This window comes from Tamandua tetradactyla, chromosome 5 (assembly GCF_023851605.1).
Source record: "Tamandua tetradactyla isolate mTamTet1 chromosome 5, mTamTet1.pri, whole genome shotgun sequence".
NCBI lineage: Eukaryota > Metazoa > Chordata > Mammalia > Pilosa > Myrmecophagidae > Tamandua > Tamandua tetradactyla.
In genome coordinates, this window is record NC_135331.1 from 45,217,547 (window position 1) to 45,361,725 (window position 144,179).

At 37.7% G+C, this 144,179-nt stretch overlaps 2 long non-coding RNA genes across 4 annotated transcripts; one reads left to right on the forward strand and one right to left on the reverse strand.

The window, feature by feature from the left end:
- Positions 1–11,718: 11,718 nt before the first annotated feature.
- LOC143682395 (uncharacterized) lies at positions 11,719–75,423 on the reverse strand. 2 transcript variants are annotated; one of them, XR_013175111.1, is made up of 5 exons: positions 75,326–75,423; positions 73,456–73,562; positions 15,294–15,365; positions 12,451–12,503; positions 11,719–11,908 (listed from the first exon to the last, which is right to left on the reverse strand). It is a non-coding gene; the product is annotated as an uncharacterized LOC143682395 (long non-coding RNA). The 2 variants fall into 2 exon arrangements; XR_013175112.1 differs by lacking the exons at positions 11,719–11,908; positions 12,451–12,503; positions 15,294–15,365 and adding an exon at positions 69,615–69,911.
- On the forward strand, positions 75,413–83,059 carry LOC143682396 (uncharacterized). Of its 2 annotated transcripts, XR_013175113.1 has the most exons (4): positions 75,413–75,514; positions 79,858–80,037; positions 81,882–82,124; positions 82,953–83,059. It is a non-coding gene; the product is annotated as an uncharacterized LOC143682396 (long non-coding RNA). The 2 variants fall into 2 exon arrangements; XR_013175114.1 differs by lacking the exon at positions 79,858–80,037 and having other exon boundaries at positions 75,466–75,514.
- Positions 83,060–144,179: the final 61,120 nt, after the last annotated feature.

The window sequence follows — 144,179 nt, forward strand, 5'->3', positions numbered from 1 at the left end:
GCAGTGGTATTGCTGGGTCATAATCCATTCTGCCATTCTATGTCTTTTGATTGGGAAATTCAGTCCATTAACTTTTAGTATTATTACTGTTTGGATAATATTTTCCTCTACCATTTTGGCTTTTGTATTATATATATCATATCTGATTTTCCTTCTTTCTACACTTTACTCCATACCTCTCTCTTCTGTCTTTTCATATCTGACTCTAGTGCTCCCTTTAGTATTTCTTGCAGAGCTGGTCTCTTGGTCACAAATTCTCTCAGTGACTTTTTGTCTGAGAATGTTTTAATTTCTCCTTCATTTTTGAAGGACAATTTTGCTGGATATAGGAGTCTTGGTTGGCAGTTTTTCTCTTTTAGTAATTTAAATATATCATCCCACTGTCTTCTAGCTTCCATGGTTTCTGCTGAGAAATCTACACATAGTCTTATTGGGTTTCCCTTGTATGTGACAGATTGTTTTTCTCTTGCTGCTTTCAAAATCCTCTCTTTCTCTTTGACCTCTGACATTCTAACTAGTAAGTGTCTTGGAGAACGCCTATTTGGGTCTATTCTCTTTGGGGTGCGCTGCACTTCTTGGATCTGCAAATTTAGGTCTTTCATAAGAGTTGGGAAATTTTCAGTGATAATTTCTTCCATTAGTTTTTCTCCTCCTTTTCCCTTCTCTTCTCCTTCTGGGACACCCACAACACATATATTTGTGCGCTTCATATTGTCATTCAGTTCCCTGATCCCCTGCTCAAGTTTTTCCATTCTTTTCCCTATAGTTTCTGTTTCTTTTTGGAATTCAGATGTTCCATCCTCCAGTTCACTAATTGTAGCTTCTGTCTCTTTAGATCTACCATTGTAGGTATCCATTGTTTTTTCCATTTTTTCTTCTTTGTCCTTCACTCCCATAAGTTCTGTGATTTGTTTTTTCAGATTTTCTATTTCTTCTTTTTGTTCAGCCCATGTCTTCTTCATGTCCTCCCTCAATTTATTGATTTGGTTTTTGAAGAGTTTTTCCATTTCTGTTCGTATATTCAGCATTAGTTGTCTCAGCTCCTGTATCTCATTTGAACTATTGGTTTGTTCCTTTGACTGGGCCATATCTACAATTTTCCGAGTGTGATCCGTTATTTTCTGCTGGTGTCTGGGCATTTGATCAGATTTCCCTGGGTGTGGGACCCAGCTGGTTGAAAGCTTTTTCTGTGAAATCTCTGGGCTCTGTTTTTCTTTTCCTGCGCAGTAGGTGGCGCTCGTGGCGCTCGTCTGTCTGCACGGCAGTTGGCCCGGGAAACCGCGCGTGGAGGCGGGGGTCGCTGGCCGCCGCGGCTTGGGAGAGTGCCGGTCCTAATTGCCCAGCTGGCCCGAAACGCCAAGCGTGACGGGAGGGCCCCACTATCCAACGTTCCCAGTCAGACCGGGGAGCCACGTGCGTGGAGGGGACCCCAGTCGCCAGCCGCCCTGGCTGGGAAAACACGCGCCCCTCGGGTATCTCACCGCAGCAGATTCTCCCTGCCTGTTCAGCTGTTCCAGAATGGGGTACGCTGTCTTTTTGGTCTCTGTCGTGACTCCGGGAGCTGTTTCGTATTGTTTCTGTTTCTTTAGTTGCTTTTCTGGAGGAGGAACTAAGACCCGCGCGTCTTACTAAGCTGCCATCTTCTCCGGAAGTCTCCATTTATTCTTGGTAGCTATGGTAAGCACAATACCAGAGACCTGATCATGTAAACCAAACTTTATCTTATGTCCTTCAATCAGTGGGTTTCACTCAGTGCTTATATGTTCAGCCCTGTTTCTCTTTGGTACAATTCTGTTTTAGTTAGCCAAGTGGTAAGTGACAATTGTTTGCCACTGTCAATTTTAAAAACAGTAAACTTACTCAATAGGCAAAACAATATTCTTATGAGAGTGTCCATGTCATCAAATACCCATATGCAGGGTCTCTAGGAGCCTAAGTCCTTCTTATGAAGGTTGTTATTTATTATTGGATGCTGTAGATTGGGTATGTGATTAAAATATATAAATTTGCATTCTTGACCAACTAAAGTATAAACAAAACAGAAGGCAATGGAAATGTTTCCTGTATAATGAGGCTCAGACTAAATGAAATCCGAACAAAAAACTTATGGCATCTGGTGTGCACAATTGCCTGTGCATTTTCCACATAACTATACTCTCTCCCACGCAGGCATCTTAGAAGTTCTTTCTCTCTACAACCCTCAAGGTACCTCGTGATGCATTCCTCCTTCAGGCCAGAGCTGTTTGGACGGTATTGGACAACTGACACATTTTATAGCAATCCTAATTTGTCTCCTTTTTGAGAATTGGAATTGGGTCACTGAGAAACAGACAGTGAGATGACATGATGGTGGGCAAGTACGTGAAATGGACACTTTAGAGTCAGGACTGGAATTAATGTCCTTAATAGTCATCACCAGAAAACATACTCACTTAGAAACTTTTTTTTTTGTATGCTGTATGGTGGGGGTCACATTCCATTCTTTTTCCATGTGAGTGTCCCACTGCAGCACCATTTGTGGATTTTTTTTTTTTTTTTTGAAATGCATGGGCCGGGAATTGTGCCCAGGTCTCCCACATGGCAGGTGAGAATGCTACCACTGAACTCCCCTTGCACTCCCCTGTAAACTTTTATGGTGTGCTATTTTATTGTGAACTGGTGCACAGAAACCCATGCAGGGAAGTACGCTGGCATGTTGCAGTACTAAGAGTTATATATGATATAGACTGTATCAACACAGAGGCAAAACTAGGATATTTTGGTGAAAATTTCTACCTGGAACCCATGAAGAGAGCAATAGCAATAGCAGAAATGTTTCAAATAAATAATTTTGTGTCTGTGTGTGCATGTGGATGAATTCTTTAGCACTTTTTAAAGATTTATTCTTGACCTCTTCTCCCTAACCAACCCCCCAGCCCTGCCCTGGGTTTGGAATAAATTGTACAGCAGTGCTGTGCCCCTCAAGCTTAAACTCTTTCTGCAAATATGGTACATACGCGTGAACAAATCCTTATCGTGGTGAGCTGGCCTTTGGGGCTATGTTTGGGAATAATTGTTAGCCTTTAGCTCTAATTGTGTTTGCAAAAGTCTAGGCATGTCAGTCAAATGGGAGGACTCCTGATTGTTTAAACACAACTAAGAGATGTTACTGAAGGTTTGCCCGTTTGACCCCAAAATAAAACTTGAAACATGTTTAGCACCATAAATGCCAAGAAGTGGATGGTGGGCTCTTTTGTGTTTACCATCAAAATTGCTATTAAAAGGATAAAAATTTCATTTAAGTTTAACAAAAATTATTGAGTATCTACTATGTTCTCAGCATATTCTAAGGACTAGAGATAGATGAATTAGGCATAGGAAAGGCAACAGACATCTAATACTAAAAAATATAGTAAAGTGTATTCATTCAAGAATGGAAATACAAGCAAACTACAGAAGTGGTGAAATGATTAATTTCCGTGGGATGGGGTTGGAGTAGATGAAGGGGACCCAGCCTCCCAGAATGGAGCTGTGCTGAGCAGAGTTGACAGACTGGGGACTCTTCTGACAGAAAAGGAAGGGAAGTGTCCCAGTCAGAGGAAGGGGCAGATTTCAGATATTCAAGCAGTAAAACAACACGTGTTGTCTCAAGAAGTCACTCAGAATTGTTAGAGCAAAACTTGGCTGCCTACCTGGTATGGAAGAGGAGTTGAGGGTTGGAAAGGGAGGAATGAGGCTGAGGAACATTCCAGGAGGACCTGGTATGCAGGATTAGGGAGCATGTGCTTTATTCTTTAGTTTTAGTGATGGGAAATTGTTGCAAGATTTAAGCAGAGGAGATCAGAGTCCAGAATAGTGTTTAGCAATATCTCTGAGGTGAAAGGACTTGACTGTAAGAAATTAGACACAAGAAGGAAAGGTGGAGGCGAGGGTAATTTGTCTTGAATTGCCAAATCTTGACCGATTCTCACTTGTTTTCGTTTGACCTACAAGGTGAAAAAGTTTTTACCAATGAACATGGTCAACTGATTTGATGATAGGGCATCCTAACTTTGAACCCCAGTTAAGCAAAATGTTATCTTCCTCCAAAAGAATTCTGTTTTTCTTATTAGTAGACTTGTAGTAGACTTGTATTACAATTGTTTTTTTCTGTAGTTGTATTTGAATTTTGTCAACAAATAATTTGTGGAAATTTGTTTTCTCTTGTTATATAAGTACATATATATTCTCAATTTTGCCTTTTGGCCCAAAAGCCTAAGGCTTTTATTATCAAGCTCTTTACAGAATAAGTTGGCCCAACCACTGGTCTAAATGAGAGACAATGAGAGGAGCATGCAAGGAGGAAATGAAATGGGTCAGAAAGTTAGGACCATCGAACTGTAAGCAGCTGTAAGCAGATGTTCATTATCAGGATATGAGAATGCATTATCAGGCTATGTATTGATTGATTTGGAAAACATGGGACTGTAGTAAATGTTTTGTTGCCATGCAGACAAAACAATGTTTTCTAAATTAATCACTTTCAATCAATTATAGTATCATGAAGCTGTGGCAAGAAAAATTATACGTTTTAGGGAAGGCATCTTTGTGCTATTTTCATCATCAAATTTAAATCAGGGGAATGAACTTCATCTACACTGACCTTTTTATTTCCAGGAAAGAGCTATGTCCCTTAGCTCTCAAGAATCTATGGACAAATTTATCTTTATTTTTTTTTTTGGTTTTTAAATGTTATTTCAAAACAAAACCCAAAAATAAGTAATAGTGCAAATGATTAAAAAAATACGCTCCCCCAATAATCCAAAAATGTAGAGTGAAAGCGACTACCAATTCAAGTGGGTCTCTTAAGCATCTCCAGACCGTCTCAGAGGCTACTGATTTTGCTAGTTTCTTATACTTCATATCTGTGTACATACTTAAATAGCTTCATTTTCTTTTACACACAGTAATGAATTCTGCATGCCTTTCTGTACCTTGTTTTTGTCAGTTAGTATAACTTGCAGATGGTTTCATGTCACTTCCGATAGCTCTGCCTTAATCTCATTAATAGCTGTATGGCCAGTGAATGGATGCTGCAATAAATAAATGTGTACACGCATAGGTGTGCGTATGATAGGATTTCTATAAGACACATTTCTAGATGTGAAATTTCCGTACAGGAGATAAACATATATTTTTTAACTTTGACAAATATTGTCAAATTGACTTCCCAAAATCAAATTAATCTGTATTGTCACTAACAATATATGATAGCATGTGTTTTCTTAACTTCTTTGCCAAAATAGTATAGTAGCCAGGTTTTAAATCTTTGCCAGATTGATAGCTGATAAAACAAGGCTTTTCCTTGTAGTCTTAATAGTACATTTATCTTTTATTACCAAGTTAAACATCTCTTATGTCTGAAGAAATTTTCCTTTTCTCTCAATTGTTCATGTTCTTGGCCCATTCTATTGGGTTTATGTTCTGTTTTAAAATCTTTAAAAATTGTTGAAAGTACTATGTCAGGGAAAGAACTTTTATTTAATCCAAGCTTAGTAGGTGGAAAAAAACTCTTACTATTCCAAGAGTTCAAAGATTTCAATTACTTTACCAGAAAATAAAAATTTCCCCACTTAACTTCCTTTGACATCGCATACTGTGAGAGGTCCATGCCAGTCTATGTGATTTATGATCAACATTATTTTGTGAGCTGTCCTCCCAATTCAGTAATCAGTTATTGGCCCAAATTTTAAATTAATAAATTCAGGGGTTCCAATCTAGAGTAAAAGAAAATAGTCAAGTAAAATCCTTTTTATGTAACAGAGCTAGACCCAAGAAGGTTGGACTAGCAATGAAAAGAGAAGACCAATACAACCAATTTTAATTCACCTAGAACAGCTGACAACTGCAAAATTATATGCTCAAAGGAAGAATGAATTCTGAATTCAAATACAGGTGTGTGTGTATATATATATATATATATATATATATGGATACATGTGCATATATGTATATACACACACACAGTTTTATTTGAACAAATTTCAAAGTCAAGTCTCATACTGCCTTGGAAAAACATTGTCACCAAATGAGAAACTGTTACTTTGGCTTAAACAACATGTTTGAAATCAGACAGAGCCTTGAGAACCGAACTTCTTTTCTTGGGACCTTTGTTCTTTGTCTATGGACAAATTGTCATGAGGTTTAAACATAGGCTGAGAGCCAAGGTAAAGTTCCTCAGAAGTGTGAGTCTTAGCTAAACATCTTCATGCTTCTTTCTATCAGTGATTTGTAGAAGAATTACAGAAATCCACACATGCACATCGGTAGACTCAGAACCTAGGAACAATCACCCCAGGAACACACAGGCTTTGAACTAAAGGAGCTCTAAAGTTCCACGCTTCTGTGAGCAGGAGCCTTAGGAGGCGCTGGCTCTGACATACATCCATTTGTGGCAGGGAGCCACAGTCTTCAGAAACTTTCTTCCTCCAGGGAAAGGCAACCAAATGTTCTTCCCAGGTATCCTTCTTGTGGGATCTGGGATGTCGAACACATGTCATCACTTAAGAAGCACTGCTATAAATCAAGTTAAAGCCTTGGCAAGAATTGCTTACTTTGGTCAAGGGTATTTAACTAGCAACGATTAAAACAAAAACAAAACTGGAAGTACCCTGGAGACATCCTTAATGTGAATTTCTCCTCTAAGAAAAGGCTTTATTGTGGATTCCCTTTGCTGTTTTCAGTTAAGAACAGGACTGATTATTCTGATGTTTTTCCAATAATAGAAAATTTGATTCATTAACTACATATGGGGAACGTATTGACTTGATAATCCCCTTATGTATTTTAAAAGAAAAAATGTTTATCTTTTCAGACTTTTCTAATAGTCTATACTTTCACCCTTATGTAAAATTTGGCTGCAGCCCACTATTTGATTTCCTATGCTCCGTCATTGTGTGCTGCATCTAGGAAGCTGGAGTTTCCCTTGGCAAATTGCCATTCCAAATGGTCCAGTGCTGCTTGTGTGGTCTTCAGTGTACTTTCTGCATCGGTGAAGTGCTAATTTTTAATTTTGAATAAGAGATTGATTTGAGTTGTTGGCTTATCACATTCATACTATTAGCCTGTCATATTTATACAACAGTTTCATTTTATGGTTTCCTTTCTTCCCTCTACCATTTCTCATTGTCTACTTTGTCCCATTATCATCTTCTGCGCAGCTTCCCTGGCCTCTGAAACTCTTAACTCAAGGCAGTTGCTTGTCATTTTCATTCATGCCTCTTGTCCTCATGACACACCTGAGGGTCCATTCTCCCATCATTGCCCTTTTCTAAGTGGCCAGGAACCTTTCTGTCCATTCTTGGTGCAGCATCCTGAGATTGCTGAAGGGAGTGGCATTATGATTATCCTATTAGGAAGAGATTACATTTAAGTTTTTGCTCTTTGAAGTTCTTGCTTTCGATATTTTTCTGGAGTGACTTAAACTGTTCTTAGATGATCAAGTAAAGTAGTCAAAAGAGAAATCTGTAATCAAGACAAAAATCACTTGTCTTTCTTCCCTCTGTTCCATCTTCTCCATGAAATATATAATACATATTTTTAAAAACAAAAATCTAATCTTGTCACTCCTCTGCTTAAAACCTTTCTTTGTTTTCTATGGCTCTTTGGAGAAAGTTTTAATCCCTTTCAAGGTTACCTGTGACCTGGCATTTTTCTTTACCACTCCCTTACTCTTCTTGCCAGCCATGTAGAGTAGTGAAGGGGTCTTAGTTAACAGCGTGGATTCTGGTGACAGAAGCTTTGCCTGTGATACTTGCTCTTCCACATACCATCTGTATGACTTTGGGCAAGTTACTTAACCCGTCTGTGTCTCAGTTTCCTCATCTATATTCTGGGATTAAAAATAGAACCTACCTCATGGGTTGTGGTGAGGATTAAATGAGATAAGATATAAAGGGAATTTAGAAGTAGGTCTGACATACAGTAACTGCTAAGTAAGCATTTGCTGTAGTGATTTTCACTCCAATTCTTTTAAGATGCCATGTCTTCTACCTCTAGGTCTTTATACCTGCTTCTTCTTTTTGTTCCAGGATTTTCTCTCCTTCAGTCTTAGCATTATTTGAATGATTTTTAATCCTCGTTCAAGTATCAGGTTTAAGTTGCACCTTTGGGGAAACATGCCATGCTCCTGAGACTTTCTGTCGTTCTAACCTGTGAGCTCTTTGATCACAGGGATACAACCCTCTGGTTTATTTGCCACTCTATCTCGAGTTCTTCGGTACCAGGAATATGATAGACTTCCAATAAACGCTTGTTATATGAACAGTCAATTAATAATTGTAAGGCTTCCCTATTTCTAAAAATATAAATATTAAAAAACTCCCAAAGTACTAGGCAAGTATTCTGATGTATAGTAAGAAAATGACCTAAAAGCTAAGCTCATCTTGAGATAATTTTGTTTTGGTATGAGAACTGTTTATTCATGGTCACAGATTTTTGTGTCTGTTCCCTAAACTGCTTTGGTGGCAAGCAGCTAGGAGAATGCGCTGTTCTTTACAAGTAGAAAGCATTGGGCATTTAAACTTAGTCTAGTATTTATATCCTTTGAAAAAATGGATATAAACAAAACTGTTTTTTAGTTTGCCTTGACAAATATTCTCCTTGGTTCATTTGAAATATTTATACATAGATTGCTGTGTTTCTGATTCAATAGGCTTGGACTGGAGCCTCAGAATTTGTTTCTACAAATTCCCAGGTGATGCTAATGTTTCTGGTCCAAGGCCCATTTCTGAGAACCACTCTTCTATTTGAATCACTTTCACTGGGCCGTGTTTTCCGGTGAGGCTGATGAAAGAAGACAGGTTGGGCTTGCTATTCTGCTGTGTGGTTACAGGTTTAAGCGTGCAAGTGGTAATGTTTTCCCTGATCCATTCAGCTTTGAGCTAATTGTTTAAACCTCCTGAAAGCAATTTAAAAAAAAAAAATCAATGTTTCTAGACTAGAGCTTTCAATATGGGACTGGCCAGGAATTCCAATGATGAAGACTATTAACCTTATGTTGTTATTTGGGGCAAAGAGAAAATAACCATGAAGCTTTCTTGTTATACAAATTTTGGAAGTTTAATTGTCCTAACAAGTGTGGTTAGGATTATTTAGATTGTGAGAGTGGACACCACATACCCCATCTCTGAGAATTGCTTTCAGAACTTTTACCAAGTATAATTTGACCCTTTACCCATATTTCTATAACCTGACACTGCTTCTTCCTCATTACTGGAAAGAGAATGAGTGGACACCCGAGCAAAAGGACTGATCAGATTCCTGCCCCTGGGACCTTGAAATGGAGAAGAGGTGTTGGTTAGGTTCAGTTAGTGCTGGAAACGGAAGGATATTTCTATGCAGGAGCAGGGGACAGAGCAGGGGGCAGCCACCTATTCATGACCCAGGTGAAGCAGAGAAAGTAGTCTGCAGACAGACAGACAGACGTGCTGTCTGCACACACAGGGGGGAGGAGACATGGAGGACGAATAACCGTCTGAGTTTCTAATGCTTTCCCACTGGCTGACTACAGTTCCTAATGAGTCCTGACTAGATATCCATAAGACACTCGTGATTCCTTCTAATCTCCTGTTTCTTTTTAGTCACATTGAGTGGATTTCCTTCTTCCTTTCTTTTCTTTTTTTGGGTGCATGGCCCGGGAATCGAACCCAGGTCTCCCGCATGGAAGGCGAGCATTCTACCACGGAACCCCCGTGCACTCTGCATTTTTCTTTTTCTGCACTCTAACAGAGCTTTGACCAAGAGCCCGTGTTAAAGGCATCCTCTCAGTGTCACTCCATCACCACCTTTCCTCAGGGACAGTTTTGTAATTGATAAACGAATGGAAAATCAGCAGTTCCAACTGTGGCAGGAATTAGCCTCATGGACCTCAGGCTGCTTCCTTCATTGCCTCAAACTTCTCATTTAAAAAGACACAGGGTTGGATTACATAATTTTTAAAAAATCACTTTCAACTCTAATAAATTTTCTCATAAAGAAAATAGAGCTTGCTTTCTCATCAGCTAGAATTTTAAATGGGAGTGTCAGATCCCAGCTCAAGGAGCCGTCACTCTGGTCTGGTAGTGCATTGAAAGAAGGCGTGAGGAGCTGCTGGTAGAGTGGTCATCATTTATTGGTTCCCTCCGCTCTGATGCTCATAGAGCAGTAGTCCCTTATATACTAAAGTAGACAAAAGTGGTATTTTGCCATTGGATACATGGGTGTTACATCATTGGTTACATAACAGGCCCTGAGTCATGGCTATATCAGCTCTGCTGTATCATGCTCCTCCCAGACCTTCAGACCTGGAAGCACTCATGGTGGCTGTCTTAGCAGGCTGTTCATAATGAGCGATTTTTCGGGCCCCACAGGGAGCCATATAACTTCGGCGACTGAGTGTTGGGGAAAGCAGTACTTGAGTGAAGCACACTAAGGGGTTGGCAAAACTAAGGGAAAAGGTCAAGGCTGCTTCAACCATTTACTTATATAAATAGGGAGAAAGTCCTGGTCATTCCAGATTTCTTCTTTATTAAACCTTTGTGCGGCGATTTTCAACTTGAGCTGCGTGTTAGAATCCCCTGGGAACCAAAATAAAATAAAATTATAAAAACAAAAAGACGCCTAATGTCCTGGTCACATCCATGGCCAATTAAACCATAACCTCTAGGGAGAAGAAGGAGGTAGGCATTAATTAATTTTGAAATTCTCCAGTTGGTTACAATCACAGTCAAGTTTGGGAGCTACTGTAGGTTGGTATTTACCTCTTCCACTTGAAAAAGGAAGCCATTCACCTTAAAAGCTCACAGCTAGATATAAACTATAAACAAAATAAGAAGCTGGGGGGTGTGCTGGTAAAGGCAGAGACAATAATATTAGGGAAAGTGGAATCGAGTTAAATGTAAAAAGGAATTTAAAAAGTCAGAGGACTTTTATAACAGTGGTCTATATGTTTAAAGATTTTCTAAGAATATCAAGATAATATATGGAAAAATATACTACTTTGAAAATACTGGAATTAGAAAGGTAATTGTGAATTTACTTCAGCATATTTTTTTTAAAAAAGTAAGGAAATGTGTTTTAGAAAGGCTTCCATGAAATGATTTGAATGAAGAGAAAATTGTGTTGAGATGTTTTTCTGTTAAAATTCAATAACAGGACTGTCTTAATCTCAGTGTGCCAACAAAGTAGCCATTGTTTTTGCGAAGAACTGAGTGCATGGAATTAAATTTAAGATATCTCAGGAATTTTTTGTTAATTCCCATATGAAGCACCCAAAAAAGACTCAACCTTAGTTTTTAAATCCTCACATTTCACTGGAAGAGACTAACAGCCCAAGAGCAAATTTTGGGGTTCATAGTTAGTACTCATTTTTCATTTTCAAGATTCGGCTTCTCTTTGGTTTCTTCCGCTATTTCCATCACATACTCTCTCTCCCTTTCTATATTTGCTCTATACTTGAGGGACTCTGCTTCTTCTCTTTCAGATGTTCAAAACTCTGCTTGTCTGCTGAGTCTATCTTTCATTATTTCATTGACCCAAATATCGGGCACTGGGGATACAGCAAGGAACAAGATAGAACATTTCTCTGCCCTCATGGAATTAACATTTGGTAGAAGACAAATATATTTAGCATGAAAATAAGTAAACGAAATTACACAGTATGTTATACACTAAGAGGTATCAAAGAAAAAAACTGCGCCAGACAATGTTAACCAGGCAAGGATGATTTATTCGGAAGCTGTTGTATCAGGGGAGAGAGAGAGGAGAACTCAACTCCATGGAAACAAAGGACAGCCAGCTTTCCAAGGTTAGTCGCTGGGGTGGGTGAAGGATTTACTGAGGTTGCAAGTAGAACCACCTCCTTTGGAATGTTTTCCTTTGCCGTAATCAGGCCACCTGGAATCTATAAGTTCTGGGAGAGAGGAGGAGGGAGAGAAAGAACTGTTCAGTTAGGAGTCTCTCTGGCAAGGGTAAGAAGGAGAGGGGAGCAGGAGGAGGTTCAGGGGTCCATGGAGAGTGATATTAAGAATAGTTAGGGACTGAATTGTCTTTTGTTTCATTTTTCTCCCTATGGTCTGAGTTGTTTTTCACAGCAGTCCCACGACTGCTACATTAGTTTTCAAGTAGTGAGGATGGGGGAGGAAAGAGGTAAGGGTGCAGGAGGGCTAAGTCCTATAGCTTGGTTAAAGGATGTGTTTCCCTCTTCAGTGTTTATCTAGGAGGGAAACTAATAAAATGAGTGCGACACAAAGTGGGGAGGCAGATTCTTTAGCTCACCGATTCACAGCAACTTTAGCTGCAATCAGAATCACCTGTAGCAGGTTTTCTTGGTTTTATTTTGTTGCTTTTTTTTTTTTAAATTCTGGTGCCAGAGTTTTACTCCAGATTCTTTTCAGAGATGAGGCCTGGTCAGCTGAACGTTTTATAAACTTCTTAAGTGATTCTGATACTTACCGAGGATGGAGAAATACAGTTTTGGAGGTAGAAGATGATATTTGAACTGAGACCTGAAAAAAAGGAGGAAGCCAGTCGTATAATGGATGCTGGGGAGGGAGGGACAGCGGAGGCAGGGAAGAGTGTTCCAGAGAGAGGGAACAGCAGTTGCAGAGGCCTTGAGGCAGGAGAGAACTTGGTGTGTCCAAGGAGCAGAGTGGAGGGCAGCACTGATGGAGTACCGTAGATGAGAGGGAGAGTGCAGATGTGGTCAAGAGGCAGTCATAGAGCAGGTCATGCCAGAGTTTAATTTTTAACTTATTTGGGATGAGAAGTCATTGGAGGATATTAATCAGGTGAGTGACATGATCTTATTTATTCCTTACAAGCTCACGCTGGCTGCTGTTCAGAAATAGATTTTAAGAGGGCAACAGTGGTAGTGGAAAGATCATGTAAGGTGGCTATGGCCTCAGCCCGAGAGAAAGATGATGGGGATTCCTATAGAGTTGTGGTGTTCTAGTTTGCTAGCTGCTGGAATGCAATATACCAGCAACAGAATAGCTTTTAAGAAGGGGAACTTACCAAGTTGCAAATGTACAGTTCTAAGGCCAAGAAAATGACCCAGTTAAAGCAAGTCTATAAAAATGTCCAAATTAAGGCACCAACAAGAGGTTACCTTCACTGAAGAAAGGCCAGTGAAGTTTAGGGTTTCTCTCTCAACTGGAAAGGCACATGGCAAGCATGGTGGTGGCTGCTAGCTTTCTCTCTAGGTTTCTTCTTTCATGAAACTTCCCATGGGATGTGTTCCTTCCTCGTCTCCAAAGGTCTCTGGCAGTGTGAGCTCGCCGCGTCTCATGGCTCTTTCCAAACTGTTTCCTCTTTTCAAGGATTCCAGAAAACTAATTAAGACCCACCTGGAATGGGTAGAGTCGCAACCCCAAGGAAGCCATCTAATCAAAAGTTACCATCTCCATGGGAACAATCAAAAAGCTCCCAGCCAGCAATATTGAATGAGGATTAAAGGACATGGATTTTCTGGGGTCCACCATAGATTCAAACCGTCACAGGTGGTAATGGGTTGAAGAAGTAGGAGTACATGGGTGTGAGAAATATTTTGACATAGGAACTGATAGGACTTGCCATGAATCTCATATCCAGTTTCCTAAGAAGAAGAATCTGAGTAGTGAGTTGGTCACTCATACATTGGCAGCAGCCCTTCCTTGTGCTCAATGTTGAGCAGTATGGTAACTTATAGGTCTCTGGTTTTCCCTTTGTCCAGTCAACAGATGGGTGTCTTAAGGTCTGCAGGGCAAGGCAAGTTCACTCATGCAGGCAGCAGGAAACTCTTTACTTGGAGGGAGGTTATAATTATGACACACAGATTTTCATAGATTCCCCTTTAATTGCAACTTTTACGATAAGAATTGTCTTTTGTGCATGGCATAATTGCCAAATGTATAAATGATAGAAACCTTGAACTCCTCACCCAAAGGTGAATATAATAATTTTTAAATTAAGCTCAGATAAAACATGCATAATTTCAGGGAGGTCAAAGATTTCTTTTTACAGGGTTTCCATGCTGCTAGCCTCAGGCAGCCTGACTAATCTGTGACTTTGTTAAAAAAAAACAGAAACAAAAAACCACATTAGGTTGGTCTTAATGAAAAAAAAATTCAGTGATTATTGTGGAGTTGTTTAAATCAGGTTAGGGGAAAATAAACTGAGGATACGTTTTCTAATGGTGTAAGTTGTCATATGAAAAAATTCACATGTTCAAAGAAAACCTTGTAAATGTGAAAACCTCCATAAATATTTCCCATAAACAGTCTTCAAATTTCATGTGGAAAAAGTAGCACCTTGAAAAAATATTTTAATGTTTTCAGTGAAAACTCACCAAATGTTTACCTTAAGTTTCCAAAATTTTAGTAACAAGTCTCTGATCATTTATTATTCATACATTTTGAATGTGAGCTCTGGTTACTTTTGCCTGAGACCACATGGGCAAAGCATAATATTGTGAGCCTCCACAGACCCAGTATTTTGATTCATTGACCTGTACAGGAAGAAATCCTTGGCTTTTCTTTCTGTACCAAGAGGAAAAAGAGAGAAGGAGAAAACATGAGAGCCAGAACAAAAATAGTATCTTTTAATATTTTTTTCCTCATGAATTTCTTTTTCTCTGCCATGGATCCCTTCCATGAGTCTTTAAAAAAGATTGCTGTTAGCTAGAGAAACTTTCCATCAGCCTCCTTGCTTGCCAAAGTTATTAGGACCTCCTGACATGATGTGTGCTCACCCAGCAATAGCAAACTCTACCTCTAAAACATTAGCTGCATGTAGAAAAGCAGTTTAAATCATGTGTCATTCTGCCACTTGCAGTTTAACCTGACTTCTGCTTTGCCTCCTTTTTCAGGAATTAAGGATTTATTAGTTGGATAACTATATTAAGTACCAGACTGGCAAAGAAATAATTAGTTGATGAAACACTAAACAGAAGTAACAAGACAGAAATTTCCTTCTACATTGAGCCTCTAAACTTATTTCCCTCTTCCCAATGTATGTTTCTGTAGTCCTTTACTCCAGACTCCATCTTCTAATTTCTCATCTTTTGTTTCTGCTTCTTACTACGTTCTCATCAAGTTCACGTTTCACCTGAGCACCTACTTTTCATCCTCCCCAAACTTGAAATATCAGCACAAGGAAATGACATCCCTCCGATGCCTAAAAAGCAAATTGATAACAGTTCTTTTCTCATTCAGGTACCTTGGATGTGGCCCTCACATTGTGCATGTGATGATTTCACAGCACAAACTGATCATAAGGCTGTTAAAATAACAGAGGATAACTGATTATGTGATACTTACCGCTGAACTAATGACTTCAGCATTACGGGAAATGCTTTTTCAAGGCAGGGATCAACCTTCAAGAATTTCCTCCTAGCAAAAGACCAAAATGGATTATATAATCCTTTCTTTAGATAGACCAATGGAGGGAGCAATGAAAGAGTATAAGAGAAAGAAGAGAGGGGTCTCCCCATGCCCTGCAAAAATAAGCCTTTCCCAGGTAATAGGTATCTCTGAAGCCAGCACTTTGCTGAGAATTCCATTGAAGAAGAATATTCTGGTTTGCCAGGGGTTGGAATGCAAAATATCAGAAATGGAATGGCTTTTTAAAAAGGGGAATTTAATAAGTTGCTAGTTTACAATTCTAAGGCCATGCAAGTCTATCAAAATGTCCAAATTAAGGTACCAACAAGAGGTTACCTCCACTCAAGAAAGGCAGATGAAGTTCGGGGTTTCACTCTCAACTGGAAAGCATGTGGCAAACATGGCAATGTCTGCTACCTTTCTCTCCGGGCTTCTTTCATGAGGATCCTCTGGGGACATTTTCCTTCTTCTTCTCCAAAGGTCTCTGGCTGTGTGGGCACTCGTGGTTCTAAAAGGGGACTCGCTCCAAAATATTTCTTATTTAAAGGATTCCAGTAAACTAATCAAGATCCACCTGGAATGGCTCCCATCTCTGTGTGGAATAGCTGAGCAAGTTTCCAATGTACAGTACTGAATAGGGATTAAAAGTTTCACAAGGTGGATTAGGATTAAAACATGGCTTTTCCCGGGTACATAATCCTTGCAAACCATCACAGAGAGTAACTTCATTATACGGATATAAACAAAAGAAAAATAATCAGATATGGGCATGTCAATGTAAATGAGAAGTTAGGAATTAATAAATTATTATGATTATTGAATCATTGTATAGATTTTTTTGTACTAAGTATATTAGAATAGCCAGAAAGAAATACCTGAAATTGTCAAAGTATAAGCTAGTTGCCTTGTTCATTGATGATAGTATAATCTTTATCTTGTGCATTTGTGGCTGTAAAAATCTTGTGACTGATCCTCATTTGTATCCATTTTATCCAGTTTTGCTTCTTTGGAGTCCTGTGATCACCAAATACAGCCCCTAATGTGTATTAATGAGGGGTCTTTGGTCAGCCCAGGACTACCCACCCCAAGTCCAAACTTATCTTGATGACTAGAACTGGATCTAAACAAAATGGGCCCATCTGACATGAACAGTAGCTTAGACTTTAATCTACAAGTCACTCATGCCTCATTAAAATACTAAAAATCATGCCCATCATATACTAAGTCCATGATTTTCTTACATACATTTTGTGACTAAGCATGTAATCTATCTGTGCACTCTCATTAATTAGATCACCTCTAATTACATCATCTGGGGCTATTGTGCTTATTATCCTAAAACCTGCCCATCTTTTAATGCTATAAAACTATCAGAATTACTGCAGTTCAGGGAGACATATTTTTGAGCCAATAGGCCATCTGATCTCCTGCTTTGTGCCTAGCAATAAACTATTTCTCTCTTTGAAACCATGTATCTCAGGAATTGGTCACTCAGTGCATCAGGCAAAGAACACACTGCCTTTGTCTGTTAACACAGACTATGATAATTCTGTATTTAAATTATGAACTTTGAAATGTCAGAGAGAAAGAGAAAATTCCATCAGAGAATCCTCTGCAATTGGTATCAAAGAACTGATATGGGGGGGATGAGACAAGATGGTGGCTTAGTGAGGTGTGGGATTTAGTTCATCCTCCACAGCAGCTAGTAAATAGCCAGAACAACTGCTGGCTATATAAGAACAACTGCTGGGGCTACATCTGTGACCATGCACACAGCGTACACTGGTCTGGATAAGCTGGACCGGCTGCAATCCCACCCAGAACCATGAGTTCCCCAAGCCACGGTAGCTGGTGCCCCTCCCCGACAGTCTGGTTCCCAGAGGAGAAAGGAAAGAGACTTTACTAATAGCAAGGGGAAGAATCCAACCAAGCTCCAGTTTGTGAAATTAATTAACAAATTCTGACTACTAAAAATAGGCCCCCAGCTCAGCAGAACTTCAAATAAAAGCTGAGGTTGCTGGTTTTTGCACTGGTGCACAGGGGGCAATGCTGATGGAAAAAGAAACAAAACAAAATAGAACAAAAACAGAGGTTCTTTTTGATCAGACAGCACAAAATACTTGAAAGGATCTGAAGTCCTGAAGGAAAGGAGGGGACACATAGGACCTGGAGATACACAGAGCAACGTACCAACTTAAGCTCTTGATTGGCAAACCCAAGGAATGGAGGTCCTGCTCTGAAAAGGATTTTTTTCTTTTCATTTTTGTGGCTGTGTTTCTATATACTGTTTGTTACAAGTCTTTGGATACAACTGCAGGGCTTCTCAGGCTCCAATTGCCCCAGGCAAGGGCAGAATTAAGCTTGTCTGAGAGCTTGTCTGGAGCCTATGCCTTCCCCAGGAGAGGGAAGGGGCCTAGCTTAGGTGGAATTCCTCCCTCAAGGAATACAGACCACAGGATCTGGAAAACTGAAGGGGTTAAAGCCAGCCTACAATTTCTCTGTCTCCACCATACCCCCAGCAGGGAGAGTCTGCTGAAGTTAAAGGTACTGCATCACCTCATGCTGGTGGGACCTGCAGGCAGACAAACACCACATAGTGGGCAGGATTGGAAAAACGGAGAGCCCAGTGGCTTCATACGAAAGTCTTTCAACTTGCTGGGTCTCACCCTCAGGGAAAACTGAAGCAGGTGACTCTTTCCTCCTGACAGGAGGCCCGTTTGGTCTGGGAAAATCTGGCTGGGGTGTATAATACCTAAGTAGACCCTCCTAAAGAGGAGGGGAGGAAGGCACCATACAGGCTCCCCAAAAAGAAAAGTCCAAGACCAGATGGCTTCACATGTAAATTCTACCAAATATTCAAGGAAGAATTAGTACCAATACTGCTCAAACTCTTCAGAAAAAAATTGTAGAGGAGGGAAAGCTACCTAACTCATTCTGTGAAGCCAACATCACCCTCATACACAAAGCCAGACAAAGATATTACAGGAAAAGAAAATTAGAGACCAATCCCTCTAATGAATATAGATACAAAAATCCTCAACAAAATTCCTGCAAATTGAATCCAGCAGCACATTACAATAATTATGCATCGTGACCAAGTAGGATTCATCCTAGGCATGCAAGGATGGTTCAACATAAGAAAATCAATTAATGTAATACACCATATCAATGAATCAAAGCAGAAAAAGCACATGATCATCTCGATTGATGCAGAAAATGCATCTGACAAAATTCAACATCCTTTCTTGTTGAAAACACTTCAAAGGATAGGAATAGAAGGGAACTTCCTCAACATGATAAAAGGAATATATGAAAAACCTACAGCTAACATCATCCTCAATGGGGAAAAACTGAAAACTTTCCCCCTGAGATCAGGAACAAGACAAGGTTGTCCACTATCACCGTTGTTATTCAACAGTGTGTTGGAAGTTCTAGCCAGAGCAATTAGACAAGAAAAAGAAATACGAGGCTTCAGAATTGGAAAGGAAGAAGTAAAACTCTCACTGTTTGCAGATGATATGATACCATAAGTTTAAACCCCCAAAAAATCCACAGCAAAACTAAAGCTAATAAATGAGTACAGCAAAGTGGTAGGTCACAAGATCAACACTCAAAAATGTGTAGTGTTTCTATACACTAGTAATGAACAATCTGAGGGGGAAATAAAGAAAAAAGTTCCATTTGCAGTTACACCCACAAGAAGAAAATATTTAGGAATAAATTTAACTAAGGATACAAAAGATCTATACAAAGAAAACTACAAGAAATTGCTAAAAAGAAATCACAGAAGACCTAAATAAATGGAAGGGCATACCATGTTCATGGATTGGAAGACCAAATATAGTTAAGATGTCAATTCAACCTAAATTGATTTATAGATTCAATGCAATACCAATAAAATCCCCGCAACTTACTTTTCAGAAATAGAAAAACCAATAACCAAATTTATCTGGAAGGGCGGGGTGCCCCGAATAGCTAAAAATATCCTGAGAAAGAAAAATGAAGTCAGAGGTCTCATATTACCTGATTTTAAGGTGTAATATGCACAGCATGGTACTGGCATAAAGATAGATATACTGACCAATGGAATCAAATACAGTGTTCAGATATAGACCTTCTCATCTATGGACAATTGATCTTTGATAAGGCAGTTAAGCCAACTCACATGGACCAGAATAAATGGTGCTTGGAGAACTGGATATCCACATGCAAAAGAATGAAAGAGGATTCATATCTCACACCTTGTACAAAAATTAACTCAAAATGGATCAAAGACCTAAACATTAGATCTAAGACCACAAAACTTTTAGAAGAAAATGTAGGGAAATATCTCATAAATCTTATAATAGGAGGCGATTTCCTAGATCTTATGCCCAAAGCATTGAAGAAAGAAATAGGTAAATGGGAACTCCTCCAAATTAAACACTTTTGTGTATCAAAGAACTTTGTCAAGAAAGTAAAAAGATAGCCTACACAATGGAAGACAATATTTGGAAATGATATATCAGCCAAAGGTCTAGTATCCAGAGTATATAAAGAAATTGTTCAATTCAACAAAAAAAGACAAACAACCCAATTACAAAATGGGCAAAAGACATGAACAGACACTTTTCAAAAGAGGAAATACAAATGGCCAAAAGGCACATGAATAGATGCTCAACTTCACTGGCTAATAGGGAAATGCAAATCAAAACCACAATGCAATATCATCTCCCACTCACCAGAACGGCGTTATCAATAAAACAGAAAATGAGAAGTGCTGGAGAGGATGTGGATATAGAGGCACCCTTATCCACTGTTGCGGGAATGTAAAATGGCACAACTGCTGTGGAAGGCAGTTTGGCAGTTCCTCAGGAAGCTAAGTATAGAATTGCCATATGATCTGGCAATATCATTGCTAGGTATCTAGTCAGAGGACACGAGGACAAGGACACAAACAGACATTTGCACACCAATGTTTATAGCAGCATTATTTACAATTGCCAAGAGATGGAAACAGTCCAAATATCCATCAACAAACGAGTGGTGTAGTGGTTAGATTCAGTTGTCAACTTGGCCAGGTGAATGTGCCTAGTTCTGTTGCTGTGGACATGAGCCAATGGTATGTGAACCTCATCTGTTGCTCATTACATCTGCAGTCAGCTAGAGGCGTGCCTGCTGCAGTGAATGATGTTTGACTTAATTGGCTGGTGCTTAAATGAGAGACTCAACATAGCACAGCCCAAGCAGCTCAACATACCTCATCTCAGCACTCGCAGCTCAGCCCAGGCCTTTGGAGATGCAGAAAGAAATCACCCCAAGGAAAGTTGTTGGAACCCAGAAGCCTGGAGAGAAGGCCAGCAGAGACCATCCTGTACCTTCCCACATACAAAAGAACCTCAGTTGAAAGGTGGCTACCTTTCCTCTGAAGAACTAACAAAATAAATCCCTTTTTATTAAAAGCCAATCCATCTCTGGTGTGTTGCATTCTGGCAGCTAGCAAACTAGAACAAGTGGCTAAACAAGCTGTAGTATATACATATGATGGAATATTATGCAGCTGTAAGAATAAAGTTATGAAGTATGTAACAGCATGGATGGACCTTGAGGACATTGTACTGTGTGAGACTAGCCAGAAACAAAAGGACAAATACTATATGGTCTCACTGATATGAACTAACATTAATGAATGAACTTGGAGAATTTCAGTTATGAACAGAGGCCATCAGGAGATAGAAATATGGTAGAATTTGGGTAATTGGAGCTGAAGGGATACAGATTGTACAACAGGACTGATTGAAAAATTCAGAAATGGATAGCACAATTTTACTTGGTTGTAGCACAATAATGTACACTGAATCAAGCTGAATGTGAGAATGATAGAGGGAGGAGGGTTGGAGGCAGAAATGAAATCAGAAGGAAAGATAGATGATAAAGACTGAGATGGTATAATGTAGGAATGCCTAGAGTGTGTAATGATAGTGAGTAAACGTACAAATAAGAAATGTTTTTGCATGAGGAAGAACAAAGAAATATCTATACTACAGGGTGTTGAAAATAGATGGTAAGTCATATTTTAAAACTAACTTCTGCATGAGACTAAAGCAAAAAATGTTATTTGGTACAAAATTTATATTTTGACTAGGTGTATCCCATAATATAACTGATATGGACAGTTTCACTGAACACCATAAGTACATGGAACCTTCAGTAGGGCATGAAATTTTGTAGATTTGTCTAGAGTGATGCCCTGAGAAATCCCAGAGTGATTTGAATGGTGAATAAAATAGTATTTGGAAAGTTGACTGGTGGGAATGGTGAGAAAGAGGGAAAACTCAACTTCCCCATCTGGAGAAGGCCTGATATTCTCACAAGCAGTGAGGACAAAATCAATAGGCCAAACCCTCAGTCTTGGGGTCTGTTCATATGAAACTTATCCCTGCAAAGGATAAGCTAAAACTACTTAAAATTATGCCTAAAAGTCACCCCCTGAGAACCTCTTTTGTTGCTCCAATGTGGCCTGTCTCTCAGCCAACATGGCAAGCAAACTCACTGCCCTCCCCCTCTCTATGTGGGACATGATTCCTAGGGGTGCAAATCTCCCTGGCAATGTGGGACAGAAATCTTAGAATGAGCTGGGACTCAGCATTAATGGATTGAGAAAACTTTCTCTATTGAAAGAGGGAAGAGAGAAATGAGACAGAATAAAGTATCAGTGGCTGAGAGATTTTAAACAGAGTCGAGAGGTTATCCTGGATGTTATTCTTTACACAGTATATAGATAACCCCTTTTTAGTTTAAGGTGTATTAGAGAGGCTAGAGGGAAGTACCTGAAACCATAGAGCTGGGTTCCAGCAGCCATGTTTCTTTAAATAGCCATTGTATAATGATATAGCTTTCACAAAGTGACTGTGTGATTGTGAAAACCTGTGTGATTGTAGAAAACCTTTTATCTATGGTATGGACAGATGAGTAAAAAATATGGATTAAAAATAAATAAATAATAGAGGGAACAGACATCAAAATAAATTGGGTAAAGGGAAATACTAGTGGTCAATGAGAGGGAGGGGTAGGGTGTGTGCTGGTTTGAAATGATGTATGTACCCTAGAAAAGTCATGTTTTAATCCTAATCCCATTTTGTGAAGGCAGTCACTTCTTCTAATCCCTATTCAGCATTGGATGTTTAAAACTGTAATTAGGTCATCTCCCTAGGTCCATCAAGAGTGGTTATTAATCTGGATTAAGTAGTGGCATGTCTCCACCCATTTGGGTGGGTCTTGATTAGTTTCTGAAGTCCTATAAAAGAGGAAACATTTTGGAGAATGAGAGAGATTCAGAGAGAGCAGAGCAGAATGACATAGCCACAAGAAGTGGAGTTCACCAGCCAGCGACCTTTGGAGATGAAGAAGGAAAATGCCTCCTGGGGAGCTTCATGAAACAGGAAGCCAGGAGAAGAAGCTACCTCATGGCGCCATATTTGCCATATGCCCTTCTAGATGAGAGAGTAACCCTGACTGAGTTCACCATGGCCTTTCCAGATGAGAGAGAAATTCTGTTTTCACTATGTGCCCTTCCACTTGTGAGAGAAACCCTGAACTTCATTGGCCCTCTTGAATCAAGGTATCTTTCTTTGGATGCCTGTGATTAGACATTTCTATAGACTTGTTTAATTGGGACATTTTCTAGGCCTTTGAACTGTAAACTAGCAACTTATTAAATTCTCCTTTTAAAAAGCCATTCCATTTCTGGTATATTGCATTCTGGCAGCTAGTAAACTAGAACAAGGGGTATGGTATGTGTGAGTTTTTTCTTTTTCTGGAGTGATGTAAATGTTCTGAGAAATGATCATCATGATGAATATACAACTATGTGATGATATTGTGATTGTACAATATTGATTGCACACCAAGTATGGAATGTTCATCTGTTAAGAATGTTTGTGTTTATGTTGATAGGTTTTATTGATAAAAATTAAATAAAAAAAGACTGATATAAAGAAACAGAAATCCTGAAATAGATCCTCATCTATCTAAAAGACAGGGCAGAGAATGGGAGAGAATTAGGAAACCACACCCAATCAACAAAAGAGAAGGAGAAGTTGAATTGAAGCAGAGCATGTTAATTTCCCCAGCATACTAGTTTTCTATTGCTGGTGTAACAAACTACCACAAACATAGTTCTTTTTTTGGTTTAAAAAAATCACAAATTTATTACCTTACAGTTCCAGAGGTCAGAAGTCCAAAATGAGTCTTACTAGGCTAGAATCAAGGTGTTGGCAGGGCTATGTCCCCTTTGGAGGATCTAGGGGAGAATATGTTTCTTGGCATTTGCCAGCTTTTAGAGGCTGCCTGCACTCCTGGAGCATAGCCACTTCTAGCTTCAAAGCCAACCATGGCCAATCAAATTATTCTCACCTCTTTTCCATCATCACTGCCTCTTCTACCTCTTTTTCATTTTTAAGGACACATGTGGTTACACTGGGCCTACCTAGATAATCCAAGATACTTTCCCTGTCTCAAGATCCTTAATTTATCAGCCATGCAAAATCCCTTTTGCCCTCTATATTAGTTTGAAACTGTTCTGTATCCCAGAAAAGCCATGTTGTCTTAATCCTAATCCAATTTTGTTGGGGGAGACTTAATATTTAGGGTGGGATTGTTACCAAAGAGATGTGACCCATTCAATTGTGGGTGTGGCTTTTTGATTAAATTATTTCTGTGGAGTTGTGTCCCTTGCCCATTTAAGGTGGATCTTAATTAGTTTACTGGAGTCCTCAAAAGCTCACAGAGAGAGTTCCAGGAAGATGGTAGAAAAGAATAAATCAAGTTCACCCCTGCTCCAAGGAACAGCTAGAGAAGTGACAAAAAACGAATTGGGACAGCACTTCCAGGGTGTAAGAGATCTGGGAGGGTCTTCGACACCACATAGGGAGGCCTTGGTTGAAAAAGTTGAGGAATTCAGATGCAGAGAAACAGAGACTGTCCAACTACTGCAAATAGCCTAATATGCCCCTTTCCAAACCGAGGCCCAGAACCCTCTGGAGTGCAGAGACAGGGAGACAGGGACAGGGAAGTAAGCCAAGCCACATTCCTTGAAAGTGCTACCCTCATGCATATGGTCCCTGCCCCGCGACTCATTCCACATCCCATGCACCTGAACCCCATCACCCACCTCCTGGCACCATGCTCCCAGCACCCCACCACACACCTCCACCCTGGCAGGTGTGCATGCCTGTCCCAGCCTGACCCACCTCTCCTGTGCAAGCACACAGTCTCGCCCTGCCCCTCCCAAGACCCACGCATCAGTATCCAGCCTTACAATCCCCATCTTCCCCCCTTGCTCCCTGCAGGGGGTCACCTGTGCGTCCAAGCTGCAGATGCTCACCTTCATACCCGGGCCACACCTATACCCAGCCCATATAGTCACACAACCCTGCACCACCTCCACTGAGCTCTGCAAATGGGCACATCAGCATCTGGCTCCCCCCAAACCCATGCTTGTGCAAGCGCCCACTCATACCCCCTCAGCTCTGGGCAAGTGATGATCTTTGAATCTAGGTCACACCCTACCCCATCCCATGCAGGCATAATCCCACCCCTCTGTCCCTGAGCTCTGCACACACGTACACCAGGGCCCTGTCCCCCAGATCCATGCGCTGGCACACTCACATCCTCCCCACCGGGCACCCAAGCATCTCTTGACCCCTGCACCCCAAACCCCTGCCCCACATAAGTGCACATCCTTGTCCCACCCTCCTGGTACAAGTGCCTTTCTCCCACACATGGTAGGTGCTCTTGTACACATCTATGCAACATAGCTCCTGCCCTGTACAAGCATGCACCTCTGCCCCACCTCATCCCCCACACTGGTGCACCAGCGCCAGAGCCCCACCTACCCGACATCACCCACCCTTGACACACATCCTACAACCTCTGCGGCCTGTGACCCATCCCTACACGCTGGTGCATATGCATCCCAAACCCCTGGGCCCTTCCCCTGTGCAAGGATACACCTGTACCTTGCCCTCTGTGTGCCCTGAATTCTGTGTTCTGTACCCCACATGTGACACCCATGACCCACATGCTTCTTATGTCTCCCCACATCTGCACAGTACCCCTCAGGCCTCACTCTGCACCCTATCTCGGTGTCCCCATGCTGCACCCTGCTCCTGCACTCCAAGGCCTGCCCAAGCTGCATATCACCTCCGCGTTCCCCACACCACACCTCCACAACCCTGTGACCTGCATGCATTATTCACTGGCACCAATGTAGCATCCCAGACCTGTGTATATACTTGCACTGCAAAACATCATTGTACCGTTGTGCCCCTCTCCACACCCCACACCCTGCTCCACACCTGTCCTGCAAATACAAAGCTTTAAACTACTGAAGCTTACTTCCAAAGTAAGCCTATCAAGGTATTTATATGTCACGAAGAAAAGAAGATCACTAACCATATGAAGATGCAGACAGATAAAGCCCAGTCTAATGACCAAATTAAAACAATGGAGAAGACACACACTTTGGAACAACTAATCAAAGATGTTCATAAACTCTACTAAATACAATAAATGGGGTGGCTAATGACATAAAGAAGATCAAGAAGACACTAGAAGAGCATAAAGAGGAAAATGAAAGAATAAATAGAAACATAGATTCACAGAGATTAAAGATGCTGTAGGCCAAATAAAAAACATACTAGAGATCTACAACAGCAGATTTGAAGAAGCAGAAAAAGGATACATGAACTAGAGGACAGGACAACTGACTTTGAACATGCAGCGCACCAAATGACAAAAAAGACGGAAAAATTTGAATAAGATCTCAGGGAAATGATAGACAAAACAAAGTACAAAAATATAAGAATCACTGGTGTCCCAGAAGGAAAAGAGAAGAGCAAAGGGCTAGTAAGATTAGTGGAGGATATAATGGGGGAAATCTTCCTAACCCTTATAAAAAACATAAATATGCAAATCAGAGAAGCCAATGAACTTCAAATAGAATAAATCCAAATAGGTCTTCCCCAAGACCCATACTAATCAGTCTGTCAAATGTTGAAGAGAAGCAAAAAATTCTGAAAGTGGCAAGAGAAAAACAATGTACTATGACAAGGGAAACCACATAAGACAGAGTTTGGACTACTCAACAGGCACTATGGAGGTGAGAAGGCAATGCTACGATTTATTTAAGAACCTGGAAGAGAAAGACTTCCAGCCAAGAATTCTGTACCCGGCCAACAGAGATTGTCCTTAAAACTGATTAAAATTTTCACAGACAAACAAAAGCTGAGAGAACATGTTAACAAGAGACTGGCCCTATAAGAAATACTAAAGGGAGTCCTGCTGGCTGAAAAAAAAAAAGGAGAGGGAGTTCTGAAGGAGGGCACAGTAATGAAGAGTGCCAGTAAGGGTAACTTAAAGGATAAAAAGAGAAAGAGGGAAAAGAATATATGGATCTGACAAAATCCAAAGAATGAGATGGTGGATTAAAAAACACCTTTGTTCTAGTTTGCTAGCTGCCTGAATGCAACACAATGGATTGACTTTTAATAAAAGAGGGTTTATTTCATTGGTTCTTCAGAGGAAAGGCAGCTAACTTTCAACTGAGGTTCTGTCTTATGTAGGAAGGCACAGGACAATCTCTGCTGGCCTTCTCTCCAGGCTTCTGGGTTCCAATAACTTTCCTCAGGTGATTCCTTTCTGCATCTCCAAAGGCCTGGGCTGAGCTGCAAGGGCTGAGATGAGGTGTGTTGAGCTGCTTGGGCTGTGCTATGTAGAGCTCTGTCATTTAAGCATCCAGCCAATTAAATCAAACATCATTCATTGCAGCAGGCATGCCTCCTAACTGACTGTAGATGTAACGAGCAACAGATGAGGTTCACATACCATTGGCTCCTGTCCACAGCAACAGAACTAGGTGCCTGCACCTGGCCAAGTTGACAACAGAATCTAACTACCACAACCTCTAACTTTGAATGTTACAGACGAAACTTACCAATTAAAAGATATAGATTGGCAGAATGGATTAAGAAATATAATCCAGCCATATGCTACTTACAAGAGACTCATCTTAGACACAAGGACACAAATAGATTGAAAGTGAAAGGATAGAAAAAGATGTTCCACACAAGCTATAACCAAAAGAAAGCAGGAGCATTTATATTAATATGAGATAAAATAGACTTTAAATGTAAAGATATAATAAAAGACAAGGAAGGACACTATATATTAGTAAAAGGGACAATTAACCAAGAAAAAATGACAATAATAAATGTCTGTGCTCCCAATCAAGGAGCTCCAAAGTACATGAAAGAGACATTGGCAAAACTCATGTTTCAACAATAATAGTTGGAGACTTCAATATACCACTCTCCTCTATAGATAGAACAATCAGACAGAGGATCAGCAAAGAAATAGAGAACTTAAACAATTTGATAAATGAATTAGACCAGATAGACATATATAAGCTGTTACACTTCAAAACACCAGGATATACATTTTTCTCTCATGCTCATAGAACATTCTCCAGGATAGATCATATGCTGGGGCACAAAGCAGTTCTTTCTAAATCTAAAAACACTGAAATTATTCAAAGCACCTTTCTCTGATCACAATGGAATGAAGCTGAAATCAATAACCACCAAAGAATGAGAACTTTCACAAATATATGGAGGTTAAATAATGCAATTTTAAACAATGAGTGGGTCAAAGAAGAAATTGCTAGAGAAATTAGTAGCTATCTAGAGACAAATGAAAATGAGAATACAACACATCAGAACTTATGGGATGTGGCAAAGGTTGTGCTGAGAGGGAAATTTATTGCCCTAAATGCCTGTATTAAAAAAGAAGAAAGAGCAAAAATCAAGGGGTTAACTGCTCACATAGAGGAACTTGAGAAAGAACAGTAAACTAGTCCCAAAGCTAATAGAAGAAGATAAATAACAAAGATTAAAGCAGAGTTAAATGAATGAAAGAACAATAGAAAGAATCAATAAAACCAAAAGTTGGTTCTTTGAGAAAATCAATAAAATTGATGTGCCACTAGCAAGGCTGACAAAGAAAAGAGGAGAGAGGATACAAATAAATAAAACTAGAAATTAGAGCAGGGTCCTTACCACAAACCCTGAAGAAATAATAATAAAAAAATACATTAGAGGATAGTATGAACAACTAGACGCCAACAAACTAGACAACTTAGATAAAATGGGCAAATTTCTAGAAACACACAAACAAGCTATACTGACTCAAGAAGAAATAGAGGATCTCAACAAACTAATCGCAAGTAAAGAGACCCAATCAGTCATCAAATATCTTCCTACAAAGAAAAGCCCAGGGCCAGATGGCCTCACAGAAGAATTTTAGCAAACATTCCAAAAAGCAGTAAAACCAATCCTGCTCAATTTTTTCCAAAAAATTGAGGAAAAAGCAACACTGCTTAACTCATTTATGAACCTAACATCACTCTAATGCCAAAACCAGGTAAAGATGCCATAAAAAAGGAAAATTATAGGTCAATCTCCCTAATGAACATAGATGCAAAAATTCTCAGAAAAGTACTGGCAAATTGAATCCAACAACACATTATACACAATGACCAAGTGGGGTTTATACAGGAATGCAAGTATGGTTCAACACAAGAAAATCAGTTAATGCAGTAGAGCACACTAACCAATCAAAAGGGAAAAATCACATGGTCATGCTGATTGATGCTGTAAAAGCATTTGACAAAATTCAACATCCTTTTCTGATTAAAACACTTCAAAAAAGGTAAGAATCGGAGAGAGGGCCAAGATGGTGGCTTAGTAAGGTACACATGTCTTAGTTCCTCCTCCAGAGTAACTACTAGGTGACCAGAAACAGTGCAGAACAGTTCCCGGGGCCATGGCAGGGACCGGACACACAGCGTACCCCAGTCTGGACTGGCTGGACCAGCTGCGAGACTCCGCTGCGGTGAGGTCCACGAGTGGCGCGTGCTTCCCTGGGCTGCAGCGGCTGGCGGCTGGTACCCCTCCCTCCCTCCTTCCTGGAATGGCTGAGAGTCTCGGAGAGGCAAGTTCCCCAAGCAGCGGCGGCCGGCAGCTGGCACCCCTCTCTCACGGACGGCTTCCCGAACTGGCTACGAGTCTCAGATCAGCGAGTTTCCCAAGCCGCGGTGGCCGGTGGCCGGTGCCCCTCCCCCACAGGCAGCTTCCCGGTCCGGCGGCGAGTCTTGGGTCAGCGAGCTCCCCAAGCTGTGGCGGCCGGTGGCCGGTGCCCCTCCCCCACAGGCGGCTGCCCGGAGGGAGAGGAGGGAGTCTCTGACAGTGGCAGGAACCGGGTCCAACCAAACACCAATAGTGGCATTAATAAAGGAGCCGCAACATCCTTTGCTGGTGGGATCTGCAGACAGACAAGCGCCACATACTGGGCAGGATAAAAAAAAACAGAGCCCAGAGACTTCACAGGAAAGTCTTTCAACCTGCTGGGTCTCACACTCAAGGAAATCTGATTAAATGTCCAGACGCCAGCAAAAAATAACAAATCACACCAGGAAAATTGAAGATATGGCCAAGTCAAAGGGACAAACCAATAGTTCAAATGAGATACAGGAGCTGAGACAACTAATTCTGAATATACGAACAGAAATGGAAAACCTCTTCAAAAACCAAATCAATCAATTGAGGGAGGACATGAAGAAGGCAAGGAATGAACAAAAAGAAGAAATGGAAAGTCTGAAAAAACAAATCACAGAACTTATGGGAATGAAAGATACAGTAGAAGAGATGAAAAAACAATGGAAACCTACAATGGTAGATTTCAAGAGACAGAGGTTAGAATTAGTGAACGGGAGGATGGAACATCTGAAATCCAAAAAGAAACTATAGGGAAAAAATGAAAAAATTTGAGCAGGGGCTCAGGGAATTGAATGATAATATGAAGCACACAAATATACGTGTGGTGGGTGTCCCAGAAGGAGAAGAGAAGGGAAAAGGAGGAGAAAAACTAATGGAAGAAATTATCACTGAAAATTCCCCAACTCTTATGAAAGACCTAAAATTACAGATCCAAGAAGTGCAGCGCACCCCAAAGAGAATAGATCCAAATAGACGTTCTCCAAGACACTTACTAGTTAGAATGTCAGAGGTCAAAGAGAAAGAGAGGATCTTGAAAGCAGCAAGAGAAAAACAATCCATCACATACAAGGGAAACTCAGTAAGACTATGTGTAGATTTCTCAGCAGAAACCATGGAGGCAAGAAGACAGTGGGATGATATATTTAAATTACTAACAGAGAAAAACTGCCAACCAAGAATTCTATATCCAGCAAAATTGTCCTTCAAAAATGAGGGAGAAATTAAAACATTTTCAGACAAAAAGTCACTGAGAGAATTTGTGACCAAGAGACCAGCTCTGCAAGAAATACTAAAGGGAGCACTAGAGTCAGATATGAAAAGGCAGAAGAAAGAGGTGTGGAGAAGAGTGTAGAAAGAAGGAAAATTAGATATGATATATATAATACAAAAGGCAAAATGGTAGAGGAAAGTATTACCCAAACAGTAATAACACTAAATGTTAATGGACTGAATTCCCCAATCAAAAGACATAGACTGGCAGAATGGATTAAAAAACAGCATCCTTCTATATGCTGTCTACAGGAAACAAATCTTAGACCCAAAGATAAACATAGGTTGAAAGTGAAAGGTTGGGAAAAGATATTTCATGCAAATAACAACCAGAAAAGAGCAGGAGTGGCTATACTAATATCCAACAAATTAGACTTCAAATGTAAAACAGTTAAAAGAGACAAAGAAGGATACTATCTACTAATAAAAGGAACAATTAAACAAGAAGACATAACAATCATAAATATTTATGCACCGAATCAGAATGCCCCAAAATATGTGAGGAATACACTACAAATACTGAAAAGGGAAATAGACACATCTACCATAATAGTTGGAGACTTCAATTCCCCACTCTCATAAATGGACAGAATATCTAGACAGAGGATCAATAAAGAAACAGAGAATTTGAATATTACAATAAATGAGCTAGACTTAACAGACATTTATAGGATATTACATCCCACAACAGCAGGATACACCTTTTTCTCAAGTGCTCATGGATCATTCTCAAAGATAGACCATATGCTGGGTCACAAAGAAAGTCTCAACAAATTTAAAAAGATTGAAATCATACACAACACTTTCTCAGATCATAAAGGAATGAAGTTGGAATTCAATTATAGGCAGAGTGCCAGAAAATTCACAAATAAGTGGAGGCTCAACAACACACTCTTAAACAACCAGTGGGTCAAGGAAGAAATTACAAGAGAAATTAGTAAATATCTCAAGGTGAATGAAAATGAAAACACAACATATCAAAACCTATGGGATGCAGCAAAGGCGGTGCTAAGACGGAAATTTATTGCCCTAAATGCCTATATCAAAAAAGAAGTAAGGGCAAAAATTTGGGAATTAACTGTCCACTTGGAAGAACTGGAGAAAGATCAGAAAACTAACCCCAAAGCAAGCAAAAGGAAAGAAATAGCAAAGATTAGAGCAGAAATAAATGAAATTGAGAACATGAAAACAATAGAGAAAATCAATAAGACTAGAAGTCACAAGATTGATGGGCCCTTAGCAAGATTGACAAAAAGAAGAAGAGAGAGGACGCAAATAAATAAGATCAGAAATGGAAGAGGAGACATAACCACTGACCTCACAGAAATAAAGGAGATAATAACAGGATACTATGAACAACTTTATGCTAATAAATGCAACAATGTAGATGAAATGGACAAGTTCCTAGAAAGGCATGAACAACCAACTCTGACTCAAGAAGAAATAGATGACCTCAACAAACCAATCACAAGTAAAGAAATTGAATCAGTCATTCAAAAGCTTCCCAAAAAGAAAATCCAGGACCAGATGGCTTCACACGTGAATTCTACCAAACATTCCAGAAAGAATTAGTACCAACCCTGCTCAAACTTTTCAAAAAAATTGAAGTGGAGGGAAAGCTACCTAATTCATTCTATGAAGCCAGCATCACCCTCATACCAAAACCAGGCAAAGATATTACAAAAAATGAAAACTACAGACCAATCTCTCTAATGAATATAGATGCAAAAATCCTCAACAAAATTCTAGCAAATCGAATCCAGAAACACATTAAAAGAATTATACATCATGACCAAGTAGGATTCATCCCAGGTATGCAAGGATGGTTCAACATAAGAAAATCAATTAATGTAATACACCATATCAACAAATCAAAGCAGAAAAATCACATGATCATCTCAATTGATACAGAGAAGGCATTTGACAAGATTCAACATCCTTTCCTTTTGAAAACACTTCAAAGGATAGGAATAGAAGGGAACCTCCTTAAAATGATAGAGGGAATATATGAAAAACCCACAGCTAATATCATCCTCAATGGGGAAAAATTGAAAACTTTCCCCCTAAGATCAGGAACAAGACAAGGATGTCCATTATCACCACTATTATTCAACATTGTGTTGGAGGTTCTAGCCAGAGCAATTAGACAAGATAAAGAAATACAAGGCACCAAAATTGGAAAGGAAGAAGTAAAACTATCACTGTTTGCAGATGATATGATACTATACATCGAAAATCCTGAAAAATCCACAGCAGAACTACTAGAGCTAATAAACGAGTACAGCAAAGTGGCAGGTTACAAGATCAACATTCAAAAATCGGTAGTGTTTCTATACACTAGCAACGAACAAGCTGAGGGGGAAATCAAGAAACGAATTCCATTTACAATTGCAACTAAAAGAATAAAATACTTAGGAATAAATTTAACTAAAGAGACAAAAGACCTATACAAAGAAAACTACAAAAACTGTTAAAAGAAATCACGGAGGAACTAAATAGATGGAAGGGCATACCGTGTTCATGGATAGGAAGACTAAATATAGTTAAGATGTCAATTCTACCTAAATTGATTTACAGATTCAATGCAATACCAATCAAAATCCCAACAACTTATTTTTCAGAAATAGAAAAACCAATAAGCAAATTTATCTGGAAGGGCAGGGTGCCCTGAATTGCTAAACGTATCTTGAGGAAAAAAAACAAAGCAGTCACGCTGCCTGACTTTAAGGCATATTATGAAGCCACAGCGATCAAAACAGCATGGTACTGGCATAAAGATAGATATATTGACCAATGGAATTGAATAGAGTCCTCAGATATAGACCCTCTCATCTATGGACATTTGATCTTTGATAAGGCAGTCAAGCCAACTCACCTGGGACAGAACAGTCTCTTCAATAAATGGTGCCTAGAGAACTGGATATCCATATGCAAAAGAACGAAAGAGGACCCGTACCTCACACCCTATACAAAAGTTAACTCAAAATTGATCAAAGATCTAAACATTAGGTCTAAGACCGTAAAACAGTTGGAGGAAAATGTAGGGCGATATCTTATGAATCTTACAATTGGAGGCAGTTTTATGGACCTTAAACCTAAAGCAAGAGCACTGAAGAAAGAAATAAATCAATGGGAGCTCCTCAAAATTAAACACTTTTGTACATCAAAGAACTTCATCAAGAAAGTAGAAAGACAGCCTACACAATGGGAGACAATATTTGGAAATGACATATCAGATAAAGGTCTAGTATCCAGAATTTATAAAGAGATTGTTCAACTCAACAACAAAAAGACAGCCAACCCAATTACAAAATGGGAAAAAGACTTGAACAGACACCTCTCAGAAGAGGAAATACAAATGGCCAAAAGGCACATGAAGAGATGCTCAATGTCCCTGGCCATTAGAGAAATGCAAATCAAAACCACAATGAGATATCATCTCACACCCACCAGAATGGCCATTCTCAACAAAACAGAAAATGACAAGTGCTGGAGAGGATGTGGAGAAAGAGGCACACTTATCCACTGTTGGTGGGAATGTCAAAGGGTGCAACCACTGTGGAAGGCAGTTTGGCGGTTCCTCAAAAAGCTGAATATAGAATTGCCATACGACCCAGCAATACCATTGCTAGGTATCTACTCAAAGGACTTAAGGGCAAAGACACAAACGGACATTTGCACACCAATGTTTATAGCAGCATTATTTACAATTTTAAAGAGATGGAAACAGCCAAAATGTCCATCAACAGACGAGTGGTTAAACAAACTGTGGTATATACATACGATGGAATATTGTGCAGCTTTAAGACAGAATAAACTTATGAAGCATGTAATAACATGGATAGACCTAGAGAACATTATGCTGAGTGAGTCTAGCCAAAAACTAAAGGACAAATACTGTATGGTCCCACTGATGTGAACTGACATTAGAGAATAAACTTGGAATATGTCATTGGTAACAGAGACCATCAGGAGATAGAAATAGGGTAAGATAATGTGTAATTGGAGCTGAAGGGATACAGACTGTGCAACAAGACTGGATACAAAAACTCAGAAATGGACAACACAATACTACCTAATTGTAATGTAATTATGTTAAAACACTGAATGAAGCTGCATCTGAGGTATAGGTTTTTTTTTCTATTTTTTATATATTTTTTATTTTTTTATTTTTATTTTTTTCTCTGTTATCATTTTATTTCTTTTTCTGCTGTCTTTCTATTTCTTTTTCTAAATCAATGCAAATGTACTAAGAAAGGATGAATATGCATCTATGTGATGATATTAAGAATTACTGATTGTATATGTAGAATGGAATGATTTCTAAATGTTGTGTTAGTTAATTTTTTTAATTAATAAAAAAAAGGTAAGAATCAAAGGCAATTTTCTCAATATGATCAAGGGCATATATGAAAAACCCATAGCCAGCATCATACTCAATGGTGAGAGTCTGAAAGCATTCCCCTTAAGATCAGAAAAGAGATAAGGATGCCCTCTGTCACCACTATTATCAACATTGCACTAGAAGTTCTAGCTAGAGCAATCAGGCAGGATAAAGAAATAAAAGGCATCCAATTTGAAAGGAAAAAGTAAAACTTTCATTATCTGCAGATGACATGATATTACACTTGGAAAATCCTGAGAAATCCTCAACAAATTTACTTGAACTAATAAAAAAATTTAGCAAGGTGGCAGATTGTAAGATTAGTGTGCAAAAATCAGTAATGTTTCTCTGCACAAGCAGTGACTTAACTGAGGAGTCAATTAAGGAATAGCATTCCATTCAAAATAGCAACTAAAAGAATCAAGTATTTAGGAATGAACTTAACTAGGGATGAAAATGACTTGTGCACAGAGAATGACATAATATTGTTAAAAGAAATCAAAGAAGATCTAAATAGGCATTTTCCATACTCAGGAATAAGAAGGTTAAATGAGTTAAGATGTCAATTCTACCCATATTGATCTATAGACTCAATGCAGTACCAATCAAAATTCCAACAACCTGCTTTGAAGACTTGGAAAAGCTAGTTACCAAATTCATCTGGAAGGGAAAGAGACCCTGAATACTAAAAGTATCCAAAAAAAGGAAGAACGAAGTGGGAAGATTAACACTTTGTGATTTTAAAACTTACTATAAAGCCACAGTGATCAAAACAGCATGGCACTGGCACAAATATAGAAGGATTGACTAATGGAAGCAAATTGAGAGTGCAGAAATAGACCACCAAATCTATGGTCAACTCATTTTCAACAATGCCCCCCAAACCAATGAACTGGGACAAAATAGTCTTTTCAATAAATGGGCATGGGAGAACTGGATATCAATAGCCAGCTGAATGAAAGAGGAGCCTTACCTTACACTCTATACAAAATTGAACTCAAATTAGATCAGATATCTAAATGTAAGAACCAATACCATAAAGCTCCTTGAAGAAAATGTAGGAAATATCTTCAAGATTAGGAGGTAACTTCCTAAACTTTATACCTAAAGCACAAGCAAGAAAAGAAACAAAAGAAAAAAATAAATAAATGTGAACTCCTCAAAATTAAATGCTTTTGTACCTGAAAAGACTTTGCCAAAAAAGTGAAGAGGCAGTCAACTAACTGGGAGAAAATATTTGGAAATCATATGTCGGATAAAATTTTAGTATCCTGTATACATAAAGAAATCATGCAACTCAACAATAAGAGCATGAACAACCCAATTATAAAATGGGCTAAAGGTATGAATAGAAATTTTTCTGAAGAGCAAATACAGATGGTTAAAAATAACATGAAGATATGCTCATTCTCATTAGCTATAAGGGAAATGCAGATCAGATGACAATGAGATACCACCTCACCCCTATAAGAATGGCTGCTATTAAATAAACAGGAAACTATAAATGTTGGAGAGGATATGGAGAAACTGGGACACTTATGCACTGCTGGTGTGAATGTATAATGGTGCAGCCACTATGGAAGATGATTTGGTGATTCCTTAGGTAACTAAATATCGATTTGCCCTATGACCTAGCAATAGCACTACTTGGTATATACCCAGCAGAGCTGAAAGCAATGACACAGAGATTTGCACACGGATGTTCATGGCAGCATTGTTCATAATCACCAAAAGTGCCCATCAACAAACGAGTGAATTAACAAAATGTGGTAAATACATATGATGGAATATTATGCAGCAGTAAGAAAAAATGATGTCTTGAAGCACGTGACAAGAAGGATGAGCCTTGAGGACATAATGCTGAGCAAAATTAGCCAGACACAAAAGGATAGATTATTATATGATTCCACTTTTATGACCATGGTAATTTTAAAATCAGAGGTTTGTTATACAGAATATAGGGGACCTAGAGATACACAGAACTTGAGAGGGGTGAACAGGTAGCTAATGTGGTTGAACTTAATGGTAAGGGAATAGATAGAAGTGAAGGTGGTTCACTAGTGGGTCTGTAAGTAATATTACCATACTGAGGGTGAACATGATTGAAAGGGGTTGTATAGACCTATGTGTCCCAATGATTACCATTACAAATACAAATAAGCTAAGTGAGGGCCCATAGAAACTCAGAGAGGAGGCCACCAGAATCAGGAGCTGAAAGCAATGAAACCCAGGAGCAAAGGGTCAAGAGACATCATCATATGACTTCGCCTGTGACAGAGAAACCCCCTGAAGTGATTGCCTGTCTAGAGTTAAGGTATACTGTTGTTGATGCCTAAATTTTGACATTTTCATGGACTTCGACTGTAAATTTGCAACCAAATATATCCCCCTTGTAAAAACCAGTCCATTTTTGGTATCTTGCATTCTGCAGCATTAGCAAACTGTAACAGCCATCTAAGGTAACATAGCCACAGGTTCTGGGGATTAGGGTTTGGACATCTTGGAGGGCCATTCTCTGCCTGTCACACCAGGATAATATACAATTGACTGTTTCACCAAGTGCTTCGTGAGGGGATTATAAAGTTAACATAGGACCATGTGATGTATTAATTGCAGTTGGTTGCTTATGTAGTGATGTTTAAATTAAATGCATAATAAATTATATAGCAAAGGTCATGGTTCAAATCTAAATGGGATTCTGATGTATAAAGACATGACCAAAAAAACTGGTGAAAATTGTTTCCTATTCCCCCTACCTATGACCACTATAGTTTCCTGCTTAAGGCAGTTGTCATCCTAAGTCTCTGAAACAGTGTCATTAAAATTACTTTTGAATTTGTCAGAAAGTCAAATTCTCCAGCCCCATTCCATACCTACTGAATCTGTAACTGGAGGGAGGAATGATCTGTGCTTAATAAACAACTCCAGGAACTCTGGTGCAGGGTGAAGGTTGAGAATCACTGACATAAGAACCCAGATATAATGAATTTGGCCACTCGCAAGGGGACTTTTAGTCATCATTGAAGATGAGTGATTTTGTGTACTCTTCTTCCCATCCTATATCTGGGGTCAAACGTTTGACTTCAACCAAAGAGAGGACTCTTAAGTGAAACCAGAAAGAGCTGTTCTCTAAAGCTTGTAAAATATCTGGGCACAAGCAGTTTAACCCTCGTGTGTGTCTAAGTGACTTGCATCATTCTCTTTACCACATAGCTTCAGCACACTGAAGTCCGCTGGCTCCATGATTACGAGAACAACCAGCAACCCCCCAAGAAAGTTATTTCGATAATTCGCGTCAGAATGGCTCTGCATATTTGTGCTTTTAACATTATAATTCCTCTACAATGGCGAGGAAAATTTCTTTCCAGACTTCAGAATTGGCTCTTAGAGAACTGAGCCTCCTTCTTGGTGTCATTAAGATGATAGATGATTTTGGAGACCATTATAAAGTCTATTTACAGGTAGAGGGAATCAGGATTATGAAGCACATATACACAAAACACATTTAGTGTCTATGTGAGTTTGCATTTCTAAAGGCATTTCCCACCTAACAAACCGACTATATTCCAACATTTATTTTGAAGCCGATTGTTTTGGAAACTTGCATCCATTTTCCCAGAAACCTTATGTTCTTTAGCCCACAGCCTACCTGTCCGTGGGCACTAATACCATTTTTTAAATAGCTATTTTGTACAATGGTGTTTTCTAGAAAAATGAGTTTGAGTGCTACTAGGAGAGGCTAGAGCAACCTCTTCTCATTACCTTCTGCAAGTGATTGGTAGTGATCTTTTTCAATTCCATCACTCAACTCAGCATTTAATAGGATGCTCAGGAATGTTCAAAACTTCTGCAGTAAGCCATCAACAATGGCTCCCAAGGACTGGGGCAGTGACTCTAGCAGATGAGGGATAAGGTCCAGGAATGAAGATTGGGTGATGAACTTGACTGAGGCTGTGGCTGAATCAAGAACAGAAGAGAAATGATGTAATTCCTGAAGGCAGAGAGTAAGGGCTGCAGGGTACATCCTCCTCCTCCGCCACCTAAGAGACAGGACTCTGGGTCAGTGCAGTTTAGTGAGTTCACAGTACAAAGACCACTGCTCCAAGCACAAGCTAATGACAGGTAAAGAGGTAAAAGAAGAACAAAAAGACATGGTTCAACCTGCTAAAACATAAAATGTTGAATAGGAATTGATTTCACAGGTTTGCTAAACTACAAGTCCAGGGACAGCTGCATGTTTGTTTTCTATGTGGTGAAAAGAGACTAAGAGTCCTTCCTACACAGAATGTAGGATGCTGAACCCAGATATACTGCTTGAAGCCAGAGCAGGGGTGGGTTTTTCCTTTAAGGAAAAGAGGACTGAAAAAAAAGATCACTGCTGACATGATGATGGGGATTATGGTTTTGTTAGAGGCAGGGGTCAGAGAGCAGTAGGGGACTTGTTACCAGGAACTGAGCCAAGCTGTCAGATGACTCCACAACTGCACAGCAGGCTGCACGGACTAAAACTTCAAACCAACTTTATAAACAATCTCATTCTGGATGGGGGAAACAGCAACAAGAAATGGTTAGACAGGAAAAGGGTAAAACAATAAACTTTACCATTCAAAAATGGACCTGAAAATCAAAATTCCAGGGCACCTAAAGAAAAATTAAGATAGGAGAGACAGGTAGCAAAATTGACAGTGAAAATGGAAATATATTGTATATGAAATTCACCATATGAACAGGCTGACAAAGACTTAATAAGTGTTGAGTCTGTTCAAAGAGCTAAGCACATGACTTTTGTTTGCAAAATAAACTATGAAATAAAAAATAAATAGCAACTAAACTGTATGTGGTAAACACACACACATATGAAATGATTAGACATCTTAGAAATGAAAAATAGAATCATGATAATTAAAAATGCAAGATATAAACTCTAGGGGGTACAAGGTAGTTCAGTGGTAGAATGCTTGCCTGCCATGCAGGAGACCTGGGTTTGATTCCTGGACCATGCACTTCCCAAAAAACAAACAAACAAGCAAAACAAGCAAACAAAACCAACCAAACAAAAATTCAACACATGGTGCTGCAATAACGGAATACTCACATGGAAAAATAATGAAATGTGACCTCACTGTTCTAGTTTGCTAGCTGCCAGAATGCAATATACCAGAAACAGAACGGTTTCTAAAAAGGGGAATTTAATAAGTTGCAAGTTTACAGTTCTAAGGCTGAGAAAATGTCCCAATTAAAACAAGTTTATAGAGATGTTCAATCTAAGCCATCCAGGGAGAGATACCTTGGTTCAAGAAGGCCGATAACATTCAGGGTTTCTCTCTCAAGTGAGAAGCCACATAGTGAACACAGTCAGGGTTTCTCTTTTATCTGGAAAGCCATGTGGCAAACATGGCATCATCTTTCACGAAGCTCCCCAGGAGACGTTTTCCTTTCGCATTTCCAAAGGTTGCTGCTGGCTGGTGAACTCTCTGCTTCTCGTGATTATGTCATTCTCTGTTCTCTCAGAATCTCCATTCTCCAAAATGTCTCCTCTTTTATAGGATTCCAGTAAACTAATCAAGACCCACCTGTAATGGGTAGAGACATGTCTTCATCTAATCCAGTTTAACAACCATTCTCAACTGAGTCACATCCCCAGGGTGATGATCTAATTAAAGTTTCAAACATACGGTACTGAATAGAGATTAGAAGAAACAGCTGCCTTTACAAAATGGGATTAGGATTAAAACATGGCTTTTCCAGGGGACATACATCCTTTCAAACCAGCATACCCCACCATACAGCATACAAAATAAAAAAAAAAGATATAAATGCTAGACAGAAAACAGAGGTAATTAATTAATTGAAAACTATGCCTTGAGTGTGCTAAGAAACTCACTCATAGCATAGTACAGAGGATCAAAACAATTTAATAAAAAATGGAGCAGTTGAGAAAGATGAAGTGAAAGGCTATTAGAAGAGGTCTAGGAGACCAGAATATAGAGAAAAGCAGAGAATTGACATTTAAGGAGACAATCTTTATAAATTTTAATTTGGTAGAACTAAGAACCAAGAGTTACCAAAACAACTCTGAAGAACAGGGTGAAATTACTCTGCTCACCAGATATAAAGGTTTATGATAGAAATAATAGTAATCAATGCAATATTGTATCTATGTAGAGCTAGATAAAGAAACCAATGGAATAGAATAGAAAATTAAAAACAGATCCAGCTATATGCAAAAATTTCATAAAATAATGGAACTGGCATTATATAATGAGTAGAGGAATAATTTTAAAATTATGCTGAGATTATTTGTATTTAAAAATATGAAGTTTTATCTGTCTTTTAAAACCAATACACAGAAAATTCAGGAGTTATCTATAAGTAAAAAACATATATTTAAATCATTTTGGAGATGATAAACAAGAATTACCTTGGGCTAGGAAAGAGTATCTTAAACTGGACACAGAAAACAATAACCATAGAGAAAAAGACTTATGATTTTATCTACATTAAAATTGACAAAAACCTCTGCCTAACCCAAGACTCTATAAACACACTGAATAGACAAGTCCACAAAAGAAAGAAAGACATTGTCACATGTACATAACTGGCAGAGATTGGTAGTCAGATGCATAAAGACTTACGATCCAATAAGAAAATAAGCAGCAGTCTCCTCCTTTCCACTCTCCCCACTCAACACCCTCAAACAGAATGATTAAAGGCTACAAAGCAGCAATTCACAGAAAAGGAAAAGAAAATGCCTAACAAATGTGGTAAAACAGTGCTAAGGTTTTCTTCATACTTGTCAGATTGGCACATAGTATTGTCTCATAATGCCAAGTGATGGCAATGATATGAAGCCACAGGAACTTTACACGCTGCCAGTGAGCTGATAAATGGATGTGATAATTTTGGATACAATATGACACTGTAGTAGTTTCCTATGGCTCCTGTAACATATTGCCACAAATGTAGTGGCTTAAAGCAACATAAATTTATTATCTTTAGAGTTCTGAAGGCCAGAAGTGTGCAATGGGTCTCTTGGGCTAAAATCAAGGTGTTGGCAGAGCTGCATTCCTCCTGAGAGTTCTAGGGGGAGAATCTGTGCCCTTGCCTTTTCCAGCTCCTAAAGACCACCTCTATTCTTTGGTCTGTGCCCTCCTTCTTCCCTCTTCAGTACCAGGTCCTTCTCACGCTGCCATTCTCTGGTTCTCTGCTCCTGCCACTTTCTTCTACTTATAAGGACCCTTCTGATTAAACTATGTCCACCTAGATAAGCCAGGGTTCTGCCCACACCTTATGGTCAGCTGGTTATCAACCTTAATTCCATCTGTACCCTCAATTTCCCTTTGCCATGTAACTTAACATGGTCATGGAGATTCCAGGGATTAAGGCATGGACTTCTTTTTTTTTTTTTTTTTTTTTAACTTTTTTTTATTGCATAATATAACACATACACAAACAAAGAAAGAAAAAAGCAATAGATTTCTAAGCACTTTTTGACAAGTAGTAATAGGACAGATCTCAGAGTTTGTCATAGGCTACCAAATGATCCCCTCAGATTTTTCCTTTTAGCTGCTCCAAAAAATATGAGGCTAGAAGGAATAAATATTTTTTTTATCATCACAATCAACTTTTTTGTTCTGTTTTTGTGAAAAATAACATATATATAAAAAAAGCAATAAATTTCAAAGCACAGCACAACAATTAGTTGTAGTACAGATTTCGGAGTTTGGTGTGGGTTACAATTCCACAATTTTACTCCTAGCTGCTCTAAGATACTAGAGATTAAAAGAAATATCAATATAATGATTCAGCAATCATATTCATTTGTTAAATCCTACCTTCTCTGTATAATTCCACCATCACTTTTGGTCTTTCTATCCCACTCTTGAGGGGTATTCGGGCTACAGACATTCTGACTTTTTCACATTGAAAGGGGTTGTCAATAACATGGGGTAGGGAGATGAAACTAGCTGATGTTCTGGAGAGGCTGGGCCCTCTAAGTTTCAGTACTTTTCTGGTCCAGGGACCCATCTGGAGATTGTAGGTTTCTGGAAAGTTAACTAGTGCATGGAACCTTTGTAGAATCATATATATATATAAATTATTTATTTATTTTAATTGACAAGCCAAAACAATATACAAACATGAACATTCTTAACATACAAACATACATGGAATGTATGGCTCACAATATCATCACATAATAGTATATCCATCACCATGATCGTCCTTTAGAACATTTGCTCACGCCAGAAAAAGAAATTAAAAGAAAAAAGAAAAAAACTTATACATACCATGTTCCTTACACCTCCCTCTCATTGACCACTAATATTTCTATCTACTCAATATGTTTTAATCTTTGTTCCCCCTATTTTATTTCTGTACCACTTATCACTCCCTTTCATTGAGCACTAGTATTTCAATCTACTCAATTTGTCTCAACATTTGTTCTATCTATTACTTTTTGATTTTTCATCCATATTTTTTCCTCATTTGTCCACACCATAGATAAAAAGACCACCAGATACGAGGTTTTTGCAATCACACAGTCACATTATATCACAGTGTAATGATATAGTGTGAAAGCTATATCATCTTCTATATTCATCTTCAAGAAACAAGGCTCCTGGAACACAGCTGTACAGTTTCAGGCACTTCCCTCTAGCATCTCTAATACACCTTAAACTAAAAGGGGATGCATAAGAATTACCTCCAGGATAACCTCTCAACTCTGAAGTCTCTCAGCCACTGACACTTTATTTTGTCTCATTGCTCTCCACCCCCTTTCAATGGAGAAGATTTTCTCAATCCCTTGATACTGAGTCCCAGCTCATTCTAGGATTTCTGTCCCATGTTGCCAGGGAGGTTTACAATCCTGGGAGTCGTGTCCCATGTAGAGAGGGGAAGGGCAGTGAGTTTGCTTGTCATGTTGGCTAAGAGAGAGAGAGAGGCCACATCTGAGCAACAAAAGAGTTTCTTAGGGGGTGACTCTTAGACTTAATTTTAAATAGGCTTAGCCTATCCTTTGCAGGGATAAGTTTCATATGAACAAATCCCAAGATTGAGGGCTCAGCCTATTTATTTAGTTGTCCCCAAGGCTTGTGAGACTATCAGGAATTCTCCAAATGGGAAAGCTGAATTTTCCCCCTTTCTCGCCATTCCCCCCAAGGGAATTTTGCAAATACTTCTTTATTCACTGTTCAAATCACTCTGGGATTTATTGGGGCATCACACTGGACAAACCTACAAAAATATCATACCCTATTCAAGGTTTCATGTACTTATACTGTTCAATTAACCTGTCCATATAAGTTATATTAGGAAATGTACTAGTCAAAATACAAATTTTGTATCAAATAAATATTTTTTACTTTAGTCTCACACAGAAGTTGAAGTTTAAAAATATGAAAGACCATCCTATGTTTAACACCCTGCAATATTGACATTTCCTTGTTCTTCCTTTTGCAAAAACATTTTTTTAAGTTGTACATTTAGTCATTATCATTGTATGCTCTAGGCATTCCTAGATTATACCATCTCAGTCTTTATCATCTATCTGTCCTTCTGGTTTCATATGTGTGCCCAGCCCTCCTTCCTCTATCATTCTCACATTCAGCTTCATTCAGTGTGCTTACATTATTGTGCTACAATCAGGTAGTATTGTGCTATCCATTTCTGAATTTTTACAATCAGTCCTGTTAATCAATCTGTATCCCTTCTGCTCCAATTACCCAATATCTACCTTATTTCTATCTCCTGATGACCTCTGTTCTTAACTGAAATTCTCCAAGTTCATTCCTTAATGTTAGTTCATATCAGTGAGACCATACAGTATTTCCCTTTGTTTCTGGCTGATCTTACTCAGCATAATGTCCTCAAGGTCCATCCAGGTTGTTATATGTGTTCTAGTTTTCTAGCTGCCTGAAATGCAACACACCAGAGACAGATTTGCTTTTAATGAAAGGGGATTTATTTTGTTAGTTCTTCAGAGGAAAGGCAGCTAACTTTCAACTGAGGTTCTTTCTTATGTGGGAAGGCACAGGGTGATCTCTGCTGGCCTTCTCTGCAGGCCTCTGGGTTCCAACAACTTTCCCCAGGCTGATTTCTTTTGGCATCTCCAAAGGCCTGGGCTGAGTTGCGAGTGCTGAGATGAGGTATGCTGAGCTGCTTGGGCTGTGTGCTACATTGCACTCTCTCATTTAAGCACCAGCCAATTAAGTCAAACATCATTCATTGCAGCAGACACACCTCCTAGCCAACTGCAGATGTAATTAGCAACAGATGAGGTTCACGTACCATTGGTTCATGTCCACAGCAACAGAACTAGGTGCCTTCATCTGGCGAAGTTGAAAACTGAATCTAACTACCACAATATACTTCATGACTTTTTTCTAAGACATGGACTTTTTGGGGTGGTGGTGGTGGTGGTGGGGGTGCAGTCATCATTATTCCACTCACCACAGGCAATAGTAAAATTCACCAGTGGTTTGCAAGTCCATTTCTAGGCATATTCACTTGAAATAATATAGCTCGTTACTCAAGGGAATGTATACGACAGTTGCATCGTTGTTTAAGGTAGTTAAAGCTGGAAACAACCTAAATGTCTACCAGCAGAAGGGATAAATTGCAGTCCATTATATAAAAAATACAACGCAATAGTTAAAAATAACAAAGTAGGGGCTACATGAGTCAACATGAATATTTCTCATTAACAAAATGTTGCAGAAGGATCTGTAGTGTATGATACCACTTACATAAAATTAAAACATCTGAAAGACAAACTTATTTTATTCATGGACACACTGAATGAGGTGCAAATCATCCTCATCTGAGCTGAGAAGTTTTTTTGCTGACACTTCAGCCTTCCACTTTGGTGTTTATGCACTCTCATCAACACAAAGCCCTCTTCTATAGCAGGAGTTGGTGGATGATGGCCCATGGGCTGGCTGCCTTTTGTAGAAAGAGTTTTATGAGAACACAGCTACACCATTGTGGATCCTGTATTGCAGCTTTCATGCTATAATGGCAAAGTTGAGTTGTTGCCACAGAGACAGATGAGCCTTGAGCCTAAAATGTTTATGACTGGCCCTTTAAGACATAGTTTGTTAGTGCTGTCAATACAGGTTGTGTGGACACTGCTTGTTCAGAGGCAGGCATTGCACTGGTGACTGGAGACACAGTGGTGCTTAGAGGATCCCACCCTCGAGAAAGAGGATCCCACCCTCAAGAAGCTTAGAGTCATAAATGAAGGGGTAAAAACAAACAAGTTCAAGGAAATGTTTTTTTATATGCCAGAACACACTGTTTAAGACACAGAGATGTGAGAGATTGAAAGCATGAATAAATGGGATATATATGTATTAAGTGCCTGGCTCATAAGAGGCATTCAATGCTATGGGTTTCCATTTCATCTATATTCATATACTTGTGTTGATCGCATCCTGTGATGTTCTATGTGAATGAGAGTAAAGAAATGGAGAGAAGAAAAAAGGCAGAAAAAATTTAGAAGAGGAGAAAGTTCAAGTGCATTAAATGATGAAAGAGAAGGTATGCCAATGTTTAGGTTTTTACATGTTAATGTTTCAAAAATATTTTTTTCTGAACTGTATTGTGTTTTTTATTTCACTGAAAATGTGTAACAGTCATTTCACCAGAAACTTGGCCATCATTTTCCCTCATACAAGCTATAAACAAGGTGAATAACAAGAAAATATCTAAAATTGTTCTGCTCAAGCTTTCCTGCTACTACTTGCTGGAAAATACAAATTGTAATTTAATTCTACATTTATAGTTATGTATATTTTAAATATTTATTTATATTTAATTGCAAATATCATTTACAATTATAAATTATAAGTGTGATCACTTACAGTATTCCAAGTAATTATTTTTAAACAAATCCCCTTTACGATGAAGGAAGACATCTATTTTCTTTAATAGATCCTGAAGGGAAGAAGGAATAAATAAATCATCATAATTGTTATCCAATATTATTTATGAGCTCCCAAGAGCTGTTCAGTTCTCAGAAGAGCATATTTTACTCTGTTAATTGCATTTCTTAGAGTGTTATTTTGGCCTATATTATCTTTCAGCAACAAACCACTTTCATCTGTCCCTAAAAGGTAATCATTTATATGTAATGCACATCCCTCATTTTATTTCCCTTCTCTTTGATCATTCCATATATTTGTTTGTTCTCTTGAAATTTAGGCTGAGGAGGCACTTAGAACTTGCCTTGAACAAATGGTCTTCATTCTGTTATAAATGATCTTCCTTCCTGGGTGTTTTGTCAAATTTTCAGCCATCATTGAAAGTCTCATACATAAGTATGAAAGTTTTAGAATTAACTCATAATGTTAAAACTTCCTAAAAGGGCATTTTGTTCTTTTCTCTGGTAGAACCTCACCAGGCTTATGATTTGCTCCCAAGGCTAGAATATCTTGGTTAGTGTTATTATAAATAGCTTCAAAATTATATTTCATTGACAAATAGGAGGAGGGCTTTCATCTTTCCTATTGGGATGTTCAATTGTATACAATTAAATAGCTCTCCTGTGTTTTTTGAGACCTCTCTGGCATTTCTATTTAGCTGGCAATGACCTTCTTAATGAGGGGGCAAGAATGGATCTAAATAGTAGCATCACAGGAAAATTTTGTTACATTTGAGAGGGCAGAGGGGTGTCACAGAAAAAAATGCACCAGATACTATTAACTAGGCAAGGATGACTTATTAATTCATAAAGGCCTGCAAAAGCAGAGAAGAGTGAGTAGAACTCAAAAGAAATAAAAGACAGCAAGCTTTTTAAATGCTGGGAGTGGGTTGGAGGAAAAGTTCTGGAAGATAATAAGGGGGGCTGATCACTGGGTGGTGGGGGATTTGCTGAGGTTGCAATTAGGAGCACTTTGTTTGGAGATTTTCTTTTGCAGGGGAGGAGGGAGAAAAAGAACTGCCCAATTAGGAGGCTCTCAGACGTCAGGCTAAGGGCCATGGAGAAGGGAGAGTGGAGTGGGAGGACAGGGCAAAATGAGATTTAGAATAGTTAGGGTCTGAGGGTGTCCTTTCCTCTTTTGGCCCTAGCAGCCTGAGTCGTTTCTCTCTGCAGTCCCACAGCTGCAGGATTCATTTCCAGGTAGTCAGGATGGGGAAGGAAGTGGGTAGGGGTATAGGAAGAGAAAGGCTGGGAGCTTGGGCAAGGGATGGGAAAGCCTAGCTGTGCTCCAATTTAGACAACAGGAAGAGAGCAAACACTCCGAGCAGTGTTCGAAAGGCATGACCCAAGGGCTTTCCCTGGCCATCTATGAAATTCAAGAGCCCTCACCCTAAGTTCACTTTTATACTCTCTGCGCTGGTTTGAAAGGATTTATGTATCCTAGAAAAGCCATGTTTTAATTCCATCTCATGCAGGCAGCTGTTTCTCTTAATCCCTATTCAACACTATAGGGCAGAAACTTGATTGGATTTTCCCCACAGAGATATGACTCACACAATTGTGGGTATCAACTTTTGATTAGATGGAGATGTGACCCCAGGTGGGTATTGATTAGTTTACTAGAATCCTTTAAAAAGGCAGCATTTTGGAGATAGTCTTTTTAGAATGAAGAGGGCCACAAGGAGAGCCCACGCAGCCAGAGACCTTTGGAAATGAAGATGGAAAACACCCTTGGGGGAGCTTCATGAAACAAGAAGCCTGAAGAGAAGCTAGCAGACGTCACCATGTTCACCGTGTGCCTCTCCAGTAGAGAGAGAAACCCTGAATCTCATTGGCATTTCCTGAGTGAAGATAACCTCTTGGTGCCTTAATTTGGACATTTCTATAGCCTTGCTTTAGTTGGGACATTTTCACGGTCTTAGAACTGTGGACTTGCAACTTAGTGAATTCCCACTTTTAAAAACTGTTCTGTTTCTTGTAAATTGCATTCCAGCAGCCAGCAAATTAGAACACTAATGATGTTTGGAATAAGACAATACCTGAAATACATTTGGTTTCTGACCTTGATCTCAAAAGTCTTTGCTGTTTAATTTTCCTCTTAAAAATTTTGGATTGTATTAAAATAATAAAAAACATATAAATATTCTGATTTCAAATAGATGCTTTACCATTGGTGGGTTTTGCACTTCTTTGCTCTTTAGTTTAATTCATGACTTTTTATATACAATTTCAAGTGCGTTATTTCTCTCTAGGATGGTATGAGCCATGTAAAGAAAGGTTACATGTTCCATTTTGACAATTTGATATGAATTGAAGCAGTCAGATCAATTTAGTGAGTATCTGAATTGAATTAATCAAAGAATTTAGTAGAACAAAGACTATAGGGTTATTGTTTTACAGAATCTGTTTGTTGGCTTGATTGAAATGTTTTAACGAGTTTTGTTTGTTGTGTTTCTGCTTAAATAGGAAACAATGTAGCACGAGAGTTGACGTAGGAATTCTAAGGCCAGCCCTAATCTTATCTCTATGAGCTCTGTGAGCTTGTGAAATCCCTTAATGTCTGTAAGCCTGTTTTCTCCTCTCTAAATGGAGGGTGATAACACTGACAGCTTGGTACAATGCCTGCCAGATGATAAAGTCACAATAAATGTTAGTTATGGTATGTAGCAGAGTCATAGCACACTTGAAAGTAGTGAAAAACTATGAATCACTAAATAAAAATAAAGTGCTGTTGCAACAAAATTTTCACGAGAAACATTGAGATTTCCTGAAAAGGGCTGAAATGGAGAGATCCATGTTATAGAATATGTTCTATTGTCATATCCCAGTGGCTCAATAATTGGGAGAAAATCTTTGCTATCACTAATAAAAGTAAATATACAAAATATTAAAGCTGAGCTCCAAACAAGTTTCTTAACCTGAAAGCATGAGCATGAACAATTAAGAAACAATACTATTAAAATACAATATACCAATGGATAAATGAATCTTAGTGAAGTATGACCTTATTAAAGCAATCCTTGTACAGCTAATATCCTGGCTATTTATTTTTTACATGTGTGAATGCACGTGTGTGGGGAGAGTGAAGGGAGGTACACAGTATCTGCAGAATACAATCTAAATCCCCTTAGTCTTCGCTCAAGGCTTTCGTAGCCTGGCCCGTAAACACCTGGCAGTTTAACCTTGTATTACATCTATCCGCATTCCCACATAGTCACCATTCTCTGATAAAAGCCATTTTCACTTATCTTCGTCTATGCTCAGTCTAAAACATCTACTCAGGTCCACTCCACGGAATTCTTCGTCAAGCACTAGTGAGCTCTGAAGCCTTCTCCAGTCTTACATCTGGAGAAGAGAAATAATATCTTCTCTCCCAGTGCTTCCCTATCATGTTTCTTTTATCTACATTTGCACACATGTGTATGCTTACTTTGAATTGCACTTAGTTATTTGTGTTCCTTATTCTACTTGAAGGCAAACTCCTTGAGGGCAAGTTCTTGAGATCCTACTCTATGTCTTCTAGTTTCCACAGCCCCTCTGTGCCAGGCTTACTGCTTTATGAATGTTTAGGGACTGAGGAATGGTTGTTGGACTGAACTGAAACCAGACTTCCTGAATTCAAGTTCACTACAAAGTGGAGGGGGGCACTCCCTCGGAGGGGCTGGGGAGACAGCAGCTTTCTGATCGGCTTTAAGTTTTGGGGTGGACTCTCTAAACTCTTGTGGTGGTTCCAGCGGAAGAAAACTTTGTAAAGATTTTGAAAATAATCAGGCTACATTAGGTATTAGAAACCCAGAATCTAATAACTTTGGTTTCATCAGTGGAAAATAAACCACTTACTATAGAAAAAAAAATAGTTCTTTTCCCTGATGATACATTACTCTAGAAACTGGTGGCCTCCTGAAATCTGTTTAAAAGCATTTGCTGAAAGCAGAAAATTTTACCACCTTGAATTTTTTGTTTTGTTTTTTATATATTTGAAGAAAAATATGCATTGTGCCTGTGCTATGGGGCAGTGTTCTAGCCTCTAATGTTACATTTGAGCAAGATGAATATTATAACTGGAAACAATTTTATCTAGAGATTGGCTGTTAAATTATATCTTATGATTTACAGCAGTGAAAATGACTTGCCTAAAATGATGGAATCTTTTATATGTCTTTAATGTCTGCATCACTTTTTCTTACTTCATATTTTTCTTTATATTTGTATATTTATTTCATCTTATATACATACAAGCAATTTTCTTTTAAAAAATTTCCATGTCATATATTAGATATGTGATATACTAGAATCTAAAAAGAAATGCTTTTTCCTTTATTGTTCTATGCTGTGTATCAATCATTCTACTCTTTTATTTTTTGCTTAGTTAAGAAAGTTAGTGAACTTTGAGGAAGTGGAGAAATTTGCATCTAGGGGTAAATAGAAGGTCAAAGTTATGCTTGGTATATAAGTAAATTAATGAGGACATAGCGATGTGGGATTAATATCATCTTTTTAACAAGATTTTTATGGATCAAAAAAACTATAAAGGGAAGCAAATATGAAAATGCTGACAGGAAACTACAAAGAAAAATGGCAGATAAAAAATATGGGCTTTGAAAAAAATGGTGATTAAAATAGCACCCAAAAGTGAAGATGAATCCTTTGTGGGATAAAGATAAAAAAAAAAGTACCAGCAGTCAGTAATTCTCAAAATAGAAAATGTCCAATTTCTACAGGCAAAATTTGCAATACAGTGGTGATGGTATATTCTTTTCCTTTCATGGGTATTCATTGAATAAAAACATTTAAAAGGGGGGAAGTGTTTTTATCTCTTGGGAAATTCTTTTGTAGAAAATGTATATTTCATATAATAAATACTTAGAAACTTCTAAAAGATCCTTTAAACATAAAAATAATGCCATGCAGTAACGAAAAGGCAAGTATTATCATGCCTCACTCATACGGACTAACCATAATGTATAAACAGAGAACTGAAGTTGAGAGCATGGGTTATTGGGTTGAGGCCTATTGTAAAGGGTCCTAGATTGTAAGCTCTTACAGCATTCACGTATGTTCAGGAGTTGTAACTGTTATTCCTAAATTCTGAGATACTGAGCTATTTAAGTATAACCTCGCTGTTCCCTGAAACTTCAGGTTTTTATGTGACTCCTGAGACTTAGAGTTAGAGGACTAAAGCTATGAAGGTCAGCATTACTGTTCTAGTTTGCTAGCTGCTGGAATACAAAACACCAGAGATGGACTGGCTTGCAATAAAAGGGATTTATTTAAGTTGTCATATAGTTCTTCAGAGGAAAGGCAACTAACTTCAAACTGAGGTTCTTTCTTATACGGGAAGGCACAGGGTAATCTCTGCTGGCCTTCTCTCCAGGCCTCTGGATTCCAACAGCTTTCCCCGGGGTGATTCCTTTCTGCATCTCCAGCTGCTTGGGCTGTGCTAAACTGAGTCTCTCATTTAAGCACCAGCCAATTAAATCGAACATCATTCATTGCAGCAGGCATGCCTCCTAGCAGACTGCAGATGTAATCAGCAACAGATGAGGTTCACATGTCATTGGCTCATGTCCACAGCAATATAACTAGGCCAACTTCACCTGGCCAAGTTGACAACTGAATCTAACTACCCATACCACGCAACTGTTAAAAAAGTTGAAAAAGTGGTCAGACTTCAAATAGAGATGTGAATGAAGTTGATTTGAACAGGACTAAGGTAAATCAGAATTCAGGGTACAGGATAATATGGTCTGTATTTTAAAACTTCAACTTCTGTGTGAAGTTAAAGAGAAAGGGATGTTTATGTGGTGCAAAATTTATGTTTTGGGTAGTGAATTATCTAACTTAATTTTATGTGATTAGTTTATTTGAACACCTTAACTTCATGGAATCTTGAACAGGACGTGAGATCCTGTTGGTTTGTTCAGGTTAGTGTGATGCTGCGACATATCCCAGAGTAATTTGGGAAGTAAATAAAGAAGTATTTGCAAAGTCCCCTTGACTGGGGAGAAAGGAGAAAATATTCAACTTCCCTATCTGGGGAATTCCAGATATTCTCGTAAGCAATAGGGACAACCAATTCAGCCGGCTGAGCCCTAGATCTTGGGGTTCATCCTTATGAAACTTATTCCTGCAAAGGAGAAGCTAAGCCCATTTGTAATTATGCCTCAGAGTTACTCCCAGAGACCTATTTTGTTGCTCAGATGTGGCCTCTCTCTCTAAGCCAATTCCGCAAGTGAACTCACTGCCCTCCCTCCCATGTGGGACATGACTCCCAGGGGTTGCTCATCCTGGCAACGTGGGACAAGACTCCTGGGGATGATCTGGGACTCAGCATCAGGGGATTGAGAAAACCTTTTTGACCAAAAGTGAGAAGAGAGAAATGAGACAAAATAAAGTTTCAGTGGCTGAGGGATTTCAAATAGAGTTGAAAGGCTATGCTGGAGGTTATTCTTATGCATTATTGTAGATATCCCTTTTTAGTTTATGGTGTAATGGAGTGGCTGGAGGGAAGTACCTGAAATTGTAGAGCTGAGTTCCAGTAGCCTTGATTCTTGAAGACGATAATCAATGTGACTGTGTGGTTGTGAAAACCTTGTGTCTGATGCTCCTTTTATCCAGTATATGGGCTGATAAGTAAAAAGTTAAGGTTAAAAAAAAATACTGGGGGAAGGTAAAGGGTAAAGCATTGGGTAGATGGAAATACTAGTGGTCAATGAGAGGGAGGGTAAGGGGTATGGGATGTATGAGTTTTTTCTTTTTATGAGTGATGCAAATGTTCTAAAAATGATCACGGTGATGAATACACAACTGTGTGATGATGTGAAGCACTGATTGTACATCATGTATGGACTGTATGTGTGTGAAGATTTCTCAATTAAAAAAAAAGCCATAATCTTGATTGAAACACCTAATAGATTTGTTCATATGAAAATTAAACAAAAGAATTCTTCTCCATATTAAAATGTTTGCATTCAATTAAACTAATATAAATAAATACTATAAATATATATAATATTTTCTCCAAATAAGATAAATAATAGATTCACATTCATAATCTATAGAGAACTTATATAAATCATTAAAAACCCCTCTATGATCCCCAGCAGAGAAAAAATGTGTCTGGGGCAATAAGAGACAATTCATAGGACAAATAGGAATGTCTAAATAACATAGTTGAAGATTCAATTGAAAAACTTTTCTGGGAAATTATTTAGTAAGTGTATGAAGAATTTTTAAAATGTTTGTACTGTTTTACCCAGTGCCCCAGTCAACCAGAATGCTACCAGCCTGGGAAGAAGTAAAGCCTTCTACCCTCTGAAACTGTGAGCCAATACATTTCTGTTTCTTAAGCCAAAACCAGTTTGTGGTATTTGTGATTACAGCTGGGCAAAACTAAGACAATTTGCTTAATAAATGTTGTTTGACTCAGGCGGGCTTGTGGGTCAATGAGACTAAACTAAATAAAATTTTTGACTGCTGCTGTTCATTAATTTCTCCATATGAACGTTATTTTAATTTTTTTATTTTTGGCATGGGCAAAATTTGGGAACCGAATCTCTATATGAACTTTAGAATCAACTTGTTTGGTTCTAAAAAACTTATCCTTTTTTAGATACTTCCAAAAAATTATCATTTTTGTTGGATTGTGTTGTATTTATAGATTAACTGAGGAAAAATGAACAACTTTAGGATAATTCTTCTTGCCTAAGAACAATGTAGGTTTTTTCCTTTGTTTAAGTGTGTCTTTCTGTCTCAGAAGAGTGTTCTAAAGTTTTCTTCTTGGAAGTTTTTCACTTTTCTTGCTAATCCTTCTCTAGTTATACTATCTTTGTTTGAAAATATTGTGTAGGAACCCTTCTATTACATTATGTTTTCAGAATGGTTGTGATTTTTAGTGAAGGCTGTTTATATTTGTATTGACCTCTTAGAGTCTTTGTCTCGAGTCTCTTGGTTTTTTTTCAATCCTATAATCCTATCATTGGCAAGTTACGTTAATCAGTTGCTTCTTTTGCCTGATTTTCTATACAACGTATTTCTTTTTCCTGTCTAAGAGTGTTAGCAAGAAGTTAGAAGCTATCTTCTAATGTTTTCCTATTAAGCCTGGTGCGAGAGTTCGTATTTATAAATACATTTATGACTAACTAGAAAACATCTAGCTGTTGCTATTTCATGAATGGTTTTAATCCAGAATGGATATTGAATTTTATCCAATGTTATTTCAGCAGCTATGGCAGCTATGTATGAAAATGGGCCCATATCTCATGTAATTCTCTTTATGCTCAGACACGTGGAGGGTTCCCAACTGTAACTCTGCGGGTGGATGGAGATATTCCAGCCCTCGGTCAGATGGTCCTGCTTCCTGAGCCACATGGGGAGCTGGATTCCTGTTCCTTGGAATGCATGTGGCAGGCTTGACTCTATGCCTTCACATGTACCATCTCTCGTGCATGGATACAGTGGCAGTTCCACCTGGGCTGAAAAGCTTTAATTTCCACTCACCTGCTCTGCGCTCCCCCTGCTTCTGGAACATGGACATTTTCATTTCTTACTTCTGAATGTGGTCCTGTACCTTCTAATATTCAAGCACGTTATATCTGTTCTTTCTGTTAAGGTGTGGAAAGAGAGGTAAATGAGGGAGAAGCTCCTCCATCTCGACCCAGGAGTCCTCTTCTCTTTTTGTGCATTGTCATGTTGTGTTTTGTTGCTTTTATCCACAAGCTTGGTAGGTGGACTAGCTTTTGCCTTTTCTTGCAGCAAATCTTCCTCTCTTTAGTCAAATCACATGAAATAGGAAAAAGCTGATAGACTCTGAGGCCAGTAGGACTTGAGATTGAATCCTAACTCTGCAACTCACTTGGTAATCTATTTGGGGCAAGTTCTTTAATGCCCTTGAAATTGACCTTATAAAATGGAAATGATGATAGTTACCATTGTTCTAAGAATTAAGTGAGATATTTAATGTAAAATGCTTCCCAAATAAAAGTGGTTCAATAAATCTTACCACCATCCCTTGTTTCACAAGATGAATTGGAATATATAGGAAAGTGAAAGATTTCAAATCGAGGAAATGTTTAGGAATAACATTGTTAGTCAAGGTCAGAAATTTACTCCTAAACACACTTTACTTATTTTGGACAATAGCCTTTGCCATTGTTTGAAATAGAAACCTTAATTTAATTAATTTTATTTTGGAGAGTGGGAAAGTTACTATAAAAAATCTGACTGGTAGAATTGGCAATAGAATCATCATATCCAACAGATACAGACATACAAAATTTGTTTCTTCTGTAACACAGATGTTAGACTAAATGGTCTCCCCAAAGCTTCTTTAGTTCTAATTCTGACATCCCATGATTCTCCTTGGAAAATCTACCCAATCCCTTCCTATAACAGAGAAGGAAGCTGAGTCTCAAGGAATACAAATTGGTCGAGATCATATGCAGTAGTTAGTAGCAGAGCCAAACTAGAGGCTGGGCTCTTAACTGCCTTGTACATTTTGTGGTTTTTTCAGAGATGTTTCTTCAAGCCAGCCATTTTACTGAAGACAGAAATTCCAAAATATTTTTCTACCAAATTATTGGCTGAACATTTCACCATGTCAACAGAGAACACATTAATGGAATTTTGAGTTCTCATTTCTCAACATAGATATATTGTAATTTATAACTCTAAAGTCATTTTTATTCAGGGCATTATATATATGTGTGTGTGTGTGTGTGTGTGTGTATGTTACATTTACTTACTATCATTGTAGAATTTTCAAAGAAAAATCCGTACTGCATAATTTGATTATAGCCAAATTAAAATAGTCAACTAGCTCTTAAATTAGTAGCTCAGTTTATTATTATTCATTTTGATGGTGCTTAAGATGTTAAATTTTTGCTATTTTTATATTTGTAGATGGGATCATTTGTTTTCATAAAATACAACATAGCAAAATCAGATTTCCCTTTTTCATCTTCTCTTCATGACAATAAGAATGGAGGCATATCCATCACTGGTATGTTTTCAAACATTTTGTGTTCAAACATTTAATGGTCCAACATTAAATCATGTTAAATATAGTTTTATTGCCAAAACACGTATATATTTTTTATTCATAATAAATGTAAAGCTAGCAATAATATGTACAGCTTAGGTTTTTTGAATTGATTTTCTTTTTCTATTTACTTTTACTCTCATAGAATCTCCCTTCCCCTACAGAGAAAAAGCTTTACAGTGTAGGAAATGGAAGCAGCGAACTTTAGAGCAAATTTTTCTCCATCCCATAGTTTTTTCTCTGCATTTCTATAAGAAATGACTCATCCTTCTTCTTGGCTGGGTGCTTCTCCCCTTAAACTACAGCACAGAAAGCATCTGTCATTTGCACACTCAAGTCATTCAACTCAGCAACTGTTTGAGAGATAATAAAAGATAATAAATTTTCACCCCTGTAACATGCTGTTTTGTTTTCTGCTTTCCAATTGTGTGGATTGTGGGCATATGCATTTTTTAAAAAGCAATCTGTGATTTCACTGAAAATAAGTTCAGGCCCATCAAAATTATAGGAAAATCTATTGTTGCTTGACAGCTCTGAACTTATGACTGTAATTTCAATGGGCCCTATCCTAAGAGTATTTATTCATGTCTATTAATAAAATGAATTCATTTGTTCATTTAATAAACATTTACTGAGTTCCAATATATGCAAAAAGCACTGGAGGTATGGCAGGCAAAACACACTCTTGCCTTCCTGGATTTTACATTTTAGTTTTACGAAGACTGAGAATATATAAAACGTAGTAAACTGTGCTGTTTGTCAGCCGATAAGCTGACAGGGAATAAAGAAAAGTGAAAAACAAACAGGATAAGGAGATAGAGAGGTGGTGGGGGAAGTTTTAAATAGGGTGGTAAGGAAAGCCTCCTTGGGAAGGTGACTTTTAGAAAAGCCTCAAAAGATGTGAGGAAGTCAGACTTTCTGATTTTTAGAGGAGAGGGGCTTTATTCATTTCAACAAACAACATTAACGTTTCTTTAAACTTTCAAGCTGAATCACTCTGACGGATATGCCTTGGAGGAGATTACCAAAAGTATTTGAAGTTGGTTTCCTTCTCTCCAAGAGAATTGTTCAAGTGAGTAAGAGTTTATACAGACATGCCTTGAAGATAAATGGATTCAGTTCTAGACCACTACATAAAGCGAATACTGCCTGAAAGCAAGTTACATGAATTTTTTGGCTCCCCAGTGCATTTAAAGGTTATGTTTATACTTATTTTAGTCTATTCAATGTGCAATAGCATTACATTTAAAAAACAATGTGCATACCTTAATTAAAAAATATTTTATTTCTAAAAATTTCTAACCTGAGCCTTCAGCAAGTAATAATCTTTTTGCTGGTAGAAGGTCTTACCTCAATGCTGTTGGCTGCTGGTGCCATCTTTATAATCTTTTTGCCAGTGGTGGCTGCTGAAGGTTGGAGTGACTATGACAATGTCTTAAAATAAGACAACAATGAAGTTTACAGCATTGATTGATTCTTCCTTTCACAGATTTCTCTGCAGCATACGATGCTGTTTGATAGCATTTTACCCTCACTAGAACTTCTTTGAAAACTGGAGTCAATCCTCTTAAAACCTGCTGCAGCTTTATCAATTAAGTTTATGTAATATTCTAAGTTTTTTGTTGTCATGGCATCTTCAACAGGAGTAGATCACATCTTTAAGAAACCACTTTCTTTGCTCATCCCTAAAAAGCAGTTCCTCGTCTGTTCGAGCTTTTTCATGAGATTACAGCAATTCAGTTACATCTTCAGGCCCCACTTCTAATTCTAGTTGTCTTGCTATTTCTACCACATCTGCAGTAAATTCTTCCTTTGAAGTCTTGAACCCCTTAAAATCATCCGGGAGGGTTGGACTCAACTTCCAACCTCCTGCTAATAGTGATATTTTCTCCTCCTCCCACGAATCACAAGTGTTCCTAATGGCATCTAGAATGGTCAATCCTTTGCTGAAGGGTTATAATTTACTTTATCCAGCTGTAACAGAGAAATCACTTTAGGGGAGCTATAGCTTTACAAAATGTACTTCTTAAATAATGTTTTGAAAGTTGAAATGATTCCTTGATTCATGGTCTGCTAAACAGATGTTGTGTTAGTAGACGTGAAAATAGCATTCATCTCATTTTACATTTCCATCAGAGCCTTTAAGTGATCAGGTGCATTGTCAATGAGTGGTAATATTTAGTAAGATACCTTTTTTTTTTTTCCTGAGTGGTAGGTCTCAATGGTGGTCTTAAAATATTCAGTAAACCATGTAGTACATTGAAGACTGTTCCTGGGTTTGTATCCTGGCTCTGGTACTCACTAATTGTGTGATTTAGGACAAGTTTCTTAATCTCTCTGAGCCTCATTATTTCCTCATTTGTAAGGTAAGCCTACCCTTTCCTTATCTGCAGCGCAGTTATAGCCATAGCCATTCAAGAGAATGCATGCAAAAAAAAAAAATGCAATGCAAAGCACTCGGCATTTTGTCTAGGAAAAATGAGTGATACCATTATTAAAGTTGGCAAGAGATACCCTACAAGCTTTAGGTTTGTGTGCTTTGGGATTCGAATCACACGATCTGAATCTAGACTTGGTTCTGCCATTAATTAACTGGGCCAATTTGGCCTAGGTGGGATTTTGCTTACTGAATGCTACAGGAGGAGGGAATAATCACTGCCCCAGGTGCTCTGTGGCATAATGAAGGTAAAGTTTGATCACAAGGCCAGGAACACAAATCATAAACACTAGCATACAGAGAGTCATTTGAAGTTCGTATGAATTTGGCAAGTATATCATAGGAAACCTCTAAGAGCAATATGTGCTTTTAAAGATATTAGAGGACTTGTGAAAATTTCCCCTTGCTGCTCCCCTGAAGTCTTCCCGAAGCTCCTTTCTTTCCTCCAACCCTCAGGCCCACCACCAATTCCTTCTTCTGCCTCTTTGTTTCTAGGGCTAATGCTTTAATATTCTTTATTGTCCATAAAGTACCTGAGAAATCTATTAGCAACATTTTTAACAGGTATGATTAAAAGCCACTCTGCCTACGGATATGTTTTCAGGTTATATAGTATAGAGAGGTAAAGGAGTGGGAAGAGGGATGAGAGAGAGAGATAAAGAAAAGAAAGGGGGAAGAGTGTGTTTATAATATAATAAAACAAAATTAACAAAATTAAATAAAATTAACAAAATTAGACTCAATGGTGACATTTTTTTCAGCAACTACATTATGTGTGCACACTAATAAGATCTATATTACCTTTTTCAATTAAAGGAAAAGAATTAAAACATTGAAGAAGGATGGGACAGTGCAATGGTGGTTCAGTGGCAGAATTCCCACCTGCCATGCCAGAGATCTGGGTTTGATTACCAGAGCCTGCCCACGCCTGAAAAAAAAAAAGAAAACCTTGAAGGAAAAGAGAAAGTACCTGAACTAAGGAACACACTAACCAGAGGCAGAGCTGGGATTTGAACTCAGGTCTCTCCACGTGCAAAGCTTGTGCCCTTTCCAGGATACTGGGCTGCCTCACTGAGTTTGCTACATGACTTTGCCATTGGGACAGTCTTTTCAAAGATGCTCTCCTACAAGTTATACAGGATTTACTTGTACATGATGTTTAAATATTGGGAAGCATTATCTATCATTAGCAGATGTTAGGACATAGCAAAAATACATGCGTCCATTTAGTAGTATGGGAACACCCCCCACCCCCCTAGGTACCCCTCATTTAATGCTGTGTTCAGACCTCTATTTAGAAAAGAATCTGGTCCATAAATACTTTTACAGCTAACACCCAGGGCAGTGGTGTTCAACACTAGTGGTTATCTCAATTAGTCACCATCTCCCTCCTTTGTAAGGACTTCCCTTCTCCTTTTAAACAAGATTAGTGCCTCTCTCCTTTGGGTTCCTACAGAAATTTCTGCCTCTTCAACAGCAAAAACCACATTTGCCGTGTCTGCCTCTCACACTAGGCTATCATTTTCTCCCAGACTATAAAATTCCTCACTAGGCTGTAAATTCCTGTATCTTCCATTGGTAATATTTTAAAGATGGCAGATAATCCAAGTATTTACCAGCCTAATTAAATTCTACGTGCAATGCTTTAAAACTCATTCAGAAGAGTTTAATTTTAACCATACCCCAGTTTTGTTTTGTTTTTGTCAAATAACTCATGATAACAAAGAACGTTAAAACTTTAGCCTTGGTCATGAAGAGACGGAGGAAGGAATTCAGTTCAGGTCCTGAGGGTTGGAGGAGAGAAGAGGAGCTATGGAAAGACTTTAAGGCACAGCAAGGTTAATTTTCACAGGTCCTAATTTATGGGAAAGCGTCTTGGATATTGGGAATGGGGAAGTGTAGTAAATGGAACCATATCTATTTGGTCTTCTGATGGGACTATTGACAGTTTGATAAAAATGAACACTGCATCAGACCACCCTGTTCTATTTGTGGACACAGTGGGTGGCCAGATTTCTTTCTTAGGAAAATTTGTATGTGTGCATAGCTCAGGACATGAAAAGCTCAATTATCTTTTTTCTTTCTCTCATTAGTATTGCTTTGGCCAATCCTGTCGTGAATTCACTGAGAATGCCCAGAATGATTTTAGGTCTTTGATCCCAACTTGGATTCATGTGCTGCAGATAATAAAAAGTGTATTTATGAGCATTAAAACCTTAAAGAACATCAAAAGCATTTTTGCTTGTCAGAAGAACATATGGTGAAAAGTTGGGCTGTTCTGCAGGAGCTCTGAGTAGGACAGGACAGGAGGAAATGGTGAGGTAAATGGAATAGTTCTGGTGCCATCCCTAGATCCCCTCACTCCAGGTAGCCAGATTTTCCTTTCCATCCCCAACCCTCCTCCACCCCACCCCCACCCCCAGCCCATCACCAATATCTTTTGCCCTCAGAAATAGATCTGAAAAAATTCTTCACTTTGAAATACTCCTGTTAGGTCTTAATACACTTTGGAGGATTTTAAAATGAATTTACCAACAAATTACTATCTTTCTGGAATTCAGGGCTTGAGGGAGAATTGTTTTGGACCGCATTGAGCCTTATACCATAGCCTGCCCTGACCTGGAACGGCAATCATCTGATCTTCACTAAAAAAGTTTAGAAGAAGATTCAGAGAGCATTAAATTCTGCATGGAAAAAGACTCCAGTTTATGTTTTTGTGCATGTGTTCTTTTTATTTAGTTATTTTTTCCCCTAACATTTATGAGATGTTTTATATAAAGGGACATCTTCAGTTTGCCATATGATCCTGAAATCTCTGCTCAGTGCATATGTGGAGGAACTGAGTACAGGTACAGAAATGAACATTTGCACACTGGTGTTTATGGCAACTGTAATCATGAACCACAATTTCAATTAAAGAAAAAGAATTAAAACTTTGAAGGAAGGCAGTGCAATGGTGGCTCAGTGGCAGAATTCTCACCTGCCATGCCAGACACCCAGGTTTGATTCCCAGAGCAAATTCAGGTTAAAACCTTGAAGGAGGTGGCTTAAGGGTACAATGGCTGAGGAATGGAAGGGGGAACTGTGGTGTATACATACAATGGACTATTGAGCTGCCACAAGTTGTGAGGCATGCAATTGGATGAATGAACCTTAAGAACTGCATGTTGAATGAAATGTCAGGAACAAAAAGACAAATATTATCCAATATAAAAACTCAGTGAACTGAAGTCAAGAGCATGGGTTATCAGTTTGGGGCTTATTGTAAAGGGTCCTAGATTATAAGCTTTTATGGCAGTCACATGTATTCAGGAGGTGTAATTGTTAATTCTCAATTCTGAGATACTGAGCTGCTTGTATATAACTTGGTCTTTCCCAGAAATTTTGGGTTTTTATGTGACACTTGAGACTCAAGAGTCAGAGTGCTGAAGCTATAAAAGTCAGCAGTATTCCACACAGGAATGGTTTAAAAAGTTGAAAACGTGATCAAATATTGAGTAGAGATATGAATGAAGCTGATTTGTATAGGACTAAGGTTTATCAGAAGATTGGGTGAAGGATCATAGCATCCATATCTTAAAACTTAAACTTCTGCGTAAAACTAAAGGGAGAGATGTTTATTTGGCGCAAAATTTATATTTTGGGTGCGCATTTCCTAATTTAACTTGTATGGTCAGTGTAGTTGAACACCATAAGTACAAGGAATCTTGAATAGGGCATGATATTTTGTTGATTTGTCCAGGTTAGTGTGATATCCCAATAAATCCCAGAGTTATTTGGACAGTGAATAAAGAAGTATTGCAAGGTCCCCTTAGGGAAATGGGGCAAAAGGGGGAAAGATTCAACTTCCCCATTTGTAAGCAGTAGGGACAACCAAATCAATAGGCCAAGTTCCCAGTCTTGGGGTTCACCTCTGTGAATCTTATTCCTGCCAAGGATAGTCTAAGCCTACTTAAAATTAGGCCTAAGAGTCACCCACGGAGAAGCTCTTTTGTTGCTCAGATGTGGCCTCTCTCTCTAAGCCAACACAGCAAGGGAGCACACTGCCTTCCCCTCCTATGTGGGACATGACTCCCAGGGGTGTGAATCTCCCTGGCAACATGGGACAGAAATCTTAGAATGAGCTGGGACCTAGCATCAAGGGATTGAGAAAACCTTCTTGACCAAAAGGAGGAAGAGAGAAATGAGAAAAAATGAAGTGTCAGTGGCTGAGAAATTTCAGAGTTGAGAGGTTATCCTGGAGGTTATTCTTACATTATATAGATACTGTTTTTCAGCTTAAGGTATATTTGAATGGGTAAAGGGAAGTACCTGAAACTGTAGAGCTGTGCTTCATTAGCCTTGTTTCTTGAAGGTGATTGTATAAAGATACAACATTTACAATGTGACTGTGTGATTGTGAAAACCTTGTGTCTGATGTTCCTTTTATTTAGGGTGTGGACAGATGAGTAAAAAATATGGATAAAAAACAATAATATGGGGAACAAAGTTTAAAATATATTAGGTAGATGGAAACACTAGTGGTCAGTGAGAGGGAGGGGTAAGTGGTATGGTATGTATGAGTTTTTTCTTTTTATTTCTTTTTGGGGAGTGATGCAAACAGATATTCTAAGAAACAATCATGCTGATGAATATACAACTACTGGATAATATCGCGAGCCATTGATTCTACAACAAGTATGGAAAATTTATATGTTAAGAATGTTTGTGTTTGTATGCGGTTTTGTCAATAAAAAAATTTTTTTTTAAAAAGGACATCTTCATTTTTACACCTAAATGCAAAATTGTTTTCCACTGAAGACGGCTGCTATGGTGGGATGTGGGAAGAGACAGTACTTGAGGCGAGAAAAGAGCCAATGGTAGAGGGAGGAGACAGGAATCTATAACAGCAGTTCTCAGCCGGGGAAAAGTCACAGGAGGATCAAATTATTTTCCTTGGTTACCTATGCCTCCAGCTGCTGCCATCATTCCTTTGATTTCTACAGACAATTGGTCTGCCTATGGTCTGACCTAAAGTACCCTCAGCAGAGGGATCCTGCTCCTATTAATATTTCTTTGAGGTAGTAAACTGGGATGTTCCATGAATAGCAAAATTGAACAGGTTGGAAGAGGAGAGGTCAAAGTATAATTTAAATGCCAAATATGGCTAGCTCTTGAAAGAGTGAAGAACCAAAAGACTGAATTACATCAAGCATCTATTTTTTGTCTTATTTATAAAGTCACAACATTTCACCATCTCCTCATTGTCAGTTGTTACTTCCAAAGGGTTTTGAAGGATGATCTCACCTGCATTTAAAACTCCTTTGACTTTGTACCCAGTACATGTTTTTAATAAGTAAATCAATAAAACTTGGGGGTAGATTCAGATAACATTTCTTTTTGTTTTGAGACAGCACTCTGATGATTTTAAGTGCTTCATTTAAAACTTTGCAAAGTCACTTCAAATCTGTGCTTCATGATTTTCTTGCTCATTCATTAATTCAACAATATTTATTGAGCACTTACTATGGGTCAAGCTTGGTGATAAATTGTTGGAGATATAAATCTATCTCGGCTCTCAGGAGCCTCACAGTTTGAAGGAGGAGACAGTTTCATGAAGGCACAATGTGGTTGTTGCTATAACGGAGCAGAAAAGTGAACCAAGTGTGAACCCCAGGGTGAGCAAGCCTCTGAAAAGAAAGGCAGGACGAGTCAGGAAAAGCTTTGCTGCCGAGTCTGATTAAGGAAAAGGTAGGAATTGAACAACAAAAGAGCAATATGTGAACAAGTATGGACACAGTACTTCATATTGTAACATTGTAGCACACATGCAAAATTATATTCAGTGGCTGACCTTGTATCATCAGCTCGAGCAGCAGTGGATAGTTGTGGTGCCTTTTATACTTGGTTCTATATACCATGAAGTTTGGTACTGTTGGTGAGCTTTGCTTTGCTTGTTTTCTTTAAAAAAAATTTCTTTTTATTAGAGCAGTTGTAGGTTTACTGAAAAATCATGCAGAAAATACAGAGTTCCCATATACTACCTGCCAGGAACACACACAGTTTTCCCTGTTATGAATGTTTTGCCTTAGCATGCCATCTTTGTTACAATTCATGGAAGAATATTATGATATTATTAACTATAGACTGCAGTTTACATTAGGGTTCACTGTTTGTGTTATATAGTTCTCTGCCTGTTTTCTTTTTCCTTTGCTTTTGGTTAAATTGATGGTTTCAAGCTTTAGCATGCATAAGAATCAGTCTGAGTTGGTATGATTGGCCCTAAGCCTTAATCCAAAAGGGGGGTGGTGGTGATGGGGAGGGGGTAGCTAGGAACCTGCATTTTTAAAATCCTCCCAGTGATTTTTGTAAAGGTAGTTTGAAGATTACACTTTGAGAAGCATGTTATAAAGAATAATGGAATTTGTGTTTCAACCTTTTATTTGCAGAAGGAGAAAGTAAAAGAAAAGTTGCTAAACAGTGCAGGAAAAAGGAAAATGGAAGTAATTTGGGGAAGAATTGACAGGTTTGCCCAACTGGTCTCAAGAAAGATAAACTGCTGGATATCTGTGCTTGGGAGTAGGGTTTGCAGAGGATCATACCAAGTGGAAGAAAATAGCAATATTGCTATTTAATATTGTAAAAATCCCAATAGGGAAATAGGATGAAACACATGCCAAGATTAAGTGTCTTCCTCCCCCCCAAATATATTAGAGAAGGATAACTAATGAAAATAAGGAGGATGGCTAGATTGTGTCAATATTTTATTTGGATATCAAAAACACAAACAAGCAAAAAAAAAAAAGCAACAACAAAACAAAACACAAACAAAAACAAAAAACAGTTGGTCCAAGAAGAATTTCTGCAGTGTCCAGGCACCATTTTTTCCAATTCTGTTCTGGGAACTATCTCTTCATCCTGCTTGTAGCAATGCATTTCTCACTCATACGGCCATGGACCTTTGAAACCAGTTTTCACTGAAGCCATAGAGGTCACCTTGCTTTTGTGGTTTCCTAATACCACTTATTTAATTGCTGGATATACCATTACTCATGACTCTGTCCCCTGTGAATATGGCTTCCAGTGCCTCTCTCAAAGGTATTACTGTGCTTTGTTCAAAGTCACATATGTGTGATGCCCACAAATACAAGACTTACCCAGAATATCCAAAGAAATGTGAATAGAATTAATTTTCTGCTGTTAGATTTCCTGATTGGAATTTCACAGCATAAACTAAAGCACACCACCCAACCATGTCTCCTCTTTAACTTCTAGATTATAATTAGTGTGATCTGATAATATGATCCCTTTTTATATGGACCGCATCTGTGCCTTCCACAAACTGTCATCATCAAGGAGAATAGATGAGAGAGGTACAAGGGCAGGGTAAAAAAAGCCATCCCATTTGTAGAAGAAAGTTTCATTCCTCCACTGGATGGATTAAAATGGATCCAGGAGAGGACAGTATCACTACATCATCCAGAGGCAAGAGAGGACAACCATGAGAAAGGTCAGCTGGCATTGCCGAGCAATGGTCTCTACAGACCTAAGAGGACTGCCTAATGTAGGTCACTGACCCTGAGGAAGGTGTGGTGTGATCACTCTGATTGCCAGTGGTGGGGCACATGGGGTGACAGCCACTGCTCCATTCCCCACCATCCTCCAGTGCTGCAGACTACGGCACTAGACAGCTCCATGGTTGAGACACAGGCAGGCAAGAGCTGATTCAAGTACCCACAAATGTGGCTCAAGTACAAGTATCTGGACTGGAATATAAGAAGCCCAAAGCCTAGAATTTGTCCTGGGAGTGGGATAAGAGTTACCCAAAGTCAGGCATGCTCAACCTCACCCAAAACTGTGAAGAAATACTGTGCTGGCCAGCAGGAATGTCCCACTTACCAGCCACAGTTCTCGAACCCTGGGCTGGGGTAACCTACTGGAACCTGTAAGTATAGTTCTGAACTCCTTAGGGAATCTAGCTGTCAGCATGAGGGACACATCTGGTTCCTGGTCTGGGCTTGAGGCATCTTGTCCAGACAGCACTGATGAACCTAACTGGTCCCGGACACCTGAAAGAGACTTAAAACATTTTTAAGGAAAGCCTAGGAACTCAGTCAGGGGCTCTCCTTATGCAGATCTAAGGGTAGTTCTGCTGCTTGAGTTTATAATTCTGTTCTACTATCTATTACCTCTTTAATCTTGGACAATTTCTTAGCTGAGCTCCAGTTTTCTTGTGTGTAAAACAGGGATGATGCTTTATAATGCGTTGTGAAAATTATATGAGCTAATTTATAAAATGCCCAGCATATAATAAATGCTTCGTAAGGTTAACTATTATAACTTTTACTAGCTATTCTTATCTCCATGAGGGGCATGTGTGGAGTCTGAGCTCTTTGCTTGTATAAACAACTTGCTACATTTAGGAAAATTCTTGTATACCAAAAGCAATATTTTTCTTGGTTATAAAAATGTGCACTTTAGAAAATTTGAAAAAATCCATGAGCATTAACTTAGTCAACAGTATTTGAGCACCAACTATGTGCTGGGATACTATTTTAGGCACTGGAGATTCAGTGGTAAACAAAATATGTAAAGTCCCTGTCCTCTTGCAGCAAATATTTTGGTGAAGAGAGACATACAGTAATTATAACAATGCAATTACATGTATGTACATATTCATATACATGCATATGAGTGTGTGTGTGTGTGTGTGTGTGTATTGAGATGGTGCTAGGCGCAGAGCTGGGAAGGGGAATATGGAATATGGAGGGCACCGGGCTTTGGAGGTAGTGGTTTAAATGCTGACGTCAGGAAAGGCCTCACTGAGGAGGTGACATTGAGCAACGTCTTAAGGGAGTTGAAGGAGCAAATCACGACCATATCTGGGAGAAGGGCATCCCTGGTAGAGGAAGAACAAGTTCATGAGTCTTGAGACATGTGAGAATCATGCCTGGCATGTGTGAAGAGCACCCTGGAAGCCGGTATGGCTAACATGGGGTGAGCAACGGGTTCAGTGATAGGAGGTAAAGATAAAACGACCTGGGGTGAGGGATGCAGACAATGTGGGGCCTTGCAGACTCTTTTGAGAACCTTGGTTTTTATTCTGATTCCCATGGGAGGCCATTGCTGGGAAAAACTGTCCTCCATGGATTTCTCATGCTGCTAAGTACACCAAGAATGCAAGGCTACACTTTGCCCAGGATCATGCTTGCACTGGGCAACCTTCAAGTTGCTGTCTCCCTCTGGGACAAAAGGCAGGTTTGCTTGGTGTTTGCCATAAAATGCCAGGCTTCCCAAGCTCAGCGCTCCTCCCCTGTGACACAAAACTCTGCATATGTCTATATTCATGTAGGCCCTTTGCATTGCCCTCATGGGACTTGGAAGGCTTGGGGAACAAACAAACATGCTGGTGCTCATGCTGATAGCTGGGGTAGGAATAATACATCCCTTGTCTCTGACCCAGGAGTCTTTCTTCTTCTACTGGGTCCCACATAACCATAATTGGCTAATTTATTAGCTTGTAAGCAGGGTGAAATCAAATTTCAAAAACTGAGATTTGATTTTATAGAGTGAAATAATCTGGCTCGTATTTTTAGAGGGCCACTGTGACCCTGTGGAGAATCGATTTAGAGGGCAAGGGCAGAAGCAGGGAGATTAGAAAGGAGAAATGCAATAATCCAGGTGAGAGATGGTGGTGGTTTGGATCAGGGTGGTTCTGTGCTATAGGTAAGAATTGGCCCCGTTCTAGATACATTTGGCCAAACTGGATTTCCTGCCAGATTGGATATTTTTTGTGAGAAAAAGAGAATAGTTTCAGAAACGACAAGCTTTTTGGCCAAAGTAGTTGTAAGAGAGTTGTTTAGTTGTTTGAATAATATGGGGACCATTGAAGGAAAGACTTTGGATTTTGCTGTTTTTGCCTGGAGTGAGGAGTAGTTATCAAGGGGTCATGGTTTTACGTTACGCTTGTGTTGCCTCTTAGACATTTAAATGGATTCGTTGAGCATGCAGTTGTGTTTGTGTCTGGAGTCCAGGTCAGGGGTCAAGATTTGAGATATAAAAGTGTAAAGAAGTAAAAAATACTTCTATAATCCCACTTTGCAGAGTCAGACACTGATTAACATGCTGGTTTATTTCCATCCAGTCTTTTTGTGCAGCAACTGTATTATTTTAGCAAAAACAATATTGAAAAAAGATGTGACCCTAGCCAGAGCCAGTGACTCGTATCTCTTCATTTGATTTGGAAAGAAATTGTTGAAACTCTGAGAATGATAGAAAGACACTTTTTCATAGGGATAGGAATGAAAAATTTGAAGTTGTCTTCACAGTATCCCCTAGAGTTGTACTGCAAATGTTCTGCCAGTTGGATTTGGCTGTGTATAGCTGCTACTTTGAAGAAGTTGTGTGCCTTTCTACCTGGACAAGACCCTGTGATTTAAAACACACTGTTTGTTAGTGATATCACTGACAATTGAAATTGAAAATGGGCAGGTTTGGAAAGAATGCTGGACAAAGGGGAAGTATACTTTTTCCACCCATATACTGACATGCTCTGCCATTAACGTTACCCAGAAAAAGAAATAGCATCAGTTGTGGGTTTCTTCAGTGCATTCCAATTAGTAGAATTCAGATCCTGAGATTAAAAATAAATCTAGAAATTCTGAAACAACAGTCATTCAGAGCTCCTGATATGAGGAGAGAATTTATCAACGTAGTCTTTGTCTTTTATGCATGCTTTGATGCCACATGTCAGATTCAGAGCAGGGTGGTGTATTTGAGTGTCTCTCAAACTTGAGACAGCATCAGAATTCCCTGGGGGGCTTGTCAAATCCAAAATCCTTAGGCTTACCTCCTACATCTCTGATTCAGTAAGTTGGGTGTCCAGCACAGCAATTGGCATTTCTAACAAGTTTCGAGGTGATAATGAATGCTGGTGCTGCTGGTAAGGGGATCTCCTTTTGAAAACCATTGGTTTAGTGTTTAAGAACATGGACTCTGGAGCCAGGATGCCCAGGTTTAAATCAAGGTTTCATCATGGATAAGTTATTTCACCTTCCCTTGCCTCAGTTTCCAAATCTATATAGTGGGCATAAAGATAGTATCTCCTTTATAGGTTTATTATGAGGATTAGCTACATGCATGAAAAGCAGTTAGAACAGAGCTTGGCACATGGTAAATATATGTTTGCTTTTCTCATTAAGACAACCTTACTGAAAACAGTTACGATGATTCTCAGCTGCTGGAAAATTCCTCTCTGACTGTCAGCAATTTTTCACTAATGTTTACACTGAGAGCCTGAATGGAAATACAAGCGAATTACATGAAACAAGGGAAGTGATATAAAACTTGAGAAGAAAGAAGCTACCTGCACATCCAGTAATGACCAGGGTGAAAAGCTGAGAGAGCCAAGTCTAAGTACAGTGAATTTGTTCTCTTCCCACCCCCAACTCATGCTGACAATGGTAGGGCAACAGGCTTGCACACACAAGAAAGGTGGTCCCTTAAGCAATAGTCTACCTTTTGCTTGTCAGCTGTTCAAATGGTGATCATTTCATCATTTCTTCAATAAAATTGCCTTTTATCCTGTGATTGAAGTGACTGGCTTAATTTCAAGATCAAGTTTGTTGATATTTAAGCAGTTAAATGATTCTTTGGCTTCTTATCTCTGAGGTCTTTGCTCAGTCATCCCAAAGCCAGGAAATATTACAAGTGGAGTTGCAGTAATTATTACAGCTTTGTGATATTTCATGTAGTTTTCTGAATACTTCATATGGTTATCTGATTTAGGTCTAAATAACTCCCAAATTTGGATTCATTTGGATTCTCTGTATAAATATGTCTCCCTGCCCCCGCCCCCTCCAGCACATAGATAAGGGTTGTTCATCAATAGTAGTAAATCATGTGAGGATTCATGATTTACTAACTTAATGGGTTCTCTACATCCTGTGGAGTTTCCATGGCTCACTGGGCCTTTTGGCATAATTCTGGGCATACATTTTATGTCCACATGGACATGTCAACCTCTTGGATTGAATTCTTTCAGTCATCTCCTTTAAAGGACATTTTCTTTCACTTTACTTCAGCAAACCACTTACTTGCTAACACTCTGGAACTTCCTTTAATGATAATTGTTTTACCTTTGATATCTTGAATTTTGCCATTCCATCCTTTGATTATACTTTTTTTTTTGTAGTTGTGCTCTCTTTTTAAATTGTAGGAACATATATACAATAAAACCTTTCCCTTCTCAACTACTCCTGAGCATACCATTCAATGGGATTAATCACATCCGTGGTATTGTGATACCATGATCTTTATTTCTTCACATGGATTTGATCTATTGTTTATTGCCCTTTCCTTTCAATCTGCAGAGCTCTCTTAGCATAGCTTATAGGGCCAGTCTCATAGGGACACTATCCCTCAGCTTTTATTTATCAGGGAATGTCTCAATTTCTCCCTCATTTTTGAAAGACAGTTGGTATTTTTTGTTTTTAGCACTTTAAGTATGTCATCCTACTGCCTTCTTGCCCATGATTTCCTATGAAAAACCAGCACTTAATCTTATTGAAGTGCCCTTGTACTTGACATGTTGCTTCTCTCGCACAGCTTTCAAATTCTCCATGTACCTATGGCATTCAAGCTTAATTATAACTGAGGCATGGGACTATTTGGATTTATCCTGTTTGGAGTTCATCAAGCATTTTGGATGCGTGTAATCATGTCTTTCATTAAATTTGGCATTTTTGGCCATTATTTTTTCTAATATTCTCTATGCCACTTTCTCTTTTGTCTCCTTCTGGGAGCCCCACAATGCATATATTGATGAACTTGATGGGTTTCACAGGCTCCTCAGGCTCTATTCACTCTTCTCCATGTTTTGTTTTTTCTGCCCTTCAGACTGAATGATTTCAGTTGTCTTCAACTTCTCTGATTGTTCCTTCTGCCAGCTCCAATCTGTTGTGGAACCCCTCTAGGGAATTTTTAATTTCTGTTACGGTGGTCATCAGCTCTTGTGGAACCCTCCACAGCACTGAACTGCTGGCACTGCATAAAGTATCCTACTGGGTGAGTAGCAGGAGGAATTTATTTATTTAATGATGATACATCTCCAGAGGACAATTTTAGGGAGGTAGCTAATAGAATAATAAAATTAGTTATACAAGGCAAAATATTTTTGGACATTTTAATAAAAGTCATTGCTTTCACTGCTACAATTTCCCGTGCTACCACACAAGAATTTGGCAGTATCCTTTCTGGATGCTGATCTGAGAGCTGAAGACTTTTCTGGTTCCTCATGTCTCTGGCACTTCTTTTCAGCAACAGGATCATATTTTAAAAATTGCTTACATAGAGTCATCATTTTACTACAGATATGAGGCTTCTTGGGCCCAAACTGCCTACCAGTGATTCAGTTAAAGGTCGCAGTATGGTTACAGATTCCTGAAACCTTGATGTTTCTGGTCTTCTGTCAATCCCATCTCTTCCCAGACTATATTTCCTTGATTGATTCCTCTTTCCTGTTTTCATTTATAATCTAAAGCAGAACACCATCTTTAGGATCCCCTTCACTGAGGAATCTTGGAAGCATTGTGCTCCCTTACGTGGGTGACTAACCATCCTGGTTTCTCAGGACTGAGTGGTCTCCCGGGTGCAGGATTTTCAGTTCTGAAATCTGGATAGTCCTGGGCCAACCAGGACCTTACTTTCTTTCCTCTTACTCCCACACTCACTTTTATCAGAAAAGTATCATCCTAATGGCCTAACGTAGCACTCTCCAAGTCCCTCTCACAAGTTAGATGGTTCTCCTGGGGGTGGTTAGCTCTAAAACTAAACGTTTTTATGCACTTTAAAAATTTATGAAAGTAGTTCTTAACTTCTGTTTGGAGGGGTAGTTGCAACACCCTCTCATCAAATATTTTGCTTCCTTTACCCTGGGAATAGGAGGCTCCATTTAAGAGATTGGTATACTCACATAACAAAGCCCTTCTAAGTTGCATGCTTTCCATGTTGTCCTCCCATCCCCGCTCCACTCCCCAATCTGCTTTGCCTCTACCCATCTTTCTCAGCTTAGAGGCCCATCTGTGGGGAACAGAATGATGTGTCAGTTTCTCCTTTGGCTCTACTCCAGAGTTCTGCAGGGCCAGCCTACGACTCTGTTAATTCCCATGACCTGGCAAGGCCATCGCTCATGGGGCCATGATACACATTTTGGGAGAGAACTCTATCCTGCTTCACGTCTGCAGTACAAATTTCATTCATTGTCCTTCACCACTTGGCAGGTGTGTATACCAAGTCATACAATGGAAACATGACATGGCCATTTCCTTGAATTATTGAAGATGGAGTCTCTTCCTCTATTTTTCATTATTTTAATGTTTCAGGGTCTAAGAGAGGGGGGTAGAGGAAAAATATATATATATATTTATTTTGCTGGATTAGAGTAATTACGTTTGAGGAAAAGTATCAATGATACATTTTTCTACTTTGCCATGACTATTTATTCTTCCCTCTTTCTTCTTTTGTGTACATTTGGTGTATTGAGGGGCTGCATAAGGGCTGGCTTCTAGAGGATCCTTTGGGCCCCCCATCTCCAATCCATGACCTGGACATGGGCTAAGCACAGATTTGGTCTATTGCTTTTCATCATTTTTTTTTCTCTATATGGCCATTTCCTTTGCCCCATACAAAAATAGAAAAACAAAAAACGGTACCAAATCTTACAAAAATGGAGGTGACACTTGGGAAGTTTTTAAATATTGGCGGAGAAAGTCTTTTACAAAATTTTTAGTGTTCTTGCATTAAACATTTTTTTCCATCACCTTAAAAAAAGACAGGTTTAAAATTCAAGCTTCTTTTTTACTCCAATGAAAACATTTTGTGGAAAATCAGCAAATGTTCCCGTACCTAAGAAAACTTAGGTGACATTCTCTCTCTTAACAAGTCAGAATTTCCATTTAAAGAAGATTGTGATAATTTATACTTGTTTCTTTATGGTTTCCAAATGAACTCTTTATAAAAAAGAAATGGTCTTGTGTAGTTGAATGCACAGCTTGAACTAAGCCATTAGAATTAAAAAAATCAACATTTTCTCCTTTTAAATCTGAATTTTACAGGTCTACCTAATAGTTTTATAAATGCCAAAAACAACTGCACATTTATTACTACATGATGTAGTAGTTATGCTCTTTCAAAGTTTGAATTCTGCTCTGTAAATAAGATCTAAACCCTATGGCTAAAGCAGAGTTTGCAGGACCGAAGGTTTGTTTTATTCAACTTAGATATAGCCCTGGGCAAAGATAAGTAAGGGAAACCTTTTAAGACTAGTCTAATTTAGGAGACTGGAAAGTTTGCATATCTTGGGACATTAAAAAATAGTGTTTTTTGTTTCTCTCAAAATTATTTGAAACATATGCTCAACGGATGAAACACTTTTTGAGGGCCTCTTCTTTTCTAGGAATTGGGAATAAAAGGTAATATATGGAGCGTCTCCAAGTTATTCCCACTCATTATTCTCTACATGATGATGGCTGTTCTATGTTCTAGATTTTCTGGGTTACTTTTCAATTCCATTTCCCCAAAGGAGCAACATACTTTGGAAAATGTGGTTACTGGATCTATGCTGAAGATGAAGTTTTTCACCTGAAAAATAATCATGTTTCTGACTCTTACTTCAGAGTTGAGATTCTGCCCCTAGCTACCCCACCCCCCACCAAGGTATGACAAGTGTATTTGATTTGATTACATTTTTTTTCATAAATTTCTTTCTTTTACTTTTCTTCTTTCTTTACTCTTTTCTTCTCCCAGAAACATTAAATGCAGTTGACCACTCTGAACAAACTCACCGGGGCATCAGAGAAGGTGGCAAGATGAACAAATCTCCTGTTTTTTTCCCATCTTTCTTTCTAAGTCTTCTTCTCTGGATCCAGCTCCTCTTCTTGACCTCACAATGATAGCATTCCAGGCTCCATCCTGGGCTTGTGCTCTCCTTGGTGATACTGTCCGTTTCCCAGTGGGTGAGCCAGAGACCATGGGTGAGCTGACTCCGTGGTGAATTTCTCTGTTCCTCAACTCCCTCTGAGTTAGAGACTGCCCAAATTTGAACCCTGGCTCTTTCCTTTATTAATTATATGAATTTGAACAAATTCATTAATATAGCTAAGGTTTTCGTTTTATGTGAAAAGTGATTCTAATAATAGTATAAAACATGTAGGGTTGGTATAAGGATTAAATGAATGCAGAAAAGTGAGTTTAGTAAGAGTGTGAAATGTATGGACTTGTTAGGAGGATTGAGTTAGTTAGTACACATAAAGCTCATGGTGCACAGTGAGTGATCAATAACTGTTAGCTATTATTATATTTACTCTAGCATCTTAAAGTCTGATTCTCCCTGGACCCTTTTGTGTCTTAATGTTTCCATACCACATAAGCGCCAACTTCCATGAAGTACAGTCCTCCTTCATCTTCACCCCTGGTATTCTAAATATTAGTAAATTCTTTTAGTTTCCAAAATTATTTTAAAATCACACACTTCTCTTTAATTTTCACTTCTACCTCCCTAACCAATTTCCCCTTGTAACTGGACCATTGCAGAAGACTTCTAACTCTTCTTTCACCAGCTTCCATTCATTGTCTAAACTGCAGTCAGAATAATCCTTTACATTATATATCAGTATGAGTCACCTCCCTGCCTACAATTCTTCAATAGATTTTTATTTTATTTATATCAAAGTCCATCTTCTTGCCATGGTAGATGAAGAGCAATCAAATTTTTGACCTTTCACTTCCTTGTTCATTGTGTTCTGGTCCCACTGATGAGCTTGACACTCTTTCCCTGGCTCTTCGTATATTTTAATCATCCTCGTTCTTCATGTATCAGTTTAGAAGTTACCCATAAAGAAGTTTATCCTGGCCACCCTATCAGAAGTAATCCTACCCACTCCAGCCTCATTATTTTGCATCTCATCACCCTACACATTTCCTTCAGAAATTATATTGTCTATTTATTTTGCTTTCATATGTCATGTGTATTGTCCCTCTCCCTAGAATGTATGACACAGGAAGGCAGGTACCATGTTATTTTTGTTCACCATTTTATTCTTAGCCTCTAGCAATAATGCCTAGCAAATGGTACCCATTCAATAAATAGTTCTAGAATGAATGGGAATGAGTGCCACAGTTTCCTCAATATTATATTAAGACTCTGAATCTCATCAGAAGGAGTATGTTTTGAACTGAAAAATGGCTATTCATCCCTAGGGGAGAGGCTACTGAGGCAGGAGTAGTCATTAAAGGGGTGAATTGCCTGATGGATGTGCCTAATTAATCCATAGAAGTGGGTAGGAAAACTGAGCTGATATTGGGTCAAAGGTTCTGGACCCTCAAATTAGAAACCCAAGGTGATGGTGGAGTAAGTGCATGTGTCTTTCATGGATGCAGATGAGAGTGAGGCTGTTAATGGAGCAAACAAGCAAGCTGACTTAGGGTGCCAGGATATGCTTGCTTAAAGGAGTCAAGAAGCCAAGATGATTGGAAGTCATCTCAGCCAGGAAAGCAGAAAGGGAGCCAGGCAATGATGGAGCCAGGCAAGCATAGCAGTAGAGTGTGTGTAACTCAAAATCACTGTTTTAAGAAGCCAATTTGGCATTTGCTGGGCAGCTCTTCCTTGGGTGTCATCCCTCCTGTCTTATAGGGATTATATCTGAAGAACAAACTGGAAAACACACAGACAGGCTGTAGGGTGTTGATTGTTAGAATTCTGACTCACTTTTAAAAATTGAATAACTGTTATAAAAATCAAAATGTTCAAAGTCATATACAGTTAGAAGTAAATCTTACCACTCTTTCTTTATAGCCACTCAATCCCCATCCCAAGGGAAAATCACTACTACCAGTTTCTTTTGTGTTTTAGTGGGCATGTTCCATTCACATACAAACAGTTAAATATATATTTTCTCTATAAACACAATAGTAGAATGACCACAGTATTCTGTACCTTGATTTCTGAATGTGGCAGTACTCACAGAGCCACCTTGTTCATTTAAACATTGTCAATTATTCCACTGCATAGACATGCACCCACAATTTATTTAACTAGTCCTTTATTTATAGACATTTAGGTTCCTTTCAATCTTTTTATTCTGTAAACAGTGCTAAAATGAATAACTTTTATGTATATTAGTTACCAATATAAATGAGGATATAATTGTAGAAGTGTTTTCTCTTGGTCAAAGTATATGCACATATTTAATTTGAAAAGCTATTGCTAAACAACCCTCCTCCAAGGCTGTTTCAATTTACACTCTTTCTGGTAATGAATGACAGTGCCTGTTTTACCACACTTTTTCTTTGTAGAGAAATTGTGGGTTTATAGAACAATTATGTATAAAATTTGTTTTTTTTCTCTTGCTAGCAGCTTTATTTTTATTGTTTTTAATAAATTTTGTGATCTTTGCCAGTATGACAAGTGGAAAATATCTCTAGTTGCATATGGTTAAGAGTTATTTGAGGCTTTTTTTGTTTTCCTTCTGGTACTGTTGTTCATGTCCTTTGTTGAAATTTCAAATGGGTTATTGATCTTTTTAAAATTGACTTTAACAGCCTAATCCTGTCAATAAACTCGGCAGATTGTGATGTGAGTTGGAGATATTTTACCCAGTTTGTATTTTGCCACTAATAGGATTTTTTCTTGGCCTTGATGGATATTTTTTTTTATTGTTGAACTGAACAATCTTTAAAATATTTGGTTTCTGCATTTTGTGTCACACTTAGAAAGACATTCTTCACTCCAAGTTTATTTTAAAATCCCTGCTCCCATGTTTCACCTAATAGGTTTAAATTTTCATTGTTGTAATGAAAATATTTATTTAAAAAATCTAGATATATTTGATATATATATCTATATTTTATATAGGTTCACAAGTGTTTCTTACACATACCCAGCATACATAATTGTTTTAAAGTAAAAAAAGATGAGCTAAAAATACTAATTCCTAGCTGGTTGATATCAGAGATAAGTGTAAAATTGGATACCCATGGTTTTCTGGACATTTCTGGACGAGTTCTCAAAAGTCTGAATTACAAACATAACACAATTTTTTCTTCTTCTTACTTGTTTGTAAAAGAGAAAACCTAATACTCCAATAATACAAACTTGAGGTATGGATATAAATGAGGGCTAGGCTTTATCAACTTTTTTCTTCTTCAGAATTTATTTTTCATTAATGTGCTGGTTTTGTGTTCTGAGAATTTGCTTGTACTTTTTCATATTAAAGATTGTGGTGTGATTTTTCTATTTATAAGTAGATTTTTGCATGTGCGTGAAAAGGAAAAGGAAACCCAGGAATCTCAGCTGCTTTCTTTGGATACAGATTTTGCCTTATTAGAACTGTTATTTTTTTAAAAAATGCAAACCAGACTAAACAAAAAAATTTCTCTTTTGAACATGGTATCTTGTTCAATTGCACAAATGTAAAGTTCCTACCCAGCAGTGAAAGTTCCCATTTCTGCACATACTTCCCCTTTCTATAATCCTTTAAAATTGTTATTCTTGCTTTCAAGGGGAAAGACTGAATAAACACATATTTGCAATTCTGCATATAATATGCTATTACAGAAGTTACCACAGAGCATTCAGGATTTTTAACTTAGAAAAGAGAAGAAGTCTCAGAGATGTTCTTGATCCCTTAGGTGAATCTCTCCAAGTGCAAGCTATCAAAACCATATCCTGGCATAACTGAGAGGGACCCACAGAAAATAAACACATACATATTTTGCATTCCTGAGATTCCTCTATGCTATTGCATGTCTTTAAATATTAATCAACTGCCTTGGATGTTTTTATTTTCCATGACATAGATTATCTTTTTACAGTGTTAAATTGGAAAATATTATTTGCATACTGGAGGTGGACAATTTTCTCAAGTCTTTTCTATTATAAGATGAGTGAATTCTTGGAAGATGAGGAGGTGATTGAGAGGTTGTTAGACTAGGTGAAGTTGAGGTTAATCTTGGCTTTTTAAGGCGTGACATAGTTACAAAGATACGTGAAAAGTGATTGTTCAGATTATCCTGCATATATATGTTGTCTTTTTTTTTTTTTATTTCCAATCTCTAGGGCTTCCTCAGTTTCTGTTTGATGAAGAAGCTTGGTAGATGTAGCTTATGTACTTTAGGTTTCTAAAGCATATTAAGATCATTCCAAAGTCCTAGAAAGACTGTATGACAGGACACACCAAATTTATTGATATTTTGGTATACTTTGCGAAATAACATTTGTGGCATCTTTCTCTAAAACTACCCAGTCCTGGTAGCTTTGTTATTATCGACAAAGAAGATATCATTTTAAGATACGAATGAAGGTTAACTCTTTTTCTAGCTGTGGGGGATTGGAGTCAAAGGGCATTCTAAAAGGAGAGGAAAGGAAGTTCAGCAGGATGCAGACCAATTTACTTTGACATTTCAACTCAAAGCCACAGCTGCCTTGATTTGAGTGTTTTGAAGCCCTGGAAATGATAAGAAATAGAGTCAAGTACTGAAAATTAAAGATGGAAAAGAGGTACTCAGGAATCCTCTTTTATTAAATAGCCCTGAGAAAACCATTTTAAGATAAATTTTTAAGTAATACATTGACTTCCTATTAGTGTGGCTCTTTTCTCTATTAATTTTTTTTCACCTTTTTTCTTGTAGTGTATTAAAATTATCCAATAAAACAATAATCATTCAATGGGGAAGCATGGTTTATGTGCAGAAATTAAATGGATGAAAATCCACTTATAACAGAATAATTTTTAGATATGGAAACACAATAAAACTGCTGAATTCCACTGTTGAATGATTTTCTAGTTTTTAATAAAAGTTTTCTTAAAGCTAAACACAATTGGCTTTACAGAAACCCAAATGACATTTGCATAGACCAAATGCAATTCATGTTTAATACCTCTGAAATAAGTTTTTAATTGTCATTAAGTTTTCCTAAGTCTCATTTTTCTCTCCTTCTCATCAACTTGATTATTTGTGACTAGAAATGGAAAATTAAGGTTATATAGAGGTATAATGAATAGAATGGAAAAAAGAAAATTGAAAACACATGCCCTCATTCTCTCCTTTCTTTCGTCTCCATTTTCTTCTTAGGCTATTTAGCACTGAAATGTAAGCTTGCAAACCTTGAAAATAAACTTCAGATCAAGCCTCAGTTGTTCTCTGCCTTTAAATATTTTACCACTTTTTTCTGCTGGTGGTAACTTCTATAACCTTGCTGAATCTTCCAAGATGGGTTTGACTAGTGTAATGGTAGAAAGGAAAATATCTTGAATCTTGATGACAAATTAAATGCCTCTAACATATTTGATCCAAGTTCACTGAAAAACAGCAACATATAATTCAATAAACACTTTGGCCTAGGTATGGAAGAGCTCAATTTAAAAGTTTCTTCACAAAACAGTAGCGATGACATATAAAGCATGCATCTGGCCCTTATTCAGTAAACCCTCACCAAATTATGGAATAAAAGCCCTTAATAAGTTATAGAAAAGAAGCCTTCAACAAATTATGGAACAAAAGAAGGGCAATAAATTATGGAACAACTGGGTGCAGGCTGAGGGGAAATTATATATACATTATGGGAGATCTACAGTTGATCAACTGAGAATTTTGTAAAAGCCATATTTGACTCTTCTTGGACCTTGTTTCCCAAGCTCTGGAAAGCTGTAAGCAGTCTTGCCAATTTAAATGCCAATTCCTGTTGAAGTTTCCTTCCCTTTTCTCCCTGGCAGATCATTTTTGTTCCAAGGATATTTATAGCGAAATTAAAAATTATGACTGGGGGCTCTAAATCCTGTTTTATACTCCTATCCTCCCCAAAATGGGAACAAAGAAGACCAAAGGTAGCTGATGGGGAAGGAACTGTCTGGGCTTTGCAGGGAGTATCAGAGAATTCTGAAGTGGAAGGGGCATTAAGACCACTTCATCTTAAGGCAGGCACAAGTTAAGAGTTGGTGAGGGATGATCAAAGTCTTGCTTTCTCAATTGAGCAAAATCATGAAGTGTTGTATTTGTTCTAGCTGCAGGAGCAACCCCCCGCCCCATCCCCCAGTATCTTCTTCCCATTTCTCCAGAATCTCCCCAACCAACTTCTTTTGTCCAACCCTGGATCTACATTTTTATTTTCCTGTGGACACAATATCTCAACCCTCATTTTCCCCTTAGCATAATGAATATGTAACTCCTGTGTATGTGTATATGTGGTAGTTTAAAACTGTGATGTACCCCAGAAAAAGCCATGTTTTTTAAATGTATTCTTGTGTGTACAGACCTGTTATAGATGGAAACTTTTGATTAGGTTATTTCAATTGAAGAGTTGCCTTAAGATGGGTCTTAATCCTTTTACTGGATTTCTTTAAGAGAAATGAAATTAAGAGAAGTTCATAGAGAAAAGCCCGGGAGAAGCTGAGAGGACCCACAGAAGCTGAGAGAGGGAGCCACTGGAACCAGAAGCTGAAAGCAACAAAACCCGGTTGCAAAGGACAGCAGATGCTGGTCATGTGCCTTTTGATGTGACAGAGGTGTCCCAAATGGCAGCAGCCTGTCTCGACAGTCTGGGTATCATCCTGTTGATGAGTTGGATAATTTCATGTCCTAAGAACTGTAAGTTGTAGTTATTAAATTCCCACTGTAAAAGCCAACTCTGTATATTGCATTCCAGCAGCTTTAGCAAACCAAAACAGTATGTGTGCGTATTATATACCCTCAAATATTCTTAATAATACATAAAATACTTCTACATGAAACAATTCATTCTCGTAAAGAATACTTTCAGAGTACTCAGCTTTTCACAGAAGGAGTTAATACAGATTGTTTATTCTGTTATATATAACATTATTCATGGAATATAGAGCATTTATTCTATGTTGAATCAACCACAATCAACAGACCTACTTAATGGCTTTATTTATCCACCACCTACCAAGTGCTAAACACTATTTTCTCCTTTTGGTCTTCATGACACAAATACCTCGGCCTCTTTTTCTCCAAGAGCAATTTCACTTACAACATCAAAGAAATGTCTCCTGTTTAAAATCAAACCTTGGACTCCTCAGAGCAAAGCTTATAAACACCCATATCCCAAATATTTCTTATTACACGCTGACTTTTGATGGATGAACAGAGTTACATTTGGGCAAGGATTCACATCATGATATAAAGTTTAGCTCACTGTGTTTGTTTTAGAAATTAGGCTAGTTTAGTGTTCAAACCATAAAATGGCACATGGAGACTTCTATTTCTGTTCCAAAATGAGAAAAGCAGAAATTTAGGGAAAAAAAAGCAACAGAAATCATAATCAAGATTTCTGAATTTGAAAAAAAATTTGACAAAAATAGAGTCCTTTTTTTCCGTCAAAACAATATCTGTTTATCCTATTTATTTTTATTCCTTTCTATTGATGTTCATTCTCCTCATTATGTTTTGTTTTAGGTTTTCTGGATAGTTTTAAAAAATTCCAGTCTTGAAAGATTGTTGATTATGGAATTTTCCTTTATTCTTTTGAAGTTTAGCAAAACAAGTCAAGAATACAACTATGGTAATAGAATATTTCAAAATATTTATTCTAATAGATACTATCTATAGTATAAGAAGACATATATCATAAAAATCTTATCAAGTTCCTTATATTTTAACTTGTCTTTTAGTTCCTTTATTCATTGAAAAATAATTTCTTAAATGCCTACTATGTTACTATATGCCATTTTGTATGTTAAAGTTTGGGAATAAGTTAGTTGAAACCCTCAAACCAAGTAAGAAGGATGATGTGTAAACAAAAGAATTATAGTACCTTGTGGCTGAGTATAAAAATCACCATGATAAAGCATATTGGTACCAGAGGGGGAAGTGATTTACTTTATTTGATAGGGAGGAGTCAGTGGAGACATACTGGATGAAATGACAATTGAGCTGGGTATGGAAGGACAATTAATATGTTTTAGATAGGAACAGTGGGGTACAGTTGTATGGTGTGCAATATGAGGGTTTTCTAGATTTGTGTGAAAGACTAAGAAGCATGAAACAATGTTGTTTGTTAAGGTGAACAACTTGCTTATTCTTTTATTTTTTCATTTGAAAGACATTTATTAAGTTCTTGCTTTTGACAAACACTGTGTTGATGATACAAAGATAATTAATAAAAGGCTCCTTTCCATGAGGGGAAGGTATCAAGAGATAAGTCTGGAAAGATAAACAAGAACTTTGCTAAGAAATTTAGACTTTTCACCTGGTAGTGATGAAGCGATGTTGAATGCACAAGCAAGTGGGAAACAAGATTAGAACTGAATTTCAAAAATCACATTGGGAACATTTTGAGGGGATAGAAAAGAGGGAGAGAGGAAAAATGGAAAGCATGGAACCCACTGAGGAAACATTTCATGACTTGGGAATTAAAATTAGAGGAAGAGTCAATAGGATTTGGGGAAGAGATAGGGAAGTTTTTGACTTCAGAAATGGAATGCTTGAAGTACTACAAAACAAGATAGAGAAGAGTTGTAGGAATAGATTGAGGACTAATATAATTGTTGGAGGACATGTTGAGTTTAAAGTACCTGAGGTATCCAATAAGTAGTTAGATATCAATCAGGGAGGTGGAATGGGCTGGAAATATTGTGGTTGAAGTAATCTGTCTATACATAGCTGAATGAATAATATTGATGAGGAAACGTTAGTGGGGTAAGAAGAAAAGAGATGCAGGACTCAGGGGAAGATTAGTGCATATAACCTATCTTAATTAATGAATATTGCAAGAGTAATGATTACAAGATAGGGCATGTATTAATATAAAGCACCGTTTTTTCTTTTTATAAAGATATTGTCCCATAGTAATCTTAAAGTTGAGTAGATAATACAGATACAGCATTTCTTCTCAAATCAAGTAGCACTTTTTCTGATGTGAAATATGGCTTTGATTTATTTAGCAGTCTAAAAATGTATTTTAATATAACCTTTACCAAAGAGACATTATACTATGTCTGGATCTCTTTGAGAATTCTCACACAAACAGAAAATTAGTATTTAGCTCTAATTCCGAATTTTTGGCAATGTTATTATGCAATATCATTTGCAAATGTTTGCAATAGCTTGGTCTAAGTTTTCGCTTATATAAGCAAATAACTTTCAAGGATTTGGTGGCAGTGGTTTTTAACATGTGTTGAGTATTAACTTTTATTTTTTTTTCCAAGGCCTTTTTTTCCCTTTCAACAAGTAGTCTAGTCAAGATGGTATTGTTTCAACAACTTTAAAAGCAAGTGGGAAATAAAAAGTTAAATCTCATTTAGAGACTTCATATAATTTTGTGTGCAGTTTTGGAATATGGAGCACATCAAAGCAGGGCTGGAGTTGGGGGGTCTGAAACTGGCTATCCACTGACACCTGATTGTTTAGAGAAAATTCACAGAATGTTGGAAGAGCTCCTATGTTCCCTCTCTACTTTTCTTTCCTTTATTCTTTAGTAATTATGTATTGAACCCCCAACATTTGTCAGGTACTCTCTTAGGAGCTAGAGGTATAGCAGTGAACAGAAAGGATAAAATTACCCTCATAAATGAGTTTCTTATCTAAAAAGGAGGACATTTTTTAAACAATTCCAGTAATCGTTAAGTGGAAGTAAGAAACTTCATATCAGGATTACATAACTTATCTGAAGGGATAGTGAAAAACCCTGTGAGAAAATGACACTTTTGCTAGGACCTAAGAATTAAATAGGCATTAGCAGGAGAATGGTTTTTGCATGCAAAGACTTGGCATCAATCATGAGTATAGTACAAAAGAGAAAATGAAAGTGTTTCATATTGCCGAAATGGACATGATGAGGAGGAATGTTGAATGAGATAAGACTGGTCAGAAAGATCCAGTTTATCAACTCAGGATTTTATTTAAAAGGCAATGGAAAGTCAGTAGAGAATTTTAAGTAAGGGGGTAACACAATCAGTTTCAATGTAAGAAGATCACAATAGTTGTACTAGGAGCACGGTACTGTGAGGCACAAAGCTATGAACAGGATTAGAGTTAGAGTTATTGCAGTCACGTTGGATAAAGAAAAGAGAATGGGAAAAAAGTATTGAGAGGCATTAGCTGAATAAATAAGACCTGGTGGTTGGCTCTGTATGGGAAGGTGATAAAAGAGTCCTAGATGACCTGAATTTGGAGCTTGAGAAATGGGAGGAAGAGCCATAAACATTAGCTGTAAGTGCAGTTTGGGAAAAGTTTGGTTTTTAATAACATGCATGAAATGTGTGTAGAGATATGCATGAGGTAGGTGGATATATGAATTAGAAGCTCATGGAAAGGGAAGGGATATGTATGTGGAGCTTGTTGGCATACAGGTGGTAGTTGAAAATAAGATACTAACTGTGGGAAGCATACACAGTGAAATGAAAAGAGAGAGCCTAGGATAGATAGTGAAGGAAGCAAAGCAAGCAAGGAAGAGGTAATCAGCAAAGCAGATGTATGTTGTGTAGCAGAAACAAAGACAGAATATATTGTCAGCAGCGTCAAAAACTGCTAAGAAAAAAAAAGGCAAAGGCTAAAAACTGCCCAGCATGGTGGTGGCCTTGTTAACGCTGGGCAGTAGTGAAAATCCTGACTCTTTACAAGGCCTTCTCTGATACCACCCCAGTGGAGAGGAGGAGAGACTGCCTGTTCCTGGAGGGTGGAGGGAGACGGTCAGACTCTCCACATGCTGTCCCCTGACATCACGGGTGGGGGTACCTATTACCAGCCAGTGGGGATGAACGTCCTCATTCCCTACTGGGCTTTCTCTGATACTCCCTGGCAGGGGTATTGGGGTGACTTGTTACAGTCTCATTAGATGGAAGTCTAGGCTCCCCACTTGGCCTTTGCAGGTTTGGAGGGCTGCTAGGACAGTATTTTTATCTGTGGTGTTTGTCTGGAGTATAGTGGTTGTTGACAACATGTTTCTGTCGTTTGAAGCTGCCCTTTTCCTGGTGCTTTTTTGGGAAGAACAACTTTTTTCCCTGTGCCCCTTGGCATTTCTTGGTTGTGGGATTCTTCAGTTAAAAATCTGGGGTATATGAGCAAGAAGAGAACTCAGATAAATCACCACCATGTTTTTCCTTGGGTACTGAGGTTCTGCCTCCTTCTCTCCTCCTGTAGTCTTATAATTCTTTATATATAATGTCCAGGATTTTTTTTATTAATTAATGGAAAAAAAGAAATTAACCCAACATTTAGAAATCATACCATTCTACATATGCAATCAGTAATTCTTAACATCATCACATGGATGCATGATCATCGTTTCTTAGTACATTTCCATCGGTTTAGAAGAACTAGCAACACAACCGAAAAAGATATAGAATGTTAATATAGAGAAAAAAATAAAAGTAATAATAGTAAAAACAAAACAAAACAAAACAAAACAAAAAAAAACCTATAGCTCAGATGCAGCTTCATTCAGTGTTTTAACATGATTACTTTACAATTAGGTATTATTGTGCTGTCCATTTTTGAGTTTTTGTATCTAGTCCTGTTGCACAGTCTATATCCCTTCAGCTCCAATTGCCCATCATCTTACCCTGTTTCTACCTCCTGCTGGACTCTGTTACCAATGACATATTCCAAATTTATTCTCGAATGTCCGTTCACATCAGTGGGACCATACAGTATTTTTCCTTTAGTTTTTGGCTAGACTCACTCAGCATAATGTTCTCTAGGTCCATCCATGTTATTACATGCTTCATAAGTTTATCCTGTCTTAAAGCTGCATAATATTCCATCGTATGTATATACCACAGTTTGTTTAGCCACTCGTCTGTTGATGGACATTTCGGCTGTTTCCATCTCTTTGCAATTGTAAATAACACTGCTATAAACATTGGTGTGCAAATGTCCATTTGAGTTTTTGCCCTTAATTCCTTTGAGTAGATTCCCAGCAATGGTATTGCTGGGTCGTATGGCAATTCTATATTCAGCTTTTTGAGGAACCGCCAAACTGCCTTCCACAGTGGTTGCACCATTTGACATTCCCACCAACAGTGGATAAGTGTGCCTCTTTCTCCACATCCTCTCCAGCACTTGTCATTTTCTGTTTTGTTGATAATGGCCATTCTGGTGGGTGTGAGATGATATCTCATTGTGGTTTTGATTTGCATTTCTCTAATGGCCAGGGACATTGAGCATCTCTTCATGTGTCTTTTGGCCATTTGTATTTCCTCTTCTGAGAGGTGTCTGTTCAAGTCTTTTTCCCATTTTGTAATTGGGTTGGCTGTCTTTTTGTTGTTGAGTTGAACAATCTCTTTATAAATTCTGGATACTAGCCCTTTATCTGATATGTCATTTCCAAATATTGTCTCCCTTTGTGTAGGCTGTCTTTCTACTTTCTTGATGAAGTTCTTTGATGCACAAAAGTGTTTAATTTTGAGGAGTTCCCTTTTATTTATTTCCTTCTTCAGTGCTCTTGCTTTAGGTTTAAGGTCCATAAAACCGCCTCCAATTGCAAGATTCATAAGATATCTCCCTACATTTTCCTCTAACTGTTTTATGGTCTTAGACCTAATGTTTAGATCTTTGATCCATTTTGAGTTAACTTTTGTGTAGGGTGTGAGATATGGGTCTTCTTTCATTCTTTTGCATATGGATATCCAGTTCTCTAGGCACCATTTATTGAAGAGACTGTTCTGTCCCAGGTGAGTTGGCTTGACTGCCTTATCAAAGATCAAATGTCCATAGATGAGAGGGTCTATATCTGAGCACTCTATTCGATTCCATTGGTCGATATATCTATCTTTATGCCAATACCATGCTGTTTTGACCACTGTGGCTTCATAATATGCCTTAAAGTCAGGCAGCGCAAGAACTCCAGCTTCGTTTTTTTTCCTCAAGATGTTTTTAGCAATTCGGGGCACCCTGCCCTTCCAGATAAATTTGCTTATTGGTTTTTCTATTTCTGAAAAATAAGTTGTAGGGATTTTGATTGGTATTGCATTGAATCTGTAGATCAGTTTAGGTAGGATTGACATCTTAACTATATTTAGTCTTCCAATCCATGAACACGGTATGCCCTTCCATCTATTTAGGTCTTCTGTGATTTCTTTTAGCAGTTTTTTGTAGTTTTCTTTATATAGGTTTTTTGTCTCTTTAGTTAAATTTATTCCTAGGTATTTTATTCTTTTAGTTGCAATTGTAAATGGGATTCATTTCTTGATTTCCCCCTCAGCTTGTTCATTGCTAGTGTATAGAAAAGCTACAGATTTTTGAATGTTGATCTTGTAACCTGCTACTATGCTGTACTCATTTTATTAGCTCTAGTAGTTTTGCTGTGGATTTTTCCGGGTTTTCGACATATAGTATCATATCGTCTGCAAACAGTGATAGTTTTACTTCTTCCTTTCCAATTTTGATGCCTTGTATTTCTTTTTCTTGTCTAATTGCTCTGGCTAGAACCTCCAACACAATGTTGAATAACAGTGGTGATAGTGGACATCCTTGTATTGTTCCTGATCTTAGGGGGAAAGTTTTCAATTTTTCCCCATTGAGGATGATATTAGCTGTGGGTTTTTCATATATTCCCTCTATCATTTTAAGGAGGTTTCCTTGTATTCCTATCTTTTGAAGTGTTTTCAACAGGAAAGGATGTTGAATCTTGTCAAATGCCTTCTCTGCATCAATTGAGATGATCATGTGATTTTTCTGCTTTGATTTGTTGATATGGTGTATTACATTAATTGATTTTCTTATGTTGAACCATCCTTGCATACCTGGGATGAATCCTACTTGGTCATGATGTATAATTCTTTTAATGTGTTGTTGGATACGATTTGCTAGAATTTTATTGAGGATTTTTGCATCTATATTCATTAGAGAGATTGGTCTGTAGTTTTCTTTTTTTGTAATATCTTTGCCTGGTTTTGGTATGAGGGTGATGTTGGCTTCATAGAATGAATTAGGTAGTTTTCCCTCTACACATGTGAAGCCGTCTGGTCCTGGACTTTTCTTTTTAGGAAGCTTTTGAATGACTAATCCAATTTCTTTACTTGTGATTGGTTTGTTGAGGTCATCTATGTCTTCTTGAGTCAAAGTTGGTTGTTCATGTCTTTCCAGGAACCCATCCATTTCATCTAAATTGTTGTATTTATTAGCGTAAAGTTGTTCATAGTATCCTGTTATTACCTCCTTTATTTCTGTGAGGTCAGTAGTTATGTCTCCTCTTCCATTTCTGATCTTATTTATTTGCATCCTCTCTCTTCTTCTTTTTGTCAATCTTGCTAAGGGCCCATCAATCTTATTGATTTTCTCATAGAACCAACTTCTGGTCTTATTGATTTTCTCTATTGTTTTCATGTTTTCAATTTCATTTATTTCTGCTCTAATCTTTGTTATTTCTTTCCTTTTGTTTGCTTTGGGATTAGTTTGCTGTTCTTTCTCCAGTTCTTCCAAGTGGACAGTTAATTCCTGCATTTTTGCCTTTTCTTCTTTTCTGATATAGGCATTTAGGGCAATAAATTTCCCTCTTAGCACTGCCTTTGCTGCGTCCCATAAGTTTTGAAATGTTGTGTTTTCTTTTTAATTCACCTCGAGGTATTTACTAATTTCTTTAGCAATTTCTTCTTTGACCCAGTCATTGTTTAAGAGTGTGTTGTTGAGCCTCCACGTATTTGTGAATTTTCTGGCACTGCGCCTATTATTGATTTCCAACTTCATTCTTTTATGATCCGAGAAAATGTTGTGTATGATTTCAATCTTTTTAAATTTGTTAAGAATTGCTTTGTGACCCAGCATATGGTCTATCTTTGAGAATGATCCATGAGCACTTGAGAAAAAGGTGTATCCTGCTGTTGTGGGATGTAATGTCCTATAAATGTCTGTTAAGTCTAGCTCGTTTATAGTAACATTCAGATTCTCTATTTCTTTATTGATCCTCTGTCTAGATGTTCTGTCCATTGATGAGAGTGGTGAGTTGAAGTCTCCAACTATTATGGTATATGAGTCTATTTCCCTTTTCAGTGTTTTACAGTGTATTCCTCACGTATTTTGGGGCATTCTGGTTCGGTGCGTAAATATTTATGATTGTTATGTCTTCTTGTTTAATTGTTCCTTTTATTAGTATATAGTGTCCTTCTTTGTCTCTTTTAACTGTTTTACATTTGAAGTCTTATTTGTTGGATATTAGTATAGCCACTCCTGCTCTTTTCTGGTTGTTATTTGCATGAAATATCTTTTCCCAACCTTTCACTTTCAACCTATGTTTATCTTTGTGTCTAAGATGTGTTTCCTGTAGACAGCATATAGAAGGATCCTGTTTTTTAATCCATTCTGCCAATCTATGTCTTTTGATTGGGGAATTCAGTCCATTAACATTTAGTGTTATTACTGTTTGGATAATATTTTCCTCTAACATTTTGCCTTTTGTATTATATATATCATATCTGATTTTCCTTCTTTCTACAGTCTTCTCCATACCTCTCTCTTCTGTCTTTTTGTATCTGAGTCCAGTGCTCCCTTTAGTATTTCTTGCAGAGCTGGTCTCTTGGTCACAAATTCTCTCAGTGACTTTTTGTCTGAGAATGTTTTAATTTCTCCCTCATTTTTGAAGGACAATTTTGCTGGATATAGGAGTCTTGGTTGGCAGTTTTTCTCTTTTAGTAATTTAAATATATCATCCCACTGTCTTCTAGCTTCCATGGTTTCTGCTGAGAAATCTACACATAGTCTTATTGAGTTTCCCTTGTATGTGATGGATTGTTTTTCCCTTACTGCTTTCAAGATCCTCTCTTTCTCTTTGACCTCTGACATTCTGACTAGTAAGTGTCTTGGAGAACGCCTATTTGGGTCTAATCTCTTTGGGGTGCACTGCACTTCTTGGATCTGTAATTTTAGGTCTTTCATAAGAGTTGGGAAATTTTCAGTGATAATTTCTTCCATTAGTTTTTCTCCTCCTTTTCCCTTCTCTTCTCCTTCTGGGACACCCACAACACGTATATTTGTGTGGTTCATATTGTCCTTGAGTTCCCTGATACCCTGTTCAAATTTTTCCATTCTTTTCCTGATAGTTTCTGTTTCTTTTTGGAATTCAGATGTTCCATCCTCCAAATCACTAATTCTATCTTCTGTCTCTTTAAATCTATCATTGTAGGTATCCATTGTTTTTTCCATCTTTTCTACTTTATCCTTCATTTCCATAAGTTCTTGATTTGTTTTTTCAGTTTTTCTATTTCTTCTTTATTTACAGCCCATGTCTTCTTCATGTCCTCCCTTAATTTCTCGATTTCCTTTTTGAAGAGGGTTTCCATTTCTGTTTGCATATTCAGCATTAGTTGTCTCAGCTCTTGTATCTCATTTGAACTATTGGTTTGTTCCTTTGACTGGGCCATATTCTCAATCTTCTGAGCATGGACCATTGTCTTCTGCTGCTGGCATCTGGGCATTTAGTCAGATTTCCCTGGGTGTCGGACCCAACATGGTTGTAAGATTTTTCTGTGAAATCTCTGGGTTCTGTTTTTTTTATCCTGCCCAGTAGGTGGCACTCGTGGCACACGTTTGTCTCACGTGTTTGGAAGGGATCTCCCCGGTCACCATTCTCCGTGGCTTGGGGATTTCCTATCCAATTCTCTCAGTTGGTTCAGGGGGCTGTGCGTGGTGGGGGCGGTCAGCCACCGTGGCTTGAGGGGAGCCTGTGGCTCCTTTATTGATTTCCCTATTGATGCCGGCCGCAGCGGGCCCAGGGAATTCGTCACCGGACCAGAAAGCTGCCCGCGGGAGGGGGGGGCCACCGCGGCTTGTGTAGCCCTCTGATCTGAGACTCGTAGCTGCACCAGGAAGCCGCCCGCAAAAGAGGGGCGCCGGCCGCCGCGGCTTGGGAAACTTGCCTCTCCGAAACTCTCAGCTGGCCCGGGAAGGAGGGAGGGAGGAGCTCCGGCCGCCACAGCTGCCACTGCTCGGGGAGTTGCGTGCCGTTCGGGGATGTCACCGCAGCCGAGTCTCGCAGTCAGACTAGCCAGTCCAGACTGGGGTACGCTGTGTGTCCATTCCCTACCATGGCCCCGGGAGCTGTTCTGCACTGTTTCTGTTCACCTAGTAGTTTCTCTGGAGGAGGAACTAAGACGCACGTTCCTTACTAAGCCGCCATCTTGGCCCCCCTTCAATGTCCAGGATTTTTAGTTGTATTAAGTGGGACAAATAGGAAGAAGTATGTCAACTCCGTCTTCCTGGATGGGGAAGTCCATTCCTTTACCTGTTTTTATTTTTAACGGTCTATTTTAAATTAAAGAAATTGTATGCTTACAGAAATATCATGTATAAAATACAGAGCTCCCATATACAATCCTATTATTAAAATCTTTCATTAGTGAAGTACATTTGTTATAATTCATGAAAGTACATTTTTATAATTGTTCTGTTAACTATAGTCCACAGTTCTTAATAAGGATCCTTGTGTTGTATAGTCCTATGTTTTTCCTTTTAATTTTTATTCCAGTAACATATATACAACCTAAAATTCCCCTTTTTGCCGCAGTCACATATATAATTCACCTGTTAATTACATCCACAATGTCATGCTACCATCATCACTGACCAGTATCAAACTTTAAAATCAACACAGTTAGAAACTCTGTACAATTTAAGCATTAACTCTCTATTTCCTACCCCAACTCAGCGGCTGGTAACGTATAATATTGATTCTGACTCTATAAGTCTGCTTATTCTAATATTCATATCAAGGAGATAATCCACTATTTGTCCTTTTGTGTCTAGCTTATTTCATTCAACATTATGTCTTTAGGCTTCATCCATATGGTCACATGAATCAGAACTTCATTCCTTTTTAAGTGCTGAAAAATATTCCATTGTGTGTATATAACCACATTTTGTTTATCCATTTATCAGTTGATGGACACTTGACTTTGCTTCCATCTTTTGGAATTGTGAATAATGCTATGAATCTTAATGTGCACTATCTGAGTTCCTGCTTTCAGTTCTTTTGGGTATATGCTGAAGAGTGGTTCTGTTGCATCATAGGGTAATTCTATATTTAGTCCTCTCAGAAACTTCCCAGTTGTCTTCCAAAATGGCTGCACCATTTTACATTCCCACCAGCAATGCAGCCCTATCAAATTAAAGTAGCCCTATTTCTCTACATCCTCTCACTCGTAATTTTCTGTAGCCCTTCTAATAGTTATGAAATGATTTCTCATTGAGGTTTTGATTTTCATTTCTCTAGTAGCTAATTGTGTTGAGCATCTGTTCAAGTGTTTTTCAGCCAATTGCATATCCTCATTGGAGAAATGCCTGCTCAAGTCTTTCATCCATTTTAAAAAAATTGGGTTATTTTTCTTTCTGTAGTTGAGTTATAGGATTGCTTTATATATTCTAGATATTAAACCCTTATCAGATATGTGGATTCCAAATACTTTCTCCCATTGATTAGGTTGTCTTTTCACTTTGTGATAGAGTCTTTTGAGGCACAACAGTTTTACATTTTGATGAGGTCCTATTCATCTATTTTTTTTCTCTTGTTGTTTATGTAAAGTCTAAGAAACCATTGCCTAACACAAGATCCTGAAGATGCTTCCCTCCTTTTTTTTTTTTTTTTTTTTTTTAGGAGTTTTATAGTCTTGGTGCTTATATTTAGGTCTCTGATCCATTTTGAGTTAATTTTTGTATGTGCTGTGAGATAGAGGTCCTCTTTCATTCTTTTGGGTATAGATATCCAGTTCTCCCAGCAATATTTGTTGAAGAGACTATCTTTCCCAGTTGAGTGGAATTGGCAGCCTTATCGAGAATCAATTTGCTAAAGATGTGAGGGTCTATTTCTGAGCTCTCAATTTGATTCCATTGGTAAATATATGTATCCTTGTGCCTTTTTTGACCACTGTACCTATGTAGTAAGCTTTAAAGTCAGGAAGTTGAGTTCTCCAACTTTTAGTATTTTTTTTTTTATCAAGAAAATATGCTGAATTTTGCCAAATGTAATTTCTGCATCAATTGAGATGATCATGTGATTTCTCCTCTTTGATTTATCAATGTGGTATATTTCATGAATTGAATTTCTTGTATTGAACCACTCTTGCATACCTGGGATAAAATCCACTTGATCATGGTGTATAATTCTTTTAATGTGCTGTTGGATTCAATTTGCAAGATTTTTCTTGAGGATTTTTGCATCTCTTTTCATAAGAGTAATTGGTGTATAATTTTTTGGTAGTACCTTTATGTGGCTTTGATATTGGATGATATTGGCTTCGTAGAATGAGTTTACATAGTGTTCCCTTCTCTCCAACTTTTTGGCAGTGTTTGAGCAAGATTGGTATTAATTCTTCTTGGAATGCTTGGTAGAATTCCCCTGTGAAGCCGTATGGTTCTTAGATTTTCTTTGGAGATTTTTATGACTGATTTTGTCTCTTTAGTAGTAATTGGTCTGTTGAGATCTTCTGTTTCTCCTAGAGTCAGTGTAGATTGTTCATGTGTTTCTAAAAATTTGTCCATTTCATCTACATTGTATTATTTGTTGGCATACAGTTGTTCATAGTATCCTTTTATGATCCTTTTTATTTCTGTGGGGTCAGTAGTAATGTCCCACCTTATATTTCTGATTTTATTTATTTGTGTTTCTGTCTTTTTTCTTTGTCTGTCTATATAAAGATTTGTCAATTTTATTTATCTTTTCAAAGAATCAACTTTTCGTTTTGTTAATGTTATCTATTATTTTTATTTTTGATTTCATTTATTTCTTTTCTAATCTTTGTTATTTCTTTCCTACTGTTGCTTTGGGTTTAGTTTGCTGTTTATTTCTACTTCCTGCAGGTGGGCAGTTAGGTCTTTGATTTTAGCTCTTTCTTCCTTTTCATGTAAGAATTTAGGGCTAGTAATTTCCCTCTCATCATTATCTTCATTGTGTTTCTTAAGTTTGATATGCTCTGTTTTCATTTTCATTGAATATCTTGTTTCATGATATTTAGTGGTCTTCCTTGTAATTGCTTCTTTGACCCATTGATTGTTTCAGAGTGTATTATTTAACTTTCGTATATTTGGTGATTTTCTAGTTCTTTGCCAGTTACTGACTTCCAACTTCATCCCATTGTGGTCAGAGAAGATGCTTTGTATAACTTCAGTCTTTTATATTGTGACAAAATTTGGTACTATCCTGGAGGGTGATACATGAGCACTTGAAAAGAATGCTTGTCCTGCTGTTGGGGGTGTAGTTTTCTATATATGTCTAGTTCATTTACCATGTTCAAGCCCTCTGTTTCCATATTGATTTCTTTGCCTAGATGTTCTCTCTATTAATAAAATAGCCATATTGAAGTCTCCAACTACTATTGTAGATTTCTACAATAATAACAACTATTATTATTTATTCCTTCAGTTTTCCCAATGTTTGCTTCATGTATTTGGGGCCACCATGGTTAGGTGTACAAATATTTATGATTATTATTTCTTCTTGATATACTGACACTTTTGTTAACATAAAATGCCCTTCTTTCTCTCTTCTAACAGCTTTTGAATTAAAGTCTATTTGTCCAATTATTAGTATAGCTATCCCACATCTGTTTTGGTTACAATTTGCATGGATTACCTTTTTCCTTCCTTTAACTTTCAATCTAGCTTTGTCTTTGGGTCTAAGGAGAGTCTCTTGTAAACAACATATAGTCAGATCATGCTTTTTTTTCTATCCTACCAGTCTGTGTCTTTTGAAGGGGAAGTTTATTTCATTAACATTCACTGCTACTACTGTAAGGGAAATACTTACTTCAGCCATTTGTCCTTTGGTTTTTATATAACACATATTTTTATCTCTCTTTTCTTTTATTGGAGACTCTTTTCTGAATAGTTTATCTTTTGTGGTATATCCGACTGATCCCTTTTTTTCATTTTTGTTTCTGTTTCTGTATATATATAAACATGGGCAGTCACTGGATGTATATTTTAAAAATACTTTATTAGTGGTTATCCTGGGGTTTGTGTTACACAACTTAAGTCTATAACATACTAATTGAAATTATAACAACTTAGCTTCAATAGCATTCATATTCTCTGCTCCTATATCCTTCCATTTCCCCACTTTATGTTATTTTTGTCCCTCATTGTCTTTTTATATTTTTTGTTTGTTTGTTTGTTTTTGGAATATGACTTTCTTGTTCAATTGTATTGTGACTCTTATAGGAGTTACAGAGATGAGTTAAATATTGAGGATATAGTACTATCGGGTTTTACATTTAACCTTTAGCTACTTTTACTGAGGATCTTCACTTCTTCACTCTACTCCAAGCCACTTTATTCTGTCTTTTCCTTTCAATCTACATAGCTCCCTTTAGTAATTATGTAGGATAGATCTTTTGTTGACAAACTCTCTCAATTTGTTTATCTATGAATATTTTAAGCTTTTCCTGAATTTTGAAGGATAATTTTGTCAGATAAAGAATTTCTGGCTGGCAGTTTTCATCTTTCATTATGTCAAATATATGATACCGCTGTCTTCTCACTTCCATTGATTCCAACGAGAAATGAGCACTTAGTTTTATTGAGAATCCCTTGTATGTGATGAATTACTTTTCTCTTGCTACTTTCAAAATTCTTGTTTTCTTTGACATTTGACATTGTAATTAGTATATGTCTCAGAGGAGGTTCATTAAGGTTTGCTCTGTTGGAATACATGGCACTTCTTGAACATATCTATTTTTGTCCTTCATAAAAGTTGGGAAATTTTCAGTTATTATACCCTCAGATATTTTTCTATCCCTTTTCATTCCCTTCTCCTTCTGGGACACCCATGATGCATATATTTGTACACTTTGTGCTGTCACTGAAGTACTTGAGACACTGCTCAATTTTTTCTATTCTTTTCTCTATCTGTTCTTCTATGATTTTGGTTGTCCTGTCTTCTAGTTCACTGATCTTTATTCTGCCTATTCAGTTGTGCTGCTGTATTCCTCTAGTGTATTTTCAATCTCCCTTATCATGACTTTTATCCCCATAATTTCTTTTATTCTCCTTTTTAAACTTTCAAATTCTTTTTTTGCAGCCATATTGTTTTTTCAACATTCTTTAGCTCTATACCCAGGATTAATTTATTTCTATCTGTATTTCTCTTCATTTCCTTGAATAGATTTAGGAGATCTGTGTGAACTTTGATTAGCTCTTCTAAAGAATGTGTTTTTTCACATAGTTTTAATTAGTTCCCTTACTGAGCCGTATCTTCCTGTTTCTCAGCATGACTGGTAATATTTTGCTGATGTCTGGGCACCTGATTATTTTGATATGCTAACTCGGAATGTCATTTTCTCCCTCTTTTATGGGATTTATTGCTGATTGGCTTTGTATAAAGGCTTTTCTTTCATGCTTGGTCCCATTTATTCCAGTCCTTTAGAGTAGCCTGTGTTTAACTGTTTATATTTTGTCAGTTCTTCTGCAAGTTATTCTTGATCTGGATTTGTAGTACAACTCTTAAATTTCCTTTTAGTGTACAATTATTCACCTCCATAAGAGATGAAACTCTTCTCTGTTCCTTACATGGGAGTCTTGATCTTGTTTGTTTTTGTGCAGAAGTTCTGTGATTGTTTAAATTCTTTCCCTTGCTCAATGCCCCCTTTTCCTTATACTTTTCACTTCAGGGACACATCCTGTCTTAAAGCAGTTTTGTGCCTCCATCCTTTCTTTATTCCTTGAGGCTTTTCTGCCTCTCCTTTCTTCTAGTGAGGGTATCCCAGCCTGAGGAGCCAGATAGGGTCAATCCAGAGAGGTCTGTTTTGCATTTAGGAGGTCCAGCAAAAAGAGGCTAGAATGAGTGTGTGCACCTCTTGCCAACTGTTCTGCCAAATTCTCTTTTTACCCTGGGGCACTTTTGTATGTGGTACTTCTTGGCCTCTTGCATTTCACCCTGGGTCTCTGCAGACTTGGGGCCCTGTGCCTGGATATGCATGAAGTTCTAGATGTGAGTGGCTATGTGGTCTGCATGAGCATCAGGAGGGACCCAGGCCATGCTGCGTCTGTGCAACTCCCAAGATGCAGGGGGTCACTGAGGTGTCCGGACTGATGGGTCTGACACAGAAAGTTCTTACTTCATTTTGCTTTTGTTTCTCTTTTCCTTCAAATTTTGTGGAGTCCTTCTTCAATCTCCAGAGATCCAAGCAAGTGGGATTTGTCCTTTTATTAGATTTTTTTGATGGGAGATTTTTTTCGGGGGATATCTGATGTTACCATGGTCATGATGTCACTTGCATTATCATTTTTCTCATAAAAATGTCCCTCCTTATCTCCAGGAACTTTTTGGTTCTTTTTTTTCTGATTTCAGTTTAGCCATTCCAAGTCTCTTATGCTTGCTGTTTGCATGGTATATTGTTTCCCATTCTTTTAATTTCAACTATTTTGTATGTTTAATTCTAAAGTGTGCCAACATACAGTTGGTTCCTGTTTTTTTTTGTTTAATATTCAATTTGTCAATCTCTATATTTTGATTGCACTGTTTAATCTAGTCACACTATATGGTATTATTTATAGGGTTGAATTTAATTCTGACATTTAGTTTTTGTTTTTCCTTTGACTCATGTGTATTTTGTTCCACTGCTCCACCTATGTAGTGTTTTATTGCATAAAGTGGATATTTTCTAGTGTAACATTTTGATTTCTTTTATGTTTTTATACATTTTTATTAGTTGCAATCTTTGTGTTTGTGAAGGCTTTTCAATGTATATTTTAACTTATTAGAATCTACTTTAGATTTATGCTAATTTCATTCCAGTAAGATATAGACTCTTTAGCCTTTTATAGAAATATTTCATCTCCCCTTTTGGTGTTATTGTTATACATATTATGTCTATATATTTCAAACCAGAAGTTAAGTTTTATAAGTTTTACTGTATATAATCTTGTCTTTTTAAAAGGAGCTTAAAGAAGAAAGGAGAGCAAATATATATGTATGAGTTTGTTCTAGTAATCTTCTTATTTGCCATTTCTGATTTTCTTCATTTCTTCCTATTTATTCACCTTACTATCTGCTGTTAAGTATATTTTCTTATTCCAATACATCTTTGTTTATTTGCCTATTTTGCATTTCTATTGTCAAATATATTACATTTTTATATGGTTAGGCTAGATAATATATTTATATATATTATTTTATGAATTGCTTTTAAGTCAGTTGAAAGAAGAGAGGTGAAGAAATATGTAAGTATACATTCTTTTATAGCTACCTACATAATTACCCTTACTGGCACTCTTTATTCGTTGTTCAGATTCAGATTATTGGTAATGCAATTTTTTTGGTAATTTCAACCTGAAGAACTTCCTTTTGTATTGTTTGCTATCAACAAATTATCTAAGTTCTTTCTATTTTAAGCTGTGAATGTCTTTATTTTGCCTTCATTTCTGAAAGATAGTTTTGTTATATTTAAGACATTTGGTTGACATTTTTTTTCTTTCCACACTTTGAATATATTATTCTACTTCTTCCTGATAAGAAGTCAGTTGTATATCTTATTGGCATTCCCTTGTATGTAGTGAGTTGTTGTCCTCTTGCTCCTGTTATGATTTTCTCTTTGTCTTTGTTTTTCACCATTTTGACTATGATTTGTCCATGTGTGGATCTCTTTGCTTTTGTCTTACTTGCAGTTTGTTGGACTTCTTGGATGTGTAGAGTGCTATTTTTCATCATATTTTTTGAAGTTTTCAGCCATTATTTCTTCCTACGTTTTTTATTTGTTGTTGTTTTCTGCTCTCTTCTTTTCTCGGGTGCTTCCATTATACATATGTTGGTATGTGTTTCATATTTTCTGAGACTCTATTTTTCTTCATTCTTATTTCCCCCTGCTCTTTAAAGTATATAATCTCTTTGAATTTTCTTCAAGATCCCTGATGTTTTATTAGGCTTGCCCAAAGCTACGCTTGAGGCCTTTGAATAAATTTTTCATCTCAATTATTGTTCTTTACAACTCCAGAATTTTCTTTGATTCTTTTTAAAATAATTTTTTCTCTTTATTGATATTTTTTACTGGATGAAACATTTTCTTCATAACTTCCTTTAATATTTTAAAAATAGCTACTTTGACTCTAGTAACTCTAATATATTTCTCTCTAAGGCTATTTTTGTTCTGTTTTTTTTCCCCATGCATAAGTCACACTTTTCTGTTTCCTTGCATGTCTCATAAATTCTGATTGAAAACTGGATATTGAGATCATATATTGCAGCAACACTGACTATAGTACAACTGCTCTCATCCCCACCAGTTGCTTGTTGTTGCTTTTGTTTGTTTGTTTGTTTGTTTGATTGTTGGCTTTGCTGGATCAGTTTGGTGAAGTCTATTCCCCTTGCAGTGTGTAGCCTCTGTCTTTTTCTGCTCAAATTTTTTCATCATTTTTATCTTTATTCCTGGCTTCCTACACTCACCTGAATCAGCACTGTTTAGTGGATATCCAGTGACTGGTCAGTGGTCGTGCTTTAGTCCCCTGATTAAGAAAAGTTTTTACCAATTACCATGTGACCTAGAGATTGCTTTCATGGATTAGGGAGTTTTCAAGTTTGCCCTGCATTCAGCTAGAGATGAGTAACTCATAAGTACTCTTTCTGTTTGCACCTCAGAAATCATAGCTTTGGGGAAATGCAGTCTTTTGAACTACTAGGAATGACTAGTTTTATCTGGACTTTATCTCTTTCTTTCCCTGATTTTCCCATTAAGCTTCTGGATAGTTTGTCTCTATTGGTGTCACACTGACCTGTCAATATTTGTGGATATTCTCTGGCTGCTGGATCCATTCTGAATGGTTTTTGCACTTCAGAGAGTTAGGGGAGATGGGAATTAGGATGAAACCTGCTGAATTAATACTTCTACAAGGTAGAGCTAGGGGGACATGGGTGCAGTTGCCAACTCAAATGCCATGGCCTTCCAGTGTTCTTATGGAATTTCTATAGATTTTATTGAATAAATGATTATAAACTTGTTGCACACCCTTTTATTAATATCTGGAGACTTTCAATTATTTTCTTTGCTAAATGTGACCATTTTAAGAACTGTCTCATAGGAGAAGGATTTTTCCTGAGCTCCTCAAATCACTCTTCCAGAAGTCTCCCACACCCAGTTACCTTTTGTAATGGTCCAGATGAGAGGTAGTGAGGAGTTGAAATAAGGGAATGTTGTGGAGGTTCATTAATTAATTTATTAGGCATTTAATGTGCCTGGCAGTGTTCTGGGTTATAGGATAAAGAAGCCAACAAAGTAGATAGAAATATCTGCCTTCACTGAGCTCACCCAGGGAGAGTTAGTCAACGAATAAAATAGTCAACTATATAGAATATTAGTTAGTTATGAGTGTTAGGGAGAAAATTAAAGTCAGGGAAGGATATAGGAGATGAAGGGATGGAGATGAGTTTTCCAATTTTAAACAGGGAATAGCTGGAAAGGTCTCACTGAGGCAGAAATACTGGAGCAGAAACCTGAAGGAGGAGAGGAAGTAAGCCCTGTGGAGAAAGAGGGAAGAGTATTTAGCCTGGGGGATGTAATGTGTTAATGCCCTAAGAAGGCCCCTGGAGGGCTTAAGAAAGAGCAAGGAGGCCAGGTTGGTGTGAAAAGACTTTATTTAAGATTAATGTTTCTTAACCTTTTATTGATTATGGATTCTTTGTAAATTTGGGAAGAGCTATATTTAAAAACAAACATTACTTGAATACAGACTATATCAAACACCATGCTAAGATATGCTCATGGATTGTCTAGTTTAATTCTCACAACCATTCCACATAGTTGATGTTAAATTCTTAAAAATCTGTTAAAATGATCAAGTGTTGTTTATGTACAAAGTACTGAATGAGATTTGAAACACTGCAGGGATCTAGAGTTTATACTCTAGTGGGGAACACAAAGTTCACACAGTTGATACTTCATTGAGTCAGCAATCTACCTTGTCTATTTGCCTCCAAAGTCTTGACATATAATCAACACAGCACATATCCCTTCCCCTTAAAACTGCATGCAAACTCAACAAAGCATTGATTTAGTTTGGTTTACTTCAAAATAAAAGGTTTTAATAAGTTTGAAGTATCATTCTTGCATTTCAGAGACGCTTTCAAACACTGCAGAGTGTAAACAGCCTATTCTCTTATAGTCAGAGTAAAAAGACGTCCCTTAAAGCTCTTTCCTGGGAAACAATCATGTCATTCTGGTATTATTACATGTAAATAGGATAATAGCTAACATAAGGAAATCTTCAATTATTTGATTTTCATGAGTGAAGAATTCATGGAAATATTCTTGGGATGGACTGAAGTTTAGCTTTAAATGATCTTTAAAAATGTAGGTTCGTTAATGGAAAAAGAAGGCTTGTGAGATTGCATTGTTCTCCAAGAGTTGCGTGTGTTTTTCTTTTTTTTAAATTTATTTTTAAAATTCTAGACCAGTAGTTTCCAGCTGGGAGTGGTTTATTTTGCACTCCCAGGGGTCACTTGGCAATGTTTGGAGACATTTTTTGTCACCACAACTAGGGAGTTATTATGGCATCTTTTGGGTGGAGACCGGGAATGCGGCTAAACGTCCTACGATGCAGAGGGCCGTCCCCCAAAACAAAGAGCTATTGGCCCAGAAGATGAGCAGTACCTCTGCCGAGAATCCCCGTCTAGACAAATACTCACGTAGCTCAAACATCATGATGGATAAAAGAGTAATCAGTGAAAAGTAAGTCTCTTCTGACCCCTGTCCTCCACCGTCCCAATTCCATACTGTAGAGGCACTATTATCAGCATTTGCTCAAATATCCTTCTACAGGCTTTACATGTTTATACAACGTGGCCTGTCTATATTTTCTTTTATTTTTAAATAGCTTGGAAGCATGCACTATGCACTGTTCTGTACCTGTCCTTTCACATTTAAAAAATAAGCATTTTATTATAAAATAATAAGCAGATCCAGAAAACCATTCAAAACAAATACAGACTTAGTGATGATGATACAAAAACGAGTCCAATAAAAAAAAAAACTAGAACTTGCCAATCACCCCAGCAAAAGCCGTCTATGCGCCCCATCATAATCACAGCCTTTCCCCCTCTCTCCATAAGTAAGTGCTTTCCTGACCTTTTGTAGTAATCACTTTCTGTGTTTATAATGGCGTCAAATAAGGATACATATCTTTAGATACTATAGTTTGGCTATGCCCATTTTTCTTTATGTGTCTTCTAAATGTTTTTTTTTCTTCGTCTGCTCTATGGCGAGAATCACATTTCATTCTCTTTCCATGTGAAAATCCCCTTATTGCAGCACCGTTTGTTGAATTTCTTGTTTGCTTGTTTGTGTGTGTGTGTGTTGGGGGGGAGTGCTTGGGCCAGGAATTGAACATTGAACCTGGGTCTCCCACATGTCAGGCGGGAATTCTACCACTGAACTACCATCACACACACCCCACCTTCTAAGTATTTTTTTTTTTTTTTAACATGGGCAGGCACTGGGAAGCGAACCCGGGTCCTCTGGCATGGCAGGTGAGCATTCTTGCTTGCTGAGCCACCGTGGCCCGCCCTCTAAGTATTTTTTAATTCACAAGTGTTCTTTTCCATTCTTTTCCTATCCTTAAGTTTATATGTCAAAAGATTTCACCTGCTGAGGTTGCAAAAGTCTGGATTTTGCTGTCGTGCTCAATTCTGGTGCAGTTCAGCATGTTCTCCTCTCTATCCTTGGCATTTCCTGCAAATTGGCAACTGATTAGACTCAGATTCTCTTTGGCCAGACCAGTTGGAGTAGTGCTTTGTTTTTGTTTTTGTTTTTTTTTTTGGAGGGGGTGGGTTGGGGTGCATGGTCCGGGAATTGAACCCGTGTCTTCCACATGGAAGGCACGCATTCTACCAACGAATCACCCATGAACCCTTGGAGTTGTGTTTTTTCATTGGAAGACACATCCAGTTTTTAGCCTTTTTCAAAATTGTTAGCCACAATCCATGTTTAGTGCCTAGATTGTTATAGTTCATATCAGAAAGCCAGGATAGAATCTTGAGTCTTTTCCTTTATGTGCAGTTTTTAAGATAATGAATCACTTTAGTGTCATGCTTGGAAGTTGACTAGTTTGTTACTTCAGTTTATTAATATCATTATCAATCCATGGATGTAAACATTTTTGATGGGCCTCATCCCCTGCAAGTCTTCTTCATATTGAAGCTAAAACTGTCCATCTTTGGTCAGTGGGAGGCCTCTTCAAGAGGCTCCCATGTCCTTTTAACGTGACCCTCATGTATTTGATAGGCTATTTACTATCCGGTAAGGCAAGGTGTTCTCAGCTCAACTTGCACATTTCTTGCACCAAAATCAGCCATTTTTCAATAAATCCTCATTTTGTTCACTTTAAAATGTATTTCAAGGTCCAGGCATTGGGAGTGCCCGTTTTTCATGGGTCGGCCATTGTAAATCATTTTTAAGCCTTTTCAGTCGTCAAAGCTAGAAATTTCATGTGTGCATGTATACACAGACATGTTTTTACTTAACTATTAAATACACTGTGAATTTACATAGCATTTTCAATTACTATGCTCTTACAAGTACTTTTTTCTTTCAATTGTTAGGACAGTTGCATTTTTTATTTTGCAGCTCTGCTTAGATCCTCTAAGTATCATCTGGCCTATGATTTTTCTCAGCTACTATTTAGCCTAGAAGTAACAAATACATGAGGATAGATTTTTTTTTTGCAGGAAGCTTTGCCACCTGTGTAACAGCAAAACTGTTTTTACTTAAATTTGACTTTAAAACACTATAAATTAATACTGCCTGGAATTCAAATACCTTAAAATATTATTGAATATTTATTTAATTGTTTTCAAAGAATTCTAGCTCTGTACCCATCTGATACAATTCCTCTGATTTTGGGGTGTCTCAAAAATAGCTATGTAGACTTTGAAAAACACAAATCTATAAATGTATAATAATGTATCACACATACAGAGAATTTTTGAACAACATGAATTATTCTTATCTACCTGGTACATGTTTTTGCTTTTATATGTAAAGACTTCTTTTGATGAAAGCTACTTAGGGTCAAGCCTGCCTTAAATATATGAGATTATTTTTCTTTTATGGAGTTGTGTGTTTATTCAAAAGACTGTTTATGAAATGGAGTTATTTGTTTCCATTTGTGCTTGTCCTGATCTGTTAATTAATAGCAGATGAAAAAAGAAAACCATTCTCTTTTGTATTAAAACATTTCAAGGAGCCCTTTTGGTATTTTGATCCCATTAAAGACTCACTAATAGAAACAAGTCCCATTAAATGGGGTCCTCTGCAAAACAACTAATTTTATAAACAATTTATGATTAAGTCCTCACTTCATTATACCCCCCCCAAGGAATGTTGCTAAGATATTAAAAGTTACCATAAACTAGTGGTGCATATACTTTATTAGTGACATACCTTGAATGATGCACTATATATATTTTGTAATAAAATATATGCTTGTGATTTGTGGGATAGGCAAGAATCTAAGTGTATAGGGCACATCCAACTGCATCAGAAAAATTAAATACCATCCACTCTCTTTTTTTAACTCCAGCAGTAGTGTTAAAGTTTTTTTTTTTTTTTTTACGAGAAAACATGGCTAGTCAACAAAATATCTTAGAGTCTGTAAATACCAAATTTGAAACTTCCACTCCCAAAGAGCCTTTAATGCTTCTTAAACCTTGCTTATAGTTTGGTAAAGCTGACAAAATGCAATATCCCAGAAATGGGCTGGCTGTTAACAATCGGGATTTATTAACTCACAAGTTACAATTCTAAGGCCACAAAAATCTCCAATTTAGGCATCAACAGGAGGATACCGTCTTCCTGAAGTCAGGCTGCTGACAATCCAACTCTTCCGTCACGGCCAGGCACGTGGCGCTGTATGCCGGTCCTTCTCTCCCGGGTCTCACCCTCCCAGCCTCCAGCCCTCAGTTGCTTCCTCCCTCAGCTTCGGGGGCGTTTCTGTGCGCTTTTCTTAATTTCGCCTCTTAGTTTCTCCATGTGTTTCCATCTTCCTATAAAGAACTCCAGTAAGGGGATTAAGACGCACCTTGAATGGGGTGGGTCACACCTCCATTGAAATAACCTACTCAAAAGGTCTACACCCCAGATATGGAGTAAAAGAACGTGATCCTTTCTGGGGTATATACAGCCTCCGAAATACTCCATGTGTTTACCCATGTCAGTTTTTTCTACCTCTTAGGATCTCAGAGGACACAACTCTTAATGTGATTTGGTGAGCACAGATAATGCCAAATGGGTGTCCTTGATCTTTCCCAGGAGTTAAGGTGGATCATCTATTCCTTAATTGTTAGCATGTTAAACAATTAGCTGTTACTAGAAAAATAGGTAGAAATTTCTGAGTTTTAAAATTTACCATTTTCCTTGTTAACTTAGGCGTGTGATCCTTTCCTACTTTGTACCTAAGATGAGAAGAAAAAGTGAACCCTTGCCCTTAGCCATTTTGACAAAGTATTTCACTTTCCAGAGACAGTACAAACGTGCTTTGCACCCTGAGATCATCTAAAATATCCTTTAACTATATGTGCATTGATGTATGTCTAAAAATATACAGGAAGGTTTTAAAGTTATTAAACAAAGGACACTTACAGATGATAGAAAGGAGAAAGCAAAAAATTCAAAGGAAAATTGATCTTTGAATATACAGTCTGCTCTTGATGAGAAGTACTACATTATTCCATTCTTGGATGGCAAACATTTCTTATAATCATCAAAACAATCTCAATTAAGAGTCTGTTAGGTTTTTGTGAGTGTACTTTTTCATTTTTTTGAATGTATTTTTAACAAAAGTCCACTTTTGTAAATGTCAGAGTTCCCAGTGTTTCTTTCACCCACTACCGTGTTTATTTTCAGTCTAAATCAAGGCTATAAACCATTTACTATAACCACTTATAACCTCTAAACACTTTTGACTGAGTTTGTCTCCTACTGAAAGTGACAAATTTAGGCTTCAAAAGCACAATAATAAAACTAGCAAGGTGTCTATAACACCCGAAGGCTGCTAGGCAACTCCAGAGATTTACTGTCTCACTTTGTAGGAAGAGGGATGCTCAAATATTTGTGCATGTATACATGTTCCTGCCTTAATTTTAACTAGCTCAACACTACTGTGAAAGCTATCAATAACAGAAACTCATTATCCCCACAGGAATTATAAGCAATATGAATATATTTCAATAAATTTCTACCTTTTAGGATGAATAGAAACAATCACGTACATTTGTGAAGGTTGGCATGTTATTTAAGATAACTTAAATAAGCTGACATTTAAAAAAAATAGTTTTTAGGTTAAAATAGCTTGTGAATTAGTGACAATCATAACACGTATTTTATAGTATTAATTATAAAGACCCAGAGACTTGTAAATGACCATGCTGTCAACAACACATTCTTATCCTCAAGGTAATCATTCACTAAATTCTTATAAAATTACTGCATTTGATATTTCACTGGGCATAATTCACTCTTCTCCATTCTTATTTTGTTCATTAATATAATAAATTAACCAGAGCCTTCCAGCCCTTATAATCGACAAGCGGATTCTGCTTTTCCCTCATATTTACCCAAAGCCCTGTATTCCCAGCTTTAGAGTCTTCTGGAAGAAACATTAAAAAAAATGATGACTTCAGGAAAGGACTGTGTTAGTACTCTTAGCCCAATAACACAAGATCAAATGAAAAAGAATTAATTACCTCTGGCTTAACAAAATTGATGAGAAAATGCAATTGTAATTAATTTTTATTTTTTAATAAAATTTGAGAACATGCACCTTTCTTTCCTCTTGATCTATCAATTTATCAGACTTTACTTTTACAAACTGGAAAAATTTTAAATAATAGCTATTTGACTGACCCTTAGAATACAGAAAAAGTTCTATAAAATGCTTTAATATAATATAATGAGCTAACAAATTTTCAGAAAATCTTAAAAATTATGACTTAAAAAAAAAAGGCACGTTGATTATCCCTTTTAGCAAAAGTACTTAGAACAATGATTAGATATTAGGCAAAAAGCCTTTATTGTGTCCAATTGCATTTCTTTTTCTTTTTAAATGCTGTTTTTTTGAGATACATTCATATACCATAAAATCCACCCTCCTGTTGTTTTTAATTATAATATTTTTATTGCATAATTTCAATAAAAGTCTTCTTTTTTCAGAATACATGTTGACAAATCAAATTTATAACTACCAACATGCCACTAATAAAATGTCACTCCTAAAGGTGCACTTTATTAATGAGGCATTATAAGTCTACTATTGAGGACTAAGCAGTGCATTTCTCATTTGGAAATGATACCACAAAATGTTCTCCCTGCTACTTACTCTATAATTTGTGAATTCCCAGACTCATAGATAGGAAAGAATGTCATTCTCAAACAGAACAGAACACTGGCACATTAGGAGATCTTGGAGAAATAGAGCTGCCTCTCTATTTATAAATACTACACACAAACCTTAGCAAGCATGTGTTGGATTCTTCCTGGATCCTAGCTTAGAATATATAGGCTTATAAGGGCAATAAAAGTATCTCTGGCAAAGATAAGTGGTGACCTTATCACCCTGGGGGCTTCACGAAGTCTCCAGACTGAAAGGAAATGTCAAGCTGTAATTTCATACAGCTGTAGTTCGGTTGACTGGCTCAACAGGGCAATTTTATTTATGAATTACAATAAAATGAATAAATAAAACCAGCCAAATAAACAAAACATCGGATTATGGACCCTGAATTAGGAAACAGCTAAACAAATTTATGTAGTCGAATCTTCACTTTAGGGGGATGAAATTTCCCCGAAGCAGGGATTGAAAGAGCAAAATAGGTACCTGGCCCTGCTGTCATTTTAGCTAAGTACCTCACAAAATGGTTAGAAGACAGGGCATTTGTATCCTCGGACAAACCAAAGCAAAGTAAAGCAAAGCAAAAACATTTTATCGAGTACTAATTCCTACATAAGTGAAAGCTTGAGCCCTTACTTTAAATTGCTTCTTCCTTGACTTTTTTTTTTAACTATTCCTTGACTTTTGAAATACTGATAACTGGAGATATGTGGTGATATTTGGCCCTTGAAGATATTTGAAAATCAGGTGAGCAAATTGTTGTTTTCCCACCTTGAACAGACCAACTGTAACTTTGGTACTATTTTTGTTTAATTTGCTTTTTGTTTTTAAGTACCTACTGTGTTACTGCTTTTTAAAAATAGAATAGACAATTCTTCTGAGGTCCAGATGTTTCCTTTTTTACAAAATATTTCTAGAGAAAAAAAATATTTTTTCAATGTTTTTTCCTCTGAGTTTTCCTTTCCTGGAGCCCTTGTGTTAGGTGACACAGTTGAGGGCCAATGTCTCCCATAGATTGAGCAAGCACCAAAAAGTTTTGGTATGAGTTTGCTTTTGCTTGGTTTTAGGAACCTGCCAAAGCCTTCACAGTGAATTATTTAATCCTTACTTCTACTAAATTTGTTTCAGTAGAAATACTTGCTCAAAATAGATGCTTGGCTCAAATAAGATGCTTTACAAATGTTAGACACATTCCCTTTCTGTCCCCTATGATAAATAAATATTTTCATTTTATTATCTTGCACCAATTTGCATTTTTCTAAACAGCAAAGTTTTAAATTTTCTAGCCTGTGTTTCCAAAATGGTTAGTTTTCTAATTTTACAGAATTAGAGCCAGTAAGAAGAATGTAGATGGTTTTCTCATCTCATATGTATACCACAATCTTTGAGAATAATATTAGTATGCTCTGAATTCAAAAGGAATATTATAATTTTTCTATGGGAACCAAGGATAAATTTTGGGACTATACTGCCTCTCAGTGGTTCATTTAATATTTATTTCAATTACAAAATATATTGTGTAAAATAATAAACCAATACAATTTGCAGTAGCAGATTTTTCAATATTTTGATTTCACTGAGTTGCTGACAGTAATAGTAATGTAAGCTATCTTGTGTTATATGCACGCATGTCCTCATTAATCTAGAAGCTGTAATGAATCATTAGAGAAAGTTTCATGGTATGTTTTCCCTAAAGCAAGTATGAATGAATTTTATATGCAAAAGCAGGAATGAGTGGGTTTTATATGCAAATATATACTTTTGGTACACTCTGAAGGAGAGAGTCCCTCAGTGGAGGGCAGGATTAGCTTGGAAAAGCTCACCTCTGTGAACATTCTTTGTTCTGAGTTCAGGCATTTACCAAATTGCTTTTTGTCGTACACTTCGGTGTTCTAACAGTAAATTCTACAAATTGGACAGCTAAAAGTTCAGTTTGAGACTTTGTCAGTTAAGTTGCATAATTCAACACTTTTGACTGTGTGTGTGTGCGTGTGCATATTAGCAGGGGGCTGTGCCAAGAAATTCTAGAAAGAATGAAAAAATTAGTTTTCAATCAAGAAATTCATCATTAATAAAAGGGAATATTTCACTTTTGTTCCCTTGACATTACCCATTTGTTCCATTTGTTGATGGATTGAATACATGTCATAATACTGGAAACCATTTCTCCTTTTTATAGTGAGAACTTCACTATTTAGCTGACAGATGTTATACCAAAAACTTTGCAATTTTTAAAAAGAGGAAAATACACATTTCTAAAGTCTATAAGGTTGCTTTATGTTGTTGGGTGAGGACGCATGGTGTGGTGTTTGAGGTCTCTCAGAAATGACCCAATGCTTACACTGGTTTGAGAACTTGCAGACATAGTTAATATATAATCTTTTAGGCATCAGTTTATTTAAGATCATCAATATTTAGAATTCCAGGATAGACTTATGTTAACTAGAATGTTACTAAATTTTTAAGAAGGTAATTTTAGTCAAGTTTTTAACAATTTCACATCCATTCAAGTTCTAGACTTTGAAGAAACAAGAAGCTGAGAAGAAAAAATAGTGAAGAGGAAATACATGGATTAATTATTTACAATTACACCTTTTGGCACTGGAAAGCAATAGGTCAGAAGTAGATTATTGGCAAAAGGCAACCAGAGTCTAGATATTTCTACTGCTGGCTTCTGACACAAACATAGACTACTGCATGATGATAAGGGAAGGAAAAATCAGAGAAAGAGTATCTAGTTTGACCTAGCAGTTATCCAGAAGAGAATATTTTTTTAACTGCAAGTAACTTTTTACCTTGAATAACAAGAATAAAACTTCCCCGCATGGGCAATTATGAGAGGATAAGTGCTAAATGAAATTTAATTATGGGAAATAGAGTTACATTTAGAATATTTGAGACTTGTGACAATAAATTTATTTCTGCTGTAAAATATCTGGATCTTTTTGGGGAGGAATCAGTATGTAGATTGTCACTGAAGGTGACATAAAAAAAATCAAAGAAGCAAGGAATGGATAAGAGACAGAATCCTGCAGTTTCTGACATGTAGGCTTCAGAGAGGAGACAGAGTTGGGACAGAACTAGGACTAGATGACATGATCAGTGTGGGTACATGGAATTTTTTCTAGGCGACCGGTATTGGCTGTCTCTTATCTTAGATGGCAGGTACATAGTGTTTGGTTTATTCTTCTTTAAAATATACAATCTTCTGAATGTTGGCCATATTTCATAATAAAATGGAAAACAAAAATTGCCAAACACTAGCAATGTTAGTAGAAATTGAAATTAAATTCTGTTAAAAAAAAAAATGAAGAAGTCAAGGTAGTGGTGGCAGCTCATTGAGGAGATCACTTTTTAAAAAGTCAACTTTATTGATGTATGTCATATAAATTGAAATGCATCCATTTTATGTGTACAGTCATATGAGCTTTGACAAATATGCATACTAATCTACATATCACAGTCAATAGAACATTTTTATCACCTCAGAATGTTTCCTCTTGCCCCTTTGCAGTAAATCCTTGCTCCTCTCTCCTGGCCTCAGGAGACCCCTGATATGCTATGTGTGATTATAGGAATTGTCTAGAACTTTATATAAAAGGTATCATACAGTTTGTACACTTTTGTGTCTGGCCTCTTCTGCACAGCATAATGTTTTTGAGTTTCACCCATTTGGTTGTATGTATCACAGGTTCTTTTTTTTTAATGTTGGACAGTATTTCATTATGTGCCAGCCATAGATCATCACGTGGCGGTCACAGAAATGCATCACTCAGACCTCCTTAAAAAAAAACCAGCTCCAGCTATGGCTTCTCTGGATACACAATAATGTTCACACTGAGGCCACACTTCTCCGAGTTAGTGCCTCAGTATACAGGAGGATCAGTGTTGTCCATTCCTCCAGGATGGCTCAGAGAATCCCAGTCGATCAGGCTGGGTCTTTTTTAGAACTGTGCTCCAGCAGGGCACTCTTCCTGTTTAATCTTCCTTTATTCCATCTTCATAAATGCCAGAGCTGCATTGTTGTCAGAATGCTCTCCCTCTCTATTCCTGCATCCCCCACTTATACTTCCTCTTCCCCCAGTAAATCTCTTGCACATCTAATCTGTCTTGGTGTATGCTTTTCAAAGGGACCAAACTAATACCTACAAAATTTATTTATCCGTTGTCCTGTTGATGGAAGTCTGGATTGTTTTTTTTTTATTTGGAGTTACAAACATTCATGAAATAGTCTTCTAAGGACATGCATTTTCACTCCTCTTAGGAAATCTAATGAGTAGAATTGCTCGGTCATATGTCATATGCATGTTTCACTTTAGAAAAAGTTGTCAAACTTTTCTTCAAAGTGATTGAACTGTTTTCTATTCAACCACCAATGGTAATGTGTTCCAGTTGTACCACGTCTTTCTCAACATTTGGTATTATTAGTCTTTTAAAATTTTAGCCATTCTAGAGGGTAAATAGTGGTATCTTGTGCTTTTAATTTACGTTTTCTGATGACAAAAGATATTGAGAATGCTTTCATGATCCTTGGCTATTTGTGTCTATTTAAGTCAGTGGTCAGGTTTTTCATTTTTTCTTTTCTTTTCTTTGCTCTTTTTGCATGGGCAGGCACTAGGAATTGAACCCGGGTGTCTGGCATGGCAAGCAAGAACTCTGCCACTGAGCCACCATTGCCCACCCAGTGGTCAGGTTTTTAAATTCAGTTCTTCTTCTTCTTCTTGAATCACGATTCTTGCATATTCTTCATACCAGTCTTTTGTCAGATATGCATATTAAAAATATATTTTCTAAATCTGTGGCTTGTCTTTCCATTTTCTTAGTAAAGAACAAAGCCATTAAACATTTATTTTTTACCTTTGCAGCTTGAAATGTTATCAAACTCACAAAAATATCCAATATCATACAAAAGAATTCCTGTATATCATTCACTATACTTTCCAAATCTCATTATTTCACAAAACTACAATAGAGTCATCAAAATATGAACATAAATGTAATACTACTAACTAATCTAAAGATCTTATTAGAATTTAGTCAGTTGTCCCACTAATGTTCTTTACTGGTCATTATCCAATTGAAGAGTTTACAATACATGTAATTACTTTTTTTTCAAATTCTTTTAATCTGGGACATTTTCTTAATCTTTCTTTGTCTTTCATGACCTTAAAAATTTTAAACAGTGTGAGACAAAATTTTACCTCAGTTGAATTTGTCTGCTATTTCATCATGATTAAATCCATTTTGTAAGAAATACCGCAGAAGCAATGTCGCGTTCTTAGTGCATTACTGATTGTGCTAAATTTAATCACTTGGTTAAGGTGGTATGTGCTAGGTTTCCCCTTTGTAGTTAATAAATGTCTTGTAGTGAGATAACCTTGAGTCTCTTTCTATTCATACTTTTGCCTACTAATATTAGTGTCTGTTAATGATTTTGTCCTGAAATAATTATTATTGTGGTGTTGGCCAAATGGTAATTTTTTATTTCCATCACTTTTTAAATTTATATTAACTGGAATTTTATTGTAAGAAGAACTTTCCTTTCTCTCTCATTTATTTATTTATTCAACTATGTCTTTGTATTGATATGGATTTACAGATCTTTATTTTATTATATGGGTTATAACCCACTACACTCTTATTAATTTTGATGCTCAAATAGTTCCAAATTTGACTGTTGGGTGCCTTTTCAAGTTGGATCCTGGATCTTTTCAACATACCCCATGCTTTTTTGAGCACATCCTTACTTTCTGGCACCACAGGATATTCCAGACTCATTTTGTACTTTCCCTGCAGTTGCCCTAAAATTAGCCATTTCTCCCAGATGGAAACAACTCAAGTGTCCATCAACCAATTAATAGATAAACAAAATGTGGTATATACATACAGTGAGATGTTAATCAGCAGTTAAGAAGGAATGGAGTCCTAAAGCATGTGATAACATGGAAGAGCCTTGAGGAAATAATGTTGAGCAAAATAAGTCAAACACAAAAAGACAAATATTGTATGATCTCACTATTATGGGCTAACCATAATAAGTAAACTCAAAGAGTTAAAATCTAGAATATAAGTTACCAGGAAATAGGATGGGGGTAGTGAATGGGGAGCAGGTATTTAATGTGTGCAGAATTTTTAGCTAGGTTGAATTTAAAACCTCTACCTATTGCAAGATCTTAAAGATGCTTCCCTAAATTTTCCTCTAGGAATTTTATGGCCCTATCTCTTTTGGTTGAGTTTTTTTGTCCATTTTTAGTAAATTTTTGTATAAGGTGTGAGAGAGGAGCCCTCATTCATTCTTTTGGATATGGAAACCCAGCTGTCCCAGCAGTATTGTTAAAGAGATTGTTCTGTCCCAGTTGAGTGGGCTTGCTTCCCTTGTTGAAGATCAATTGACCATAAATGTATGGGGTCTATTTCTGAACTCTCAACTCAGTTCTCTTGGTCAGTATGTCTGTCTTCATACTGTTTCACCCACTGTAGCTTTGTAATATGTTTTAAGTCAAAAGTGTGAGTCCTCCAACTTCATTCTTCTTTTTAAAGATGTTTTTGTATATTTATGGCCTCTTGCCCTTCCAAATAATTTGATGATTGGCTTTCTTCAAGGTAGGCCATTGGAAATTTGATTGGGATTGCATTGAATCTGTAAATCAATTTGGGTAGAATTGGCATTTTAACTATATTTAATCTTTTAATCCATGAATACAGACTGTCTTTTCATTTACTTAGTTATTTGATTTCTTTTAGCAATGTTTTTTGGTTTTTGAATACAGGTCCTTTACATCCTTAGTTAAATTAATTCCTAAATATTTGGTTCTTTGCTATTGTAAATGGATTTTTAAGGATTTCCTCCTGAGAGTGCTCATTATAAGTGTACAGAAAACACTACTGACTAATGTATTAATGTGGGATCCTGTCACTTTTCTGCACTCACTAATTAGCTCTAGCAGCTTTGTCATAGATTTTTCAGGACTTTCTCTCCATAGGATCATGTCATCTGCAAATAGTGAGAGTTTAACTTCTTCCTAGATTTATTGAAAACGTACATGTGCCAGATACTCTTTTACATGCATCAAAAAGTACTACTCATTTAAATTCTACTACAACCACCAAGGGATTTACTCTTATTACTATGTATAGACAAGAAAATGGAGATACAGTCAGTAATTTACTTAAGGTCGTGCAACTAGTAAATAGTGATATAGGAATTTAAATCTGGCAATCCAGTCAAGAATTCATATCTTTAAACAATATCCTCTACAATACGTCATTGAAGGTTATATCCTTTATGTATTCAAAAATGTAAATTCATAAAAATATGTAAATATCATATTTATATGTTTAAATATGTATCTTAAAACTAGTCTTTAGGTAAATTGGGAAACTTTAGCAAAATTGCCATGACTTAAGTTTGACAAAGTGGCTTTGGCAAGTTATTTATTCAGAGATTTGTTTTTTTGCAAATTGGATATAAGCTATAGGAGAAACAAACTAAAAATAAGGCATGTGATCTACCTGCAGTTTACTCTGGCAAAAATAAATTTAAATTTAAATAAATTTAGCGGAGAGATTCTGTAAGTGGGGACAGAACAAGAGATGAATTTGTAGCTATTGTTGAGAGTAGGACAGAAACAACAGATGAATTCATAAAACATCGTATAAACCATCCCTCTTCTTAGTCCCTTAAATCCATTCACATAAACAGATTACATTTTCATATGAAATGTGTCTTCCCACTGTTTCCTCATTCCTTCTGCAACTTTCCTGTATTAGTTTCCTAACATTTGGCATAAGGATTTTTCTGAGAGTTCTTTAGGAAAAAGGAATGTTGTATTTTGATGCAGATAGTTTTACTTTAGACCATTTGGAAAACATAAAGAGATAGATAGGTAGGTAGATAGGTAAATACAGAGGGATATTTAGAGAAGCAGAAAATAACAAATGATAGAATATCTTGAAGGTCAGACCAAAGAGTTTCAAATTAATAAACTTGGAAAAAGCAAAGGCCCTGATGGTTTGTGAATAAAAGAATGACAAAGAGGCTGGTGCCAGAGAAAGTTCAATGAGCTAAGTATAAGGAAATATTATGCACAGCCTGAAGTTGTTTGTGGACCTTTGGCATGCCATGCACACTTTGGATCTCAGCCTATCTTTATTCCAATTAGGAAATTGGAGTAGATGGGCTCTACTCCACAAAAAATGTGCTGTGATTTCACAGAAAAAGAGAGATTTGAAGAAAACCTGTCTGGCATTTTCTTGAGTCAGGTAACTCAAGTGCGTCATTCATAAACCAGGGTATTTTGGATGACAGTTGTTCTTTTAATGACTCTATAACTACCTGCATCCAAATAGCCCAGATAACACAAAATCACTGGTTTCAAAAGAGGCAATTTTTTAATACTAAGTGCACAATAGACATTCCTCAGTCCCTCTGTATGACCCTCCCTATATATCTACGTAGTTTGAGTCTTGACTAAATCGGATAAGGTGTTTTGTTTGCAAGTATTAGAAACCATATATTGTTAATTGAAAGAAAGATAATTATTTTATTTTGGTAGGATTTGAAAGAGCTCATAACATTGAAGGTAAATCCGGTATAAGTTTCAGAAAGGACAGGACCTAGAGTTGCTTCAGAGAAGTCAGTAGGAGAGATAACAGGCTGTCTACTTTGCATTTACTTGATATATATACATATGCACACACACTTTAAATATATATTAGAAATGTATTTACAAATATATACGTACATTGAAAAATATATATAAACTGTTTAGAAATAGACATGTACAGATATGTGTGCATACACACAAAAATACACTTTTCCAAAGCTGAAAACATAGTGATACATTGATACATTTTGGTTTAATCAAAATATTCCCATATTTAAACTATTGAATCCAACTGGCAATGTGTCAAAATGCTACTTTAAGTCTACCTTAGCATGGTATATTCTCATTCAATAGACTTTATCACCTTCCCTACCACATCCCCCAAGTCCATTCTTTAAGATCAATATTCCTTCCTTCTTAAAGAAGTTACTCCTCTCCATTGGTCTAATTTTCATTAGTCCTGCTTTCTTTTGATTTTATAAAGACCCGTTCCCACAATTTAGCAATTCAAGATAGAATCCTAGTCTAGAAAAATGGGAGTAGTCTTAGCTTTGACATTTACTGCTGCAACTTAGAGTTACGGCATGTTTCCTCATTATTACAGTATAGGGGTTAGATGTTGTGCTAAGGGATTTATTTACCCTAGAAAAGCCATGTTTTAACCTAATCCCATTTTGTAAACACAGCTGTTTCTTCTAATCCTTATTCAGTACTGTATGTTGGAAACTTTAATTAGATTATATGACTCGATCTATTGTGGGTATTAAATTTGATTAGGTGGAGAAGTGTCTCTACCCATTCTAGGTGGGTCTTGATTACTGGAAGCCTTTAAAAGAGGAAACATTTTTGGAAAAGAGAGAGAGAGTCCATCAGCCACCAACTTTGGAAGATTAAGGAGAAATGCCCCTGCGGGAGTTTCTTGAAGTAAGAGGCCTGGAGAGGAAGCTAGCAGATGCCACGTTGGCCATGTTCCTTTCCACCTGAGAGAGAAACCCTGAACTTCATTAGCCTTCTTGAATCAATGTAGCATTCCCTGGATGCCGTAGATTGGACATTTCTATAAATTTGCTTTAATTGGGACATTTTCATGGTCTTTAGAACTGTGAACTTGTAATTTATTAAATTCCCCCTTTAAAAGCCATTCCATTTCTGGTATATTGCATTCTGGCAGCTAGCAAACTAGAACAGATGTTCTCTATGACCCTATCCTTAGCTCCTTGGAATAACAGTGGTCATGAGGCTGGTTAAGGTGCAATTAACCAAGTAATTTCGTAGATTTCCTTTTTGTGTAAACAGCCCAGCGACATGCCACAGATGTCCTAGAAAGCTAGTCAGAAATACCAAGGAGAGTTTGTTTCAATGACATCAATTATGGGTTTGTTTTTTATTTTTCTTTTTCCTCTTGGGAAGGATACAAATCTATTTGGAGTTGAAAACCAGGAAATGTGGATCATTAGTAATGTGATCATAAGATGAAGTTTAAATTTTGGATTAAATAAAATAAACGATGTAAAAAATTTGAAAATATGGCAGCATGCCTACAAAAAGAGTTTTATATGTAAGACCTGAACATTTTTCAAGTAAGAATTTATAATTATGGAATAATTAGGACAAGAATAAAAGAAACTTCCAGCAAACTGATGGCTTTTGAATAAAGTAATTCTTAATTTTTCTGAAGGCAAAAAGGTTTGTTCTAGTTTTCTAGCTGCCGGAATGCAATATACCAGGAATGGAATGGATTTTTAAAAGGGAAATTTAATGAGATGCTAGTTTACAGTTCTAAGGCCAAGAAAATGTCCCAATTAAACAAGTTTATAGAAATGTCCAACCAAAGGCATCCAGGTAAAGATACCTAGGTTCAAGCAGGCCGATGATGTTCAGGGTTTCTTTCTCAAATGAGAAAGCACATGGTGAACACAGTTAGGGTTTCTCTGCCATCTGGAAGGGCACATGGTAAACACAGCATCATCTGCTAGCTTTCTTGCCTGGCTTCCTGTTTCATGAAGCTCCCTGGGAGGTATTTTCCTTCTTCATCTCCAAAGGTCACTGGCTGGTTCTCTCTGCTTCTAATGGCTGTGTCATTCTTCTCTGTTCTTTCTGAATCTCTCTCCAAAATGTTTCCTCTTTTATAGGACTCCAGTAAACTAATCAAGACCCACCCGAATGGGTGGAGACATGCCTCCACATAACCAGTTTAACAACCACTCTTGATTAAATCACATCTCTACAGAGATGATCTAATTACAGTTTCAAACATACAATACTGAATAGGCTGCCTTTACAAAATGGGATTAGGATTAAAACATGGTTTTCTAGGGTATGTACATCATTTCAAACCAGCACAAGGTTGTACAATGAGATCTATATAGAATTATTTGGAAATATTTTTTTACAAAACATTCCATTTCTTTTTATTTATTTTGTCTATGCTTTCATAACTTTTTAATTTCCTCTTTATATGATGCTAGTCAATATTCTTTAAAAATTAAGCTTTTAAAATGTTGTTTCGTGCCTACAGGGTATCTTTTTTCAAAACATGGGTATTATGGTATATGAAGACTTTTTTCCATGATATGAAGGCTGGATTATACCAGCAACTTTCAGACGAAAGCCTCATAGTACTGATATGGCACTTATTAATATTACTATATGCTTGTATTTGCCAAAGAGAAAGCCAGAAAACCTGAGACAAGCTGTAATTTGTATTTATAGTGGCTGTTTTTTGTTTTGGAAGTTCCATAAGTTCGTAATAGCATAAGAAACAAAATTAAACTGTATATTTTTTACGTAAGAATTATTTTATATAAATATTTATATTTATTTAAGCACAGCTATAAATATCAAATGACTAACAGACAGATTAGATAGATAATAGAGATATCAAAATAGAAGTAGACAAAGTCTTTTATGTACTTTGGAAAATAACGTTATAGAGTGTGTGAATTCAGTTTTAATTTTGTGTTTTGATAAACATTTTTTTCCTCCAGTTTTCACATTGAATAAGTTCATATAAATGAAAGGAGGGTATGAGCAGGTCAAGTACTAACCCTTTTTTTCATTAGGATCAGAATATATTCAGGAGTAGAAACACTGAATTGAAGTAGATGTTTTAAATGGTAAATCTGAAGCACAAACTCTTGGTTGCTAAAGGTCAAGTTTGTGTTGCTGATGACAATGATACTAACAGTGACAAAGCTCAGGAAACCGTTGCTTGCCTTCACTTTAAAAGGAAAACACAAAATAGAGCTCTTTCCAGGAAGTGAAGTTTCCTTAGTCCTCAGTGTTAATGGTTCTAAGAGACACATGCAGCAGAATTAAAATAAAAAGATGAATAAATTAACTTTTTTGAAAACTCCATTATAGAATTGCATTTGTATATGCGGAACTACAAATTGAATGAATGAATTAATTAATTAAAATAATAAAATCAAAACAAATCAGTAGCATTGAGGTAAGATGAACAGGTAATAAATGAATCGTTTTTTTTTTTAAATCACTCTATCTTTCCATAGTCCTCATTTGCTTATAAATCTTTTGAGAACCTTATAAAGATACATGCAATATAGTAGGCTAAGCATCCAAATATTAGTAACGAGGATTAGGCAAAAGAAAATAAGGATGAACCTTGCTGCCTGGAGGAGCAGATCAGAATGCAACAGGGCCACACAGAAGCAGCAATGTCTGTAGTGAGCAGACCACAAGACAAAATTAGAATGGACTGAAACTTCTTCCTCTCTACCAAAAAAAACAAAAAAACAAAAAGCAATTAGCGAAGTCGTCTTTTTTCCTTTGGAGGGAGTGACTGAGAGACTGGATGGGCAGTCTGATTCAGGTCCCTCGGCATGGAAAGAGGGGCTGGAAATAAAAAACCTTGTGTAATACTCACAAACCACATTTGTTTCTAATTTCAAAACTATATGTCTCATTTCTCTTGCTTTTTAGTAATAGGGAACAACTTTCAGGTTTTTTTTCTATTTCAGAGCAGACAGCTTATGATTTCCTGAACAGATGTCCAGCAAACAGACTTATGTTTTTGCTATGTTTTGCTATGATTTTGGGAGGGTTGTAAGAGAATTCTATGAATTTTGTCTTTACCACATAGAGATTTGATTTCCAAACCAAGTCAGCTTTGCCTCAAATATATATTTGTTATAACTGATCTTTTATAAGTCAGCATTGCACTATCCACCACTTGTCACTTCTCAGAGAGGCCCACTATACCATTATACTCCTGTCATTGCGGGAACCTCTGAGTGAGACCACAGGCTGAGCATTTCTGGAAACCCTGTTGTAATATCTCAAGGCACATAAAATTCAGGTCCTCTTAAGACCCTAATTGGGTCTCCACTAAGTCACTGGAGGGTAGGAAGTAAATGAACTACTGTACATTTTAGATGTTGGCTTGTGTTAGGTCTGGCAATAAAATGAAAAAAATTCTTACTTGGAGTGATGTAAGCAGTGTGAAGATTGGGGCCGGCTAAGAATTTAAGCCACTCTTACGAAAAGCAATCTGACATTCTGGGTTTTTCTGGAACATACCATAGTAGTTTAGAATAGTTCAGTAGTTTCTTACTCATACTGATATACTCTGAATTTCTGAAACCAACTTCTTAAGGAAGGCATTTTTTTCTTCTTCTACCCTCTTCCCTAGTCCATAACAACACACAAAATACTTATATACTTCCATAGTTCTAAGAGGATATAGTGAGAGGTATTTTAGCTAGGAAGCTACGAGAGTTGCAAGAAAACTTTAATAAAGATTTGATGAGCTAAATAAAGCAATTGCAGTCTCATCATAATGATACTTTCAAGACGGCACCAAAAAGAGCTTCATGTTTTCAGAGATATTCACAGTTAAATATTTGATATTTTCCTTTTTACCCTTGTAGTTTTTGAAGTAACCTATAAGTTTATCATCTTAAAAATCTGTTTTAATATACTGATGTAAGTTTATCCTTTGCTTATATATTCCATAAAATCCTTATTTGTGTTATTCTTTGCCCAGAAATATCTAAGCCCAGTGCATTTGCAGTAAAGGAGGCAAACATCTTTTTCATTTTTAAAATGTTTGGGTTACCATATATGAAATGGTTGAATGTTAAGAATGTTTGTGTTTGTATGTTGTTTTGATTTGTCAATAATAAAAAAGCAAAAAAAAAAAAACCACCCAAAAAATAATGTTTGGGTTAGCAGCTACTGAGAGAATCAGAAGCTATAGAGCATCTCCATTCCAAAATGCAGATGGGCTGCAAGTTTGCTTACAGTTCCACAGAGTTTATAACACTCCTCTTATGCCTCATGTATAATGCTGTCCATGGACCTTCTGTACAAGATTTTTAAAACTTCATACCATTTTTAGTTTTAATAAAGTTTTAGTATGGACTAGATCCTCAATACCATTCCTTGTTCTATTTGAAGATGCCATCACTGTAGTCAAGTTTTTTCTTCAAAAAAAAAAAATCCTTGTAGAATATGGCGTGGATCCTACCTGAATCTGTATTTTAGGAGACATTTCTGCGGGCACTTTGGCAGCAGCAGTGATTCCACAGATTGATTATATTTGCCTTTATGCTGGGCAATAGAAGTAAGGTTTATTTTTTTCCTATATAGCTATACAGAGCTTCCAGAATTACTTTTTTGGAAAGACTATCCTCCCTCTATTGAATCATCATGATGCTTGAATCAAAAATCAATTGACCATAATTTGAGAGTCCATTTCTGGATTCTTTCTTCTGTTCCATTGATCTATAGGTCATCCTGATGCCAAGGCTATACTGACTTCAACATTGGTGCTCTTTTCCAAAATTGTTTCTAATACACCATATCTTTTTCATTTCCATCAAAATGTTAGATATCTTGTTAATTTCTAAAAAGAATGCCTAATTGCATTTTGATAGGGATTGCATTGAATCTGTAGATTTGTTTGGAGAGGGTGACATATTGAGAATTTCATTTTGTGCACCTTGTATATTTCTTATTTAGGTCACATTGTATTCCCTTAGCAATATTTTACTGTTTTCAGTATAGAAGTCATTCAAATTTGTTCTCATATTTCTTCCTGAGTTATTTTGGAACAATTTATTTAAAATAATATTTTCCAAATATTTATTGACAGTACACAGAAATGCATTGATTTTATATTGGTCTTTTACCATCATATACTTGATAAATTTGCTGATAAAGTCTAGCTTTGTTTGTTTTATCTGTTTTTTCATTTCCAAAGATTTTCTACATAACCAGTCAAATCTTCTGTACCCAGAGAGAGTTTTTTTAATTGTGAAACATAACATACATTTAAAATGCAATAGATTTCAAAGTACATTGCAACAAGTAGTTATAGAGGATATTTCAGAGTTTGATATGGGCTACAGTTCCACAATTGTAGGTTTTTCCTTCTAGCTGCTCCAAGATACTTGAGATTAAAAGAAATATTGATATAATGATTCAGCAGTCATATTCATTTGTCAAATCCTGTCTTCTCTGTTATAACTCCTCCTTTGCTCTTTCTCCCAATCTTTAGGGGTATTTAGACTACATTTATTCTAACTTTTTCATGTTGGAAAGGGCTGTCAGTATTTATCGGGTAAATGGATGGAATTAGGTAATGTTCTGGAGAATTTGGCCCCTCTGGGTTTCAGGACTTATCTGGCTTAGAACCCAGATAGTCTGGAGATTATAGGCTTCTGGAAAGTAGTCATAGTGCATGGAACTTTTATAAAATCTCAGATAGAGCCCCAGGTGTTCTTTAGGGTTGGCAGGAATGTTTTTTGTTTGGGGTTTGCAACCATGGTAAATAGCAATACCTACCTGAAACTTGTACAAGAGTAGCCTCTAGAAGAGCGTCTCAACTCTATTTGAACTCCCTCAACCACTGATAACTTATTTTGTTACAATTACTTTCCCTCATTTGGGGAGGCAGGCATTGTTGTTCCCACTGTGCCAGGGCCGGGCTCATCCCTGGGATTCATCTCCCATGCTGCCAGGGAGACTTTCACCCCTGGATGTCTTGTCCCATGTCGGAGGGAGAGCAATGATTTCACTTGCAGAGTTGGGCTTAGAGAGAGAGACTGAGGCTACATCTGAGCAACAAAAGAGGTTCTCTGGAAGTAGCTCTTGGGCATAACTATAGGTAGGCTTAGTCCCTCCAGCAAATAAATAAGCTTCACAAGAGCAAGTCTAAAGATCAAGGGCTTGACCTATTCATTTGGGTGTCCCTAATGTCTGAGACTATATCAGGGGTTTCCCCAGAGGCAAAGCTCAATTGCTGCATATTTTTCTCCCATCCTTCAAGGGATTTCACCAATACTTTTAAATTATCTGCTCAACATACTCTTGGATGTATCTGGACACTACATTAAGCTCTACAGATTCACAAGCCCTCATTCCCATTCTGGGATCTGTGTGTTTGGGTTGTTTAAATGATCTATCCAGACAGGTTGAGTTAGAGTATGTGCTATAGAAAGTTAATGTTTTGACAAAATAAACCTCTCTTTGGTCTCCTTGGATAGGTGAAGTTCTAAAACACAATGTCTTCCTTACCCTGTGTTCTGACCTACCTTAGTCCTGATCCAGTTTGCTTCACCCTTATCTTTAAATGAAACCTGATCTCTTTTCCAGTTTATTTAACAGTTGTTGTATGTGGCAACGCTGACATTCAGACCTATAGAACTTCTATGCTGAATCTTAGGTGTCACACAGGTATCCAAAGTTCCAAAGAAATACAAGGTTTTATATATAGCATAGCCTCTCAAAATCTAAAAATAACAATTACTTCTATGGACTAAATGTGATGGCTATAAGAGCTTAACAATCTAGGCCCCAATTTTCTCATAATTATTTTCTAAAAGAGACCATACAATATTTGCTCTTTTGTTTCTGGCTTATTTTGCATTACATAATGCCCACCAGATTCATTCACCTTGTAGCATACCGCATGACTTCCTCCCTTTCTGTAGCCACACAATATTTAATCACATGTGTACACCTAGTTTGCCATTCTACTTCTCAGTCACTGATAAGCCATAACTAGACAGAGTTTTACTTTTCTCTTTTACATTTTATCCATTACTTTTCTTTTATTAGTGCACTGGCTAAGGCCTCCAGATCAATAATAAATATATTTGTCTTGTTCTGGAACTGAGAGACAGTGAATATGTTAGTTGAAGGTTTTCATTTATGGCTTTTGTCATATTAAGGAAGTTCTTTCTATTTCTAGTTAGCTGATTTTTTTTTTTTGCATAAATGGGTACTGAATTTGCCAAATGCTTTAATGTATCTGATCATGTGATTTTTTTCTCCTTTAATCTTTTAATGTGGTAAGTTATGGCAATTGATTTTCAAAGGTTAAATTATGCTTATCTTCTGGGAATGAACTTCACTTGGTTATGATAAGTTAAAGTTGTTATGCACTGCTGGGTTTGATTTGCTAAATTTATTAAAGATAAGTTCTAAGATTTGTTTACAGCCCAGCATAAGGGCCCTCTTTTTAATTTTCCAGGTTCAGTTGAAAAATGTGCACTTTGCAGTGGTTGTTTAAAATGTTCTGTAACAATCAATTAGGGCAAATTGGGTAATATTGGTGTTCAACTCTTCTATAATGTAACTGATTTCTGTCTAGTTACTGACCATTATAAGTTAAAAACTCCAACTATGGTTGTCACTTTGTTATCAGGTTTTCCTTCATATATTTTAAATCTTCATCATTAGAAACATAAGCATTTAGGATTATAATGTCTTTCTTAATCATTACAAAATGCAACTCTTTGTATCTGAAAACATACTTTGTCTTGAATTCTACTTTTTCTGATATCTACAGAATCATGCAACTTTATATTCTTATCTTTCAGGTTTGGGTTTTTTGATCTTGTTTAACTTTTTATTTTGAAATAATTTTAGACTCACAGGAGAATTGAAAAAACTGTAAAAATAACTCTCCTATATCTTTCACTTACCTTCCTCTAAGGTTATCATGTTACATAACCAGAGTACAAATATCAAAACTAAGAAATTGACACCGTGATTATTAACCAAGCTGCAAAACTTATTTGGGATTTCATTAATTTTCCATTAATGTCTTTTTCTATCCCTGGATTGATCTAGTGTTGCATCTAGTGTTCTCCAATCTCTAACAGTTTGTCAGTCTTTCCTTGTCTTTGATGACTTTGGCATTTTCGAAGAATGGTGGCCAGTTATTTGGGGGCTTTGATGTTTACTTATGACCAGATTGAGGTTATATAGTTTTGAAAATGATTCTATGGAGGTGATGTGGGCTCCTCACACTCCTCACACATATCCATAGAAGGGCTGAAGGACATTGAGGCAATATGTCTCAATAACGATGATGAAATCCTTGATCACTCAGTTAAGGTTCTGACTACCAGGTTTATCCACTCTAAAGTTATGTTTCTCTTTATAATTAATAAATGTTCCAGGGAGGGTATGTTGAAAAATGCCAATATTCTGCTTCCTCTTAAATTTTCACCCACTAAGCTTAACATCTATCTGTGGATCTTGCCTATGGCAATTATTACCGTGGTGGTATAATGGGGATTTTATAATTACCTCATTGCTTTTATATTTAATAACTGAAATTCTTCTCCAAGGAATAGTTGTCTTTCCATCCCTCCCTCCTCCTTCCCTTCCTCTCCTCCTTCCTTCCTTCTTTATTCAGTACAAACCTGATTTATATTTTAAAGAGTATTCTTTAATGGGTATTCTCCATCAGGACCCATCCTCAGCTCACTCCATCCAAGTCCCATATGCTATAGTCTTAATTCTATTTATTTATCTATTTTTATTTATCTTTCTCTGGGCTTGGGGGAGCCATACATATTACAGGGACTTATGTCGTAGCAAATTAGCATGCAATTTCTATAAAAATAGCTGACTTTAAAAGGGGTCTCTAAGTATATTTTATAGTCTATTGCTTGAACCTTATATAGCAAAGAGGGAGCTGAGACCAGACTGTGAAGAAAAGGATTAAACCAATCAACCAAGTTTATGTATTGAGGATTTTAACATTTATATTGTGGCTTTCCAAGAATATATTATGTAAGCATTCTTCAGACTGGTCTACCTCAGAATTCTTTTTGAGAAATACTGCACTGTCCTTTTCAAAATATGACTTTAATTATATAAACTGAGGCAAAATGCTTTTGCAGCACTCCTTTCAATTCATTTAAAAAATCTCTGTCTTCTTAAATTTGAAAATATACAGGATTGGAGCATTTAGAAATTTTTTTTGCATACACATACAAAAACATACACTCATGGTTACACACATGCACACATATATTTATGTATAAATATATTCAAATATATGTATGTGTTTTAGTTTACAAAAGCTGCTAGAATTGCAGTATACCAAAAAATGGAATGGCTTTTACAAATGGAATTTTATAAGTTACAAGGTTTACAATTCTAAGTCTATGAAAATGTCCAAACTAAGGCATCCAGGGACAGACACCTTAATTCAAGAAAGACCAATGTGTCTGGAATGTCTCTGTCTACTGGGAAGGCATGCTGGGCCTTTGCTGGTCCCTTGCTCCTGGGCTCCTTGGCTGTCAGCCTCTGTTCCTGTGGGGGTTCCTCATTTTGCTCCTCAAGGGCTAGCTTTCATCTTTTGGCTTCATTTGGCTTTCTCCAGGTCCTGGCTTGCTTAACATTTCATGGCAACATCTACTGGACTCCAAGCATCTCCAAACATCTGCGTCTCTGTTCTCTAAGTGTCATCATCGGTTTGCTCTATCTCTGTTGGCTCTCTCTCTGTAGGCTCTGTTGTTCCTGAGGTTTCTCCAAAATGTTTCCCCTTTTGAAGATTCTAGTACACTAATCAAGAGCCATCTGGAATGGATGAAGTCACATCTCCATCTAATCAGAAGTCAAATCCACAATTGGGTGTGTCACATCCCCATGAAGAAAATCTAATAAAAAATTTCCAGCCCATAGTACTGAATCAGGATTAAAAGAAACAGCTACCTCCACAAAATTGAATCAAGATTAAAGTATGGCTTTTCTGGTGTACATGATACTTTCAAATCTGCACAGTGTGTGTGTGCGTGTGTGTATATATGGATATATCTTATATATCCATATATACACACACCTGTTTCCCTATGCGTATAAATATATGTCAATCTATAATATCTTAGACATACAAAGCCCCATTATGGAGCCAAATTGGCAGTGAAAGGACAGTTTAACTCCCCCCCTCCCCCCGCAACTGGTGCCCTCCCTTCCACCTAAACTGCTTCATTTTAATTCCCTTTATATTTAGAGTACTATGTAAATTTCCATGGGGGGAGGATTAAAGAGGATTTCATTGCCAAAAAGAAAGTTTGAAACTAGTAGGCTTCCTGACTCCAGAGGGTTCTTCCACCCTAAATTGTATATCTAAAATGATATGTCACCTACTTGAAGGATCTGTTTGAGCTGGAAAGGAGAGTGGTTTGGGGACTGTAAACTGAGAATGACCCTGCTATGAGATTATTATTCCAATTGCTATGTCAAGCTATGTAAGTCTGATATTGAATTTCATTCAAAACTAGCTTTGCAGATGTAGAAATTCTGAAAATTTTCCAACAATTACTCCATAATGATCAAGCAACATCTTTCCACCACTATAATTTCTACTGGCACATTATAATATTTACTTGGCTCTGCAAGTGAAGAAGGGTTTTCTTTTTCTTTTTCTTAAAAAGTAGTAAGTGTATTGATTTTTAAAAAACTGTACTGGAAAAGTATCTTCCTTCCAAGATTTTCAGATAATTTGCATATTTCATTTTATTTATCCACATAGCAGAAACATTGGAAGAGAAAAAAAAACACAGAAGAATGCTTGGCTTTTATACATTTAACACCACAAAATCATCAGTGCAACGAGTCTCATCATGCTGGTTTTAGGAAAGTGGAGAAGCCATTCATTCAGAAGGTTTTCATTTGCAGCATCACTCTAACTCCTGGGGAAATTTGGGGTGCTTATGGCTTCTTGGCCATCTGATTCTGGGTGTTTAAGGACAGGAATTCAATGAGGGGGCTCAAAATGTTTCAAATAATCAACATTCCACATTGATTCTACAAAGAGAAGCAGGTTCAGAAGTAGGAAATTAATGTCATTTTTATAAAAATGCCTTCATTCCTCTCTACATACAAAGGTCTCTTTTAGATTTTGTAAACCATCTGGAGATCTACAGACCCATTGCCCATGGATCCTGCCAAATTCACAGCAGTTTGGATACTTAACACCCCAAAGGGCTTTTTCCGGCCCACATGGACTAATATTTGGTTGGCAGTGCCCCTCAGAGTGGACCATGGAGATAGAATGTCTCTTAGAGAGAGTCTCTTCCACAGGAGAAAGTGTAATTATTGCCCATTTGTTCTACTAGCTGGCTGGTCTTCAAGGGCTTCCACTCAGTACAGAAAGCTTTACATTCTTTTCCTTTCTTGCCTTAAGTTCCAAAAGGATTTCCATGCTTGTCAACTGGATATAACTCCAGCTTCAGTGTTTCTTCTTGCACAGCCCAGAGCCCCTGAAAACCTGTTTCCTTCTATTTGTGACATTACCCACAGTGGCCCAGGAACAAAAAAGTCTTAAAATTCAAGTTTTACCCTCCATCAGTAGGAGCGCTCCACTTTGGATGGGCCTGAGATGTGTCTATCAGGCTACCAGAGTTTTTTTCTTTTGAAAGCCAATAATGAATCTAGTCAAGTAAGTGTGGAGTCTGAAGCACCTCTGCAGAGCTCCATGTAGTCCAAAACTGTTGCCACTGTACCACACAGAGAGGGCTAGTTTTCTTCGGGATGTCTTTAGAGCCTGTGGGAAACACTCTGGAGCACACTCTGGAAGGCAAAGCACCATTTCTTCAAAAACACTGAAAGATGAATGGAAGCAAGTCTGGTGAATAAACTGGATAGTACCATCTTAGGTCTCAGATGGAGGGTGGTCATAAGCAATGAGGCTGAACTACAAGGCCATAAGCTGGCTCCAAAGACCATCCTAGACAGGCATTTCAGGCATATCTGAAATAATGGCAGCATCACCCAAATGTGTGTGCAAACCTTTGGTGTGCTAGCTCTGAAGTCAACCTTTCCTTTAAGTACCAATTTGTGCCAGTTCGAATCCATTGGGAACCCCAGAAAAGCCAGGCCCTTTAATCCTCATTCAATATTGCTAGGTGGGAGCTTTTTGATTATTTCCATGATGATGTGACCAATCCCATTATGGGTGGTAACTTTTGATTAGATGGATTCGATGGACATGTGTCTCCACCCATTCAAGGTGGGGTTGCTCACTGGAGCCCTTTCAGCAGGAGCCATTCTGGAAAAAGCTTGGAACCAACAGAGCCCACACAGCCAGAGATCTTTGGAGACCCAGAAGGTAAACACCCCCGGGGAAACCTTATGAAATGAGGAGAGAAAGCCAGCAGATGTTGCCATGTATCCTCTCAGATGAGAGAGAAACCCCAAAGTTCATCAACCCTTTCTTTGGCATTAAGGTATATTCCTCTGGATGCCTTAATTTGGATATTTTCATAGCCTTAGAACTGTAAACTTGCAACTAAATAAATTCACTTTTAAAACCCATTCCATTTCTGGTATATTGCATTCCGGCAGTTTACAAACTAAAACACAGCCTTCGTGCTATATATATAAACAGTGCATAAATTAGCTAAGAATTAGAATATTTTCTTATGTGGGAAATATTTATATGAACTTCATAAGCAAAATGCCTCAAGAAAAAAGTTTACTTTAGCAAGGTTTTCCCTTCAGACTCCCACCGAGAGGCTCTTTGTGAGAATTACGGGACAAACACACGAAGGGCACAGGAGGTACATATTAAATTCTGCCTTCTTCTCTTCTCATGAAATAGGAAAGGAGTCCAAAATTTCAGGTTCCATGCCCCCAAAGTCCTCTTATTAACTTGTTTGTAAGTTCTATAATAAAATCAGTCAACAGGATATGAGTAGACAGATCCCAAAAGCATTTCCAGACTAGGACACCTTAAGAGTTCCAGTGAAATCCTATGTTTCAAGTCATGAGATCAGCTGAAGAGCTGGAAGACTGAAATTACTGCTCTTCTGACCTGCAGGAAGAAAAGGGGTAGATTTTGGCTAGGGCTTCTTGGCTCAGGAGGCTTTGGAGGGTAGTTAATATTGCTAAGTTTAGAGGCACTTCCAGGTCAGCTAAGTGAAAGGCAAAGACTCTTCTTTGAAAGGAGAATTGAGGTCAAGACTGTCATATTTAAGGCATTTAACTTTGGGCCATCCACCTAGGTTAGAGGCACTCTGGTCCCAGGCCAGCTTTGCCACCAGGCCCTTCTAATTTATCCACTTCACTCACCTTCCCAGCATTCTTCTGACATTGCAAGTTGTGGCTCGCTATATTTTAACAGAGCAGTCAAAGTAGCTCCTTGTCCCATTTTGGAGGTGGTAGATCTTTAGGGATGTAGGGCACAAACCAGCATAACTTTCAGGTGTCCTTTATGAGAAAAGCGGATGAGAGAGATGGGAAAAGCCAGATTTATCTTGAGACTTGAAGTGAAGAACTCCTGGGCAGTAGACTTTGATTTCGGCAAGTTGCAGTGCCTTAAGTCAGCGAGGCCGATGACACTCAACTGAAGTGACTCTGGAACTCTGTCTTATGGACTTCTCAGACCTTGGCCTATCACAGCATTTGGAAAAGTGTTCACAAGCAGTTATATTTCTGCAGATCTTTATTCCAAGGGTCTTATTAGTTAAGAAGGATTGCTTGAAATGATTAGATGTAGCCATAAAGATTTGTGAAGATGAGAAGACACCAAAAGATATGCAGTTCTCGGTAAAAGTTTTAGGGCAGTACAAATTATTATTTCAAAGTGAATTAAAATCTGAGAGACTACTCCTCAAATCAATTGATCAAAATATGGCAGCTATCTTTTGACCTACCATTCTATTGCTTAAAGGCATGGTTACAGTTAAAAATACTGCGTCGGAACTCAGCATGCTTAAATAAAATAAAAAGCGGCTTCCTTTACCCTTTCTTATTTATCTTTCTGATCATACTTTAACTTATTTTTTCTTCACAGATGGTTAAAGTTTTCTGTTAATAAGTTACATTTTCATCAAAAAGTTTTATTCCCTACACTGGATTTATTCTTGATCTCATTGGAATTGGCTCTTCCTTTGTAATTATTATAAATTTTTTTTCCCACAAAGTTCCCTGATAGTGTGATAATGTATTGTAGATTTATGTTTTAAAAAACTCAGGGTCCATTAGAACACACCACTGAGAGAGCAATTCTGTTATGTACACTGAGACAACTTCAACAGGAAATATTAGATTTGTTTTTCCTATGTATTTTTGAAAAAAATTTAATTAGAAAATGTAACATATATATAAGAAACAAAGCAAGAAAAAGGTGATAATTTTTAAAGCACCTTCAACAACAGTTACAGAACAGATCCCAGAGTCTGTCATGGGATACCATCCCAACATCTCAGATTTTTCCTTGTAACTGCTTCTAAACATTGGAGGCTAGAACGAATATTAAGTGACTCAGCAGTCATACTCATTTGTTAAATCCTATTTTCTCTGTTATACCTTCTCCTTTCCTTTGATTCTTCTCCCAATCTAGAGGGATCTTTAGGCAATGTTCCTTCTGACTTTTTCGTGTTGAGAAGGGCTGTCAACACTAAAGGATAGGGGATGTAGTGCACTGATAATCCTGGAGAGGCTGGTCCCTCTGGGGTTCAGGATTTATCTGATCTAGGAACCCTCTGGGAACTATAGGTTCCAGGAAAGCAAACTTAGTGTATAAAACCGTATAGAGTCTCAGTTCGAGCCCTAGTCATTCTTACGGGTTAACTGGGGTGAAGTTGGCTGGAGTTTAGCAGACCATGACAACTAACACTCTCTAACTGAAGCTTCAAAAGAATAGCCTCCAGAATCACCTCTTGACTCCACTTGATCTCTCTTGGCCACTGATGCCATATTTTATCACACTTCTTTTCCCCCTTTTGGTCAGGAAGGTGTTATCAATCCCAGGGTCAGGGCCAGACTCACCCCCGGGAGTCATGCCCCATTTTGACGTGGAGACTTTCATGCCTGAATGGCATGTTTGCACATAGGTAGGAGGGCAACAATCCTCCTTGCAGAGTTGGGCCTAGAGAGAGAAAGAGGCCACATCTGAGCAAGAAAGGGGCTTCCTGGATGTAACTCTTAGGCTTTGTTATGGGTAGTCTTAGCTTATCCCCTTCAGAAGTAAGTTTCATATGGGCTAGCCTCAAAATCTAGAGCTTGGCGTATTTTCTTGGGAGTCTCCAGGGTATGGGGTTTCCCAGTTTAATAGTTCCATATATATATATATATTCCCCCCTTCCTATGGACCCTCCAAGGACTCTACCAATACTTTTAAATTGTCAGTCTACCATAGACTGACATGTATCCTGGTATTATATTAAATAATACAGAAACACAAGGCATCATTCCCATTCTGGACTCCAGAAGTCTGGGTTGTTTAAATGAGTAATCCAGAGAAGTTGGTTTAGATTATATGTTACAGAAAATTTAGGTTCTAGACAAAATAAGCCTTTATGCCTTTGGTTTCATACAGTAGATAAAGGTTTAGAGTACATACACTATCACTTTTACCCTGTGTTCTAATTTACCTTAGACCCAGTCAGATTGGCTTCATTTTAAACTCGAATTGAGGCCTGATCTCTTTTTTGTAACTTTAACTGGTATTATATATAGCTATGCTAATTTTCAGGGCTACAGCATTCCATTTCTGAGTCTTAGGTGTTACAGAGTTACTCAAAGTTGCAGGGAAATACCAGCCGATACCCATATAGCTCAGTGTCTCAGAATCTAGAAATACATCTACAATTTCAGACTAAGTGTAGCTGCTGTAAGGGCTTACAATCTAGCTCCCATTTTCTTATAAGTGTTTTCTGAGAAACACCTTAGCATATTTGGTCTTTCGTTCCTGGCTTATTTGCACAACACCTTGTGCCTAACGTTTATTCAGTTCATTGTGTGCTTCTTGACGTCCTTCCTTTTATAGCTGCACCAAATTCCAACATATAAATGTATCACAGTTTGCCATTGTGCTTCTCAGTTATTGTACCCTTTGGCTCCCTCCATCTATTGGGCATCATGGATACTGTCCAAAATAAACCATTTCATACTGTATCCTCACTTGGTTGTACAATCAGAAGCACCCTCAATTTTAGACAACTTTAATTGGTCTGTAACAACAAAAAGCTGGCAAACACAGCAACACCAACTATCAAATCAAAACTACCCCTTATCACTTATCCTGCCCCCCCGCCCCCCAACCCCCACCACCACCCCTCCCCCCCCACCAATTTGTTGCCCCTGGCAGGGCTGCTCTACTACTGCTGTCTTCTTGTTAACTATTGGCCACAGCTGTGGGAAAATGGCCGGAGGGCAGAATGTTTCCATAATGCAGATAAAGGTGCAGACCTCGGAGCACCAGGTCCTGCTGGGGAGGAACCCATTGTCCTGGTGAGCACATGACAGTCTGCAGAGGGAACCATTTGAACTTTGTACTGCATGACTGAGATTAATGTGGATATGACAGATTGGGCAAAAAAACAACTTACTAACAACCTTGAAAGAGACTTTCTGTTTTGAAGTTTCTCGATAAATATGATGATGAACTCAGGGTCGAGGCTCTTGTCCTTTGAGACATGAGTCCCCTGCTCTCATCTTAAAAGACTCTTCTGTGTGAGTGTCTTTAGTTTTCAGATTCCTGGTGCCTTTCTTGGCCTCTCATGCTGAGCTGGCTTCAGCAGATAGCAGGCATTTTTAGTTTCCCCCCTATATCCCTCTACTATTGACTCTTTGTTCACTAGAAAACCTTTGAAATAGTTCATAAGTGCTGTATTAGTTAGGGTTCTCTAGAGAAACAGAATCAACAGGGAACACTAGAAAATATAAAAATTTTTAAAGTGTCTCATGTGACCATGGGAACGCAGAGTCCAAAATCTGCAGGGCAGGATGTGAAGCTGATGATTCCAATGGAGGGTCTGGATGAACTCCACAGAAGAGGCTAACCAGCTGAAGCCAGAATAGAATTTGTCTCTTCTGAATCCTCCTTAAAAGGCTTCCAGTGATTAGCTTGAGCATCACTCATTGCAGAAGACACTCCCCTTGGCTGATTACAAATGGAATCAGCTGTGGATGCAGCTGACGTGATCATGATTTAATTCTATGAAATGTCCTCATTGCAACAGACAGGCCAGCACTTGCCCAAACAGACAAACAAGTACCACCCACCACTTGGTCAACTTGACACATGAAGCTGTACCATGACAGTCCACCCCTTGTCAACTTGACAGCTATATATATCACCTTAAACCATACCTAATTTCTAAATAAAAAACATTAAAACACATTTTTTTCTTTCACCTAACAATACTCAACTGTCCTGCATATAAGTGGAAACACAGTAACTCTCTCCAGAATAGGGATCAAGTCCTTGGGTAATATTCATTCTTAAACTTGATATCTTACAACTTAAAAAATACACCAGGAAGAAAACAGCATGACAGTCCTTGTTTCTGTAACTGATCACATGGATGTAGTTCATATTTATCACTACTTTCTTCCACTACCCATTCCGTGTTCCATTTACCCTCAGCAAGCACCTCAGCTGGCCGTGGTTCTTTGCCTGGTGGGGTGACCCAAACCTTCATTCTTGAAATTTCAGAGCCATTGGTAGTCCTGGCTGGATTAGGTTGTTGCGGTTTTCCATTGATTTTAATCACAGAGCATGGTAGTACTAAAAGACGCCCTAGGGGATCTCCTATATTCCAAGAAAATGCATCTTTACCTCCATTGTGTAGTCGCAGTCTTATTTCCCCTTGATAGTCAGGGTCAGTCGCCCCAAACAATAATGCAATACCCTTCTTGGCTTGTTGATCCAGGACCATAAGTAGCCCAAAGTGACCAGGTGGCAGTCTTAGATTCCAGTTCAGTGGAATCATTGTTGTTTCTCCTGGTGGAAGCGCTCCCCCTTTTGGAACTAAAACCTGTAGTCCAGAAGAGCTCAGGGTCACAGGGACAGGAAGCAAAACTTTCCTAGTGGATCACTAAGGGAAATAGTGAGTGGTACCACTCTCATTTCCACCCCTTAGTTCCTGGACCCATAGATCCTGTCTATGGGAGAAATAGCACTATAGAACGGACACTAGTTCAGAGCATATACAGCTTTCTAGAGAACATTACCCCAGCCTTTCAAGGTACTGCCACCTAGTTGGTACTGTAATTGATTTTTCAAAAGGCCACTCCACTGTTCTATCAATCCAGCTGTTTCTGGATGATGGAAAATACGGTAAGACCAGAGAATTCCATGAGCATGTGCCCATTCCTGCACTTCATTTTCTGTGAAGTGTGTTCCTTGATCAGAAGCAATGCTATGTGGAATACCATGACTATGGATAAGGCATTCTGTAAGTCCATGGATGGTAGTTTTGGCAGAAGTATTGTGTGCAGGGAAAGCAAACCCCATATCCAGAGTATGTGTCTATTCCAGTTAGAACAAATCACTGCCCCTTCCATGAAGGGGGTGGTCCAATATAATCAACCTGTCACCAGGTAGCTGGCTGGTCACCTCGGGGAATGGTGCCATATCGGGGGCTGAGTGTGGGTCTCTGCTGCTGGCAGATTGGGCACTCAGCTGTGGCTATAGCCAGGTCAGCCTTGGTGAGTGGAAGTCCATGTTGCTGAGCCCATGCATAACCTCCATCCCTACCACCATGACCACTTTGTTCATAAGCCCATTGGGCAATGACAGGAGTTGCTGGGGAAAGAGGCTGACTGGTATCCACAGAATGGGTCATTTTATCCACTTGATTATTAAAGCCTTCCTCTGCTGAAGTCACCCTCTGGTGTGCATTCACATGGGACACAAATATGTTCATGTTTTTAACCCACTCAGAAAGGTCTATCCACATACCTCTTCCCCAGACCTCTTTGTCACCAATTTTCCAATTATGGTCTTTCCAAATCCCTGACTATCCAGCCAAACCATTAACAACAGCCCATGAGTCAGTATACAAACGCACCTCTGGCCAGTTTTCCTTCCAAGCAAAATGAACAACTAGGTGCACTGCTCAAAGTTCTGCCTACTGGGAGGATTTCCCCTCACCACTCTCCTTCAAGGACACCCCAGAAAGGGGTTGTAGTGCTGCAGCTGTCCACTTTCGAGTGGTACCTGCATATCGTGCTGAAACATCTGTAAAACAGGCCTGAGTTTTCTCTTCCTCAGTCAATTCACTGTAAAGAACTCACCAAGAGGCCATAGCTCTGACCTGGGAAACAGAAAGCAATGTGGCAGGAGTGGAGACCATGGGCATTTGGGCCGCTTCTTCATATAACTTACTTGTGCCTTCAGGATGTGCTCTGGCCTTATCTCGTATATACCATTTTCATTTTACAATAGAGTGCTGCTGCGCATGCCCAACTTTATAGCTTCATGGGTCAGACAACACCCAGCTCATGTTAGGCAACTTAGGTCTCATGGTAGCTTGGTGGCCCATGGTTAAGTGTTCAGTCTCTACTAAGGCCCAGTAGCAGATCAAAAGCTGTTTCTCAAAAGGAGAGTAGTTATCTGCAGCAGATGTTAGGGCTTTTCTCCAAAATCCTTAGTGTGTGTGTTGTGATTCTCCAAAGAGACCTGCCAAAGGCTCCAGACAGCATCTCTACTTGCCACTGACACTTCTAACACCCTTGGATCTGCTGGATCATATGGCCCAAGTGGCAGAGCACCTTGTACAGCAGCCTGGACCTGTCGCAGAGCCTCCTCTTGTTCAGGTCCCCACTCAAAATTAGCAGCTTTTCTGGTCACTCAATTAATGGGCCAGAGTAGCACACCCCAGTGTGGAATATGTTGTTGCCAAAATCCAAAAAGACCAACTAGCATTGTGCCTCTTTTTTGGTCATAGGAGGGGCCAGATGCAGCAACTTATCCTTCACCTTAGAAGGATATCTTGACATGCCCCACACAACTGGACACCTAGAAATTTCACTGAGGTGGAAGGCCCCTGTATTTTTGTTGGATTTATCTCCCATCTTCTGACACGCAAATGCCTTACAAGTAAGTCTAGAGTCATTGCTACTTCTTGCTCACTAGGTCCAGTCAACATGATATCATCAGTATAATGGACCAGTGTAATGTCTTGTGGGAAGAAGAAATTATCAAGGTCCCTGAAGACAAGATTATGACATAGGGCTTGAGAGCTGATATACCCCTGAGGTAGGACAGTGAAAGTATACTGCTGTCCTTGTCAGCTGAAAGCAAACTGTTTCTGGTGATTCTTACTAAGAGCTATTGAGAAAAAAGCATTGCTAGATCAATATCTGCATATCAGGTACTGGGGGATGTATTGATTTGCTCAAGCAATGATACCACATCTGGAACAGCAGCTGCAATTGGAGTTACCACCTGGTTGAGTTTACAATAACCCAGTGTCATCCTCCAAGACCCATCTGTTTTCTGCACAGGCCAAAGAGGAGAGTTGAATGGGGATGTGGTGGGAATCACCACCCCTGCATCCTTCAAGTCCTTAAGAGTGGCAGTAATCTCTGCAATCCCTTCAGGAACCCAGTATTGCTTCTGATTTACTATTCTTCTCAGTAGGGACAGATATAGTGGCTTCCTTTTGGCCTTTCCCACCTTAATAGCCCTCACTGCATGAGTTAGAGAGCCAGTGTGGGAATTCTGCCAGTTGCTCGGTATATCTATACCAACTATACATTCTGAAACTGGGGAAATAACTACAGAATGGGTCCAGGGGCCCACTGGATCCACTGTGAGACAGACCTGAGCTAAAACTCCATTGATCACCTGGCTTCCATAAGCCCCCACTCTGACTGGTGAACCAGAGTGACGTTTTGGGTCCCCTCGAATTAATGTCACTTCTGAACCAGTGTGTAATAATCCCTGAAATATCTGATCATTTCCTTTTCCCCAATGCACAGTTACCCTTGTAAAAGGTCATTGGTCTCCTTGGGGAAGGCTTGGAGGAAGATTAACAGTATAAATTTGTGGTAGTGTAACAGGGTTCTCCCCCAAAGTGACTTGGCCTCCCCTTCATTCAAAGGGTTTGGGTCTGTAAACTGTTTCAAGTCTGGAAACTGATTAAGGGGCCGTGGCTCTGTGCTTTTGTAATTCAGGTTAGACTTCTGTTCACTTGACCTAGAACTCTTTTGTTTATACAGCTTGAACGAGAGTTTAGTAGACTGCCCTTCTATTGTATTTCTAGGTACCACATGATTTACTAGCCAATGTCACAAATCTCTGCGAGTCACATAATTTTGACTCCTGCTTTGAGTTTGCTGTCTATTATAATAGCCATGACTACCCTGTCTTTGGCAATTAAGTGCTGCCACCTGGCTTCTGCCAACTCAGGATCCCGTCAACCCCATTGTGTTTAGGATTCCAGCTCAGTGACAGCAGTTCTTACAGTAATATCTGACCTACAGAGAAGTGCAACTGCAGAGTTGTTCAGAGATGATGGCACTAGTCTCACAAATTTATTTCTCACTGTTCTGATAAAAGGTGCATCCTCCAGACGTTCCTGGGGTGTAAGAGCAGGCTTTGCAAGATCTATCATCTAACATTCCAATCTCTCTAAGCCTCTGGATCCCTCATCTGCATTATACCAGGGCAGTTCGGCATTTCAGACTCAGGTAATGTCAGCCACCTTTTGATCCATGTTTCAACCAACCATCCAAACAAACTGTTAATACCTTTTCTAACCACTCGAGCTATAACATTGAATGCAGAATCTCTGCTTAGTGGGCCCATATCAATAAATTCACCCTGATCCAGCCTTATATTCCTCCCACCATTATCCCACACTCTTAAAATCCATTGCCACACATATTCCCCTGATTTCTGTCTATATAAATTGGAAAACTCACACAGTTCTTTTGGAGTATAACATGCCTCCTCATGTGTGATACTTTGTACCTCACCATTAGGGGCCTGTTGGGACTTTAGTTTAGTTATAGGTCTGGAAGACATGAGGGGTGGTGGGGGTGGGTCATGAAAATAATTAGAAATATCTTCCAAGGCATTTGCTTCAGGGCATTCACTTGCAGTTTCATCTGGTGAAATAGGATTAATCACTCTAGGGCTAATCCCTTCAGGAGGAGGTTGGGTCGCCAACTCCTTAAAGCAGGCTGGAGGTGGGGTGGCCATGTCCTCAAGGCAGACTATTACAGGGTTATCTAGAGAAGACTCAGCATGACCTAGTGTTTCTACCTCACCCCCAACATCATTATCAATCCATATGTCACCATCTCATTTTTCAGGGTCCCACTCCTTTCCAATCAATGCCCTCACTTGAACGGCGACACCATGCAATACTGAGATTTCAGTTTATGTTGTAAAGTTGCTACTCTAACAATAAGATTCTGAGTCTGATTTTCAGAGATCTCAAGTCTACGGCCACAGGAAATAAGATTTTCCTTCAGGGTACTCATGGAAACGTCTACATCTGTCAGACAGAGCTTAAGCTTCTTGTTTGAAGCTGTAAGCCCATCCCTTTCACTCCTTAATGTAGCCAGTGTATTTAACAACAACCAACCAACATCTCTGTACTTCTCATTTCCACAAAACTCTGTAAATGTGTCAAAAACATTATCTCCCAGAGCCTGGCTTCGTACAAGTGAAGCATTAGGAGAATCGAATGATGATATTTTGACTATCTCTTCTGCCAACTCACTCCATGGATTGGGAGTGTCATTCTAATTATGGGAATCAGAGTCCTTAGTGTCTTTGAGTCCAGTCAGAGTAGATAACCATTCATAAAAACCCATTTTTAAGATTCTGTTTCTTAAGAACCACTTCTGGTACCAAGATGTATTAGTTAGGGTTCTCTAGAGAAAACAGAATCAACAGGGAACATTTGCAAATATAAAATTTATAAAATTGTCTCATGTGGCTGTGGGAACACAGAGTCCACAATCTGCAGGACAGGCTGTGAAGCCGACGATTCCGATGGAATCTGATTACAAATGGAATCAGCTATGGATGCAGCTGACGTGATCATGATCTAATTCTATGAAATGTCCTCATTGCAACAAACAGGCCAGCACTTGCCCAAGCAGACAAAAAAGTACCACCTCTTTGCCAAGTTGACACATGAAGCTGACAATGACATGTGCATTCATTTATAATTACAGATTGAATCAGTGGGATACATGGCACTACAGATCCCCTTTCATTCATATTCACTTTCATTATAGCATTGTTCCTTATAGATCTGCTTATTTGTTATCATCATTTCTATCTATTCCCTTACGTTTAGATTCAAACTGTTTGGGTATCCTTTCCCTCATCTCTAGCTTTTGTGTACTTCTAGGTCTGCTATGTTCCTCAGTGTAACCACTGAGATTACCTTTACCAGAGCCATAATAGTGAAATCATACAGTATCTGTCCTTTGGTATTCGACTTATTTCACTCAACATTACATTCTCAAGTTTCATCCACATTGTCATATGCTTCAGGACCTCATTTTGTCTTATTGCTGCATAATATTCCATTGTATGTATACACCACACCCCTTATACTTCCCTGTTATTGACACTTAGCTTTGGTATAGTTCTTCTGTTAAAATTGATGAAAGAATATTTCAGTGTCACTGTGTTTTTCCCATATACCACCCTATTATTAAAATCTTGTAATATTGGTGTACATTTATTCTAGTTCATGTAAACACTTTTTTATATGTGTACAATTAACCACAGTAATTATCCACAACAGATTTCACTGTTACACAGTCCCATGTTTTATCCTCTAGCTTCCCTTCTAGTGGCATACACGACCACAGACTTCCCCTATCAACCATACTCACACTTAGCACTGATAATTGTACTTGAAGTATTGTGCTATCATCACCTCTATGGATTTCCAAACATTTACAATCAACCTTATTAAAAATTATGTATACCTAAACATCACTGCCCAGTCCCTACCTTCTTTCTCTCTCCTGGTAAACTGTATCCTAGATTTCAACCCCTGGAGTTTGCTCATCATAATTATTAATGAGACCATACAATATTCATCCTTTTCTGGGTAGCTTATTTCACTCAACATAATGTCCTTAAGTTTCATTCATGTTATTGCATGCATCAGGACTTCATTCCTTACTACTGACTAATATCACAGTTTGTTTATCCACTCACCAGTTGATGGACACCTGGGTTATTTCCAACTTTGGGCAATTGTGTATAATGCTGCTATGAACACTGATGTGCAAACGTCTGTTTGCTGTTCCTGTTTTTACTTCTTCACAGTATAAACCTAGTGACAGGATTGCTGAATCATATGGCATTTCTGTACTTAGCTTCCTGAGGAACTATCAAACTGCCTTTCAAAATGGTAGGTACCATTCTACATTCCCACCAGGAGTGGACATATGTTATTTCTCTGCATACTTCCCAGCACTTGTAGTTTTCTGTTTTTGATAATGGCCATTCTAAAATGTGAAATGATATCTCACTGTGGTTTCAATGTGCATTTCCCTAATAGCTAGTGATATGCAGCATCTTTTCATGTGCTTTTCAGCCATTTGTATTTCCTTTCTGGAAAAGTGTCTATTTAAGGCTTTTGCCTATTTTTAAATTAGTTTGTTTGTCTTTTTACTGTTGAGTTGTAGTATTTGTTTATATATTCTATATATCAAACCCTTATCATATATCTGCTTAAAATACTGTAGGATGTTTCCAGGCATTACAATAATCTATACAGGATTAAAGGACCTCTTTCTTATTCTCTGCTCCCTGTGTTTCAGTTGTTCAAATGAGCTATACAGATAGGTTGAATTAGATTATGCACTACAGAAAATTTCAATTCCAGATCAATTAAACCTTTATTCCATTGGTCTCAAATAGTATGTGTGGTTCTAAAATATAGACACTGTCTTCCTTACCCCTATGTTCCAAATTACTTTAACCATAACTTGTTCAGCTTCATTCTCATCTCCAAAGATCAGGTTATATATATAAAACAGTCTCTCAAAATCCAGAAATAGTAATCACTGCTCTGGACTTAATGTGTCTGCTCTAAAAGTTTACAATCTGGCCACAGTTTTCTTATAAGCATTTTCTGAAGGTGACCATACCATTGTTGTTTTTTTGTTTCTGGCTTATTTTATCTCACCAAATGTCCCAAATGTTCATTCACATTGTTGCATCCTTCAAGACCTTGTTCCTTTTTGTGGCAGCACAACCTTTGTTCATTAGTATACACCATCATTTGCCAATCTGCTTCTCCATCAGTGCATCCTTCAGCCACCTGCATTCATTGGGCATCATGTAGAAGGCCCAAAGTCCACAGTCCACTTATATTCTCAATTTTGGATAATTTCATTGTTTCCAAAAGACAGAAAACCAATAAACACACCCTCACTAAATAGGAAATCTAAACCTTCTCTTAACTCTTGTCCTTCATCCCATTTTTTACCTCTGCTGTTGCTGTGGTAGTGCTGATGGTTTCCTTTTGCACATAGCTAAGAGCATCCAATAGACGTTTTCCCTGGGCTTTTCTTTGTGAGATGATTTTTGATGACTGATTGGATCTCTTTACTTGTAATTGGTTTGTTGCAATCTTCTGCTTCTTCTTGAGTCAGTATAGTTAGTTTATGAGTTTCTAGGAACTTATCCATTTCATCTATGTTGTCTAGCTTGTTGGCATTTAGCTCATTTTATTCTCTTATAGTTTTTAAAATTTATCCATGATTCATGGTAACAACCAGACTCTTATTTCTGATT